This window comes from Bombyx mandarina, chromosome 24, assembly GCF_030267445.1.
Source record: "Bombyx mandarina strain Sakado chromosome 24, ASM3026744v2".
NCBI classification, from domain to species: Eukaryota; Metazoa; Arthropoda; class Insecta; order Lepidoptera; family Bombycidae; genus Bombyx; species Bombyx mandarina.
The window spans coordinates 9,189,095-9,294,338 of NC_143230.1; the positions used below are offsets into that span (position 1 = coordinate 9,189,095).

The following is a 105,244-nucleotide window of genomic DNA, read 5'->3' on the forward strand; positions in this document are numbered from 1 at the left end:
GCTTCCAGGTTCTTTAAGAGGCAAATTGCATTGGCAAAATCAAATTACGTTGGGAGAATTGGCGAGAGACTGGCACGCCTGCCATCTGGCTCTCGTGCGTTCTGGTCTCTCGCCAAGGCTGTCCAGGGTAATTTCTGTCGGTCGACGCTTCCACCTTTGCGCGGGGAGGATGGTTCATTGGCCTATTCCGCAAGGGAGAAAGCCGATCTTCTTGGCTCTATCTTTGCGGAAAACTCGACTCTTGACGACAGGGGGAACACTCCTCCTACCATCCCGAGATGTGAAACCACAATGGCGGACGTCCACTTCACACAGTGTGCTGTGCGGAAAGCACTATTCTCCCTGGATGTCAACAAGTCGAGTGGGCCCGATGGAATATCTCCTATTGTGCTGAAGGTGTGTGCTCCAGAGCTGACACCGGTTTTAACGCGCTTATTCAGACACTCTTATGTCCTCGGCGTTGTCCCACATTCATGGAAGACGGCTCTAGTACACCCGATCCCTAAAAAAGGCGACCGCTCAGATCCGTCCAACTACAGGCCTATCGCTATCACCTCCTTACTCTCCAAAATTATGGAATCCATAATCAACCGCCAGCTCATGGGCTACCTGGAAGAGCACCAGCTGATCAGCGACCGCCAATATGGCTTCCGCAAAGGCCGATCAGCTGGTGATCTTCTGGCTTTACTAACTCACCGTTGGGCGCAGGCGGTTGAGAGTAGGGGTGAGGCACTAGGCGTTAGTTTGGACATTGCGAAAGCCTTCGATCGGGTTTGGCATAAAGCCTTACTATCGAAGCTTCCTTTCTATGGGCTTCCTGAGAGACTTTGTAGGTGGATCGGCAGTTTCCTTGCGGAACAGAGAGTTAAAGTCGTCGTAGACGGCTCATGCTCGGACCCCCGGACCGTAAATGCTGGTGTTCCCCAAGGCTGCGTATTATCCCCGACATTGTTCATTCTGCATATCAATGATTTGTTGCATACCAGTGGCATTCATTGCTATGCGGATGACAGTACCGTGGATGCACTGTATTTCGGCCGCAGCAATATCTCTCGGGATCACGTCGATGAGTGTCGGAACAAACTTGTGTCTGAAATTGAATCATCCCTTGTGAAGATTTCCGATTGGGGGGGACTAAATCTAGTCCAGTTTAACCCTTCTAAGACTCAAGTTTGCGCGTTCACCGCTAAAAAAGCCCCCTTTGTCGCATCGCCACTCTTCGGAAACACTCACCTTTGTGCCAAGCCGAACATTGGCATTCTGGGCGTAGATATTTCGAGTGTTGTCCAGTTTGGCGGTCATTTGGAGAGCAAGGCTAAAATGGCCTCCAAAAAACTCGGAGTACTCAACAGGGCCAAACAGTACTTCAAGCCGGCTCACCGCCTTAAACTGTATAAGGCGCAGGTGCGGCCTCACATGGAGTATTGTTGCCACCTTTGGGCCGGGGCTCCGGGTTATCAGCTATCTCCATTTGACCGAATCCAACGTAGGGCATCTCGGATTGTCGACGATCCTGAACTTGCCGATCGGCTAGATCCTTTGGCACTGCGTAGGGATCTATCTTCCCTATGCATACTTTACAGAATTTACAATGGGGAGTGTTCCGAGGAGTTGTTCAATTTAATAGTAGCCGCTGATTTTCGCAACCGATCGTCTCGCCAGAACTATCATCCGCACCATCTGGATGGTTGGCGTTCCACTACAATGCGTTTTAAAAACAGTTTTCTGCCACGCACAGTGAATCTCGGGAATTCGTTGCCATCAGCGGTCTTCCCCAACAACTGCGACATTGGGTTATTCAAGAAAAGAGCATATTCTTATCTGAAGGGTAGGCAACGCACTGGCGTAAACGCTGGTGACCGTGGGCGGCGGTGAATCACTTACCATCAGGTGACCCGTCTTGCTCGTTTGCCTCTTAGTTGTTATAAAAAAAAAAAAAAAACCAAACCATTTTTTGTTATTCCGTAAATCTTGCATCGAGCGATCTAATGCCTCCAAAGATTTTTTGTGTGCCATCGTACATTCATCCCAAATGATCAATCTGGTTTGCTGCAGCACTTTGGCCATCGCAGAATTCCTCGAAAGGTTGCAAGTTGGAGTCTCATTAATTTGAAGGTTCAACGGCAGCTTGAGAGCTGAATGAGCTGTTCGACCGCCTTCCAACAACGTAGCTGCAATACCTGATGAAGCTAGGGCTAGTGCAATTCCATTTTGCGATCGAATCGTTGCCAAAATCAATGATAACAAAAAAGTTTTTCCAGTTCCACCGGGAGCATCTAAAAAATAAAATCCGCCAGATCCATCGTTCACTACTTTCATGAGCGTATCGTAGGCATATTTTTGTTGTTGATTTAAAAGAGGAACTGTTCTAGATTCTTTTGTTTTAAATTGAATGACGTTGACATTTGTTAGCGCGGTTATCGATGTGGTGTCACAGATTACCACAGATTTTTTGTTTTAAATTGAATGACATTCGTTACGTGCGTTTTTTAAAATATGCAAAATTAAATGTATATTTTTCAATCTTTCTGAGAGATTTTCTTAATATTTGTTTCCGTAAGAACCTTGTACAGAGTATTAGAAAACTACAAAAAAAAAAATAAGCCAAATCGGTCAAGCCGTTTTCATGTTATGTCGTGACAACGGAAAACGGGTTTCATTTTTATATATATAGATTTGATGGTAGTATGAAGAACTTTTCAAAATGTCTGTTGCAAAGGCGAATGTTGTTATATATGTATTTTTCACTCTTTTCCTGAGATTCTGCACTTAGTACAGATTTCCATTTATTAAATCTCTCAATTTGTTCTATTATCAAACTTTGTGGATTCGGAAATGCGTAGAAGGGACCTTGAAATACGTAAAATTAAGATAATATAAGTTTTTAGTAGCTAGTCTTTAATTGATCATTCCAAAAAACTAGTTCGGGCCCACTTGACAATAAGCATATAATACGCTGAGTTGCAAAACATAAATACTGCCACCCACTCGAGACAATTATCTGAGGTGTGTGTGTGATAGTACGAGACTTAATAACGACTGTTTTGATCAAAACTTAACATTATGATAGCTTGGCAGCAGAAATAGGAAGGACCATTAGTTGGTGCTAATTCGTTTAATTATATAATTAAGAATATTTCTGTTAGCAAATAATATACCGGGAAAATAGTGTAAACTCACCGTTATCAAGGCATCCGAAATAGCATTTCATTTTCGATCTTCGAGGCATGCTGATTTTTAACAATAAACTTTCTGTAAGAAATGAAAATAGTTACACAGGCTTACGAAACTCTAACGAAGAAAAAAGTATTGGAGCCAAGTTATGTCTAAAGAGAATTCAAAACAGAGTTTCTCAATGTCTAATCGTCTAATATCATAAAATCTATCTCATAAAGCTAAAAGTTGCTCTAAATTAATACTGAAACGTAAAATAACTCAAACCAAGACCAAACAAAAAACGATTTAAAAAATTAAAGCGTTACGACATTTAGAAAACTTCAAAGCAGTGTTTCCACTTACGTTTTCCATTTTACCCTAGTTTCTTTTGAATTTATCCCTAAAATTTCCTAAACAACTTTCATAAATCCTTTATATAGGAAGCATAAATAAAATACAGAAAATAAACCACAGCATATTATTTAATGTAGGTATATACTTAGTCTGGCCATAAATACTGTTACAATTAAAAATAAACAAAATATTACATCTGAATTTGGAATCTGTCATTTTTGTATGATTGCTCATTGAGTTTTCTCATTTTGGTGTCAATACATTTTACAATATTTTGCGATATTAAAATGGAGTGGGGTGATAAAGAGAACCGAATCGCTGTGATTGCATTACACAAAGTAGGTATGGAGCAAAATGCAATTTTTAAAACTCTCCATACGTTTGGTATTAGTAAAATGTTTGTGTACCGGGCTATTAATAAGTGCAATGAGACCTCCTCTGTTTGTGACAGAAAGAGCTGGCCGTCCACGTAGTGTTCGTACGAAAAAGGTGGTCAAAGCAGTAAGGAAAAGAATTCGAAGAAATCCTGTCCGAAAGTAAAATATTTTATCTCGGGAGATGAAGATAGCATCTAGAACCATGTCGCATGTTATTTGCCACAGAATTTTTTTTGTTTTCCTTTGTAACAGTATTTATGGCCATACTAAGTATAATATAAACGTCCCCAGAAGATCATAGATCTATAGAATTTGAATTTTAAGGAAGTCGACGCATTGCTTTTATATTCTTTTGCTGTACGCAACATAAAACTGTTCGGTTCTAAAATTGAGCAATTGTTTGCTGGCATTCCCAGCTTTCTATGAAGCAAGCCGTTCAGGATTTCATTATAAAGCCTGTTTCTTTTGTCAGTTTTTACATTTTTTAGAACACAGAATAATCTTTCCACCTGTCTTTGAAGAAGGAACTGCTAGTAAAAGTGAAATGACTACTTCAAGGTTTTCGTAAATGATACTACCATGATAATCTTTCATGGTACATGAAGTACCTGTATATTACAATACAAGTAAGTTCTGGTGACATCAACGAAAATTGTAAATAAAAATTTGGCGGATTATTATTATGAGGATTCTGGGGAATCCCTAAGAAAAAAAAAGTGGCTTAATCTTTGATTTACTTTACTAGAGGGTTACTAATATAGGCTTCGCTTTTTACCCCGAAATTCCCGAAATCCTTATATTTCACAAATTGTCTTGAACTATCCAAAATATCAGCTATTTTTCCTTTTCCCTAAAAGTGGAAACACTGCTTCAAAGTACGCTAACATTTTTTATTGAGACAGAATTCATATCTGCCAACTAGTGAGTTTATTAGATCATTAATGCCAAAACGTTTCAAAAATGATCTCGCCGCAGAAGTAAGATGACGCTAGTTGAATTATATTTTCCTTTGTATGGGAGTTACACCCCCCTGACGCGCGCTAAAAAAACTCCCTTAATGTGTCATGTAAAATAGAGGGAAAAAGGCCTAGGGGTAGAGGTCCCAAACGATGGTCGGACCAAATAGCGGAGGAACTGGGGATACCTATCAGCGACGCACTCCACCGGGCTGCAGGGCGGGATCGATGGAGACAGTTGGTTGACGAAATCGGACGGAGTCACGATCCTCAGCAGTGAGGAACCGATCGAAGAGAGAGAGAGAATGTGTCATGTTTTGAAGTCGTCGTGGCCTAAAGGATAAGACGTCCGGTGCATTCGTATATAGCGATGCAACGGTGTTCGAATCCCGCAGGCGGGTACCAATTTTTCTAATGAAATACGTACTTAACAATTGTTCACGATTGACTTCCACGGTGAAGGAATAACATCGTGTAATAAAAATGAAACCCGCAAAATTATAATTTGCGTAATTACTGGTGGTAGGACCTCTTGTGAGTCCGCGCGGGTAGGTACCACCGCCCCGCCTATTTCTGCCGTGAAGCAGTAATGCGGTTCGGTTTGAAGGGTGGGGCAGCCGTTGTAACTATACTGAGACCTTAAAACTTATACCTCAAGGTGTGTGGCGCATTTACGTTGTAGATGTCTATGGGTTCCAGTAACCACTTAACACCAGGTGGGCTGTGAGCTCGTCCACACATCTAGGCAATAAAAAAAAATCCCATGTCTTATAACAGAAGAAAGATCTAAAAGCGTTTTTCGTTTCTTTATCGACAACAGTACGTGTCAATTTCTTATAAGACATTGAATTTAACTAATCGGAACACCGTTAGATGCGGCTTAACTCCGCATCAGTGGAAACGCACCCTTAAGCTTCGAGTCTCGAGCTGGGTGGCAGCATTTACGTTGTTGATGTCCACGGGCACTGGTAATCGGATCGCCAATACCAGTGTACACAGTAAACATAATTAAAAACAATGAGTTTAAAATAAATGTTTATTATTTATTTATTTAAGAAAGTACTGCCACATCACAAACATTTAACATTGAAAATGACTTAAACTATTTAATTTATGGCCTATATTTAATTGATGCATGTGACAATAATGGCGTACATATAATTGGCAATTCATCGGCTCGAAGATGGAATACAATAATAATAAAAAAAAAAAACACCTAATGAAAACATACTTTGAAATTCAAATTTAACAAGTAAAACAATACTATTTGTTGAAATATTAATAAAAATGTCTAATAAATGTCATGTTTTATATATCAACAAAAATTATATTCATAGGCGATAAGTTAAGAGATTAGTTTTTCTTGACTTTAACACTCCTGTTACAACCCCCACCGGTCACGGAGGTGTAGAGGTAACACAAGACCCTCCTGGCCACTAGGTACACCGCGAAGCACGCCAGCAGCAGCGCCGCTATGATGTCCACGAGCCAACGCTGGTACCACGGATACAGCAGGCTCTTAGAGCGCAGATGGTAGGCTCCTGTAACATAAAATATATTATAACTAGCGACCCACCCTCGCTTCGCTTCGGAAACATTAATGATAGTTAGGCATTAGGCAGCGGCTTGGCTCTGCCCCTGGCATTGCTGAAGTCCATGGGCGACGGTAACCACTCACCATCAGGTGGGCCGTATGCTCGTCTGCCTATAAAGGCAATAAAAATAAATAAATAAAAGTTAAGTCCCGCGATGTTACCCGCGGTTATTGTCGTACCGCGGGTGACGCCGCGGGGCGAAGCTAGTCTAAAAAAAGTAGCCTAAGTTACTCCTTATATCATCAGCTACCTGTAAGTGAATATCCCGTCAAAATCGGTCCAGCCAAACAGACAGACAGACAAAAATTGTAAAAAATGTTATTTTGGTGTATGTGCCGTATATATATTCATAAGCATGTAGTAAAAAGCGGTTATTACAATATTACAAACAGACACTCCAATTTTATTTATATGTATAGATTGAGAAGACTAATCGGCTTCTATCATTCTATCTGCGTAAAAGTAAAGCATGAAAGAGGAGTGAATGCGATGGAGATGGGAATGTTGAGATAAATGTATGGAGTGACAAGAATGGACAAGATAAATGAGTATATCAGAGACTAGCGACCCGCCCTCGCTTCGCTTCGGAAACTGTAATTTATTATTGATTTCTCCGCTATTTAATGGATGTTATTATACATATAAACCTTCCTCTTCAATCACTCTATCTATTAACAAAAACCGCATCAAAATCCATTGCGTAGTTTTAAAGATTTAAGCATATATGGGGATATAGGGACCGAGAAAGCGACTTTGTTTTATACTATATAGAGAAATGTGAAAGTAGCCCCGGTAATCAAAAAATGAAACGGACGGTTAGCGTGGTATGGACATATGATGCGTAGAGAGAAGATGCACGTGACTAGGAGATGTATGGAAATGGTAGTGGTGGTGGTAATGGATGTATGGAAGAGGTCGACCGAAGAAGACATGGATGGAGTGTGTGAATGACGATATGAGAGAGAGAGAGAGAGGAGTGAAAAAGAAGAAGAATACTCTATTTGGCAGTTACTCTTGCTGGACAGTAGAGCTCTACCAAGCCAAGAGTGGGTATGAAGAGGAGTTCCACACGCCCAAGGCTGTTTCGCATATGACTATCACCCAATCGTACCGAACCTACGACTGCTTCACCGACGAATATAACTCACCGTTAGTTTCAATGGCGACCTTCACGTAATGCGATATCAGCTTGGCCGGCGGCACCAACTTATCTGCGAAGATCTTCGACAGATATCTCGCACGTTTGTAGTAACTGAAAAAAATTATGAAAGTTTTTTTTGAAGTGTAACTTCTTTAGGCGCATGGGGGTAAAATTTTTACAGAACGTCATGCAGGTATGCAACGGAAGTGACATCAAACTACTATTGAAATTAAGTACTTGTCAAATGTCAGTAGTAGTAGTTGTTGTATTTTTCCAACTGGAAAGGCAAATGTATCATACCATACAGCCTAATATTTATAATATTTTTGTGAAAAATGTTAATAGGAATTGAAATGAAATGAAAAGAATTTGGAACATTAATCAAATAGCATGAAATTAAATTAGTCAATTCAATTGGCAAAATATTAGTCATTTACAATTTAGAAATCTAAACATAATGTGACTGTCAACACTGAGGTTTGAGATTGACATTTGACAGGCTTTTGGCGGGAACATATCTTCCTTTTTCCCTTCCTCTAAGTCTCGGAAATCTAAAGTTTTAGATTTGTATAAATATAAGCACGACTTATAAATTAGTTCGCCAAAAAAGTTTCACTTCTGACATGTGTACTTTGTACGCACGCACTTTTTTTTATTTTGCTTCGATGGGTGGACGAGCTCACAGTCCACCTGATGTTAAGTGGTTACTGGACCCCATAGACATCTACAACGTAAATGCGCCACCCACCTTGAGATATAAGTTCTAAGGTCTCAGTATAGTTACAACGGCTGTCCCACCCTTCAAACCGAAACGCATTACTGCTTCACGGCAGGAATAGGCAGGGCGGTGGCACCTACCCGTGGGAACTCACAAGAGGTCCTATCAACAGTAATTAATATATTTCTAAGGGACTTTAAATACTAAAACATACATTAACAAACAAAAGAAGGCAAAGATTTAGGCAATCCAGGCGTCTTAGTAACACAAATCGACGTAATTGCTTCAGGTCACCGGTGACTAGGGCTGCCACCCGTACTTCATAATAAAGTATTGTACGTTATTTCAGCTAATTGTACTCTATACTTTATGTGAAAAATAAAGTACACGATAATACTTAATTTGACATGATTTGGTTTCTTTGGGATTTTGAAAAGTTTAGTCATATTATGTACTTTTTTGTTAAGCGCAATACATCGATTGCTCAATCGATGTCACCACTCGCCAACGCCATATCGACTAGCAACTTAACCTCAAATGTCAACAATGTCACTGTCATTGTCACAATTGATCGTGTTTGATTTTATCAATTACAACATAATAATAATAAATAAAGTGATACGAGGGCTGCACTAAAAGTATCGGGAATGGAATATTTCCACTGTTCCTATCATATTAAAATCTTTTTAATTGAAAACTCCTTGGTTTTAAAAATCGAATACCATTTATTTATTTAAAAAAAGATTCTCGGTCTTGTCACGAGGTTTTGTCAAACTTGTTTAGTCGTTGAGAAAATGGAATTGACTCGAGAAAATTCAAGAGCGATGATTTATTATGACTTTCGAAGTGGTTTAACACAAAAACAGTGTGTTGACCGGATGATTTCTGCATTTGGTGATGAAGCCCCATCCAAAACCACAATTTGTCGCTGGTTTGCTGAGTTTCAACGTGGACGTGTCAAGCTCAGTGATGATCCCCGTCAAGGTCGTCCAAAAACTGCAGTCACCCAAGAAAACGTTGATGCTGCGCGTAAGCTGATAGAAGAAGATCGACATGTGACATACCGCGAAATTCAGGCAACTTTAGACATTGGCATGAGTCAAATACAAATAATCTTGCATGAACAATTAGGTGTAAAAAAGTTGGTTTCCCGATGTATACCGCATTCGCTCTGTGAAGAGCAAAAAGCGGCTCGCGTTACTTGGTGCGTCAGAACTCTCGAAAGATTCCACGCAGGATCCTCAAATGCTGTAAACAACATTGTATCAGGTGACGAATCCTGGATATACGCGTACGAACCCGAAACAAAAAACCAGTCACGAGTTTAGGTGTTCGAAAATGAGTTAAAGCCAACAAAAATTGTTCGTTCACGGAGTGTTGCAAAAAAATGGTGGCCACGTTTGTCTCCAAAACCGGCCATGTTACGACTATTCCTCTTGAGGGACAAAGAACGGTTTATGCAGAATGGTATGCTAGCATTTGTTTGCCACAGGTCGTTTCTGAACTCCGTAAAGAGAACTGCAACCGCCGCATCATCCTCCATCACGACAATGCGAGTTCTCACACCGCGCACAGAACAAAAGAGTTTTTAGAGCAAGAAAACATAGAATTATTAGACCATCCGGCGTACAGCCCCGACCTAAGCCCTAATGATTTCTATACTTTCCCTAAAATAAAGAATAAATTGCGTGGACAGAGATTTTCATCACCTGAAGAAGCTGTGGACGCCTACAAAACGGCCATTTTGGAGACCCCAACTTCCGAATGGAACGGTTGTTTCAATGATTGGTTCCATCGTATGGAAAAATGTGTCAAACTTCGCGGAGAATACTTCGAAAAGCAATAAATACATTTTTAAATAGTAATGTTGTGTCACTTCGTTAATTCCCGAAATTTTCAGTGCCGCCTAGTACTTTATTTTCATACTGTAATGTACTTTTTTTTCCTACCCATGCACTCTATCTGCAAAAAAAAAACGTGGCAGCCCTACCGGTGACCTATACGGCAGTCAAAGGGCTAATGTAGTTTTAATTGTGCAGTACATAAAATGATGAAGTTTTATTAGCGAATATTAATTTTCATTAATGTTTCCTAATTAGCTCACCTGTCGTCGCTCAGCATTTCATTCAGAGCCACCTTCATGTCCTTAGCCATATGAGGCTTGTACTCTATACTTTTCGCAAATCCGTTACGGACAGCGCTATTGGCGTTGGAGGGCTGGTCCCCGAACACCGGCACAGCGAGGATCGGTACCCCGTAATGCAAGGTCTCGAGGATGCTGAGCAGGCCGCCGTGCGTGATGAAGACCTTCATGTTCGGATGAGCTGTGGTGGAAAAGAGGAGGGGTAATGTTAACTTAACCGCAAAAATTATAGTTTACGTATTTACTGGTGGTAGGTACTTTCTGACGGACGCACAAGAAGTCCTACCACCAGTATATGTTTCGACTGTTTAATGTTTAGGCATATTACATTTGTTGCTTGATTTTTAATACTCGATGTTATTATTCTTTCACTGTAGAAGTGGTTCGCGAATTTTTGTAAATTAAATATTTCATTACAAAAACTGGTACCTGTTTGCGGGATTCGAACCACGGCACCACCGCATCGTTCGATACGAATGCACCGACCGTCTTATCCTTTAGGGCACGAAAACTTAAAGGCTATTCGTGAACATACCTAGTATACTGGACTGAGGCATCCACGATCTAATGTGAACGTTCTTCGGTAGATCTTGGAGATCCTCTTCGAACTTCCAAAGGACAGTCTGCGGTATAGACCCGAACACATCCAATAACTCTCGTCTAGTTTGTTCGGAGAGTTTGGACGACTTGAGCACCGAGCCCATGCTGAAGTACACCACGCCCTGCGGCGACGAGTCCAGGATGTGCTGCAGGTCCTGGCCGCCGAAAAACATAAGGTTGATGACGTCACTCAGGGATTTTAGGACTTTTGAAAGTCTCGAAGTATGTATGACATAGACACTACGAATTATTGCTTTGATGGGTGGACGAGCTCACAGCTACTGGAGTCCAAAATGCACCACCCACCTTGAGATATGAGTTCTAAGGTCTCAAGTATAGTTACAACGGCTGTCCCGCCCTACAAACCGAAACGCATTACTGCTTCACGGCAGAAATAGGCGGAGTGGTGGTGGTGGTGGTTTAATAGTCGTCGTGGCCTAGCGGATAAGACGTCCGGTGCATTTGTGTTGAAGCGATGCACCGGTGTTCGAATCCCGCAGACGGGTACCAATTTTTCTAATGAAATACGTACTCAACAAATGTTCACGATTGACTTCCACGGTGAAGGAATAACATCGTGTAATAAAAATGAAACCCGCAAAATTATAATTTGCGTAATTACTGGTGGTAGGATCTCTTGTGAGTCCGCACGGGTAGGTACCACCGCCCTGCCTATTTCTGCCGTGAAGCAGTAATGCGTTTCGGTTTGAAGGGCGGGGCAGCCGTTGTAACTATACTTGAGACCTTAGAGCTTGTATCTCAAGGTGGGTGGCGCATTTACGTTGTGGATGTCTATGGGCTCCAGTAACCACTTAACACCAGGTGGGCTGTGAGCTCGTCCACCCATCTAAACAATAAAAAAATAAAAAAAACCTACCCATGCGGACTCGCAAGAGGTCCGGCCGCCAGTAGTTACGCAAATTAATTTTTTTGCGGACTTGATTTTTATTGCCCGATATTATTCCTTCACCATGGAAGTCAATCGTGTGAACATTAAAATTTGTTAAATACGTATTTCATTAGAAAAATTGGTACCCGTCTGCGGGATTCGAACACCGATGCATCGCTAAATACGAATGCACCGGACGTCTTATCCTTTAGGCCACGACGACTCTCTATCTTCCCTACCACTGGCTCTCATGAGCCGTTGACTCCAATAACTGCTTCGAGGTTGATGGTCTACAGGGGTCTTAGATACTGGACAGGCTCGGTAAGTATGCGGTTCTCAATAGACTGGTCGGAGAATCAAATAATTAGCCCCAGCCGGTATTATTTGGACGTTTTTGCTGACCCTGTCGCATGTTTTGGACGATAAGTTGACAACTAAAACCTTACTTGATATAGTAGCTAATCTATATATTAATACGTGAAGCAAAAACTTTGTATCCACTTTTACGAAAATTGTGCGGACGGAGGAGTATGAAATTTTCCACACTTATAGAGAGTACCTATAGAGAAGAAGTGCACAATGCTAATATTTGTTTTTAAATAATGCATAAAAGATACATTAAATCAATAAAGAAAACATTACACACACTACATACCATGTATTAGACGCACACACGCATGCATACTATTTATTGTCAAACTTTTGTTCTTGACGTCTGTTGTCAAATTGAATAGTAGTAGTTTTATTTTTTCAAATGGAAAGGCAAAGGTGTCGTACCATACAGCCTAATCTTTTATATATATATTTTTTATTCTATGAAATATGATACTATGAAATGAAATGAAGTTGATTAATAATATGAAACATGACATGATATGAATTGAAATGAGATGAGATGAGATGATATAATATGGGATACTTTTATGCAAAATGATAATATGAAGTGAAATGAAATGAAGATGATTAATTTGAAACATCAATCAACTGGGATGAAATTAAATTAAATGAGATGAGATGATATGGGCTGAAATATAATCTCAGTAAAATGGTGGTCGTTTACGGAGATTTTTTCAGTGGACTTTTCGGAGGATCCCGAGAAGTTACGTCCAGCGGCTTTGTTTCATTTTCCCACATTTGTGCACTTTCACAGATACTAAACAGTTAATAAACCACCGTTATTACACATTTAAACCTGAAGAAACACTAATTAGACAAAATAAAACAAATCGCATAACTTCACACCTCGCGTTCCCGCCAAAAAGTCCTGTCAAATTGAGATTAAATATTGTTTGTCTTTGTTAATATTTTTTATAGAGTAGCCTTGGCGAAATTTGTGATTACAGAAATATAAAATACAATCATAATAGTGTACCAACTTACAATTACAATTAATTATAGTCGAATTTCGACTACTGCGGGACCTCTAGTGTAGTATTTTTGTTCTATTTTTAAACAAAATAATGAATCGTGAGTTTCACTATTGCATGAGGCTGGCACGTGTCGTTGGCACGTGTTTTAGCATTTACGAGTACCTTTTTTTCCAACCTAAGCTGATAGCCTTAAAGAGGCTATTTCAGCGGACGAGTAGCTAGTGTCACAATAATGTTTAAGTTACTTGTAGTGTAGTGTGCTGATGATGTATAACATGTTGTTATCCAATACAATATGAATGCGAGTGCGAAACATGAACATGAACATGAACGTGAACGTGAACATGAACATGAACATGAACATGAACATGAACATGAACATGAACATGAACATGAACATGAACATGAACATGAACGTGAACGTGAACGTGAACATGAACATGAACGTGAACGTGAACGTGAATATGAACATGAACGTGAACGTGAACGTGATCTTGAACGCGATCGTGAACGTGATCTTGAACGCGAACGTGAACATGAACATGAACATGAACGTGAACGTGAATATGAACATGAACGTGAACGTGATCTTGAACGCGAACGTGAACATGAACATTAACGTGAACATTAACGTGAACGTGAACATGACATATGAACATGAACATGAACGTGAACGTGAACATGAAATATGAACATGAACATGAACGTGAACGTGAACATGAAATATGAACAAAAACATGAAAAAAAACATGAACATGAACATGAACATGAACATGAACATGAATATGAACATGAACATGAAATATGAACATGAAATATGAACATGAACAAGAGCATGAATGATCGATTGATTTCGGCTTTGTATAGCGCTATCTCTGTCGCACACTACCTACGTGACGTATCACAGTCGTTCGAGTGCTTTAGTGAGCGCTCGGACTGTTTTAGTGTCGTGCCATATTCATCGTCGATTACTCTATATGTTTCATCTCTTGTGTCGCTGTTTCAATACATCGGGTTTCAAATCAATGCGGCTCTCAAAGCTTCCATAATCAAATGAATAACAAAAGAAAACTTTAAGTTTCTACAAGTCTTTGCCGGTTATATTGACAGAATCGGAAAGTAGTGACTTACTTCTGGCAAGGGTGGTTGTTTTTGAGTTTTGGTTTTTATTTACATACAAATTAGTGTAATTAGTAAAACAAAGTCACCACAATGCTGCTGATTTCATCTGCGAGGTAGACATGCATTCCGACTTGAATGGCCATTTGTGATGCCTATAAGCCGCATCACAAGTATCGCATTTGAGAGCCAACAGAATTCGCGTTTTCAAAGTAAAGGCTTACCTTCGGCAAGGGGGGTGTTTTTGGGTCGATATGGTAGCCCGCGATCTCGACGACGTTCGGGGGCAAGCTCAGGGGCGGAGCGAAGGCCGGGTGGGAGTTCACAAGCAGCACCGACACGTTGTACAGGGCTTCCTCGAAAGGGGGCAGCGCGACCCCTCGGGCGGCGGCCAACGGCGCGAATAGGGACTCGTAGAATGCCACCGTCTTGGGGCGGTCTAGCCTGTAAGCCAAGTCGACCAATTTCAGACCAAAAAAAAACCTTAGAGCTTAATCAACACGAAAACTAATGAACTGTTTCTCCGAAACGACTAAAATAATGTTATGACTCTCTCTCTCTCTTCGATCGGTCCCTCACTGCTGAGAATCGTGACTCCGTCCGATTCCGTCAATCAGCTGTCTTCATCGATCCCGTTTTGTAGCTCAGTGGAGTGCGTCAGCGACAGGTACCCTCAGTTCCTCCGCTATTTGATCCGACCATCGTTTGGGACCTCTACCCCTAGGCCGTTTTCCCTCTATTTTACCACCCACCACAAGGCGTTCCAAATTGCTGGTATCCCTGCGTGCAACATTACCGAAATACCGTAATACCGCAATGTTATGACAATAATATAACAAAATTTTAAAAAATACGTAAAAATAGTATTGAATATCGCGAGAACCGATGAAAATGGCCACACCTGGCTAGTCTGGCACTTGGAGCTCGTGTTCCACAACGTCAGACCAGCGGTACTTGGCCCCCCTTACGCCTTCCCCCCTCCGGTACACCCATCCATACATCCTGCTCCATTCACACAAACAACGCATGGTTAATGAAACCCCTAAATCAAGTCTCGCTTACCAATCAGATATCACCATGGCGCTGTGGAGGAAGATATTCTTCAGCCTGTCCCAGAAACCCATGGGGGTTGGGGCGTTGTTGAACAGCAGCGGTATGGTGGTGACCGACCGCACCTCATCGACGATGGCTTCCAGCTGAGGCATCATTGCGATGCTGGACATCAAGATCCAGGGCACTTGAAGTACTGCCGCGTAACTGAAATAAGTTTTTTTTATATTGTGTTGCAAATGATGTGACAATAAAAACCAGCAGCGTAACGACAAGTTCTTTTATTTGTGCAAGAATGCAGAAAAGTAGTTAGAAATGGCTGGCATGGCTTGTTTTATTAACACTATCCCCCCTTCGTTGGCTTTGGCTGGCGGCGGTGGCGGTGGCTATGGCGGAAGGGGGCGTGTTAATATGGCTTGGCGGCTTGGCTGGCGGCAGGGCATGACAGCTGACGTCACGTCCGTTACATTCGGCCATCCTGCAACAATTGCTCCCGCAATGGGGAACACACAAAAACATTTAGTTCTCAAATAAATCAATAAGGTCTTCAGTTTCGAGCTGCTCATCGGAACTACTAGCGCTATCGGACACATGGGCTATACTTTTATAGGGCTTTAATGAATCTGTTGATACCAGGCCAGTGAAGTTTTTATAACTTCGTAAACCTTTTAGATATACTTCTAATTCGATAACAATTGTTACCTACTACTTTAGTTACTACATACGGACCTGAGTACAAATCGTCTAATTTGGTATTAATCCTAGCGGCGCTACTAACCAGTTGGCGCCTGTCTCTATGATACAAAATGCCTTTTCTTATAAACATGAGCTTTTTTTTTATATTAATGTTGTGTGTACTCGCTTGTTTTATCCTAGCTGCAGCTATCTTACGCCGTGCGTCAACAGTTTCTGGTTCGAGACCAGGAATCGAAACATCACATATTGACCTACCAGAGCGCGCAAAGATTAAATCACAAGGCTTGTAGCCGCTGTTACTTTTAATTGTGTTGTTTGTGCCTCAATTAATGGAGTTCACTAAATTATTTGAAGCTTCACTAGGATCAGTTGCCCGCAACACAAAATTGTATGTTTAGTTTGTTCAACCTGGCCAATTAGCGCGCGGACAAGCAATACCGTTTAACGTATGCCTAAACTGTTTATCTTCTGATATATTTTTTTTAAAGTACCTACTCGTAAAAGCTTTCCCGTAGTCTGTCACCACGTGATTCGGGTATCTGGACAAACCCTATTAATATATTTTTCAATGCACGAATGGTCCCGATTAAATTTACAGTACGCGTTAGTTCAGCTATCACAAATTTAGACAACGCATCTTTCATTACGATCATGTACTGGTTGGTGCCCTTTAGATGTCTTACAGAAGGGCATCATGTTATATATTTGTACCATGCGCATAGTATCAGATGGTTTAGAGATCGGATATAGACAGTCTTCTTTTTTTTAACATAGTTATCCTTCTCATGTGTACAATAAAGACATGCTGCCACGTATTTCCTAATAAAGCGTGTCATTTTAAGAAACCAATATTGGCTTTTAATCAGAGCTAAACGATGATTTAGATCCACGTGACAAATGTCGTCATAGTGCATTTGTACAATTTTCCATTTAGCCGAAGGGACTGCGAGTCTATTTCCCTTAAAAAAATTTTCGAACTAGTTCATTCATAATTATCTTTAACATCAGCGCGACTTCGTCCGCGTGGAATATAGTTCACAAAGAATGCTTTATTTTAGTACAAATTGATTAGCATAAAAAAACGTTATAGTGAGCCAACCTTAACATATGCTATCGCGGACATTTTTTTTTTAGATCTTTTAAAGGGGTACAATTCTGTCACATTATTTTAGCGAAACTTTAACAGTTTCTGCAGCGCACGCACCGGAAGCTCTCAAAAGGGAAAATAACCCGATTTTGAAACATTACTTACTGGTACTTCGCTTGTATTGGTCTTAGCTGACCCAGTGATGGTCTTAGCGGTGCTAGCGTTATATAGCCTATAACCTTTCTCAATAAATGGGTTATTTAACACTGAAAGAATTTTTCAAATCGGACCAGCAGTTCTTGAGATTAGCGCGTTCAAACAAACAAACTCTTCAGCTTTATAATGTTAGTATAGATTGCTTTATAATCGAACTAAGCTTTTCGTCCTGACATTGCACAGTACAGAATCAATCAGTAACTAAGACGATTCACGTTCATCATGTCAACAGGATGCCTATTAAGCGCGTCTACAAATTTTCCATACGTTCACCAGGTCTATACTCAACACTAATGTCATAATCTTCTTTCAAAACTCACCATCGCGCAATGCATGGTATAATGTCGCGTTTGGTAAGCGTAGCACAAACCACAGTACAATCAGTTTCTACTATATCATGTTTACCTACTTCATAAACACGGAACCTACGTAGCGATTGTATGACCGCCAGGTTATGAGCTCTTAACTATGATACACATTCTTCCTTCCTAGTAACCCGGCTAAAATAGTATAACAGGCCGCAGTGAGTTGTCAGTTTGTTTTTGTAATAGTATACCAGAAATTCCTAAGTTACACGCATCGGTTTGTATTTCTGTAGGAAGCATAGGATTATACAGAGCTAGCACAGGTTTGAAACGTAAGCTGTTTTTCAGTTGTTCGAAATTCGCGTTTTGTTCACGGCCCCACACCCATGATTTATCTTTTTTTTTTTTTAAACCAATAAACTGTCGCACACTATAAGCATTATTTGGCACAGGACACTGCGAAACGGCCGTCAATTTTTGTTGCACCCGGCTGTATACCGTCTGAAGATATTTCATGACCTAATAAGTGACTTGTTCCTCCAAGAATGAGCATTTACTCATATTTAATTTTAAGTCTCCACCATAAAATTTCCCAAGTACTTTCTCAATAATTATTGAACCCGATTTTATACCAACTGAGGGTAGATGTAAATCGTTTAAAATTGCTAGTATCTCGATTTGACCTACATTTATTTTTACCCATTTCTTTTCTACCCACAGACTCAATTATTTTATTTATTAAACGCATTTAACTACCCCACCTAGTGGAATAAGGTGGAGATAAAGAAGAAACGCATGAATACAGATGGCGCATTTGCTAAACCAAAAGGAATTCTAGTGTACTAGAAATAATGACCTTGCGGTGTAATGAAAGCAGTTGTGTGTCTGGCACAATGCTCAATTGATGGTAGCCCTGGGCTAAATCTAAACTCGTGCAGTACTGTTCGGTGGATACTTTTATATTTTACCATAGCGTTTAACGCACGATAATCAACGCATAGCCTACTGTCGCCGTTCTTTTTCTTAATAAGACCACTGGTGAAGCATGACTAGATTCAGATTATTTTATAATGCCGATGTCTAAAAGTGGCGATACACGGGCTGATCACTAGTAAGCTTAATTTGCATTTGAACTAAATTGGCAATACCTAAATCATGTGTATTCGTAGCAAAGCAATGCTTATACTGTATTTTTTTTAATCTGAATGACTCCTAATATTTAATGGCTCCTTTTAATTTTTTTTATTTCTACCCACAAATCTCGAAATATTTGTAATGGCATGGCTATGGCAAGTAGAAATGCAACACACCTGGCTGTTTGGCTGTGGCTCCTCGCAGCTGTTGGCCCTCAGCAGGACCTCGCCCGGCGGCCACAGGATGGTCTCCGAGCCCATGTTGATGTCTTTGATGTAGCTGTCTTCGCCGTTCAGCAGCGTCGCAGGCAGGGAGAAGGAAGCTCGTAGCCGTGAATCTCGTGAAGCGCCGTGAAGCTCGTAGTGCCGCAGTGGAGTAACCACGTTGCTGCTTTTTTAGTTTCCCTCTACGTGAACCAGAATGATGGAAGGACAGGGCGGCAGGCGCTTTTGGTCCGACGACGTCGAAGTCCCTTTGATTTGATTGTTCCAGGTTCTTCATCCTGTAGCTCAAGTATCGCCTTGTGGACCTCTTTCTGAAGCAATTTTTCAACACTTTCCTCGCCAGTGAAATAGGAGCTTCATCTTCTTCAAACTTGTCAGAAGACCGAGACATCTGAGCGTGTATATGACGTTGTTTCATTTCTTTATGCCACTTCTGATTGTTGCAAATGATGTGACAATAAAAACCAGCAGCGTAACGACAAGTTCTTTTATTTGTGCAAGAATGCAGAAAAGTAGTTAGAAATGGCTGGCATGGCTTGTTTTATTAACACTATCCCCCCTTCGTTGGCTTTGGCTGGCGGCAGTGGCGGTGGCTATGGCGGAAGGGGGCGTGTTAATATGGCTTGGCGGCTTGGCTGGCGGCAGGGCATGACAGCTGACGTCACGTCCGTTACAATTGCTTAGATGGGTGGATGAGCTAACAGCCCACCTGGCGTTCAACCTGGAGCCCATAGACATCTAAAACGCAAATACCGCCACCCACCTTGAGATATAAGTTCTAAGGTCTCAGTATAGTTACAACGGCTGCCCCGCCCTTCAAACCGAAATACATTACTGCTTCACGGCAGAAAACACACGTTACAAGTCAAAAATTCGTTTCTTTCCTACACGTCCTCAAATAACGCGATGCGGTCCCTTGCAAAGAAGACGGGGAATACGAGCGTGGTCTAAGAAGTCTCACTTCGACCTTAATTATTTAAGCCAGGTTCTTTAGGTTCATATTGTTCATAATAGAAAAAATGTGTGTGTGTGTGCAAGTCACACACGGTAGAAGTGAAACTTATATAATATAATCACAAGGGTCAACAAGTCCGCAGTGCAATGGAGCAGCCGTACCCCGGAGGAACCGCCGGCGTGATCACGGTATCCCGACGTCAGGTGAGTGTGATTTAGGAAGAGAAATACGAGAACGTCTATCAACTGTTTAACATCTCGTCACCGCGATTCAGGAATTGTTGAATTTACGTGCAGCGACATCTTTTGATAACAAACTAAATAGAAATAAAATAAACATGGCGCGTAACAAAAATGAAGATGGCGTGTAACCGAAAAACGTTACATACGTTATTTTCCTCCCTACGTTACTTCAAAAAAGAACAACAAAGAAAACCGCTTTGAATAAATTAAAATGAGTAGTAGCATCAATGTAGTCAAAGTCAATTAAATACGCATTATTAAGGGAAACTCAAAAGCGTCTGGTCAGATCTTGGTCAAGTATAAATAGGAGGCTTATAGTGAGTGAGTGGTTACCGTCGCCCGTGGACAGAGCCGAGCCGCTGCCGACCGCTAATCAATTTTTAATTAATTTAAAATAGTCTACCTCGAAGGGCTAATGTTTCTAGAATTATTTGAATTAGATGAATTGAAGTATTCAGGAAGGCAATAGAGGAGCACTATCTATCGCTTTAGTATTACTTATCAATATGTATTTATTTTATGTATTTCATTATATATGTACGTGTATTTATATGTTTATATTATTTATGTGTGTAATTGTGTATCTACATAGTGTTATTTATTTATTATTATTATCGTCATTGTGTATTGTATCAATAAGTAAATTGATTAGATTGAATTCTTCTACCCACTTAAGTAATGCTCTCCCTCTTTATGAACGGTTAGATAACTCAATTGTTGAGTTAGGGTCGCCATTTTATAACTTTTCGCAATTATTGTTATGTATTAACTGTTTATTTATTTATTTATTTTATTTATTTATGTATGTACACACAGAAAAGAGGACATAATACAGAGTAATAGGAAAATTATGTACAAAGGCACTGCTTATTTCTTTAAGAAATCTCTTCCAGCAGACCTGCGAGAGGATAATGAGAATAATAATAAAAAGTGATGAGTGTGTGTAGAACAAATAACACATAACTAAAATAACAAATACAATATGAGAATTATAGTAATGCACATACACATACAGAACTGCGTGTACAATAAAGAATAAAGAAGTTTCTTAGTTTCCCAACCATTCGTTGGTAGCCTAACAACTGTTCCAGCTACGCTACGTTCGGTCCGGGGGCTGAGCCTGAGATATCCCGTGCCAGCCCCGGCAAGAGCAGTGCTTCGTTGAACGCACCACCAGATCGAAATAGCAATGACCGTACTAACCCAGCTTCGGCATCGTTGAAGAACGATTCCGTGATGACCGCGTCGTATTTCCCCTGGACGATCGCCTGCTGCAGGGCCGGTGTTGCCATCGACACTCTGGTGATATTCTCAGCCAAAGCTTTCACGAAAGATACACCAACATTCGAGTTTCTCTGGTCATGCATTTCCATAACTAAGAAGGATGAAAGATAGATAAATGGCGGTAGCTGTCATACAACACAAGATATTTGAGTCGACTATTATCAACGCCGGCAATGTGACTTTTGGACAATTATTGCTAAATCAGAAAAACGAATTATTGACTTTGTATTCCATTGGCAGTCACAAAACTCTTCTGAACGACATCTTAGATAAATAACAGGTTAAGTATTAACCTTTATTTAATGCAGGTTTCGAACCGTATTCTTTGAAGGAGACGATTATATTCAAATCAATCTGTATTGACATATCAATAACATTTTTTTGTCCAAATGCACAGATTGCCACCTTTGATAATAGACGACTCATTTGATAGATACCTGAATCTCTGGTGCCTATTGACATTAACAGTGTCGTTGACAACGAAATCAAGGCAAGAGCTCTATGTCGTAGTTATAGTATTAAGTAGTACTAGACGATGACCGAGCTTTGCTCGGTATATTTTTGTTTTTATTGATAAATTGTGTTTTTTAGAAATTATATTTAACTACGTTTTATATTTTGATAAAATTATGAAATATTCCAAGATCGTTTAGGCATTTCTAAGTGAACACGTGAGTTAAAAGGACACAAATAATATAAATAAACAGTATATTTTCTTGGTCTAACCTTAAACCAAACACTCATTGGCTTCGGGTGGCTTAACAACGCCATCTGCTGAAATAGCTTTAGTGTTATTGTGTCTTTAAAGCAGTTAGTTGCTCTCAATTATGAAAAATAGTATTAATATTCGCCAATAGAGTCATAAAGTTGATTATCGATAAAGTTGATTATTGAAAACATGAATAAAACAACATTTTTTAAAAATAAATCGTAGCTAGATCGATTGATCGCCCCCGAAATCCCCTGTATACTAAATTTTATAAAAATCGTTGGATCTGTTTCCGAGATTCAGATTATATATATATTTATATATTATATATACAAGAATTGCTCGTTTAAAGGTTTAAAATAAGATATACAACGGCTGGCTCCTTCAAACCATACTGTTTCGCGGCAGAGGTAGGCAGAGCGGTGGTGCCTACCCGTGCGGGTTCAGAAGACGCTATAGCATACCTACTCAAAGTCTTAGAAACGTCCTCAACAGAAATAGTAACTACTTCACACTATACCAATATCACGTTATACAAGAAAACCGGCCGTCTTATCCTTTAAGCCACGACCGCTTCAAGCCCAGGGACTATTGAAAACATACGATTACTGCTGATCTCGAATGTTCTGGAACTTGCTAAAAACAAACGTGACTAAGAAAACTCTATCTAAAACCTAAATAGTTAAAGTCGAAATTCGTTCAACAAACCTAACTTAGTTATCGTAACAGAGTTCGCTTACTTTTACTTATAGCTATTGTAGCGCTGACGTCGACTACCTTCAGACCTTTGGCCAGTTCGCTCGGAGGATACGGAGTCACCCAGGTCACCTGGAAAAGAATATAAAGCTTCATTCTCTACGCGAAGCGGCCATGTTGGAAACTTCCGTTGGGGATACTACGATGACGAGCATGACGTCACAATCCCCGCCAGGTGTCACCACTCATCCAGCAAACATCACGTAGTAGGGATGAGGACGAAGCCGGTCGCCTGTCTTACTCAGTGTACATTTTTCAGCCATGTTTTTTTGGTTTTATTTGTGTATCAATCGTAGCTTGCCAGCCATGTTTTTTGGTTTTATTTGTGTATGTTCAGTAGGTCTGAGAATCGCCCTATTTTTCATACCCCAAACATTTATTTTTTATTTTTATTTTTTGGATAATTTTTTTTTTTGTTTATAATGAGGTATTATGTGGTTCAATGAGATTTTTTTTCTAAACTAGAATTTCCGTAGAAATCTTATTTAAGGCAACACAACGTTTGCCGGGTCAGCTAGTAATATTATAATATGGTTGTCTCACTCTTAAAATAGGAAAGCAAGATACGCGGCAAAAAGAGACCCAATTATTATAGTATATTCCCGTGTGGGTAATAATAAGTCTAGGGCTAGGATTCCCTGTAATATAGTACTATAGGGACTAAACACTTTTTTTATTTTTTTTACCTACCTATGCTGAATGGTGATAGTCTTGAGAGGCTATTTCAGTTTTACCCTAACGTGTAGATGAGCTCACGGAACTCAAACCGGAGTGTTGCCAACACTGACCCTAGCAAGAGCAATGCTTCGCAGAATCTATCACCGAATCGGAAACGCGACCCACTGAGAAGATCCGGCGAGAAACTCAGTGGGCTGTGTCTGAGGGTTCGACGAGGATGATGACCGGTCTGTTGACGGGAATCCAAGCGTTCTCAATTTTTATAAATCAGAAACCGAATCGTTAGCTAGTTTATTCAAATAATATGCTAATGTATTGAAAAAAAAAATTGACAAAATACAAAATAAAAAGAGAACATCATTAATACGGTCCAAGTTAATTAAATATGCATTATTAAGGATAACCCGAAAATGACTAGTCTGTTCTTGATAAGGTGCAACCAATACAATATGACAAACACCAGATTTCAGAGGGATCATTAAAGCATCATTAAAAATCGTTTGACCTAGAAAACAAAAGTTCCAAAACAAGACGCACATAAAATAGTATCGTATAATTGACGACCTCCTTATTTCGGAGCAGGAGTCGATTAATTAAATTATTTTTTTTCCTTTTTTTTCCTACCTATGCTGATAGCCTTGAGAGGCTATTTCAGCTTCACCCTAACGTGTGTAGGTGAGCTCACGGGGCTCAAGCCGGAGTGTTGCTAACACTGACCCTAGCAAGAGCCATGCTTCGCAGAATCTACCACCGGATCGGAACGCGACTCACTGAGAAGATCCGGCGAGAAACTCAGAGGGCTGTATCTATGGGTTAGTTCGCTTGTCGAGCCCTTCGTCGCAAGCGACGGGTTCGACGAGGTCGGTGACCGGTGCTTGTGGTGCCTAAAAGCACCGTTAATGGATCAGGAGAATCCGTAATGACGTGCTTTTGGCGACGTCGACGGTTTACCATTCGGTCTACAGGATCGGGTATGTAGTTTCCAGCGGCCACGACAAGAGAACCTGTCGTGCCGCCTTCTCAAAGTGGCGCAGCGATGCCGATTTATTTCCTACCTATTGTGATAGCACAGAAATAAGTCAACGAACATAGTAAAAGTATAACCAGTATTTGGTTTTTCAAAAAGAAGACTCTTTACTGAATTTCATTACTTACTGATGTTATGAAATATCTCCTTTCTTCATATTCGTGTCATTGTTTTTGTTTTTGCTGTTTGCCACAGCACTATAGGGCATATTTGTATCGATTTGTCTATGTTTTTACGTTGCGAGAGCAGGAGCGGGACTTTATTTATTTATTTTTCTTATTATTTTTTTATTACTGGTGGTAGGACCTCTTGTGAGTCCGCGCGGGTGGGTACCACCACCCTGCCTATTTCTGCTGTGAAGCAGTAATGCGTTTCGGTTTGAAGGGTGGGGCAGCCGTTGTAACTATATATGAGACCTTAGAACCTGTATCTCAAGGTGGGTGGCGCATTTACGTTGTGGATGTCTATGGGCTCCAGTAACCACTTAACACCAGGTGGGCTGTGAGCTCGTCCACCCATTTAAGCAATAAAAAAAAAATAAAAAAAATATTGTCCTTGTAGACAGACGAGCATACGGCCCACTTGATGGTGAGTGGTTACCGTCGCCCATGGACTTCATCAATGCCAGGGGCAGAGCCAAGCCGCTGCCTACAAACCTACTCATGTTGCGTAATGAGAGCGCGTTTAGAAAAGCATGCAATATAGTGCATGGTTTTGGCACGGGTGCCACGCTCACGTAGCCGTTCTATCTTGATATTATTTCTGTGGCCGATAGCCTCGACAGGCTATTTCAGCGTAACCTTAACTAGTAGGTGAGCTCACGGGGCTCAAACCTGAAGTTGTTGCTAACACGAACCCTAGCAAGAGCCGTGTCTCGCAGAATCTACCACCGGAATTTAATTAGTGACAAACATCATTAGCCCTTTGACTGTCGTGTAGGTCGCCGGTGACGTTTTCTATTACTAAGGGTCAGAATTGCCTAAGTTTTTAAAATTTATTTATTGCTTAGATGAGTGGACGAGCTCACAGGCCACCTGGTGTTCTATAGTAACTGGAGCCCATAGAGAACTACAACGTAAAGTAAAATAAATCCTCATTTGTTTTTTTATAATTTTTTTACAATAAACAACTTTTTCATTCTATTTTTCTTTTTATTTGTTGACCTTACCATCTGTCAGTGCAGGTACGTTTCTTTATTGACGCGGCTTATACATAAGTGCGTTCTTAGTACCGCTGTTTTTTTTTTTTTTTTTATTGCCCTTGTAAGCGGGCGAGCATACGGCCCACCTGATGGTGAGTGGTTACCGTCGCCCATGGACTTCAGCAATGCCAGGGGCAGAGCCAAGCCGCTGCCTACCGCAAGAGAAAGGGACGCCAGACAGACTGGCGCCGTAACTCGTTACGTAACGAAGCGGCTTACCCTCCCATAAGAAGTTATCACTTCAAAAACGAACCTCGTGACCAGCTTCAAGCAAGGCGTCGACTATCCCTTTGCCGAGGGAGTTGTGGCTGCGCGAAGGTATCGGGAACACGCAGAGCACGTGGTACGCACGCGCCGACGTCACCACGCACACCAAGAAGAAAAGCAGTCCGAGACACCTCATGATTGTCTGAAAAAAAACAGAAAAAGCCTGAGAAAATAAGACTAAGAAAATAATGATTTGTGGTGAATGGTTTTATATATAACTAGTCAGGTCATAAGTATTGTCACACAGTAAAAACTTTTCTTTTAGAATGCTGGCCACAAAAAAGTTTATTGAATTCGAATTTCGAATTGTTCATGAAAATAAAAATGTATACTTTTAGAATTTTACTCATTTTTAAATATGGAGTGGACGCTTAAAGAAGACCGTGTTGCACTTATTGCGTTGCATCGTTGCGGTTACGCGCCAATTCAAATTTTTAACATACTGAAAAATTTGAATATAACCAAAAGATTCGTTTATCGTATTCGTTTATCAAACGATACAATGAAGACTAGTGTAGATGACAGGTCAAGAAGTGGTCGCCTTCGGTCTGTTAGGACTCCAGTAGTGATAAAAGCTGTGAAGGCGCGAATTCAAAGAAATCCCAAACGTAAGCAGAAACTGTTGGCCCTTCAGATGGGGTTAAGCAAAACCACGGTGAAAAGGGTGTTAAATGAAGACTTAGGGCTTCGGGCATATCGAAGAAAAACAGGACATCGTTTGAATGCTCGTCTAATGGACCTGAGACTGAAGAGATGCCGCGCTTTGTTGAAGCGGTACGCAGGAAAAAAATATCTGGATATTCTTTTTTCGGATGAAAAAATTTTTACCGTAGAAGAGAGCTACAACAAACAAAATGATAAGGTGTACGCACACAGTAGTGAAGAAGCGAGCAACCGTATTCCGCGTGTCCAACGAGGTCATTTTCCTACCTCGCTCATGGTATGGTTGGGAGTTTCTTATTGGGGCTTAACAGAGGTACATTTTTGTGAGAAAGGTGTAAAAACGAATGCAGTTGTGTATCAAAATATAGTCCTGACGAACCTTGTGGAACCTGTTTCTCATACCATGTTCAATAACAGGCACTGGGTATTCCAACAAGATTCGGTGCCAGCTCATAGAGCGAAGAGCACACAAGACTGGCTGGCGGCGCGTGAAATCGACTTCATCCGGCACGAAGACTGGCCCTCCTCCAGTCCATATTTGAATCCGTTAGATTACAAGATATGGCAACACTTGAAGGAAAAGGCGTGCTCAAAGCCTCATCCCAATTTGGAGACACTCAAGACATCCTTGATTAAGGCAGCCGCCTATATTGACATGGACCTCGTTCATGCTACGATAGACGACTGGCCGCGCAGATTGAAGGCCTGTATTCAAAATCACGGAGGTCATTTTGAATAAACTTTAGTGTCATAAGAATCTATGTTTTGTTAAGTTCATTTTGGTATATGAATGGTTACATAATGAATAAACTTATTTCAATTATTTTACATTAAACATGTGACAGAATTTATGACCTGACTAGGTATATAGAAATAGGCAGGGTGGTGGTACCTGCCCGCACGGACTCACAAGACGTCCTACCACCAGTAACTACGCAGATTATAATTTTGCGGGTTTTTGATTTTTATTACACGATGTTATACCTTCACCGTGGAAGTCAATCGTGAACAATTGCTAAGTACGTATTTCATTAGAAAAATTGGTACCCGCCTGCGGGTTTCGAACACCGGTGCATCGCTAGATACCAATACACCGGACGTCTTATCCTTTAGGCCACGACGACTTCTAATGAATTTGTTGTTTTGACTGCTGAAAGTAAATATACTAATATAACTGTTTACACTAGCGGCACGCTACGATGGTCATTTTGAAGTTTGTCCACTCATGAAGTTTCGTATTAATAGTAACTACAGGTCCCGCAGTAGTCGAAATTCGACTATAATTAATTGGAATTGTAAGTTTGTACACTATTATGATTGTATTTTCAACGCCAAGACTATACTGTAGAAAAATATTAATAAAGACAAACAATAATTAATCTATACTCGATTTGACCACAGACGTCAAGAACAAAAGTTTGACAATAAATAGTATACATGCGTGTGTGCGTCAAATACATGATATGTAGTGTGTGTAATGTTTTCTTTATTGATTTAATGTATCTTTTATGCATTATTTAAAAAAAATATTAGCATTGTGCACTTCTTCTCTATATTCTCTATAAGTGTGGAAAATTTCGTACTCCTCCGTCCGCGCAATTTTCGTAAAAAGGGATACAAAGTTTTTGCTTCACGTATTTAATATATATATTACATTTGAAGGAGCAAATTGCTGTTCTTTATCGTCAATAGCGACGTGCAGTTAGTCATAACATTTATCGAATGTATTATTAAATAGGACACAAAATTTATCTATTACATTGATATTATCTAAACTATCGAGTTCCGTGAACCATTTTTATTATTATTTTTATTTGATTATAATTACTGGTGTAACATAGATAATATTTTACTCGGAAGAGGCTAGTTTTTGTGAATTGGCGGTATTTCTTTTGACGTTCAACAAGTATGTACTTTCATTATTTTGAGTATATTTTTTTTGATTTGATTTGATTTGATAGAGAACAAACTTATAATAATTGAGTCGACTATTATCAAAGCCGGCAATCTGACTTTTGGACAATGATTGGTAAATCAGAAAAACGAATTATTGACTTTGTATTCCATTGGCAGTCACAAAACTCTTCGGAACGACATCTTAAATAAATAACAGGTTAACTATTAACCTTTATTTAATGCAGCTTTTGAACCGTATTCTTTGAAGGAGACGATTATATTCAAATCAATCTGTATTGACATGTCAATAAAAAATTGTTGTCCAAATGCACAGATTGCCACCTTTGATAATAGACGACTCAATTAATGTACTCAAATATTAAGTGTATAATCTAGGGATTATGATGGACTATGATTAATATAGGTGATGATAGCAGTGACGACCGTGAAAATGCGATATGGACAGGTCCGATTAAATAATAGCCTTTTGTTGCACCTTTTTTTGGTCGCTTACTTTGTATTATTTTGTTACTTGTGTGCATATAAAGTATGTATATTCATTTTCATATTAATATTCAGATCGTTCATTTTGGCTTTCACCGAAAAAACCTTTATTACAACAATTTCCCATAGGTTGCAAAGTACACAAATTGCCATATCCCATACGCTACGAAACACCGTCTTGCTTCTTCCCTCGCTCAATCAGTGTTCGCCAGTTTAGGGTGCATCATCCCGCGTCTTTGTGCCAGGGCGGAACTCAACAAAATTTAGGATAATCATTGTGACACATTACACGTGATGCGTATCTAACAATCACGTTACAAGTGTCGATAAGGCGAGTGACATCAGCCTGGCTTGGACGGGTTTATTGGTCTTATAAGATTTCTTGACAATCTTATAAGACGGATGCCCGTCTCGTGGCGATTACTCGCGCCTAAAGGCTTCGTCAAACAGAACGCGTACTTAGCGCTGCGTTTTAACGTCGCGCTCTTTTCATGTCACACAAATTGACTAGACGAGCCCAACACTCCTTGACGCAACGCATTCGCCAAATCATAGTGCCTTTCGATAGCAGTGTGAAAATATAAAAGTATTAAGATGTCGAGTGATTTAGATGTGGCATTGTATAAGCATGGGTATTTTTTAACTATTTCTATAATTTTTTCGGGCATTATCCAGTATTTTAATACACATTCACTCGGACGCTAAAATAAAATTTGTAAAAAATTACAACGCCTGACGTCAAAGCGTCCTAACGCCGCGACTATAAAATATTAAGTGTATAATCTATGGCCGCGACAGAGCGTTGCGTACTGCTAGCGCTGGGGCTCTGTTTGACGATATGTTACTATAGTAGTACAACACAGCTCAGCGTCATAGCGCGCCGTCAGTTTAGCGCTCTGACGCGCGCTAATTACGCGTTCTGTTCGACGAAGCCTTAAGGTGTACGATATCGCACAAGCTCACTCGAAATCAAACTCAATACTTTTCGCTACTAAACGTAAGCCGAGCCGACCGATCTTGTCAATAAAACCGAATTCTTCTATATTCAACATAACCGATGATCTTTTCAATGGTGTCTTCAATATTCCAACTACAACTTCAATTCTTCATTAATATTCCGCGGAGGCGCTGATGTCTATACTACTCGTCGCGTTTCTTCGGTGATATTCGGTGATGTTCGTGGTGGTCGGTCGGTCGGCAGATACCTGGCATTTTTTTTTCCTACCTATACTAATAGCCTTAAGGGCCTGGCCACAGCTACTGGCGGTGCGTTTTGCGGTGCGTTGCGAGGTGCGGCGGGCGGCGTGATTTGCGGGGGTATGCCACAGCTAGACTAGTTGCGACGGCGGCGGCGTCAGAGGTGAACGTATTTAGAAAGCCCTATCAAATGTCCCTATCAAAAGTGGCACGATATTGCCTTGAAATAAGTGCGTTCTTAGCTGTAGATATTATTCAATCAAGAATAGGAGCGCAACCAGTTAGAAAAGGAGAGAACTTGGCGAATTTCACACTATTTATTATTATATTAGGAATATTAAGAATATAAGAACTACCCCGATAAATAGATTATTAATAAAAAATTGATTCAACCTTCACAGAGATTACAAGGTTCAAATCTCAATTTACCATACGTGTTAATTGGCGATGAAGCCTATCCTCTTAAAAATTATTTGATGCGCCCATATCCACCGGGTGGTTTAAATGCGGAACGAATAATTTTCGAGAAAACATTATCCCGGGCAAGTGTCACAATTCAGTACACGTTTGGTATTCTAACTAATAAATTTCGTATTTTTACGAAAAGCGTAAAGGCAAACAAAAAACACGCGATATCTATACTCTATACTTAATAGTATAAAGAGGAAAGATTTGTTTGTTTGTTTGTTTCGAATAGGCTCCGAAACTACTGGACCGATTTGAAAAATTCTTTTTCCATTAGAAGCCGACATTGTCCCTGATGAACATAGGCTACTTTTTTTTTTTTTTATTTTTTTTTTTTTTGGTTTCATGTGTGTTTTAATGTTTCCGAAGCGAAGCGAGGGCGGGTCGCTAGTTGATTATAAAGGTGTCGTGCCTTAAAAGAAAGAGATGGAGACAGAGATGCAGATTTTCAGCAGTTTGTTTCCCAGTTTGGAGACTCCAATATTCACAATAGCGTACGCAGATCAAGACGGAACATTCGAGCACCGGTTCAAGCATCTAGAATACGAAATCAATTCAAATTTCAAATTTTATTTCAATAATCCTATCCAAGAGTATCTATGAAACCATTACTACCGGAAAATTGTTGTTTTATTTCGTACCACATTTTTTTTTTATAACATGCCTATATTTGTGATGTGTATGTTTTGACATTCATATTTCTGGTCTACTCAGTATTTCACTAATGAATTGTTCCACATCCATTATATTTTATTAGCTCAACGCGCGGTAAAAACAAAATGGTTTGTTTCGGTCGCGCGATGAGGCTTCACCCTAATATGTAGGTGAGCTCACGGGGCTCAAACCGGAATGTTCTATCAAGAGCGGTGCTTCGCAGAATCTACCACCGGATCGGAAACGCGACCCACTGAGAAGATCCGGCGAGAAACTCAGGGGGCTGTGTCTATGGATTAATTCGCTCGTCGAGCCCTTCGTCGCACGCGACGGGTTCGACGAGGACGGTGACCGGTGCTTGTGGTGTAGCCGGCAACGTCGCAGGGTCGCTTAGGTCTTTCATGATGCATTTTATGCATTACACATATTGTAATATGTCAAAAAGGCTATCACAGCGTGCCGATAGCATAAAATATTGAATTTTCATCGGTCTTTGATAAGTAACTACGTCAAATTTCGAGTTAATCTGACGTTTTGAAAAACCGTCAAAATCACCGTCAAAGATTCCGTTACAATGACATGAATGTTAACATACGTATGAAGCTAATAAAAGCATATTAAAAATACGCTATTATACAATAGATGAATTTAAAAATATTTTTTTATGTTGCATATACATTTGAATATCACCATAACAAAACAGTAGCACTGTTAGTAAATGCTAAACAATTTGAGGGTCATTTTTATCAGACATTATTTGCTTTTAAATAAACAACAAAACTAGTCTTTAGCTTCTAGCATAGAAAGACCATTTTCTTAATCGTCATTTTGTTACATACGACCTTGTGCATTTAACAGCATGAATGATAAACATAAACATGTTTTTCGTTCTAAATGAAGATTCTTAGATAATTAATACGCGATTTTTCAATTGTTTAAAAGCTGACATCGAAGTGTGACTGTCCTCGGTGACTTTGAAACTTCGGTCGAAGTCTCGGTTTTATATAAACAAGGGCTTACCTACCTCTCTCAATAAAATGGTCGGAATTTACTGAGAGTTCAATGAACTTGTTGGATCGACGCGACGTCTAGCGATTTTAACCTCACAGCACTTTGACAATTCTACAGATACTATTTAGTATCTGTAGAATTGTCAAAGTTACAGTAACATATTTATGTTAAATAAATCATCATTGTTTCATGTTTAGAACCTAAGAAATATTAAATTAAGAAAAGAAACATTTCATACAACTGTGCTCTTTGCGTTCCCGCCAAAAAACGACAAAATAAATTTGAATGTCACACGGGTTTTTAGTGACACTGGTTTTCGTACAAGCGAAATTTGATCTTAACAATTACATTTAAGATTCATTTTCTGTTAATCATTATTTAATTTTGTTACGTTATTGATACTTCACATAAAAGAAAATAAATTTCAACGAAATAAAATCAGATTATCATAAATAGAGTCGAACAAAGTATATTATTATGCATTATTAACTCAAAAATGATTGGATTTTTTTTTATTGCTTAGATGGGTAGACGAGCTCACAGCCCACCTGGTGTTAAGTGGTTACTGGAGCCCATAGACATCTACAACGTAAATGCGCCACCCACCTTGAGATATAAGTTCTAAGATCTCAGTATAGTTACAACGGCTGCCCTACCCTTCAGACCGAAACGCATTACTGTTTCACGGCAAAAATAGGCAGGGCGGTGGTGCCTTCCCGCGCAGACTCACAAGAGGTCCTACCACCAGTACCTAATTACGCAAATTATAATTTTGCGGGTTTTTGATTTTTATTACACGATGTTATTCCTTCACCGTGGAAGTCAATCGTGAACATTTGTTAAGTACGTATTTCATTAGAAAAATTGGTACCCGCCTGCGGGATTCGAACACCGGTGCATCGCTACATAAGAATGCACCGGACGTCTTAGATATACTTTAGGCCGCGACGACTTCCTTTTAGGCCACGACGACTTCAAATTATCTTCGACGACTTGATTATTGGCTCAAATTAATCATTCACTCCATATTATAATTTTTCATAAAAATAAGAATATAAATTAAAATAGGAATTGACCTAAAGGTCTTAGTTACCAGGTCAAAAATCCCTTAAAAAAACACTATGAACACAATTATTTCACGATTTAGATCCACACGTGATCGTGAAGTCTTTAAAATGAAGAAAAAAAACGTGGTAAGAACTCCGTTCTATAATAATGTTCATTCATATTTCCAGAACGTTCTATTGATAAAACTAAAGCTAATCGAATAGCATCTTAAGAATATATAACAAAGAAATCGTTCTACAAATAAATGATAGAATGCGAAGGAAAAGGACAATGCCCAAAAGTGGGCCAAAACTATTTGTACTTGAAAAACTATGCCTTATTTTTTTACGTTGTTTAGTTTATGTATCAACATTTCTTTCGGCCTGGCATTGTTTTACAAAAAAGTAAATTACTTATTTGATAACATCCCAAAACTTAGTGCCATAGTTTTTAAATTCGCCAATAGGCCATACAGCCCATACAGCCTTATAGTAAACCTATATGCTGCCAAACGAAAGAGTTGTCTGTGACTTGAACAACAAATTAAAAAATAATAACTAAAGGTTATAATTCACAGACTTTTTAGTTTATGGTGGTGGTGGTGGTGGTTCAACTGGTGGTAGGACCTCTTGTGTGTCCGCGCGGGTAGGTACCACCACCCTGCCTATTTCTGCCGTGAAGCAGTAATGCGTTTCGATTTGAAGGGTGGGGCAGCCGTTGTAACTATACTGAGATCTTAGAACTTATATCTCAAGACGGGTGGCGCATTTACGTTGTAGATGTCTATGGGCTCCAGTTACCACTTTACTCCTTAGGTGGGCTGTGAGCTCGTCCAACCATCTAAGCAATAAAAAAAAAAAAAAAAAAGAATATTTTTGTTCAATTCAATATTTATATATTGTAATAATAATTATTATTTAAAACCATGAGTTATTTTATTTAATATTTTTAGATATTAATGATTCCATTAGTAAAAATCTCAATGGCCTACCATTACTCTATTCTTATATGATCAGAGAGTTTGGCAGCAACCCGAGTGAAGCGTCACTTGAAGTTTTATTTTAATGTTTTTTTAATAGTTTATTGTGATGTATAATATATAAATTGGGTGTTGTTTTGTGTATTAAACGTCAATAATCGTTGTTCACGATTATTGAGGCATTGGAATAAAACTGTGGCTAACATAGCAGTGACTGTTTTTTTTTTTCAAGATAAAAGGTCTGCGGAAATTCATGCTCACTCAATGAGCTATTCATCGAGTTGACGTCAAAACTCCCAAAAAGCAATAAAAAGAGATACACCGGGTTTTTTATTGACATAAAAAAATATAACTACGACAGACTAGGCTGTATAGGCTACGCTCTTTGCCTGCTTGTTGGCAAATTTAAAAACAACAACAATAATATCGTTGTCGGCTTCCGGATTTTCGTTTCATTTTATTATTATTATGAGGATATAATAATAATAAAATGTACGTAAGGGCTTATTTCTAGCAACATTAACCACAATTAACTTATTTAATACTGTTAATAATGATGAAAGCGATTATTGAATTCGAAAAAAACAATAAACATCTTAATGTTAGCTGCAGAAAAAACAGATTTCTCTTAAGCCTGGGTGAGAATATAAAAATAGTTTTCTGAATATGAAACGATATTTCTTTGTCTATCAAAATAAGTTAAAACCACCATGACGCGACAACTTTTTTTAGGGGCCCAAACGTCCATAGAAAATGGGCATTGTCCTTTTGTGTTTTTGCCAATAGTTTTGCACATAGATTAAAGTGAGGTTTGTGTAATAGTAGATACTAGATTGTAGATCACGAAAATTTTCACGAATAGGTATATTGATACCAATCCTGTCGTATGACTGTGACTGTGACTAATGCATTGTGTTATCTATGGGTAGCTTAGTAGACAATAGAAACAAATCATGCACGGTCATCCGGACTCAAATTATTAGGATTGATAAGGAATTTTGTAAATTCACCCGACGTTTTCGATAAAAAAAAATCGTTTTATCTCAGGACAGATGAGATGTGCACCTCTGTATGTCTTCTAGAATTTTCGTTACTAAATTTATGATTTTTTATTAAGCACTAGCTGTCCCGGCAGACTTCGTAGTGCCTCAATCGATAAATAAAAGACCTAAGCATTTGTATAAAATAAACTTAAAACAAACAAAAGGAATCCATCCGACGGAGGACACATCAAAGGAAAAACAAAATTGTTATTTTTATTTAATTCCGAGCATTTTCATATTTATCTACCATATTTAAACCTTCTCTGGACTTCCACAAATAATTCAAGACCAAAATTAGCGAACTCGGTCCAGCCGTTCTCGAGTTTTAGCGAGACTAACGAACAGCAATTCATTTTTATATAATATATAGACTATAATCGTAACTTTAAATAAGTACACAGGCCGTCTGGCTCATTAACGGAGGATTAACATCGTGTAATAAAAATCAAGCCCGCAAAATATATAATTTGCGTAATTACTGGTGGTAGGACCTGTTGTGAGTCCACACCGGTAGGTACCACCACCCCGCCTATTTCTGCCGTAAAGCAGTAATGCGTTTCGAACGGGGCAGCCGTTGTAACTATACTTGAGACCTTAGAACTTATATCTCAAGGTGGGTGGCGCATTTACTTTATAGATGTCTATGGGCTCCAGTAACCACTTAACACCAGGTGGGCTGTAAGCTCGTCCACCCATCTAAGCAATAAAAAAAAAACCTCCGTCCGGTGGTACCTACCGGTGCGGACTCACAGCAGGTCCTACCACCAGTAATTACGCAAATTATATATTTTGCGGGTTTGATTTTTATTACACAATGTTAATCGTCCGTGTCCTAATAAGCCAGACGGCCCGTGTACTTATTTAAAGTTACGATTATAGTCTATATATATATATATATATATATATAAAAATGAATTGCTGTTCGTTAGTCTCGAGAAAACTCGAGAACGGCTGGACCGATTTGGCTAATTTTGGTCTGGAATGATTCGTGGAAGTCCAGAGAAGGTTTAAAAGGTAAATAATTTTGAAAATGCTCGGAATTAAATAAAAATAACAATTTTGTTTTTCCTTTGATGTGTCCCCCGTCGGACGGATTCCTTTTGTTTGTTTTAAGTTTATTTTATACAAAAGTTTGGGTCTTTTATTTATCGTGTCAGGCACTACGAAGTTTGCCGGGTTAGCTAGTTTATAATAAAAATAAAACAAAATAAACATTATAAATAATACATGCATAAATTGTGGTTAATCATAGCTATAGCTTAAAACATCCAGATCATACGAGACCAGCATTTTTTCGTCAAAAACACGTTTTAAATATCAATTTGTTTAAACTGTGTTTTATTAAGCTTACCTGAACAATTTCAGTGCACTATCTAAATGTAACAAATTTTCAAGTAACTTATTATTTCACAAATTGAACTAAATCAATGTTATTATTATTTTAGTTTACAGATTTGTGTTTAAAAATTGCTACAGCGTCGCTACGCGCGCCAAACACGCTCTGTGGTTAAACACTAACTCAGGGGGGTGCAACTCCCATACAAAGGAAAAGAACATTCAACTAGCGTCATCTTTAGGAACCGGCGAGGTCATTTTTGAAACGTTTTGGCCTTAATGAACTAATAAACTCACTAGATGGCAGATACGAGTTCTGACTCAATAAAAATGTTAGCGTACTTTGAAGCAGTGCTTCCACTTTTAGGGAATTCTCCCTTTTTTAGGGAAAAATAGCTGATATTTTGGATGATAAAGACAATTTTAAAAATACCAGGATTTAGGATATTTCGGGGTAAAAAGCAAAGCCTATACTAGTAACTGTTGTGAATTTTAAAATAAACGATAATTAAAGTAAAACAATGAACATTTTATTTTATGGAGAGAATGACATTAAGTCGAGTTGACAAGTAAAAGAATAAAACAGAGTTGTGTATAAAAACTATAAAGAAAGTTTGATTCAACAGTAACCCTCTAGTAAAGTAAATCATAGATTAAGCCACTGCTTTTTTCTTAGGGATTCCCCAGAATCCCAATAAGTATAATCCGCCAAATTTTTATTTACCTATTTTCGTTGATGTCACCAGAACTTACTTGTATTGTAATATACAGGTACTTCATGTACCATGAAAGATTATCATGGTAATTTCATTTACGAAAACCTTGTAATTGTCATTTCGCTTTTGCTAGCAGTTCCTTCTTCAAAGACTGAGGTAGAAAGATTATTCAGTGTTCTCAAATGTAAAAACTGACAAAAGAAACAGGCTTTCTAACGAAACCCTGAACGACTTGCTTCATAGAAAGTTGGGAATGCCAGCAAACAATTGCTTAATTTTAGAACCGAACAGTGTTAGGTTGCGTGCAGCAAAAGAATATAAAAGCAATGCGTCGACTTCCTTGAAAATTCTAATCCTATAGATCTATGATCTTCTGGGGGCGTTTAGATTATATATACCTACATTAAATAATATGCTGTGGTTTATTTTCTGTATTTTATTTATGCTTTCTATATAAAGGATTTATGAAAGTTGTTTAGGAAATTTTAGGGATAAATTCAAAAGAAACTAGGGTAAAATGTGGTAAAAAAAACGTAAGTGGAAACACTGCTTTGAAGTTTTCAAAACTCCAGGGCCAATAAAACAATCTCAAAAAAAAAAAAAAAAGTTTTCAAAATGTCGTACATAACCAGGGGGGTGCAACTCCCATACAAAGGAAAAGAACATTCAACTAGCGTCATCTTTAGGAACCGGCGAGGTCATTTTTGAAACGTTTTGGCCTTAATGAACTAATAAACTCACTAGATGGCAGATACGAGTTCTGACTCAATAAAAATGTTAGCGTACTTTGAAGCCGTGCTTCCACTTTTAGGGAATTCTCCCTTTTTTAGGGAAAAATAGCTGATATTTTGGATGATAAAGACAATTTTAAAAATACCAGGATTTAGGATATTTCGGGGTAAAAAGCAAAGCCTATACTAGTAACTGTTGTGAATTTTAAAATAAACGATAATTAAAGTAAAACAATGAACATTTTATTTTATGGAGAGAATGACATTAAGTCGAGTTGACAAGTAAAAGAATAAAACAGAGTTGTGTATAAAAACTATAAAGAAGGTTTGATTCAACAGTAACCCTCTAGTAAAGTAAATCATAGATTAAGCCACTGCGTTTTTCTTAGGGATTCCCCAGAATCTCAATAAGTATAATCCGCCAAATTTTTATTTACCTATTTTCGTTGATGTCACCAGAACTTACTTGTATTGTAATATACAGGTACTTCATGTACCATGAAAGATTATCATGGTAATTTCATTTACGAAAACCTTGTAATTGTCATTTCGCTTTTGCTAGCAGTTCCTTCTTCAAAGACTGAGGTAGAAAGATTATTCAGTGTTCTCAAATGTAAAAACTGACAAAAGAAACAGGCTTTCTAACGAAACCCTGAACGACTTGCTTCATAGAAAGTTGTGAATGCCAGCAAACAATTGCTTAATTTTAGAACCGAACAGTGTTAGGTTGCTTGCAGCAAAAGAATATAAAAGCAATGCGTCGACTTCCTTGAAAATTCTAATCCTATAGATCTATGATCTTCTGGGGGCGTTTAGATTATATATACCTACATTAAATAATATGCTGTGGTTTATTTTCTGTATTTTATTTATGCTTTCTATATAAAGGATTTATGAAAGTTGTTTAGGAAATTTTAGGGATAAATTCAAAAGAAACTAGGGTAAAATGTGGTAAAAAAAACGTAAGTGGAAACACTGCTTTGAAGTTTTCAAAACTCCAGGGCCAATAAAACAATCTCAAAAAAAAAAAAAAAGTTTTCAAAATGTCGTACATAACGCTTTAATTTTTTAAATCGTTTTTTTTATATTTTGTTTTGAGTTATTTTACGTTGTAGTATTAATTTAGAGCAACTTTTAGCTTTGTGAGAATATTAGACGATTAGACATTGAGAAACTCTGTTTTGAATTCTCTTTAGACATAACTTGGCTTCAATACTTTTTTCTTCGTTAGCGTTTCGTAAGCCAGTGTACCGGTAAAATGGGGCGATTAGGGATTGACAGGCGAATCGGGAAAAAACCGGGAAAATCTTTCGACGCTCAATATAAGTTTTATATTCGTTGCAAAATCTTCCATTTTTTGTAGTTTAATAGTAGAATGTTCAAGGTTCACAAAACAACTCTGAATATGCATGATAATAGCTGCTAACTTATAAAAAATCGCGTTTCAAATTAACTTCCTGTGGTGGTCATTAATTTAGTGCTAGAAACTTTGCTCTCTTTTATTTATTTGATAATAATAGAAGACAACTATGATTTATAAACGTTATTTAGTGTTTGAACCAGCATATATATTAAAGGTAAGTCTCAGTTGTTATTGGTTTTAATGTATTTGATTAAATAAAAATACATGTAAAAATCTGTTGTTTTTGGGGATATTGGGGACGTCTTAGGTACAAATAACAACGAAAAAGGGGTCAATTGGGATGAGAATACGTGAAATGGAAACGACCTAAGTATAAATAGGTACAGGTTTGTAGGGTTGTCTATGTAGTTATAACAATATTTTTTAAATTTGTTGGTAAAAATCTGGTTTATTCGAAGCGAAATTGGGAATAAGTCTTTATTTGAAATAGATAAGCAATTTAATATAAGTAAGTCGATTTTGCAGAGACATGTAACAAGATCAATGAAATCTCAAGGTGGACAAAAATGTCTAAGTAATACATAATAAAATATTTAATATTTGTTCAGAGTTCATCTGATTAATCCATGGAATAACCGACACACCTAATCTCTTAACCCAGATAGAAATATCAGCACTGTCGATTGCACCTATAATTGAGGTGATGTCTGCCATGTACTTTTGTCAGTTTTTCAATTTTTTTTATTGATGATCACTTTGTTGTTGCAACTAAATAAATAAATAAATTAAAACTATATATAAAAATAAAAGTAGTGCCAACCCTAGGAAATTTCTCATTTCATCCCAATTAACCGCAATTTTCGGGTAAATAGGGATTACACCTATTTTTGCATTTTTTGCTTAAACTGGAATGCTAGTTGCATAATTTTAAATTAGACAACAAAGATGCCCCCAAGACTCAATCATTTTGATCCTGATATAGCATTATATACATCAACAACTACCTTAAAATTGCTCATAAAGTTGGAATTTGTCCCTAATCGCCCCATTTTACGGTAACTATTTTCATTTCAGAAAGTTTATTATTAAAAATCAGCATGCCTCAAGATCGAAAATGAAATGCTATTTCGGATGCCTTGATAACGGTGAGTTTACACTATTTTTCCGGTATATTACTTGCTAACAGAATTATTATTCATAATATAATTAAATGAATTAGCACCAACTAATGGTCCTTCCTATTTCTGCTGCCTAGCTATCATATATGTTAAGTTTTGATCAAAACAGTCGGTATTAAGTCTCGTACTATCACACACACACCTCAGATAATAAAATTGTCCCGAGTGGGTGGCAGTATTTATGTTTTGCAACTCAGCGTATTATATGCTTATTGTCAAGTGGGCCCGAACTAGTTTTTTGGAATGATCAATCAGTCATGATTTCCTGTTTAAATAAAATACAGCACAATTGATCTAACATCCAAAGTTAGATGATGGCATTCACGTTTTGTTTCCTGGTGTTTGATAACCAAGTTACACCAAGTGGCCTGTGACCACGTTCATCCTTCTACCCAATATAAAATAATGTTTTTATTTTTGTAGACAAAGGTTTGATAATGACAAAATTTTATGGAAAAATTATAAGGAGCACTAAAATGTCTGAAACATGAAAAGATTGATGCACTATATTTGAACCAGAACGTGTTATGTAATATATTAATTTGTAAGTATGATTACATTAACACAAAATTTTTCCTGGTCGTATTTTTTCAATATTTGTTACATACTTAAGATACTTTGTTTCTCCGTTTCAGAAGAGAAACTGATTCAGCAAGGAACGTGAACTCACAAGGGATCTTAATTTTTTTTAAATATGTTTATAATTTATAAATTAATAATTGAAATAGTTCATAAGAACTAAATTGATGCCAATTTTGTTTTAAAATAGGTTGTTTAGTTCTTATAGTTATAGTATTATGTTTGAATAGCTGTAATTAGTAAGTTAGTAATATATGAAAATACTGATATAAATTTTTGTAAATAACCTTTTGTAAATTCTACGAGAAGATGATTTTAATTAATGATCAAAAGTCAATGGTCTTCAAAAGCATTATTTGCAATTATTTAGATTAACTGTGGAATATATTTGCTAAGTTGTGTTTTCTGTATGAGCAGATATAAATGAAAATGCCCAAACATGATTATGTTTCTTACATTTTCATTATGTGAAATCAATATGCTTGTGACTTGAGTATATTAATAATTTATTAAAACTTAATTTATAGACGGCAACCCCTATGGCACTGCTGAAGTTTATAAGCACTGGTGACCACTTATCATGAGCCGGGTTGCATGCTGGTCTGCTGTTGAGTGCAATAAAAATTTTCGAAACCCTTTCTATTATTTATATGTAATATTAATGTACATTTAATTTGGATTAAAAGATAAATTTACATTTTATGTTTGCATGTGTATGTTTATAATTCATTTGCATGTAATGAACATCAGTTTCTTTTGTAACAAAATGCAAACTAATGGTTTGTAATGAATGTAATTAACTTTAAGATGATTTTCTTTCATTCTGCTGTTTGTTTCATCTAGTATTACCAAAGCTAAAGCATCAGAAACGTCAGAATAGAAATAATTTAGATAGGGAATAAAAGTATAGCTATTGTAATCATGTCTAAGATTACTATAAGCGTCATTAAGTACAAACTATCAATATTTAAGAGTACTTTAAATCATCTTTACATTTTTTAAACATTTTTTGTTTTTTTTTTGTTTTTCAAATCATGTAACAAAACGTTTGTGCAGAACAAAATGTCACATGTTATGAACATGATTGTGGGTTAATCGTTTCTTAAATTTCTAAATGTTTATAAGAATGCTAAGAATAATTTAGTATTCACTTTAGTGTGTGTATTATCTCTACAATGCTAGTTTAAATGACAATTATTGTATGACGAAGCATAGGTAGTGTTTATAGATGTAATATTTTCATACAAGGTCATGATCTGTCACGATCAACTTTAAGCAAGAACTGCTATCGTTAAGAAACAAATTTATTAAATTTAATTCAAATTGTCTACTATGTTTGTAATGGAAAGCTGACATGTTTATATTTCGCACAAATGACTTAATTGACATTGAATGATTTGATTATCTAGACTTAATTAACTTTTAGATAACTTTCGATTTAATGTTAATAAGTACGCTAGTAGGATTAATCTAGAGGAGTTATTGTTATTCGAAATTTTATACAATTGTACGTTCATACAATCTTTTAACAGAAAATTGTTTGTAATATAGGGAAATTAAATAGCTTACAGAGAATTACAGCTTTTTATTTTAAAAAACTGTTTTCTCTCTGTATGAAAAGATCTTATCGATTAGAATGCTGAACACAATCAAACATTCCTTAATAACTCATAAGTACTACCGGGAATTTCAGCGATTCTAAACGATAAGATTTTTTCATAAAGAGAGTTATTAAAAATATTAAAATTACTAAAAAAGCCACCTGGTGGGGGGTAGGGAGACTAATAATCGACCGTAGCGACGCCTGCTGGACCGGGCTTTAACTAAAGCAAAAATAAAAATGAGAGTTGCGCATCTATCTCTAATAAATTAAGTGTATAATCTATGTACATAACGCTTTAATTTTTTAAATCGTTTTTTTTTGGTTTTGTTTTGAGTTATTTTACGTTGTAGTATTAATTTAGAGCAACTTTTAGCTTTGTGAGAATATTAGACGATTAGACATTGAGAAACTCTGTTTTGAATTCTCTTTAGACATAACTTGGCTCCAATACTTTTTTCTTCGTTAGCGTTTCGTAAGCCAGTGTAACTATTTTCATTTCAGAAAGTTTATTATTAAAAATCAGCATGCCTCAAGATCGAAAATGAAATGCTATTTCGGATGCCTTGATAACGGTGAGTTTACACTATTTTCCCGGTATATTATTTGCTAACAGAATTATTATTCATAATATAATTAAATGAATTAGCACCAACTAATGGTCCTTCCTATTTCTGCTGCCTAGCTATCATATATGTTAAGTTTTGATCAAAACAGTCGGTATTAAGTCTCGTACTATCACACACACACCTCAGATAATAAAATTGTCCCGAGTGGGTGGCAGTATTTATGTTTTGCAACTCAGTGTATTATATGCTTATTGTCAAGTGGGCCCGAACTAGTTTTTTGGAATGATCAATCAGTCATGATTTCCTGTTTAAATAAAATACAGCACAATTGATCTCACATCCAAAGTTAGATGATGGCATTCACGTTTTGTTTCCTGGTGTTAGATAACCAAGTTACACCAAGTGGCCTGTGACCACGTTCATCCTTCTACCCAATATAAAATAATGTTTTTATTTTTGTAGACAAAGGTTTGATAATGACAAAATTTTATGGAAAAATTATAAGGAGCACTAAAATGTCTGAAACATGAAAAGATTGATGCACTATATTTGAACCAGAACGTGTTATGTAATATATTAATTTGTAAGTATGATTACATTAACACAAAATTTTTCCTGGTCGTATTTTTTCAATATTTGTTACATACTTTGATACTTTGTTTCTCCGTTTCAGAAGAGAAACTGATTCAGCAAGGAACGTGAACTCACAAGGGATCTTAATTTTTTTTAAATATGTTTATAATTTATAAATTAATAATTGAAATAGTTCATAAGAACTAAATTGATGCCAATTTTGTTTTAAAATAGGTTGTTTAGTTCTTATAGTTATAGTATTATGTTTGAATAGTTGTAATTAGTAAGTTAGTAATATATGAGAATACTGATATAAATTTTTGTAAATAACCTTTTGTAAATTCTACGACAAGATGATTTTAATTAATGATCAAAAGTCAATGGTCTTCAAAAGCATTATTTGCAATTATTTAGATTAACTGTGGAATATATTTGCTAAGTTGTGTTTTCTGTATGAGCAGATATAAATGAAAATGCCCAAACATGATTATGTTTCTTACATTTTCATTATGTGAAATCAATATGCTTGTGACTTGAGTATATTAATAATTTATTAAAACTTAATTTATAGACAGCAACCCCTATGGCACTGCTGAAGTTTATAAGCACTGGTGACCACTTATCATGAGCCGGGTTGCATGCTGGTCTGCTGTTGAGTGCAATAAAAATTTTCGAAACCCTTTCTATTATTTAGATGTAATATTAATGTACATTTAATTTGGATTAAAAGATAAATTTACATTTTATGTTTGCATGTGTATGTTTATAATTCATTTGCATGTAACGAACATCAGTTTCTTTTGTAACAAAATGCAAACTAATGGTTTGTAATGAATGTAATTAACTTTAAGATGATTTTCTTTCAATCTGCTGTTTGTTTCATCTAGTATTACCAAAGCTAAAGCATCAGAAACGTCAGAATAGAAATAATTTAGATAGGGAATAAAAGTATAACTATTGTAATCATGTCTAAAATTACTATAAGCGTCATTAAGTACAAACTATCAATATTTAAGAGTACTTTAAATCATCTTTACATTTTTTAAACATTTTTTGTTTTTTTTTTGTTTTTCAAATCATGTAACAAAACGTTTGTGCAGAACAAAATGTCACATGTTATGAACATGATTGTGGGTTAATCGTTTCTTAAATTTCTAAATGTTTATAAGAATGCTAAGAATAATTTAGTATTCACTTTAGTGTGTGTATTATCTCTACAATGCTAGTTTAAATGACAATTATTGTATGACGAAGCATAGGTAGTGTTTATAGATGTAATATTTTCATACAAGGTCATGATCTGTCACGATCAACTTTAAGCAAGAACTGCTATCGTTAAGAAACAAATTTATTAAATTTAATTCAAATTGTCTACTATGTTTGTAATGGAAAGCTGACATGTTTATATTTCGCACAAATGACTTAATTGACATTGAATGATTTGATTATCTAGACTTAATTAACTTTTAGATAACTTTCGATTTAATGTTAATAAGTACGCTAGTAGGATTAATCTAGAGGAGTTATTGTTATTCGAAATTTTATACAATTGTACGTTCATACAATCTTTTAACAGAAAATTGTTTGTAATATAGGGAAATTAAATAGCTTACAGAGAATTACAGCTTTTTATTTTAAAAAACTGTTTTCTCTCTGTATGAAAAGATCTTATCGATTAGAATGCTGAACACAATCAAACATTCCTTAATAACTCATAAGTACTACCGGGAATTTCAGCGATTCTAAACGATAAGATTTTTTCATAAAGAGAGTTATTAAAAATATTAAAATTACTAAAAAAGCCACCTGGTGGGGGGTAGGGAGACTAATAATCGAACGTAGCGACGCCTGCTGGACCGGGCTTTAACTAAAGCAAAAATAAAAATGAGAGTTGCGCATCTATCTCTAATATATTAAGTGTATAATCTATGCACTAACTAAATTGGTCTGAGCGGCGCCGCGGCGAGTCGGATAGAACATTTAATAAAACTAACAACGAATGAATGACCGCGAATCTCGATATTACGTATATTATTATAATTCGACGGCGTGAACGAGATATTTATTAAACTCGATTTAAGCTGTGTTCCGATATGCACTGCCACTACTTTTCAATGTAGATATGGGGAATAATTCGTTCCGTTGTGAACTGATATTTGTAGTATCTTAGGCTCGGTTCACACGGCATTGGCTGCAGTTTTTTTTTCTTATTGCTTAGATGGGTGGACTGGCTCACAGGCCACCTTGTGTTAAGTGGTTACTGGAGCCCATAGACATTTACAACGTAAATGCGCCACACACCTTGAGGTATCAGTTCTAAGGTCTCAGTATAGTTACAACGGCTGCCCCACCCTTCAAACCGAAACGCATTACTGCTTCACGGCGGAAATAGGCGAGGTGGTGGTACCTACCCGCGCGAACTCACAAGAAGTCCTACCGCCAGTAAAAAGTTATTTGCAGTACTTACACGTCTTAACGAATGAATAGTGGCACATATTATTATACATTGCACAGAAAGCCATTCACATATCGTTTGTACTGCAAAAAACCGCTTATGCGTTTAAACGAATACTCAACGGACTTGTCAAGCAAATCGAATGAACTATAACGTTGATTGTGCGTTAAAATAACGAATACAAGAAAAACGTGCAGGATAATGCCGTGTGTACGCAACCTTAGAAATATATGACGTGATCAATAATAATTAATTTGTGTTGCAATTTTTCTGTGAGCTCTGGTGTTTTCGAGCTAAGGTGTTTGTTGTCAGTGCTTTGAACCCGTGATCACTATTACCGTTCATAAATGGTGCATAACCTCATTTCAATAATTCGATTATTAAGTCACTAGCGACCCGCCCTCGCTTCGCTTCGGAAACTGTAATTTATTATTGATTTCTCCACTATATTTTAATGGATGTTATTATGCATATGAGGATGAGATCATATAGAGTCCCTTCTTTATTTCGCCGTAAAGTCGCGTTTTATGTAATTAACACCACAATTGAAACAATATAAATTTTATTGATGTAGCGGCATAAACAATTCTAGGTTATTATATTATATTCGTTCTTTATTCTTTATTTGTACACACTGTTCATAAAATACAGTAATTGGGATAAGATATAAAAAATGGCGAGCTTAACTCAACAATTGAGTTATCTACCAGCTAACCGTTCTCAAAGAAGGAAAGCTTTACATTAGTGGGTAGATGAGTACAATCTAATTAGCAATAAAAATAACAAAAATAAACACTAATATATAATATCAAACTATATACATACACAATTACACACATAAATAACATAAACATATACATACACGTACATATATAATGAAATACATAAAATAAATACATATAAGTAATACTAAATTGATAGATAGTGCTCCTTTAATGACTTCCTGAATACTTCAAGTGAGGGACTTGCACGGATTGAGTGTGGAACTGAGTTCCACAGACGCACAGAGTGCACAGTGAACGAACCACCGTAGCGGCTGGAAGAGTGAGGGGGAAAATTAAGGAGAAGGGATCTACTTGTACGACAGGGTACACCACGGGGCATCTGGTACCCGAAGCGCTCACGGAGGTACTGGGGAACAGCTGGGTTATTGAGGATGTTGAACAGCATACATAAAACATGTACATCACGGCGAAGTCGGATAGGCAACCAATTAAGTTGTGATCTGTACTGCGAGACATGATCATATTATTTGCGTAAACCAAAAATAAAGCGTATGCATAAATTTTGTAACCTTTCCAGTTTGTTCCATAGCCCCTCCGCGGCGTCGAGGAAGCAGACATCCGCATAGTCAAGGAGAGGAAGCATAAGGGATTGGGCCAGGGTGACTTTAGCTTCAAAGGGCAAGAAACGCTGAAGACGCTTGAGAGACTGAAACGTGCAATGCACTTTCCTGCTAACTAAATTTATCTGAATGGACCAAGAGAGATGACAATCAAGAACGATACCTAGGTTTTTTGCTGTTTTAGAATAAGCGATTGGAATTCCATCTAGCGTCACAGGGGGCAAATTAATGTGGTCAATCGTGCTGTACCTATAGGAACTACCAATTACTATGACCTGTGATTTTGATGGATTCACAAGAAGTCCAAAAGATTTAGCCCAAGCACTAATTCTACCAAGATCTCCATTGATTTCAGCAATAGCTAGAGCAACATCATCAGCTTTAAAATGTCTATAAATCTGCAAATCGTGAGCGTAGAGATGGTAGTGAGAAGTCAGTACCTGAGTGATTTCATTAATGAAAATAGAGAAAAGGAGAGGAGATAGTACGCCACCTTGAGGTACACCCACAGTTAAATCACACCATTTCGATGTAGCATCATCAGAGCGGACACATTGCGAGCGTCCCCGAAGATAAGAGTCAAACCAGGTTAGAGCAAGTGGAGATACATTAAGAGATCCAAGGATACTTAGAAGGATGTCAAAGTCTACTGAGTTAAAAGCACTGCTGAAGTCCAATAAGGTCAACACGGTTAGCTGCCCTACATCAAACGCGTGGCGAATGTCGTCGGTGACCTTGAGCAATGCAGTGACCGTGCTGTGGCCTTGGCGGAAACCAGACTGAAAAGAGTTGAGGAGATTGTTTTTATTAAGATAAACAGTGAGCTGTCTTTGGACTAAACCCTCCAAGACTTTAGAGAGAATGGGAAGTATTGAGATTGGACGAAACTGAGAAAAAGAGGAAGGATTAGGGACCTTAGGAAGTGGGAGAACATGAGCCTTTCTCCAGCTACTTGGGAATGAGCCTTTTGAGAGAGAGAAGTTAAGAATATATGTAATGATAGGGACAAGCTCATCCACAAGCAGAAGGATCATCTGAAGGTGAATCCCATCCTCACCCACAGCCCTAGTGGAAATAGAAAGGATGGATCTCTTAACGTCACACTCTGTAACCGGAGTGAAAGTAAAAGGAGTGCACATGGGTAAAGGCCTTTTGGAAAGTTGTAATAGTGTAGATGACTTTGTACTGTCATTAAGAATAATGGGAGCTTGAGAGAAATGCTTATTTAAAGCGTCGAGGTTAATAGTAAAGGAAGTTTCGTTTAACTGTTTGCCAATGCCTAGTGAATTAAGGAATTTCCAGATTTGGCATGTGTTCAGACCCTCTAGGGAGCTATGAATATGGCGTCTTTTGGCATCTCTACACATCCGATTGCAACGATTACGAAGTTTCTTGTGAGTTGTAAGATTGTCTTCCGTTGGGAGCTTTCTGTATCTGCGTTTAGCCTTATCTCTCCTGGCCATCATCTGCCTAATTGAGTCGGATAACCAAGGTGAGGGTAACTGTTTAACTCTGACACGTCTGATGGGAGCATGATTATCATAAAGAAGCGAGATATTTTTATTGAAAGAAAAAACCATGTCATCGATCGTGTCAGAGCCGAAGACAGTCGACCAGTCAACATTCCTCGCGTCAGCCCGCAATCGCTCCACGCCTATACCCTTGAAGCTACGAAGGAAAAGGTATTTGGGTTTGGGTTTAGGAGGACGAATCTTGTAGGAGAGATAAATTAAATCATGATAGGAAAAAGGAGCCGATAGTTGTCCGTGTGTAGCAACCATGTTGGATTCAGAAACAATAATTAAATCCAGAAGGGAGTGGTCTTGATATTGAGGTGCACAGTGTGTAGCTGCAAGAGGGAGGATATTTAAGTTGAGAGAAGTAACTACCGCACGAAGTTTCTCAGCACGGCTGTCAGATTTCAGAAGGCAGGTGTTAAAATCACCAAGAATTATTGTATGATCATAAAGGGGAGAAAGAGATTCAAGTTTAGATTCGAAAGAGGAGAAATAGTCAACATGAGAAGAGGGGCTATAAAGAACGCCTAGAAGAAGCTTAGTATGGTGAAAGGAGATTTCAATAAATAGGTTTTCTGCGGACTGCGTATATTCACCTGGGGACGCATCAATAACTTTAGAAGGAATATCAGAACGAAGATAAATCGCAACGCCACCTCCTCCTTTCCCTGTTCTGTCGTTGCGTAGTAAGCGATACCCAGGTAGAGAGTACTGAGTAGAGGGAAGAGCAGGCTTAAGAAAGGATTCAGAGATGAGTACTGCATGGACGACACTGGAATCGAAAGAGGATAAGAGATCGGGATAGTGGGCTGGGACACTCTGTGCGTTTATGTGAACGATGTTGAGGAACTTAGGAAACGGCAAAAAATTTGCTTGAATCAAGTCTCGCAAATGAGTTGAGTCTTAGTGGGTGGGCCCTAAAATCCTTGGGCCCGCGATCTGCTCTCAACACCTGCAGATCGTTGAGTCTCACATACCCCGCGCGCCCCCTAGGCGCGGGGACCTCGTAGGAGGTTCGGCCCCCGGCCCGAGAAAAAAAAAAAAAAAAAAATCATCCTCACTAAATGCACTACCATAGCTTATGTCAAACGAGCTTGAGGAAGAGCATGAGAAGAAGGCATCATTAATATCTAAATTGGACATACTAAGATAATATAATATAAATATATACTAAACAAAAATACAGTACAATAGTAAAAAACACTAAAAAATAAATAAAGCTAACGTAAAACTAAAATCTAAAGATTTACAACTGTAACTTACTTCACAGACGCTCCTTTCGAGATTGGCAAAGCACTTTAATCTAAGTCAGAAAATGTACATATTAAAAACAAAACGCAAATGCTATTGTCGTTGTCACAAAATAATAAGTAAATGTATAATCTATATTGACAATATAAAACTTAAGAGTTGGCTGTTTGGCATAGTTCCATTGCCTTTCTCTTCGAGAAAAACCCTACTGCTGCTACTACTAAGTCCATAATCTATGATTATCACTTATCTATCTGTCAGTTCTATTACAATCAAAATTTTTATATGTTGGTAATTTTGAAAGTTGATCGAAAAATGTTCAAAAACGCATTACAACTACCTCGAATAGATAACTAAGTTTTTAGTGTATCATCTATGAATAAGTTCAAGATACAGCCATACTATTTTCGACGAGTCGTCCTCTTGCCGATTTCTCGCTCTGCCGCTGATTTTGGTGCCGTCTTGGGTTCGTCATGAGATTTCCCAGATGACTGAGGAGCTCCTTGCGCTTTTTGAGCCGAGGGAAACTTGGTTTTCAGACGCTGAAGTTCAAACATCTGTTCAATCTTACTGCGTTTATTATCCGGGAGAAGAACGATTATTTTCCCATCTGTTGTCCAGCAGCGCTTAACGCCGAAATGAGAGCGGGCCTCCAAAAAGACATCATGACGTGATTTGGTCAGAAATTCTGAAATGATGACCCTAGACCCCTTCAGGAGTGTCTTGTTCTTCCACACTTCATTGCATCGCCTCAAACTCTGGAACCTGACTAATACAGGCCTAGGCTTATTGGTGTTGGAGCCTAATCGATAGCAAGCAGTTAAGTCCTCTTCTGTGCAATCAGCCACCTTCATTTGGTTGGTTAATGTACCCACAATTGCTGTTGCTGGGTCTGTGGCATCTGACTCCGGGATTCCATGAAACAAAGGACCTTACGACGCGACGCCATCTCATTCCTGTCCAACCCCAAGAGAACAAGCTCCATCTGTGATCTCAGCATGTTGAGTGTTTGTAGTGTGAGATTCCGGAATGCGATGAAATCTTGTGACAACTTGCCTAGGTCCGTGTGTGGTGACTGGTGACTGCTCAGCATTGCTTCAAACTCGGTCATCCTCTGCACAACGCTTGATTCCACCTCTTGTAACTTAGTGTACAGATCCATGATGCGGCGCTATTGATGATGTGGCAGTAGTGATGATGTGAAGTGATATTAATAGAGAACTTGTTATGAGCTGTTGTGAAGCAAGTTTTGGAACCCAAATTATAGCATTTAGATATGAATAGGTAAAAATATATATTTATTAACAATTAAAAACACTGAGAGCTCAACAAACTAGTGTATACACATCAACTACCCACAGTAGAAAAAAAAAAAAAAAAAAAAAAAAATTATTAAACACATTATAAATTATTTTTACGTTTTAAATTTTGGGCGGTAAAAAGGCCCCGTCTCAGACTATATTCTTTTTCCCACCTCTCGTGCGTTCCGGCTTACGCATATAAACGCCACACATTTATGCCTTCCTCTTTAATCACTCTATTAAAAAAAACCGTATAAAAATTAGTTGTGTAGTTTTAAAGATTTAAGCATACATAGGGATATAGGGACAGAAAAAGCGACTTTGTTTTAAAGTGATTATACATTAAATCGTTTGAAAAACAATATTTTATTTTACTAAAAAGTAATCGTAGGTACTTATTTAAGTAAAAGAAAATACAACTAAACCAATATAACCAAATCAAAAACAAAATCTTGTCGTGATAATTACACCGGCTCCACACACGAAAAAATGTCACGTTCCGCCTGAGCCTGGGCGTGCAAGCGAGAGAGTGGAACGAGTGATAGAGAGGCACGATCCGCCCTAGCGTTCTTTGGCTGGTGACACTCTTCTCGCGTGACGTCAGAGGTAGTAGTTCGAACGGTTCTTTTGACGTGACAACGTCTTATAATTCGATGGAGTCGGCTGCATGCACGAAAAAACATGACTCATGCGGCGTTACCTCGCTCTGAGGCGTTCCATTTAAGGCTTGAAGTGCAAGCGAGAGCGCGCAACGAGCGACAAAGAGGCACAATAGGCCTCCGCGTTCGGCAGCGTTCGACATCTGTCTCTCTCCTATTTGAGTGAGCGATGCATCCGCGTGGACAGCTGCTATACAATAATACATTTACATGTTTTCGTCAAGTATGAAGTTCAGTGAAAAGTGAATGTGGTGTCAATTGTTTATAGCAACGAAAATTGCGAAAAATGTAACCATTCCATCAGTATTTTCTTATGACGTTGTCACGTTCAACTATCGTCAGTAAACCAACTTTACAGACAACCGTTTTTTTTTCCTACCTTTGCTGATAGCTTTGAGAGGCTATATCAGCTTCATCCTAACATGTACGTGAGCTCACGGTGCTCAAACCGGAGTGGTGCTAGCACTGGCCCTAACAAGAGTAGTGCTTCGCAGAATCTACCACCGGATCGGAAACGCGACCCACTGAGAAGATCCGGCGAGAAACTCAGTGGGCTGTGTCTGTGGGGACGGTTCTACTACCGACGTTATCACGTAACTCTATCTTCCATAAGCCGACTTTACTTTTTCAGTTTTAAACAGTGACCATTATAGCGAACTATGAAGGAACTGTTTCGCATTATGCTAAATTGACGACATGCCTCAATCGCAGTGCACACCGTAGCATAGCCATAGTTTAGTAATAGAATCTACTCACGAGGCTTCGAGTCTATGACAGTAATGACTCCGGCTTACCCTTAAAGCTTTCGTCAAACAGAACGCGTACTTAACGTCGCGCTCTTCAAATTGACTAGATGAGTCTAACGCTCCTTGACGCAACGCATTCGCCAAATCATAGTGCCTTTCAATAGCAGTGTGAAAATTTAAAAGTATTAAGAAATCGAGTGATTCAGATGTGGCATTGTATAAGCATGGGTATTTTCTAACTATTTATACCATTTTTTCGGGCATTATCTAGTATTTTAATACACATTCACTCGGACGCTAAAATAAAATTTGTAAAAAATTACAACGCCTGACGTCAAAGCGTCCTACCACCGCGACAGAGCGCTGCGTACTTATAGCGCTGGGGCACTGTTTGACGGTATGTTACCATAGTAGTACAACACATCTCGGCTTCATAGCGCGGCGTCAGTTTAGCGCTCTGACGCGCGCTAATTACGCGTTCTGTTTGACGAAGCCTTAAAATCGTAGCAAATATTATATTCTCTAGCCCGACAACGCTAACATAGCCTCGCTAGACCTACAGTTTAGATAGAATTTTTAATTTGATTTTATTCGAAATCAATTAAAATATACGCACGAATTATTTTCTATGGCCTATTGTACTTTTCTTTTTTGTATTTAATGTTTCACGTTTTTTATTTTTTTGGTGTACAATACTCTCTGACTTGAAGTCGTCGCGGCCTTAAGCATGTGATGGCCGATGGTCTACTCCTGGACCGGCTCGGAGAGTAGAGCAGATTTTTATCACGTTGGAAACAGAGTTTTGAGTAATTGTAGTAAAGTTTATTTTTGCATGCGCACTTTTTTTGGTCATTAAGAATGCTTGAACGCGATGCGCTTGTAGGAGTGGCAAATAAACTGAAATAGTCTTCCGTGTTTTTGAAGTCGCTAAATCTCTTCGAAAATTGTTCCGACAGTAACTTGAGTTCTTCAGCTTAGTGAGCATTTTGAAGTCGTCGTGGCCTAACGGATAAGACGTCCGATGCATTCGTGTTGAGCGATGCACCGGTGTTCGAATCCCGCAGGCGGGTACCAATTTTTCTAATTAAATACGTACTCAACAAATGTTCACGATTGACTTCCACGGTGAAGGAATAACATCGTGTAATAAAAATGAAACCCGCAAAATTATAATTTGCGTAATTACTGGTGGTACGTTGGCAGCTCTTGGCAGTCCGCACGGGTAGGTACCACCACCCAGCCTATTTCCGCCGTGAAGCAGTAATGCGTTTAGGTTTGAAGGGTGGGGCAGCCGTTGTAACTATACTGAGACCTTAGAACTTATATCTCAAGGTGTCTCCAGTAACCACTTAACACCAGGTGGGCTGTGAGCTCGTCCATCCATCTAAGCAATATAAAAAAAAATAAAAAAAATTGAGCATAAGCAATATTTTCATACGCAGAGAGCGTGTTGAAATAGTAACTGTCACCAGACAGCATCTATGACTCTCACAAGCGCAGTTTGATCTGAAACGCTTTCAAATGGCTGTACAAATAAAGCATTTTATGGTAGTTTTCCAATTACAGCACAAGAGCGCATTAAGCGGCATAATGCTCAACGTTGAATGTTCCAACTACAGCAACGCTTCGCGCAATCGAGCACTCTCAAAAGTACTGCTCTCGCGTGATACTCGCAATCGATACCGACTCAGTGACAGAAAATTGACAAGTGTTGTTTTCTTTAAGTTGGCATTGATCGAAATTTTGTTTATATTATCGTTAGTAATATAATATTAATACGTGAAGCAAAAACTTTGTATCCCTTTTTATGAAAATTGCGCGGACGGAGGAATATGAAATTTTCCACACTTATAGATAATATAGAGAAGAAGTGCACAATGCTAATTTTTTTTTTAAATAATGCATAAAAGATACATTAAATCAATAAAGAAAACATTACACACACTACATACCATGTAGTTGACGCACACACGCATGCATACTATTTACTGTCAAACTTTTGTTCTTGACGTCTGTTGTCAAATTGAGAATAGATTAAATATTGTTTGTCTTTATTAATATTTTTTATAGTGTAGCCTTGGCGAAAAATTGTAAGGCTTTCGTTTCGTCGTAGTTTCTTAGAAATAATCAATGTTAATTAAAACTGTGCTAACTTAGCGCACTCTGCTGATGCATTCGAAAACTAATTCACGTTCCAATTAAGCACCAGCATAATTCGGCATTGTGCGTCACTGAGTCGCATTATGCTCTGTAATTGGAAAACTACCATTAACTGTCCTTGTTTTTGAAGTTTTAAAAAAATCAATCAGTTAATAGCCTGTAAGATCGACCAGAAATGCTAAGTCACGTATCCGTACACTTATCTGGATCACTTGAGTCAACTCAATTCAGATAGTGATTTATCTTTTATTTTAATAAAGTCTGCTATCTCGTTTCTAAGCTGGTAAAACTGTTTTAACATTTATTCTGTTAGGTTTTCCCGGCTTTTGCAGTCCTGCGAGGTGTCGGTACAGGAGGACTATTTTTCACCTCATGAGCGAGGGGCGGTCCCGCGCGCTCCACAGTGGACTTCGTCATATCCAGCATGACGAGCCGCCACCATCCTGTCCATTCTCCGGCCCGAAGTCGGCCATTTTCGGCAGAGATCTGCTCGAAGCGGACGTCCAGCAAGTCTAGCTCATGCCGCAGGCCTGTCGTCTCCGCAGTTGTGGTGCGGTCCACAACCTCCTTCGTCCTTTCCTCTAATGAGGCGGCCGCAGCCTTCATGGCCGACACATAGGTGCCCTTCAGGCCCGCACCTGATTTCCGATCATATTGAGCATGCGGAGGGGGTCAGAGGGACCCACCTTCGTTAGGGAGCGCTTCAGGCGCTCGACCTCTCCCACTTTACTCTGTTCCTAGGCCTCTCGGCAGGTGGTGATGGACTGCGCCGAGGAGGCAGCAGCCAGTCTGCGAGATGAAGCCTTTCGCAATCGGTAGCGGGCGGCGCCGTAATAGCCGCCCGCTCTTCCACCAACGCCATATACTTGGCGCTGGCAGGCCCTCCCTCCGATGAGTCGGACGGAGTGGAGGACGCCGGCTTCCGCTTCCACCGAGCTCAGCGAGAGAAGACTGTCGCACCTCTCCAGTAGCACGGTGGGGACTCTGTCCCTTGCGCGACCCGTGCTGTCGCCGTGAAAAAAAGACAGAATAAAAAGGAAAACATTCTGGCCATCGAGTACCTCTGTCTACGATAGTCAAGCAATATCTAAAACCTTCTGCAGTCATCAGTAATGGTCCCACTAAATCAATGTGTATAATAATATGTTGGGACCTGTCACACGAAGTGTATGATGACTCAAAAGCTGACGTTGTATGTTGAGTAACTTATGAGTAACTTTAGATTTCTGACAATCTACACACGTTTTTGCCCATTGGCCTACATCATTTACTGGTGGTAGGAACTCTTGTGAGTCCGTGCGGGTAGGTACCAACGGCCTGCCTATTTCTGCCGTGAAGCAGTAATGCGTTTCGGTTTGAAGGGTAGGGCAGCCGTTGTAACTATACTTGAGACTTTAGAACTTATATCTCAAGGTGGGTGGCGCATTTACGTTGTGGATGTCTATGGGCTCCAGTAACCACTTAACACCAGGTGGGCTGTGAGCTCGCCCACCCATCTAAGCAATAAATAAAAAAAACGTTTTTGCCTATTGGCCTACATCACTGTTCATACTCGGCCAATAAAAACGATCGCGTATTAATTTTCGCGTAGCCTCGATTCCAGGGTGACTTATGTTGTGAATCGCATGGAAACCGCTTGTATGTTAAATAAGGTCTAAATCTATCGTTTGTCACATTACAAAAAATTAAATTTCCACTGTTAGGTAAAATTATTTCCTTCAAATGTTCTCGACAATCAGATTTTAAAATTTGTTTGATATATTATGTGTGATAAGTATTTAATTATGTTCCTGTTTACTAGCGAGTTCTTCGTAATTGATCGTTGTAGGGCATTCTATCGCTTTTACACGCGATAAAGTGTCTGCAACTATACTATCCGGTTCGCTGACGTGTCTTATATCAGTAGTGAATTAACTGATAAAAACTAAATGACTGGTCCGTCTAGGTAACTAACTCTTTTTCGCTGTTAACTTTAGTAAACACGTAAGTGAGAGGTTCATGGTCTGTATCCCTCAGACACAGCCCACTGAGTTTCTCGCCGGATCTTCTCAGTGGGTCGCCTTTCCGATCCGGTGGTAGATTCTGTGAATCACGGCTCTTGCTAGGGTTCGTGTTAGCAACGTCGTCAGGTTTGAGCCCCGTGAGCTCAACTACCAGTTAAGATTACGCTGATATAGCCTCTCAAGGCTCTCAGCTTAGGTAGGAAAACAAAAAAAAAACTGTATATACTATCAGCTGACGTCCTTCGACCATATTCCGAAAATCACGTGTGTTTTTTTATGATTGAAAGATTACTGGTGGCCCGGAGGCCTTTCCAGTTTCACCAGGACATGCGGGCGAGCAAAAGGCTCAGCCAGAAAAGAGACATTTGTTATCGGATGCGCCAGTGTGGCCGCCTTGCACAAACTCGACTTGCATTCGCTGAATGCTTGCTCAGCTTCAGGTGTCCATTCTATTGGAGTTTTATCTTTCTTCTTCGAACCATGTAAATAATTATGCATCATAGCCACGACGCGCGGCAGCGAGAGGTCCTCTCCTATGACCGCGACGAGAGTGGCGCGTTGCTCGTCAAATCCAGAGCAACGCGCCAGTGTGTGTTCCGGGACACACACCCGTGTGTAAGCGTGTGTAGCGGAACAAACACTGGCGCGTTGCTCTATGTCATTCTCGTCGCGGTCTACGCAATGGTGGCAATGGTGGTGGCTGTCGGTTTCCTTCCGATTATTTTGTGTAGGTATCGGTCAAAACAACCATGGCCGGTCAACATCTGGGTCAGCCGGAAGGTGAGACGTGGCGGCCCACCCAGTCCGCAAGAACCGGGCGGACCGCCTCGACGGTACGGAGGCCGGCTGACGGGTTCGCCAGACGGCGAGACCACGCCTCCAGCACGGACCGCCGAGATTGGAGCCCCCGCGCTCTAACTACTCCTTCGCTAACTAACACTAACTAACTACTAACTACTCCTTCCCCCCTAGAGCGAAGGTCGCTACGCCACCTGTAATCGACAGCGAGCGTCTCCGCCTCCAGGTCCCAGGATGACGCCCCGGCGAGCAAGCACGCAGCCTCGTAGGAGACGGTGCGGTATTCTCGGATGGCCCTGACCGCGATCGCGCGCTGCGGACGACGCAGCGCGGCGACGTTCTTGCGGGTTAGGGCCTGGCACCAAACGGGCGCGCTGTAAAGTGCCATAAACCGCACCACCCCCTTGTATAGGCACCGTGCTACCTCATCGGGACCACCGACGTTTGCAAGAAGCCGGCTCAGAGAGCCGGCCGTCGCCATCAGCCGAGGGCCCAACTTTTTGAAATGAGCGCGGAAGCTCCATCGACCATCCAGTTCGAGGCCGAGGTATCTCAGTCCGGTCACCTAGACCCCGATGCGAACGCCTCCGATCACGAGGTGGGCGCCCGCAGGTGGCGCACGTCCCGGCCCGTGAAAAAGCAGGGCCTGGGTTTTGTCGAGCGCCACCTCGAGCGCCAACCGGCGGATCCTTGTGACGACCGGTGCCACGCCTGCGCAAGCCAGACTGGCAGACTCGCGGTAGTCCCTCCCCGGTGCCACGACCAAGTGTCGTCAGCGTAGCAAACTACACTCAGTCCGGGGAGGATGTACCTAATGTCATATTTTTTTAATTAGGTTTTTTAAAATGGCTCGCTGGCTGGATCATAATATCTTACAGCGGGCCGGTTATTGCCCATATATCTAGAGAGACCATATCAGCGTCACCGGGCTAGGCCCCGAATGTTGTTGTTCGGAACTTGTATATATGCGAGCTTATCTTGAAAATGTAACTATACTGAGACCTTAGAACTTATATCTCAAGGTGTGTGGCGCATTTACGTTGTAGATGTCTATGGGCTCCAGCAACCACTGAACACCAGGTGGGCTGTGAGCTCGTCCACTCATCTAAGCAATAAAAAAATGTCGTAAGCGAGATTCAGGCTTCTGTGAAATATCTTGTGTTTTGTTATGACTACTGTCACAATATGTTTATTAGGTACCTGAATCGCGCTAACATTTCCACGACTTTTGCTTTGCTACTTTTTAATTAATCACCGATCGCAACTCTCTATTAACACACAGTAGCAAAGCCTGCCGATGCCATTAATGACTCGTAATAGAAATAACCCCTAAAAAAATAAGAGTCAACCGTTCCACAAAGAAAAACAATACATAAAAGGATTTATTTACAAAATAAAGCACAGATTAGTTTTTCTTGACTTTAATCCTGTTACAGTCACCGCCGTTCACGGAGGTCCAGAGGTAACATAAGACCCTCCTGGCCGCTACGTACACCGCGAGGCACGCCAGCAGCAGCGCCGCTATGATGTCCACGAGCCAACGCTGGTACCACGGATACAGCAGGCTCTTAGAGCGCAGATGGTAGGCTCCTGTAACATAATAGATTGGGGAAAAAGTCTTTTCGCATTATAGTATGTATGAACACGTAATAAAATCTCTTTGGTTCTCTCATTAAAAGTTTAAATTTTAAAGAAAATAATTTGAAATTAAAATTAGGAAAATGTGTGATTTTTATTTATTTTTCGTACTGTCAAGATGAGTTAATCTAGTGAAGAAATTCGATACATTTTAAAATTTTACTACAAACTTGCGATGCTTATGGACCTAGGGCAGTGTCTGTGAGAGCAGCACAAATTTGGCTTAAGCGTTTTCAATCCGGAAATTTTGATGTCAAAGATGCACGTCGCTCTGGTCGCCCTATTACGGATAAAATGGATGGCATTTTTAAAAAAAGTGGAGCAAGATCAGTATATCAGTAGTTACGACGTAGCTGAAGAACTGGGAATTAACCACAAAACAAATTTGGCGCATTTGAAAAAACTGGGTAGGTACACAAAAAAGCTCGATATTAGGGTACCTCACGCGCTCACTGAAATAAACCTAATGAACCGTGTACTCATTTGTGATCATTTATTACGACGTAATGAAACCGAACCATTTTTGAAGAAGCTGATAACTGGTGATGAAAAGCAGATCATGTAAGACAAGACCGTGCGAAAAAGGTCGTGGTCAACGGCCGGTCAGGCTTCACAGACTGTGGCAAAACCTGGGTTAACTCGCAACAAGGTGATGCTGTGGTGGAATTGGAAGGGCATTATTCATTATGAGCTGTTACCGCCAGGCAGAACGATTGATTCTGAACTCTACTGCGAACAACTGATAAGATTAAAGCAAGAAGTTAAGAGAAAGCGGCCGGAATTAATCACCAGAGGGGTTGTGGTTTTTCATCATGATAACGCTAGACCTCACACATCTTTAGCCCCTCAGCAATAATTAAGAGAGCTTGGCTGGGAGGGGTTAATGAATTCGCCGTATAGTTCTAACCTTGCACCTTCAGACTTCCAGCTGTTTCGGTCTGTTCAGAATTCTTTAGACAGTGTCAGGTTAACATCACGAGAGGACTGCCAAAACCAATTGTCGCAGTGTTTTGATCAGAAGCCCCAAAATTTCTATAGTAATGAGATCATGCCCCTACTATCATGGCCGTTTGGAGCCTCTGGGTCTGCGGAGGGGCTTCGGTTCCCTCTGCATTTTGTACCGTATATTCCATGGGGAGTGCTCTGAGGAATTGTTCGAGATGATACCGGCATCTCGTTTTTACCATCGCACCGCCCGCCACCGGAGTAGAGTTCATCCATACTACCTGGAGCCACTGCGGTCATCCACAGTGCGTTTCCAGAGGTCTTTTTTGCCACGTACCATCCGGCTATGGAATGAGCTCCCCTCCACGGTGTTTCCCGAGCGCTATGACATGTCCTTTTTCAAACGAGGCTTGTGGAGAGTATTAAACGGTAGGCAGCGGCTTGGCTCTGCCCCTGGCATTGCTGAAGCCCATGGGCGACGGTAACCACTCACCATCAGGTAGGCCGTATGCTCGTCTGCCTACAAGGGCAACAAAAAAAAAAAAAAAACCTACAAGATCGCAAAAAGTTATCGAACAAAATGGTACCTACATACTTTAGTTAAATAATAATAATAATAATTACATTTATTTACTCCGCAATACAAATAACTTTTCAATTAATATGACATAAATTTCTAATTCTATCTAAACAATATTACAATATATTAATTATACTGACGGTGGAGATAAAAAGGCCGTGGCTCAGCTTTGTGATAGCTAAAACTATTGCTGCTATTCTGCCGCTGCCTGTTATTTTAATCTATAAACTAATCTAATCTATAAAAAATAATAATAATAATACCTAAATTTAAATATGTGGTATAATCTACAAAATCCCTGCCTCCGCACTTAGTTGCTTAAGTAGAAACTCCCTATAAAAGTATTTGAAGGGGCTTAGTCCTTGTGAGAGTCCACTTCTTAAAGGCGGAGGCAAGTCATTCCAGATTTTGGATAATGTAAATAAACTATAATATATTAAAAAATGTTGTGAACCAACCTATTATTATTTTTTATGAAAAATTCTATGAAGCGAATCAAAATGAAGCATGAAACTAAATGAAACGGTTGAAATAATATAATCTCAGTAAAATGGTGATTATTTACTGAGACTCTTTTAGTGAACTTTTTCGAAGATCTCGAGAAGTTACGACCGGCGGCATTGTTTCATTCCCCTACATTTGTGCACTTTTACAGATACTAAACAGTTAGGTAATAAACGACTGTTATTACACATTTAAACCTGAAGACACAGTAATTAAACAAAATGAAACAATTCACACAACTTCACTCCTCGCGTTCCCGCTAAAGTCTTTTAAATGTCATTTTGCTCAGGACTTTTTTTAAACATAGCTCGAAAATTGAGGCAAAAGGTAAACGTCTCATCAAGCCAACAAGTGACGTCACAATACTACTCACCATTAGTTTCGATGGCGACCTTCACGTGATGCGATATCAGCTTGGCCGGCGGCACCACCTTATCGCCGAAGATCTTCGACAGATATCTCGCACGCGTGTAGTAACTGATAATACAAACGGGCAATAGATAGCTATAGATTGACATTCATGTGACGAGCAGATTTGTATGTTCTTTGTCTGGTGGTGTTCATTATCTATATATGTATATATTTAAACTTATATAAGTATGTATATAAGTCTCTAGTACCCATCGCACAGGGAATCTTAATTTAAGGCCGGATGACCGTGCGTGATTTGTTTCTAGTTATTTACTTATTTATATAAATTCCCCTTATTTCGTAGGCAGCGGCTTGGCTCTGCCCCTGGCATTGCTGAAGTCCATGGGCGACGGTAACCACTCACCATCAGGTGGGCCGTATGCTCGTCTGCCTACAAGGGCAAAAAAAAAAAAAAAAAAAAAGAACCCAAACCCTTTTTGTTGACCCAAAAGGGGGATAATGGATACTGGATAATTTAGGTATTGCCATCCATCCATCCATCCATCAGCCCACAGAAGTCCACTGCTGAACATAATCCCTACAAAAGAGCTCCAACGATCGGCGCCTGAATCCGGTTAGACTCCACTACGTGTTCCCGTACGCGATCGTTTTTCTAGAACTTTTTGACCCTAGCGACTTGGATCTTCGAATAGTTCACCTGCAAATCTCAAGCCGCCACAAGTCTGTTTTGAAGGATACGCCGTAATACCAATGCAATAAGGTTCTGAGCCGTGAGTTCTGATAACTGGAGCGAGCAATTGCTTAAAATCAACGACAGACACTCATGACATATATAATATTCGCTCACGCGGGCGATCGCTGGAGTAGACCGGGTCTCTAGTGGAGACCGCATAGCGGAAAACGTGAAATGGAACGCTCCCTCGCTAGATGGTGCGAAGATATCTGAACGGTGGCCGGTAAGAGGTGGATGAGGAGAACCGAAGATCGGGCTCAGTCGTGTAGAATGGGAGAGAGCTATGTCCAGCAGTGGACGACTGTTGGTTGATGGTGATGACTTTAGAAATAAACTACTCACCTATCATTGCTCAGCATTTCATTCAGAGCCACCTTCATGTCCTTGGCCATATCAGGCTTGTACTGTATGCTTTTCGCAAATCCGTGACGGACAGCCCTGTCGGCGTTCGAGGGCTGGTCCCCGAACACCGGCACAGCGAGGATCGGTACCCCGTAATGCAAGGTCTCGAGGATGCTAAGCAAGCCACCGTGCGTGATGAAGACCTTCACGTTCGGATGAGCTATGGCGAAAAGAGGGGTAATGCTAACTGAACATATCTTCCCCACTTCCTGGCTCTGGACGGGAAGCGACTGGTCAGTTGATGTTTTTTTATATATTTTTTTATTGCATAGATTGGTGGACGAGCTCACAGCCCCCCTGGTTTTAAGTGGTTACCGGAGCCCATAGACATCTAATATGTAAATGCCACCACCCACCTTGAGATATGAGTCCTAAGGTCTTAGGATAGGACTGTGGCGACCTCCAAAATCGGGGTAATGCTTGATTAATTGGTGTATGTATTAATGTCAGTTGGTGAACAAGGCGGGGTGGTGGTACCTACCCGTGCGGACTCACAAGACGTCCTACCACCAGTATCGCCAGGTCTTGCAACTTCAAATTTGCGGGCTGAACGAGTTAGACCTTTTTATTGTTATTGATGTACAATTGAAATTCAATAAAATGAATTGTTTGGAAGAAATCTCCGTCTTAACAATTGAGACTTACAGCTCAAGTTTCTTGATGGGTGATTTACATTATGATGTCCATGGACTCCGCAAACCACTAAACACCAGGTAGATTGCGCAATAAATAAAACGTTAATTTAGTAATTCTGTTTTTTTTTGGTTTTGTTGAAATAGGAACTAGTCGCTGCCCATACAGGTCATGTATCATAAGGTCATGTATCATATATAGGTTATTTATCACAGAAATGACCATATCAGTAGAGAAGGCTAAATGAGGAACCAAATTAGTAGTGTGTTTCATTCGGTGGCAGTCTGCATAAAATGGTATCTAGAGTTAAGACCTAAATGTATAAAATCGGGTAGTTCGGGTCTTACCCAGGATACTGGACTGTGGCATCCAGGGTCGAACGATAACGTTCTTCGGTAGATCCTTGAGCTCCTCCTCGAATTTCCACAGCACCGTCTGCGACAATGACCCGAACACTTCCAATATCTCTCGTCTAGTTCGTTCGGACAGTCTGGACGACTTGAGCACTGAGCCCATGCTGAAGTACACCACACCCTGCGGCGACGAGTCCAGGATGTGCTGCAGGTCCTGATAATATAGCAGACATAGTACGACACAACTTTTAAGATAATACGACCGCTGTACCCACAATAATCAATTTTATTAAAGAAATAGGTTATTATAATAAGGTCTCTAGGCCAGGGTAAGGGGTTTTTCCTGTCACGCCGCTTTGGTGAAGTAGCATTTTGACCCTTCCTTAAGGTACTTACATATCGATACTAGATTTAGGACGTCGTGAAGGTCTACATTCCTCACATACCACGGTGCTCCGACGGATATCCTGTAGAAACCGGATTGGATGACCTGGAGAGAGTTAATGTGTATATGGGCCTCGCGAGCGAATACTACACTTGCATAGGTCATGACGGAGCGTATGCAGATTTTGTAGAGCGTCACCTTGTTATGAAGGGACAATTTACTTCGCTTACAGATCATGGCATAGAGTCAACCGAGTAAGAAGGCGACTCAGTCGCGCACTGACTTAATGTGGGGCGCGAATGTCATCCCTCTGCCGAGAGTGACGCCCTAGTACTTAGCCTTCGAAGCCTAACGGCGGAGATGTTATCGCGCCTATTAGGGAGTGGGATGCTCGAAGTGGTATTCGGAAGGCGACCCCTTTTGAAGAGCACCGAGCACCGCTCTGCTTTTCGTGGGGTTGATGTCAATGCGCCACCTCCGGAATCACTTTCCCATGGTGGTTACTGCGATCTGGAGTCGCCGATGCAAAAGCGACTTCTTCCTACACGAGTAGTAGATACACGTGTCATCGGCGAAGAGCGCTAGATGGGTCTCCGGAGACCAGGGTATATCATTGATATATAAACTAAATAATAACGGAGAGAACGCGGAGCCTTGCGGGACTCCGGCAGTCAGATGACGGGGGCGAGAGCGAGTTCCCTCTACTCGATATCGAAACGAACGGTTCAACAAGAAGTCTCGTATGATGAGCACGAGTCTGTCTGGCACTCCCATGTTGTACAGTTTGTAAATCAAACCGTTGTGCCAGTGCCAAACTTTGTCGAACGTCTTCGCGATATCGAAGAACAGGGCGCCGGTCGGGATTTGTTTACGCCTATTATTCAGCCCTATTAAAATGCGCTCCGTGAGGCGGTACACTTGATGTATGCACGAGTGTTTGGCGCAGAACCCAAACTGCTCGCCTATTAATATTTTGTTCGCGGTAATGAAGTCCAAAGATTTTAATGGCGGGAACAGAATTACCAAGCGAGATACTAGCTGTAGTGTCGGGAGGCCGACTCCCTTGGAAGATCGCGGCTCTGTTTTTCATAAGGTCGATGTCAATGCGCCACTTCCTGAACCACTGTCCTATATTTGTGAAAGCAATCTGGAGCTTACTATGCATATGCTTTTTATTTGCATACAAATTAGTAAAACATAGTCACCACAATCCTGCTGGTTACAGCCGCGAGGTAGACATGCATTCCGACTTGAATGGCCATTTGCGATGCCTATAAGCTGCATTACAAGTATCGCATTTGAGAGCCATCAGAGTTCACGTTTTCAAAGTAATGGCTTACCTTCGGCAAGGGGGGTGTTTCTGGGTTGATGTGGTAGCCCCCGATCTCGACGACGTTCGGGGGCAAGCTCATGGGCGGAGCGAACGCCGGGTGGGAGTTCACAAGTAGCACCGATATGTTGTACAGGGCTTCCTCGAAGGGGGGCAGCGCGATACCCCGGGCGGCGGCCAGCGGCGCGAACAGGGATTCGTAGAATGCCACCGTGTTTGGGCGCTCTAGCCTGTAGGGCAATTACATATGCATGCCTGCAGTTTTATTTGCAGGACCGCACGAGCAGGTACTATCACCCTGTATACTTCTATCGCAAAGCAGTAATGAGTTTCGTTTTGAAGGGTGGGGCAATCGTTGTGCCATAGAACTGAGACTCTGAAATCGAGTCTTAAGATGGGTGGCGGCATTTATATTTTTGATGTGCATGGGCTCAGCATTTAACACCAGGGGGGCCGTGAGCGCGTCCCCACATCTAAGCAATGAAAATATAGTTTAAAATGTCAGGTACACACAAGAAGTCAATTGCCATACTTAACATTTAAACTAAGAAAGTTTTGTAATGCGTTTTTTTTCTTTTAGAACTGTTTACTCTATGAATTTTCCTGTACCGATACTTACCAATTAGATATCGTCATAGCGCTGTAGATGAAGATATTTGTCAGCCTGTCCCAGAAGCCCATGGGGGTTGGGGCGTTGTTGAACAGCAACGGTATGGTGGTGATCGACCGCACCTCATCGATGATGGCTTCCAAGTGAGGCATTATGGAGACGCTGGACAACAGGATCCAGGGCACTTGAAGTACTGCCCCGTAACTATGAAAAGGTCAACTTTTAACCCGCTTTTCTTAGCTCGGTATGTTGGATTTCAAGACGTCCGATCAGTTTGACAATATGCACGCGCGTCAAGGATTGATGACGTCACAATTATTTTGTAACTTCGCTCTAATATCCCGACCGGTATCAATAGGGTACACAAAAAATAGACAGAATCAATTTTTACTTCGATTTAGTTTTTAAATTATACTGTTACGCCGGCGAGAGTAATAACATCTACCGCCGAATAGCAGAAACGAATGTCGAAGGTACTAGTGAAATATCGAGATGTACAACGCCATCTATTTTCAAATAGCGGAAACACACATCGAAGCTACTCGACTAGCCCAGAATGTACTCGATAAATCTAGGGATGTCGTATAGACTATAAAAGCGTTGCAGAGATGGCACGGAGTGAGTCAATAATCGGAACTACTCGAAGCGAAACAGCGAACGGATCACCTGAAGCGAAGCGGAAGAAGTGAATTGAGAACTTTAAATTGCTCGTTAAGTGTTCCAAGTGTTAATGCAGTTGTAATTTGTACTTCAGTAGAATTTTTATTTATGCCGAACCCCAGCGCGTAACAATACATAGTCTCCCTTATAACACGGTAGGTACTCCTATAACGCATTTTCATATTACACGATTTCAGTCTCTCGTATAACACGACTATTCGCTCGTATAACGCGGCAATATCACACGTTTATATTTCTGTGCTGTAAATTTTATAATGGTTTTTACAGCTCATAATTAAATGCGCGTACCTACCTCTACGCATTGTGTCAATTGTGTTGTTATAAAATGAAATTAAATTAATTTATTAAATTTGTGTTCCAAGTTTTTGTATTGTAAAAACATTGGTCATAATAATGCTTTATATGGGATCTCACGAACGCGGTATACGAGAATACTCCTACAGCGTGTTTCCTACAACATGGAACCAATCTACCGTGCTATAGGGGGGATTTATTGTATAGTTAATGTGTGCAAATTCGCTGATGTTTATCACCCGAATAGTCGCTCTCGTAGCTCCCGGGAAAGTATCCGTCGTGATACCGTCAGAGGACGGAAGAGGGCGCGCGAATACCTTCAATAAACCCACTTCTTGAATTGACCTTTGCAAACTAACCCCGCCTCGGCATCGTTGAAGAAGGACTCCGTGACGACCGCGTCGTATTTCCCGCTGACGATCGCCTGCTGCAGCGCTGGTACCGAGAGGGACAGCCTCGTGATATTGGCAGCGAAGGTCCTGATCAACGCGATACCAGCATCAGCGTTTCTTTGGTCGTTCATGTCTATCACTGAAATGGAAGGGAATTCTTGGTTTTCAAGGACTTTGACGTCGCAACTTAACGATTTGACGTGGGGACATGCGATCCAGTGATCCCTCTGTTCAATTGTTTGCTTGGGGACATGTGATTCAGTGATCCCTCTGTTATTACGTCGTAACAAAATTCTAAAATATAAAATTAATACAAAAAATCATTACACACAAACAAACAAAATAACTAGTCGTTACAATGAATGAAAACCGCGCACTTTAACCAGTGATAGCTTCATAATGACCATATAAGGTATTCGTTGGTACCGGAAATCAAATTCTTTCTAGAACATCCGATAACAAACGCCCACGACGCGACGTAGGTGCCTAGAAAGGGCAATGCCCATATTAGTATGGAGCTGAAAGTCAACAATGCCCTGCAATGCCCAAATTGCAGCTCTATGTCATATGATAACTTTTTAAGAGTATTCATATGATATCTAGATTTAATGTCATATAAAGCACAGGTTCCAAAGTTATTGGACATTAAACATGATAACTTCCTGCTGGTTTTTTATACATATTATCGCTTACAGACAACATTGCTATTAGTTTTTCACTAGGAACTTCATGATCATCACATAAGCTAAGCCAGATCAGTGTTCTTTTAAATACTTATCTGTAACTGTAAAGTGTCAACCAGACCGTAATAAATAAAGCATGAATTAATGTTTAAAAAACGATGATACGTACCTAGTGCAATGTGAATAAGAAGTCTTATTTTTTAAAAAAATTTATCCAGTGCTTCATATGATTTAAAATTAACAACTATAGTGAGGGGTAGATCTCAGGGGTATTTAAAACTATGGGTTAGTCACCAGTATCGAATTTCAATTTCTAATCTTTTGTTTAACACAAACAATTTTCAATTTTAAACGATAATTATATTCAGACGCGGGCGCGCGCTATTCACACTCAAAACGGAAGCGCCCGGAACATAGATTATACACTGTTAAAAAGATGGACATAGATACTAACTATGTATACCGAGCAGGCATACGGCCGCGAGAGTGACGTACCGGTCGGTTTGCTATACAACATAATTCTAGTTTTTATTTATTATAGCAATTTTGTAATATACTCTAACTGGGCGTTTCTGGGGCACAAATGGGCATTGTCCGTTCGAAAACAAAATACAATAGCGAACAATGAGTCAACTGCTTGAGAATGATTTAATTTCACTCGATTCGTCTATTGCTATCTCAGTACCGCAGGTGTTTTCTAGAATATAGACAATAGTTTGGGGCGTGACTTGCTTCGATTGAACCGTCCTTTCCATATTTCTATCTCGTCTCATACGAAAGATCTAGAAGACCGATCAGTGCGTATCTCCGCTACAGGAAGGAAGTAGGCCGTTCCGATACAAACCTGTGCCGGTGATGTCTAACACATCTGATTTTTATTAATTTGTGACATTTATGTAGGATTTAATTATTACTAACATTTCTAATTATTGTAAAACATTTCTGAACGAGTGAAAGGATTCTGAACGCATGCTGTGTGAAAGGGACGGATGTAGCTCTATCTCTCCCTCTCACGACGCCGCCATTATGAGTAAGATGTGTTTAATGTGCTCTATAAGAAATTAAATAAAAAGTATAGTTAAACCCAAGAAATAGTGATTTCATTTAGACCCATACCTACATTTATATATAAGTGTACATTTAAATCTGGTGTTTTTCTCCTTTCCTTATGTTGTTTCTTGCTTGCTGATTGTTTTTAAATTTTTTGTTTCTATGTTTTTGATTTGTATTGGTGAGGACGTTTCTTTTTGTTTCTATTATTTGTTATATTATTATACTATGTTAGTTGGCTGTTGGTTCTCCTTGTATTAAATAAATAAATAAATACAAAATCGAATTCACGAAGGAGGAAAGTAATTTTGACACCAGAGAGTTCGCACCGCAATTATAAGTGATCCGTATTCGTGATTATTTGTTCTCATTTTTTTTTATTGCTTAAATGGGTGGATGAGCTCACGGCCCACCTGACATTAAGTTGTTACTGGAGCCCATAGACATCTACAATGTAAATTCGCCATCCACCTTGAGATATAAGTTCGAAGGTTTCGAGTATAGTTACAAAGGCCTTCAAAGCGAAACGCATTACTGCATCACGGCAGAAACAGGCAGGGTGGTGGTACCTACCCGCGCGGACTCACTAGAGATCCCACCACCAGTAAAGTTATCAATAGAGTTTTTTTTTTAAATTCAATTAATAAGTTTTTTTTGAGATTTAATTAATAAATATATAATTATATATTTTTTATCTTGCAATAAACAAATGTATCTTTGTAGTTGAGTTTACTTTTGTACCATAACATATCTTGGGTTTTTTAGTCTTTTTTTTTGATGATTGAAGGATTACTGGTGGCCCGGAGGCGGTTATCTGTGCCCGGAGGCCTTTCCAGTTTCACCAGGACAGGTGGGCGAACAAAGGCTCAGCCAGGAGGGGTGGGATTTGCTAACAGCTACCCGAGCGCCTCCGAAGGAGACCTACCAGCTCAAGAGTAGCTGCTTCGTGAATTAATCTACTACCGGATCGGAATCGCGACCCGCTGAGAAGATCCGGCGAGAAACTCAGCGAACTGATTCATCGGTTAGGTTGCACGGCGAACTCTTTGTCGAGTTCGACGAGTACGGTTACCGAGGTCCCTAAGCCTGCTCCTAGTGTTAGAGCTGAAGGCGTCTAATGCAAAGGTTATTGGATCTGATGGACCCGTAAGGACGTGTCTAGGGCGTCGACGGTGACTGGCTCCTGCGTGATCAGGATTCGGGGAGTAGTCAGCGGCGGCAACGATAAGGCGATTATCATGACGCATAGCCTTATCGAAGTACCGTTCCGACGCTGACTTCATGTATTTCTGGATAGATTCGAGGCCCAGGTCGTCGTGTAGGTTAACGTTCCTCACGAACCACGGAGCTCCGACGGCTAACCTGCAAAAGCGGGATTGTAGAGATTGGAGGGTGTCTATGTGTGTGCGGGCCGCGTGAGCGCACACCACACTCGCGTAAGTCATGACGGGCCTTATGCAAGTTTTGTAAAGTGTCACCTTGTTCCGAAGGGACATTTTACTTCGCTTACAGATCATAGGGTAGAGTCTACCGACAATAAACGCGGCACGGTCACGGACTGATTTTATATGCGGGCGGAATGTCATCGATGCATCCAGGGTAACGCCCAGGTACTTGACTTTCCTGGCCCAGGGTATGGGTTGTCTAAAGAGAGTAATCGGGGGTGTGAGATTCCTCCTCCTAATCCGGGAGGAAATCCGTGTGGAGCTTCCCCTCTGAAATAGCACCGCAGTACTTTTCGCTGGGTTGATGTCTATGCGCCATTTTCGGAACCACTGTCCTAGGGCTAGGGCTGCGCTCTGAAGCTTCTACGCGATTAGGGACTTGTTTCTACTGGAATAGTAAACAGTCGTGTCGTCGGCGAATAAAGTTAAATGGGTCGGCGGCGACCGGGGAATATTGTTAACAAATAAGCTAAATAGGAGGGGTGAGAGGACAGAGCCTTGCGGGACTCCAGCTGTGAGAGGTCGTGGGGAGGAGGGGGTCCCTCGACTCGATATCGAAAAGAGCGGTTCGACAAGAAGTCCCGTATGATGAGCACGAGACTATCCGGCACGCCCAGGTTGAATAGTTTGAAAATCAAACCGTTGTGCCAGACTTTGTCGAACGCTTTTGCGACGTCGAAGAAGAGAGCTCCCGTGTATAATAGTTTTGGTCGATTAAGCCCCACAAGAATGTGCTCCGTGAGGCGGTGCACCTGTTGAACGCATTAGTGATTTGTACGGAATCCGAATTGTTCATCGATGAGAATGCCCTTGGATGAGACGAAGTCTCTGAGGCGTTTGTAGAGCAGACGCTCATACTGTTTGCCTAGAGACACGAGGAGGCTAATCGGGTGGTAGCTCGTCGGATGATTTTTTGGTTTACCGGGTTTATGTATGCCGATAACGTCCGCTTCTTTCCACACCGCGGGAAAGATACAGTTTGCCATAGCGGCATTGAAAATAGATGCCAACATCACGATGAGTTGGACGGGTAGAAGTTTAATAACGCGGTTGGATATACCGTCGGAACCGTTTTTTTTGGTCGCCATTGATACACACCGTTCGAATTTGACTTACTTTCACTTACAGATGCTGTGGCGCTAACATCGATTATGTTCAGGCCTTTAGTCGATTCTTTAGGAGGGAACGGAGTCGCCCATGTCACCTGAAACAGAAAATACCGTCGATATATATTTTTTTCTATTTTTTTTTCTGTAACATAACTTTATCAATTATCTGTGTATTTATTATCTGTGTAGGTACATTAAGTGTGATGCATGTGTGTGATGGGATTTCTGCTAGTTTAAGCAGAATGATGTAAGGTGTTCCAAATATTGTTACGCCGGGAAGGGTAACACCATCTATCGCCGAATAGTCGAATGAATATCGAAGGATCCAGAATGCTCGAGAATTACAACGCCATCTATGGTCACATAGCGGAAAAAGAGGTGTGGAATATTCCCGATAATTCTAGGTTTTTTTTTTTTTTTTTTTTTCCCTACCTATGCTGATAGCCTTGAGAGGCTATTTCAGCTTCGCCCTAACGTTAGTAGGTGAGCTCGCGGGGCTCAACCGGAGAGTTGCTAACACTGACCCTAGCAAGAGCAGTGCTTCGCAGAATCTACCACCGGATCGGAAACGCGACCCACTGAGAAGATCCGGCGAGAAACTCAGTGGGCTGTGTCTATGGGTTAGTTCGCTCGTCGAACCCTTCGTCGCAAGCGACGGGTTCGACGAGGACGGTGACCGGTGCTTGTGGTGCCTAAAAGCACCGTTAATGGATCAGGAGGATCCGTAATGACGTGCTTTGGGCGACGTCGACGGTTTACCATTCGGTCTACTGGGTCGGGTATGTAATTTCCAGCGGCTACGATGAAAGGGTTCTCATGTCGTGCCGCCTTCTCAAAATGGCGCAGCGATGCCGACTGTAGATACTTACTAAGGGAGTCGAGCTCCAGGTCGTCGTGGAGATCCACATTCCTAAGGAACCAAGGCGCTCCGACGGCTATCCTGCAGAATCGTGATTGAATAACCTGAAGGGATTTCAAGTTGGTGCGGGCTGCGTGAGCGAACACTACGCTTGCATACGTCATGACGGGGCGTATACAAGTTTTGTAGAGAGTTACCTTATTACGGAGGGACAGTTTGCTTCGACTACAAAGCATTGGATAGAGTCGTCCTAGAATAAACGCGGCGCGGTCGCGTACCGTTTTTATATGGGGACGGAATGACATCCCTCTGTCGAGGGTGACGCCTAGATATTTGACCTTCGAGACCCACGGAATGGGCTGGCCAAAGAGAGTGATGGGACTAACGGCGGAGGTGTTTGCGCGCCTACTACGGAGTGGGATGCTCGAAGTGATGTTCGGAGGTCGACCCCTTTTGAAGAGCACCGCTGCGCTTTTCGTGGGGTTGATGTCTATTCGCCACTTCCGGAACCACTGTCCCATGGTGGCTACTGCGATCTGGAGTCGCCGATGAAGCAGCGACATCTTCCTACACGAGTAGTAGATAGCCGTGTCATCGGCGAAGAGCGCTAGATGGGTCTCCGGAGACCGGGGTATATCATTGATATACAAACTAAATAATAACGGGGAGAGCGCGGAGCCTTGCGGGACTCCGGCGGTCAGTTGACGGGGACGAGAACGAGTTCCCTCTACTCGATATCGAAACGAACGGTTCGACAAGAAGTCTCGTATGATGAGCACGAGTCTGTCTGGCACTCCCATGTTGTACAGTTTATAAATTAAACCGTTGTGCCAGACTTTGTCGAACGCCTTCGCGATGTCGAAGAAGAGGGCGCCGGTCGGGATTTGTTTTCGCCTATTTAGTCCTATCAGAATGTGCTCCGTGAGGCGGTGCACTTGTTGTACGCACGAGTGTTTTGAGCGAAATCCGAACTGTTCGTCTATGAGAATTTTGTTCGCGGTAACAAAATCCCAGAGGCGTTTCCTAAGGAGCCGTTCGTAAATTTTTCCTATCGTCGAGAGGAGACTAATCGGACGGTAGCTAGAAGTTTCGTTTGTCGGTTTGCTCGGCTTATGTATACCGATAACGTCCGCTTCTTTCCACACCGCGGGAAAGATGCAGTGCGTCATAGCGGCATTTAAAATTGTAGCCAACATTGCTATCAGTTGGACTGGCAAGAGTTTAAGCGCGCGGTTGTGGATGCCGTCGGAGCCGGGTGCCTTCCTAGGTTGTAGGTTGTGGATCGCGTCTCTAACTTCGTCAGTGGTAATGGGGGGTAACACGTCCGAGGGCGGCAGGGAAGCTCTGCGCTCGACCTCCCTGTCGACTAACTCGGTGTGTTCGGGGTCCGCGTGTTGAGTGCTGGTGGTGCACTGCTCTTGCAGTGCATCGGCCAGCAGCTCAGCCTTGTCATCGTCATCGAATGCCGGTGGTTGGCCTGAAGGGCGTACGAGGGGAGGCATAGTAGCGGTAGTTTCGGATTTGAGAGTCCTAGCTAGTCGCCAGTATGCTTGGTGGGAGGGCGCGAGTTGTTCTAAATAACTATGCCAATTATCGTTACGCGCGTCGCTTAAGCGGGAGTGGACTTCGCGTTGTAGACGACGCATCCGAATCCGGTTTGAATGCGTGGGAAGACGATCGTAGGCCCGGATTGCCGCGTTCCTAACTCTTAAGAGATTCCTAAGATCGGGGGACAGTCTGATGCGGTGGAAGCTGTCCTCCACATCGACTTCTTTAGAAGATCTAATGATCGGGGAAGATATGTGATCGGTAATGATGTTTATGGATTCGACGGTGTCCTCGGGGGATAGATTCGAATCCGGGCCGTAAGGGAGGATTGGCGGAGCGGTGTCCGCTAGGCACGTGCCCAGCTTATTCCAATCCACCATGGTCCTCGTAACAGTGACTGGGTTGTGGGGGCGACCGAGCTGCATAACGACAGGTCGGTGGTCTGAGTCGAGCTCTGACATTGCTTCGATGGAACGCAAGCGCAGAGTTACGTTCCTAAGCAATGCCAGGTCTATAGTGCTCGGACGGAGCGCGATGTTATACGGATAACATGTTGGAGTTGGGGGACCGACTATTTCAAAGGTGAGGTCGTCTATAAACGCGTCGAGACGCCTACCGTTAACGTTAGTACGATGGCAGTTCCACCTAGTGTGGTGGCAATTTAAATCGCCTGCCAGGATGACGGAGTCTCCCATGCCGAACAGTGACTCGATGTCACTGCTCAGAAGGGGCTTGTCCGGGGGGAGATAAACGGATGCGATGACGATCGGCTGGTGTCCCGTCAGCGAGATACGGCACACTGACGCCTCGATATGTGAGAGCGAGGGAGTATCGAGAGGGACAACGTGCAGGGCCCGCCTATAGTAAATGGCAGTCCCGCCTTTGGAGGCGGTGAGTCTGTCATTCCTAACCATGACGTAATTCGCGACTTTCGGGTCGCGACGCGAGGGCTTCAGACAGGTTTCCTGCACTAATAGAATATCTACAAGATTATCGCGGAGGAATTCGAAAATTTGATCGCGTTGCCGCGCGAGTCCGTTAGCATTGTAGAATGCTAACGTAAGGGAATACGGTTTTTCTCTACCTTTTTGCGCCATTGGTTACCGGTAAAGATTTTATAACGTACGCGACACGGACTCGTAAACGTCCATGTGATCGAAAGCGGCCGCGAGCCGCTGTTCGGGGGTTACCGACCTACGGATAGCGTCAGCGAACGATCGCAGACGGTCGAAGTTGACCGCGGTGACGAAGTCACGCACGAGCGCGAAGTCGTTGGCGGCAGAGGGTTGCGGGGGACGGAACGCGGGCGCGGGGCGAGGTAATTCTAGGGATGAGGTATCGGCTATAAAAGCGTTGTAGGGATGGCACGTCAGTCAGTCAGTCAGTAATCAGAACTACTCGAAGCGAAACAGCGAACTGTTATGGGAATTCTCTCTGAGGTCGTTTTAAAAAAGGAAAACTCTTAGGATACAACTGTTTATTGGATTTTGAACAATATGGATAATGACACTCAGAGTAGTCCCGGCAGCCGCACCCGTACTCTGACACAGTTCACTGACTACTGCCCGTTCTCCGGTCTCCTATCAAGTCTCTACCTCGGACCGTCTAGTCAGCGGTTCGAGGGTGTCAGCAGTTTAGGGTTCGGTAGGGATATATAACACCTCCCCCCATATTTAATAAACTTCGGGAAGAGTCCGAAGTTTATTTTATAAGTGACGTCTGACAGAAGCTGGGGCTACCTCAGGGATATCAGCATATTCAACTTCTTCTATAGTAGCGGGCTTACTTTTAAATCTCATGCGTTTGAAAAGATCTATATCTTTAGGTGTGCTGCCAGGTTTACATTTTACATACAAATTAAAAGCTAAAAAACTAAATAGACATATAAGTAAAAGGATAATCACGGTAGAGTAATGTATTCCGTACTTTACTATGTATGGCGTATGAATGACGTCATCGGCACCACTTAATATGGAGCTGAGGATCATCTCATTATTTTTTAAGGATAGGTCATCTAAATCAATGTTCTTTAAAACCACAGGAGCAGGGGATACACTATCTATAAGGTTCTTAATCTTATTAGTATTAAAACATGACTTATTATTTATGTTAAAATCTAAAGTATCTTCTATAATTGTTATGTTATTAACATATTTAGATATAAACTTAATGTCCTTAGTATAACCGGTACATCCGTGAGGGATGTTTAATATACCAGTTCCTATGATGTTAAATTCATACAATTCAGATTTGGGACAGTCAACGCTTACTTTAGTTAGATTGGATTGCACGAAGATCCATCGGTTATTAGAAATCGTTTGCCAAACATTAACACTTCCATAAATGAATTTGTTATTGCACTGCACTGGTAAATCACTGGTCACTTTTATCATCAGTTCCACTTCACAGGTAGGGTTGATGCTCGTCGTATATATGGTCACTATGTCACAGATGTAAAGTTCAGTATGTAATGCCTTACATATATTTAGGTCGTCCAAAGTGCAGTAACGTGTTTTGTCTCTGGTCATTGCTATATATTTGCTACTTGGTATTAACATAGAATACATTCTTGGATTTTAAGCCTCATGTGGCGTTGGTAATGCTAAAGCATGATATAAATTATACACAATAGGACATACTAAAGGAATTCTTAAGACAAAAATTATTCTATTCTTACTAAAATAACTAACTACACTAGAAACATTCATAATAACGTACATCGAGCTTATCTCTAAAGGTACGGGGAATTGTTTATCATCATCCAAGAGTCGAACATTATTGGCGAGTTCATGAAACAATTGTCGTGGTGTTATTATCGAAGGATGAAGTATATTTTGACTGCTGAATAAGATAGCATTTATCATGTCTTCGAGTTGAGACAACTCAGATATGGATGTGAATTGACTTATAATATCGTGATATCGTATTACTAAGGGTTGAGTTATACTATGACATTCCAAATTTTCTATGACGTTAGTCTCGAGACACAGCGCTCGTGCTTTATTGATAGCATTTTCGATATTTTCTAAGTATGGTTTGAAATGTGATATATCTAATGGTATAAGTATATTAAGTTGGCCGCTGGATATTTTGATTTGACCCAAACTGTCCAAATATAGTCCGGAGCTTGCATTAATTTGTTGTACAAATTCTTGTTGGATTTGACTCTTAGCTGACATGCTGGAAATGATATTATATAGTGAGAACAAGGATTTCTTATATTACGAATTAAATTTTCTAAAAGTTATTTAAAAGACTATGAGATTAACTAGATAGGTATACGCTTAATCCTAATAGTATAATTATTTAAAGATATTATGTTATTTAGCCTAAATCTATTACTTCAGCGAATAGTTATAATTATACGTTTTCCTTCAAAGTCGCGGGCTTAATTTCATCGTAATGGTGTCGCACGTGACGACGGTTTATCAATAGTGATAAAGTATTGTTACCGTGTATTTTAATCACCCTGTAAGGGCCTTTCCATACAGGTGATAAGGCTTTTCTTGATCTCAGGTGATTTTTAAGATATACGTAATCTCCAGTTTGGTAATATGCAGGGCGACTACGCGAGTCATAGTATGTTTTAGATATGCCTTTGGATTTCTGGATATGTTCTACTGCTTTTTGACGAGAGTATTTTAATCGATTTTGGAGCATCCGGACGTATTCGGGATATGTCGTTCCGGTCGGTTCTTGGAAGACTGAATTTGGTATGAAAGGTTTATTTCCAAACATTAACTCGTATGGTGTAAAATGAGTTGTTGAATGTACGGCCGTATTATACGCTAACATCGCGGTGTAAACATAGCGGGGCCAGTTATCTTGGCCTTCGTTCACATACGACTTGAGATACTCCTTGAGGGTAGAGTGACTCCTCTCAAGTGCACCCTGGGTCTGGGGATGGTAGGGCCATGACCATAACTGTTTGATCTTAAGGAAATTGCAAGTTCTTTGGAATAATTCGGAAGTAAAATTTGTGCCTTGGTCAGTTAGGATAATTTTTGGGATACCGAAAATGGAAATGAAGTGAAGGAGGCATTCGCTGGTTTCTTCAGCGGTTGTACTTCGGATGGGATATGCAGTGGAGAATTTCGTTAGGTCATCTTGGAAGGTTAGGACGTATTTCAGTTTTGCAGGACCTGCTTCTGGCAATGGACCGACGATGTCAAGGGATATGCGTTGACATGGTGCAGTTGACGTACTAGTGATCTGCATCGGGGCTCTGTTAATTTTTTTCAACGCTTTATTTTCTTGACATTGTTTAACATAGGCTTCAATGTCGCTACGCATACCTTTCCAATAATAACTCTCCTTAATCCTGTTGAACATACGGTTTGAGCCGAGGTGTCCGGCAATTGGGATGTCATGATTGTCGAATAAGATTTTCTTAATCTCCGTTGGAGACGGGTAGGTTACATTATTATGATATATATTAATTTTGATATCTGTATTATGGAATAGATAATTTAACATATTATAAATTTTAACAAACGAATGTTTTTCAAATGGATTTTTGAAATCTGTTATTCCTATATCCTTTGTATTATCATTTATTAATAATTCATTGCGGATGCGTTTAAGGGTCTCGAATATTTCGGGATATGAAGCTTCATCAAAATGGTGAACTTTAATGAAAATTAAATAAAAAGTTTTATTATTTGAGTCAATTTTACAGAAGGAGGATTTTCGATGTTAGGTATATTGCTGCCAGTCGGCAAATTACCTATGATTTCTTGGACATAAGGGTTGGATTCGTCGAGATCGATTGAGGTGGGTATTAAGAGTGTTTTCGATTGGCCTTTTAATAGGTTTTGATTATGCTCTTCTATCTGTACATTATAATGTTTATTAGGATCTGACATAGATTTGAGGAAAACGGAGTAGTCGTCAGTCATTATAGCGTTTTCTATTGGTGAGTCTGAGTCTCGAGGTTGTTCTACTGGGGATCGAGAAACTAGGTTTTCTGTATTTACATCAGAAGGTGTAGAAGAGTTAGTTTTTGTGGAGTTTTTCCTAGGGATACAAGAAGGTGAACTTCCTATTAATGAGCTGTCCGTCGTGGGGTGTTGTCGAACGCATGAGGATGGATTTTCATCGTTAAGTTTGCCAGGGGCTTTGTTTTCTGATGAACTATTCTTTCGAGCATTAATATCATCAAGATCAAGGAATGTAGGAGAAGAACCAGCATGGACGTCGAGGTCATTCAGTGTTAACGGACTAAAGGCGTGTTCTTCAGCAGATAAAGGATTTGGGGATAAGTTGGTTATTTCATCTGGATTAAATGAAGGTGGTGGTATTAGTAAGTCCATCAAATTTTCATCTAACCTCATACTTTGTCGATCTTCAATAATTTGATTTGATTCAGGAAGGTTTACAGGCTGGATGGGATTTACCGGAAAACGGGATAATGCATCGGCATTTGTATTGAGCTTTCCCTTTTTATATTTAATATCGTACTCAAATTCTTCTAGGATAAGTCTCCAGCGTACAAGCCTAGAACCAGGATCTTTACATCTAAATAGCCATTCTAAAGGCTTATGGTCTGTTATGACAGTAAAATGATGACCGTAGATGTATGGTCTAAAGATTTTTGTTCCAAAAATTACTGCGAGACACTCTTTTTCCGTCACGGTATAGTTGCATTCCGATTTGTTGAGGGTTCTAGATGCAAACGCGATAGGACGGTCTTTTCCGATCTGTCCTTGGGATAGGATGGCGGAAATGGCATAATTTCAAGCGTCGCAGGTAAGCAGAAATGGTTGTGAAAAGTCAGGATACGCTAGGATAGGAGCTGATATGAGTTTGGATTTTAGGGTTTCGAAGGATAACTGTTGTTCATTTTGCCAGTTGAAGGCAGTGTCCTTTTTGAGAAGGGATGTCAGGGGCTTGGCTAACTTAGAGAAATCGGGGATAAAACGTCTATAGTAAGAGACAAATCCTAGGAAGGATTTTATATCCTTCGGTGACTTCGGTGTGGGGAATTTTGCCACGGCTTGAATCTTATCAGGGTTCGGTTTTACTCCTTCTTCATTGATAATATGACCTAGATACCCTACTTCTTTCCGGAGAAATTCGCATTTTTCCGGTTGCAACTTTAAATTAGTTCCTGATTCTCTCAAATACCTTACTGAGGTTATTGATGTGTGATTTAAGATCATAGCTATATATAACAATATCATCGAGATAAACGAAACACCTATTACCTTGTAGGCCAGAAAGACAATTGTTCACGAGTTTTTGGAATGTTGTAGGTGCATTTTTAAGGCCAAATGGCATTCTGTTAAATTGGAAATGACCTTGCGGCACTGAGAAAGCCGTCTTTGGTGCATCTAAGGGATCAATTAGAATTTGGTGAAAGCCTGAAGTAAGGTCGAGAGTACTGAAGTGTCTGCTATTACCTAGTTGATCTAGTATTTCGGATATCTGTGGGATAGGATATGTCTCCCCGACAGTGATGTTATTTAGGTTTCTATAATCGATTACAATTCTCCAAGTTCGTTCCCCTTGTGAGTTTAGTTTTTTAGGCACGATCCATATGGGTGAGCTCCAAGGTGAGGATGATGGTTCGATTATTTTATCTTGAAGCATTTTGTTTATTTGTTTTTCCACTTCTTTCTTGTGGCATTCGGGGAAACGATAGGATTTTGTGTGGACAGGGATATCAGTAGTGGTTTTAATTTGATGTTTTAGGACGGAATTATGAGTTAATGCTTCTTCAGGTAAATGAAATATATCGAAATACTTACTGCAGAGTTCTGTTAAATTTGATAGTTCTTCGACATTGAGGTGTTCAGTTCGTAATGAATTTATAACCTTTTGGGTACGATTATATGTATGTTCTACAGGCCCTTGGGTTAATATTGTGGCACAAGTGTGTAGTGGTTCGATTGTTAATTTTAGATTGGCATTAATATTTATTGGGTGGTCAGATGTATTCGCAACTGTGATGTTAATTTTGTTATTTTCCTTTACTTTTACAATACAATTGGCTATTAATAAGGACTCGGATAAGTGTTGATCTGTTATGATCCCTTCTTTTATTTCGGGATTTTTGACTGTGCATTCGATTACGGTTTCAGTTCGGGGTGGTATGATATAGATTGGATCGAAGAAATGAAGGTTCACACTGAATTTTTTAAAGTGAAGAGTATCGTTGTTGTAATCAATATTACATCCGAAAGTAGTAAGAAAGTCGGACCCTATTATCCCATCATAAGGCAAGTTGATATCCTTAATAACGTGAAATTTATAGTTAATGTGTTTCTTTACATCGAATTGTAGATTTAATTTAAAATGACCAAGTGTTGGTGTGGTATCATTTCCAGGGTCTATACCCTTAAGTTGTGTCGTGGCGTGCAACCTCATTGACAAGACATAAAACCTATAATGACTACACATAGACAGACTAAGACAGACATTTGAAAATAATTCAAAAATAAATGGAACGAGGGCGTACGTGACCAGCAGCGACGCAGTACATTTTTTGACTTCTGAAAAGACAGACATACAAAAAGACGAAACAGAACGAATAATAAATGACCGTTCTTATATAAGATGTTCAAGTGACCTTCGACCGTTCAAGTAGTCATTCGACCGTTCAAGTGGTCCTTCGAGCAAAAAGACAAGTTCTATGGTGAAGACAAGACTAGGAACAGACACCGACATGGCGACGTCTTCGACAAATGGTACGACCGCCGCTGCTGACCAGACCGGGCGAGACCGACAGTCCGTCCACAGCAGTCGCGCACCGTCACCGACCCCGTCTGTCCGGTCCACCGTCTCCAGTGCAATGACTCAGATTCGACGACAAAAACTAATACAACTAAAGTTGGACGCTGCCGAACAACGCGCACGACTACACCTGCAGCTTCTGGAGGAAAAACTAGCCATCGAAAGTCAGGCCCTAGAAGAGGAAGAAGATCCGCAGCTGACTTGCAATCCACCAGGTAACTCTCAAACATTACCAAACGCACATGACGTAAGATTACCGGCTTGCTGTCAGCAAAATTCAGAAGAGAATGAGCTAGCAAATTGCGTAACTAAGCTCCTCGCAAGACAGTCAAGTACTCGAGAATTGCCTACGTTCTCTGGTGAGCCCGAGGAATGGTCTCTTTTTTATAGTCAATTTACATCGACAACAAAATTATGCGGCTATAGCGATGACGAGAATATAGCCCGACTCGCGCGATGTTTGAAGGGACGAGCACGTGACGCAGTGTACGCGCTTCTTGTTAGCGCTAGCAATCTCGATCGCATTATCAGCACATTAAAATTACGTTTCGGCCGACCAGAAAATATCATCGAAATTTTATTGAATAAAATTCATGCAATACGTGACATACGTCACGACGACATAGACCGTCTAATAGAGTTCGCGACGGCTGTGCAGAATGTCACGGCGACTATGAAATCAACCGAAGAAATAGGACATTTAATGAATCCAACGTTAATACGAGAAATTGTGAGTAAGCTGCCATCGACGTTACGATATCAATGGGCGATACATGCAGCGAGCTTAGGCGTGAAGACCGTCACGCTGTCACATATATCGGAGTGGCTTATGACAATGGCCAACGCTGCTTCATTCATCAGTCCTCTGACCACCAAGACGTCTAGTGATGTGAAACCACCGACCAGACCGAATACTAGACCTTGGAGACCAGTAGTGATGGCGACGACTCCAACGGCAGTAAATTTATCCTGTACTCTTTGCGGCGATGCGCATGACATACAAAGCTGTGAGAGGTTCATACAGATGACGACAGACGATCGTTGGAGATTCGTAACTGAAAAGAAGTTGTGTTTTTCATGTTTGTCCAGCCGACATCAATTAAGGGCTTGTGAAAAAAAGACGAATTGTGCTGTTCGCGACTGCATGAGGGTTCATCACACTTTGCTCCACGCTGTGCGATGCGTCATGAAGATTGATAATGCTGTCAACCACACGGACAATACCGTTAATACTCTCAACAGTGCGGATCGGCATGTATTTTTAAAAGTGGTTCCAGTTGTAGTATCCGGAGCGAAAGGTGACGTGCTAACCTATGCACTTTTAGACGAGGGAGCAGCAGTGACACTCGTGAACTCGTCACTTCTGGAGAGAGCTGGCATCACTGGACCGACGTCGAGCCTTCGCATCCGCGGCGCGTCCGGCATGACAACCATCGAACCGAACTCTAGACTAGTTTCTTTTAATATTCGCGGAGTAAATGTATCAAATGTATATAATGTAAATAGTGCACGTTCTGTAAATAATCTTAATATATGTGTAGATAGTTTTAGATATAAGAAAATTGTAAACAAATATCCGTGGGTGACTGACTATGTAACTGACTATGACATACGGCCTGACATGATTGAACTTCTTATTGGACAAGACAACATTGATTTGATTATTACTAGACAGATAATACAAAGACATAAGACTGGACCGATAGTTTCTAAGACTGACTTAGGCTACGTAGTTCATGGAAATGTAGGACTGGGTAGTGTACCAGACGATGCAACTGTTTTACATTCTTGTCGATGCGACGAACTACACGAGCTGGTCAAGCAGTCTTTCTCCACAGACTCGTTTGGCGTTAAGCAGACTAACGACTTTCCTCGTTCTCGAGAGGATCAGCTAGCGCTGAGCATCATGGAGCGAACCACTAAGCTCTTGCCCGAAGGCAGGTGGGAGACCGGCGTGCTTTGGAAGTCTGACGATCTTCAGCTGCCGGACAGCCTACCGTTGGCTATGAGCCGACTCAACGGTGTTCAGAAGAAAATGGTGAGCTACCCAGAGTTTGCTTTTCAGTACAGGTCTAAGATAGAAGAAAATTTGGACAAAGGGTACATCACGAAAATTCAACCAGGAGATCCTGCGACTAAGACTAGGATCTGGTACTTGCCGCATTTTGCAGTCTTCAACCCCAACAAACCGAATAAGCTGCGGATTGTTTTAGACTGTGCTGCGAAGTCTGGTGGTAAGTCTTTTAATGATTTCCTACTGCGAGGACCTGACTTTTTGACATCACTACCAGCAGTCTTATTAAAGTTCCGGACAGGAAAGTTTGCTGTGACAGCGGACATACAGGAAATGTTCCACAGAGTTCTCATCCGACCGGAAGATAGACATGCTCAGAGAATTTTGTGGGATGGCGAAACTTACATCATGAACGTCATGACCTTTGGTGCTGTATGCTCGCCGTCATCAGCACAATTTGTTAAAAATATAAATGCTCGTAGGTATGAGACGACAAAACCTGAAGCATATAAAGCAATTGTTGATCACCACTATGTCGATGATTATATCCACTCTTTCGATCATGAAGATGATCTGATCCGGGTGGTGGATGACGTGGTACACATTCATGTTTCAGGTGGGTTTAACTTACGTAATTTTGTATCGAACTCAAAACGTTTACTAGCTCATTTACCGGCTGAGAAACTTGCCCCGAGCTGTCTGAAAATCCTCTCAGACGTTAAAGATGACCAGGTTGAAAGAGTACTCGGAGTGCGTTGGGATCGAGAGACTGACGAATTTCTATTTCATTTGAAGTTCCCGAAGGTGAGCGAAGCTATTAAGACAGGCATTAAAAGACCGACTAAACGCGAAGTGATGAGACTTATTATGTCTCTATTTGACCCGTTAGGTTTTTTGCTTTACGTCACCGTGAAGGGTCGTATTCTGCTGCAGACCATATGGAAGTCAAATGTTGGTTGGGATGACGAAGTTGAGCTTAGCCAGTTTGAAAAATGGCAGTCTTGGTTGACTGAGCTTCAAAAGACCAGTGAATTCAGGACTCCACGTTGGTTATTTAACGACGGATGTGGCAAGCAAGAACCGCCAGAACTTCATATTTTTTGCGATGCAAGCAGCAAAGCTTTCGCCAGTGTGGCATATTTACGAGACAAAACCACTGATGGCAAATGGCACGTGTCTTTTGTCATTGCACGCGCACGTGTTGCACCTCTTAAAGTGATGAGTATCCCTCGACTTGAGCTACAAGCTGCGCTTATGGGTGCAAGACTAGCTCACACTTTGAAGAAAAATATAGACGTGAGTACCGTGACCTACTGGTCTGACTCAAAGACCGTGTTAAGTTGGCTTAGGTCTGACAGTGGCCGTTTCAAGCCTTTCGTAGCCCATCGCGTCAGTGAGATTTCTGAGCTGACTGAGGTCAGTCACTGGAGGTGGGTACCTTCAGGACTGAATGCTGCAGATGACGCCACAAGGGAGACTGTTGCCGAGGACAACACACGATGGATGAATGGACCGTCATTTCTACGTGAGCCCAAAGAGACCTGGCCACCAGATGATTCTATCATAAGTCTGGACCCTGACGACGTTGAGGTTAAGGTTTGCACAATTACTTTAATGACTGTAGAGCTACCCGATGACAGTCGTTTTTCCCGATACTGGAGACTTATCAGGAGCACCGCTTGGTTTATGCGTGCAGTACACAACTGGATGCACAAGAGTAGCAAGCGACACGGTGAGTTGATAGCCGACGAAGTTAAAGTAGCGGAGCTAATCTGGATTAGAGAAAGCCAAAGACGAATGTTCTCAGACGATATAGAAAGTGTCAAGAAAACCGGACAAGTGAAGCGAGATTCTCCGCTCCGTCAACTTACACCATTTTTAGACAAGGACGGCATCCTCCGTGTTCGTGGGAGGATCTGCAGAGCAGATGGTGATAACGATTTCAGGCACCCTATAATTTTGAATCCAAAAGACAGATATGTGAAATTACAACTTATGCAGTATCACGTGGACTCAGCACATAATGGACGCGAACGTGTGCTGCATGAAGTGAGACGACGATTCTGGATAATAAATGGACGTAATGCAGTAAAGATGAATGGAATGGAATGGACATGGAATGGAATGGACATGGAATGACTGTCAGTTCTGCAAGAACAGTCGTGCGAAGCCCTCGCCACCACTCATGGCTGATTTACCAGATGTTAGATTGAAGGAGGTCAGTCGACCTTTCACTTACACCGGGTTAGATTATTTCGGTCCAATTATAGTGAAGGTTGGACGTAGACACGAGAAAAGATGGGTAGCACTATTTACATGTCTGACAGTTCGCTCTATCCATCTGGAGTTGGTTCACGATTTGACAACCAGCTCCGTGTTGATGAGCCTCAGACGGCTGATAGCGAGACGAGGCTGTCCAAGTATTATTTTCAGCGACAACGCGACTACCTTTCGTGGGGCTGACCGTGAACTGAAGCGAGCTGTACAAGCTATCGACAAAGACGAACTCATCACCTTCGGTAGCATCCGACACTTGGAGTGGCGATTCATAGCCCCTGACGCACCTCATATGGGTGGATGCTGGGAGCGGCTCGTGAGATCCGTCAAAACAAGCTTGCGAGTAACGCTCAAGACCAGAACACCTAACGATCAGACATTAATGACACTCCTGGCTGAGGCCGAATTCATGGTGAATTCAAGACCACTGACATACGTACCTCTTGATTTTGACGACGACTTGCCCTTGACTCCGAATGATTTTTTACTATCAAAGACAGAATTTATTGACCATCCTTTCGGAATGTTTACGGACCATGATTTACTGAAACGGACTTGGAGAGAATCTCAACGACTTGCAGACTTGATTTGGAAACGTTGGGTCAAGGAGTACTTGCCCACTTTGACACGACGAGACAAATGGTACAGAGATTCTGACAGACCACTGGCGATTGGTGACGTCGTAGTTGTTGTTGACTCCCAGCTACCCCGCAACCAGTGGCCGCTTGGCAAGATCGAGCAGGTCTTCCCTGGTAAGGACAACATGGTTCGCGTTGCTAAAGTTCGGACCAGACATGGACTCTACACAAGACCGGCGACGAAACTGTGCAGGTTGGACGTACACTCCTCATCTTGAGTACCAGCCTTCTGGTACTGGAGGTGGGGATGTCGTGGCGTGCAACCTCATTGACAAGACATAAAACCTATAATGACTACACATAGACAGACTAAGACAGACATTTGAAAATAATTCAAAAATAAATGGAACGAGGGCGTACGTGACCAGCAGCGACGCAGTACATTTTTTGACTTCTGAAAAGACAGACATACAAAAAGACGAAACAGAACGAATAATAAATGACCGTTCTTATATAAGATGTTCAAGTGACCTTCGACCGTTCAAGTAGTCATTCGACCGTTCAAGTTGGACAACTTCCTTCGTGAGTGACGGATATTTAAGTATACATGTTTCCTTTAATAAGCATATGGCTGAACCGGAATCAAGTAAAAGGGTTATAGGGATATCCGAAATTTGTGTATGAACTAGGACGTGTGGTAGTAATTTTTTCGTGGTATCGATATTAATTTCATATATGGATGTTGGATTCTTATTTTCTTTATTTATTTGAATAGGATTTTCGGTTTTGGATATTTGAGCGTTTCCGATTTGGGGCTGGTTACCCTGTTGTGTAACGACTTTATTTTTTTGATATTTGTGCGTTTCCGTTTTGGGGCTGGTTACCCTGTTGTGTAACGACTTTATTTTGGATATTTGTGCGTTTCCGATTTGGGGCTGGTTACCCTGTTGTGTAACGACTTTATTTTTTTGATATTTGTGCGTTTCCGATTTGGGGCTGGTTACCCTGTTGTGTAACGACTTTATTTTGGATATTTGTGCGTTTCCGGTTTGGGGCTGGTTACCCTGTTGTGTAACGACTTCATTTTTTAATATTTGTGCGTTTCCGGTTTGGGGCTGGTTACCCTGTTGTGTAACGACTTTAATGGTGTCTGGCCTTAGCTCTCTTGTGCGACACCTTAACGGGACGTCTATTCGTTTAAAGCTTCGGGATATTTTACATTTTCATCTACTATTTCCTCTACGTAGTTTACGTTTCTAAAGTTATAATTAGGATTCGATCCTGAAGGTCTATTGTGTGGTTGCACATTATAGCGGTTATTGTAGAATTCTCGCTTCTTGCAATCTTGTATATCGTGTCCTATCGTTTTGCAATACCTACAGAATGCATTTTGAATTTGACCTCGTGGATCAGGAGTAGGCATGCGTTGTTGAATAGCAGGAAAACGCGGTGAAGGATATCTGGGTTGATGGAATCTCGGCGGTGGTCGCCTAATGTTGTTAGTATTTGTTCTTGGATCAGGTTGAGGGATAAATCTTTTATATAGCATTAGTTGGATTCTTTCTTCTGAAATAGCGAGACTTATAGCTGTATTTAAGTTTTTGGGGCTGCGACACCTTACTATATTTGACAATTGTGGATGTAGACCCATCAAAAAGTGGTGTAATGCAAGGTCTTCCATCGCTGCGGTGCGTCCTACGATTTCCGCTTTTTTATTGTTACATGCTAGGGAGACCTCTGTCAGCAGTTGTGATAAACACGATTCTACTCTGAGTGCGAATTGACTGACGTTTTCTTGCGGGCCTTGTTTACTCTCTTGAAGCTCGGCTAGTAGATGAGTATAATGTTTTTGTTCCGAGAATTGTGTTCTCAAGAATTCTCTGAGTTGGTCCCAGGATGTAAAGTCCTTGACCGAGCAAGCAAGCTCCGCTTTACCTTGGAGTTGACTTAGAATATATTTAAACAATATAGGTTTTTGTGGTTCCGTAGCCAAATCATGGGCGTTAGTGCAATTTATTAAGAACGAGTTTAGTGTTTCACGACAACCGTCATAGGATTTGATAAATTTAAATAATGTGTTTAACTCCATATTAATATGCTGTACAGAAGTTGACCTTGTCACCCTAGGCGACTCTACCGGTTCGGGGGATGGAGATGAATCTGGGATGTCTAAGTGTAATTTATTGTCTTCGGACTTTGATATTGTGGCACCCTTAACCATTACGATGAAACAATTTGATGTTTTGATATTTAAAGAAATTAATAAACAGTGTCATCAAGATCTATCAACTACAATTAAAGTTATTTTAATTTTAATTCGGACATAGACAATTTTAACATAAAATATAAAATGGTTTTATTTTCTGTCAAGGATCTCTAACTTAATTATTAATTTGCAATGACCAGAGACTTACAGGTTTAAGATAACGCAGCTCAAAACTGCAACTCGGTGCATTCCGGAGCGATAAGGCGACGTCTGGACGTGGATGTCGTATTTCGATGATTCTTATTTGCAGATGGATATTCGAATTTCTGCACTGATGTTTGAGCGTTCTTGGATTTGGATGTTGAGATTATGGTCTTCTTCTTTATATTAGATTCTCTTCTTCGAGTGGATTTGATGAACTGTTAGCACTTGAAGTTTTGTTCACTTTTCACCGGGCACGGCACAGTTTATAAAGTTTTAGTTTTATGTTTTTAGGATGCGCGAACTGGCGATTTTCGCATCCCACCGCTGCCACCAATTTGTTATGGGAATTCTCTCTGAGGTCGTTTTAAAAAAGGAAAACTCTTAGGATACAACTGTTTATTGGATTTTGAACAATATGGATAATGACACTCAGAGTAGTCCCGGCAGCCGCACCCGTACTGTAACACAGTTCACTGACTACTGCCCATTCTCCGGTCTCCTATCAAGTCTCTACCTCGGACCGTCTAGTCAGCGGTTCGAGGGTGTCAGCAGTTTAGGGTTTGGTAGGGATATATAACAGAACGGATCACCTGAAGCTAAGCGGAAGAAGCAAATTGAGTGTTTTAAAGTGTTGAATACAGTTTCAAGTTGTACTTTGGTAGAACATTTATTTATCCCGAACCCCAGCGCGTAACAATATCTTTCAAAGTACCAGGTTAACATAGAAGTAAGGAGTTCTATTTGAATAGGTTCTTCGATTTCGGTATTACCAACCGTTAGCAATTAAACATTGTAATAATAATACGAAATCACTGTAGGCCTCGAACTCATAGTGCACGATCCTGAAGTGAAGTTCTAACTGAAGTCAATGGACATAATAGGTTGGGGAAAAAATTACTTCGCATTTTTTAAGAAAATTCACCTTGATATATAAGTTCTAATATCTCACTTACAACGGCTGCCCTACCCTTCAGACCGAAACGCATCACTGCTTCACGGCAGAAATAGGTAAGGCGGTGGTACCTACCCGTGCGAACTCACAAGACATCCTGCCACCAGCAAGTATTGACTTTCATTAAAAATGACTAATTAAAAAAACGAACCTCGTGGCCAGCTCCAAGCAAGGCATCGACTACCCCTTTGCCGAGGGAGTTGTGGCTGCGTGAAGGTATCGGGAACACGCAGAGCACGTGGTACGCGCGCGCTGACGTCACCACGCACACCAAGAAGAGAAGCAGTCCGAGACACCTCATGTCTGTCTGTAATATTTATGTTCTCTGTGGTCACAAGTCACAGAGTAAATATATTATGTAGTTTTTGTTAGTACTATGTATATACTGTGATGTTTTTGTTTGAGACTTTTTGGGGGACTTTTTGGCGCGAACGCGAGGAGTGAAGTTGTGTGATTTGTTTTATTTTGTCTATTTAGTGTTCTTCAGGTTTAAATGTGTAATAATGGTGGTTTATTAACTGTTCAATGTCTGTGAAAATGCACAAATGTAGGAAAATGAAACAAAGCCGCTGGACATAACTTCTTGGGATCCTCCAAAAAGTCCACAGAAAAAATCTCAGTTAATGACCACTATATATTTTTTTTCCTACCTAAGCTGATGGTCTAGAGAGACCATGTCAGCGTCGCCGGGCTAGTAGGTGAGCTCACGGGGTTCAAACCTGACGATGTTGCTAACATGAACCCTAGCATGAGCAGTGCTCCGCAGAATCTACCACCGGATCGGAAATGCAGCCCACTGAAAAGATCCGGCGAGAAACTCAGTGGGCTGTGTCTGTGGGTTAATTTACTCGTCGAGCCCTTCATCGCAAGCTACGGGTTCGACGAGAACGATGACCGGTGCTTGAGGTACCTAAAAGCACCGTTAGTGTGACGTGTTCTGTTTCGTTGGTTATAATACCAAATATCTACATATCCATGTATTTATTGGAACGTACAAAATTTGATTTGTCTCTGGTTCCCATGTATTGAATTATAAGTCGGAGCCGCAGGACAGGGTGTGATTTAAAAAAACTAACAAAATACGCTCTTATAGAAAATACAACTAAAAATAGAAAATATTTTTTATAAAATTGAATTAAAAATAGTGTAAGAAACAATGATTTTATTGTTAAAAATGCTTTTCAAGATATTATCAAAATAACCCTTCTACTCATATCTGTTCATAAAATATTTATAAGTACTGATACCATGCAACCCACGTTTTTTTTTACAGTAAAATAATTTCTTCTTACACTATTTTTAATTCAAAGGAGGAGGTTACACATGCTGCTAAGGCTGGCTGGTACTTTGCATAGAGAGTGAGTCTGGCTGTCCAACGAGGCAACGTAGCCAGTATCTTGGGGACTGTGCCTCCTTCAAGCGCGTGGGAAGATCTGTTCTACTGTGTGGGTTGAGTTATGTTAAATTACTTTGATTTGACTTTTTGTTAATAAAAAAAAAAGATTCAAATTTATTAAAATTTATTTTCTATTTTTTAATTGGATTTTCTATAAAAGCGTATTTTGTTAGTTTTTTTTTTTAAAACTATAATTTATTATTTGATTCTTCCATTACACTAGCAAAGATAACCTGTTCCATAAAACCTTGAATAAAAGCCACAGCCAATGTCTGTTGTATGAAAAGTGAAACGGTATCTAAGGAATGACGAAGACAACACCCATGATGTTGGATTAAGTGAAATAACATCTCACGGGAGAGGAAGAGCTCTTCCTCCCTCTCGGCGCCGTACCGCCGCCGCCGAGCCGGGAGTCGGAGGAGGGCGTTTTTCCAGCTCCGGCCCCTACGAGGAGGCAGTCTCCTCCCGGTGATGGTCACGGTGCGACCTAAGGGGGCTGAGACTGCGCCGCACGCTACCGTCACTCTAGCGCGCTGGCACCAGGAGGACGGGACGGCGCGTCGGCGGCTGCGGACTGCGATGCGGTCCGCATTTTCGTCGTCTCTGTCGTCGCCGAACATACTGTGAACAACCCGGTCGGCGGTGTATCGCGTTCCGACCCGGCAGGCTGGTTCTGGCCCAGTGGGGTATCCCGGAACACCAGCGGCATCGCCCGGGCGGCCTGGTAGGGCCGTCGTACCGCGGAAACCGACGTCGTTGGTCGTCGACTATCGCCTCGACGACCCGTCAGTCAGGCGTTCTCGGGGTGGCGCCGCGTGTCTGGTTGTAGTGTTGACCTCGGGAACCCCCCTACTCTGACCAGGTTTTGACCCCGGATGGAGATCGGACGTCAGGTGTAAGAGTGCAGGGGAGTCGTTTAGTGGGTGGGCCCTAAAATTCCTTGGGCCCGCGGTCTGCTTCCAACACCTTGCAGATCGTTGAGTCCCACATACCCCGCGCGCCCCCTAGGCGCGTGAACCTCGTAGGAAGTTCGGCCCAGGCGCGAAAGAAAAAAAAAAGAAAAAAAAATTATTACATCTCAGTCCTTCGAATTGATCGAAGTCTCAGTCAAATGATCGGAATTTACTGTGAGTTCAATGAACTTTTTGTTTCAACCCGAGGAGATACGTCAAGTGATTGTCCCTCTATCGCACTTGTGCACTATCACAGACTATCTGAGCTATTGATAAGCCACTATTATAATACCTACTTTAAAGCTGCAAGAAAAAGAATAGTGGAAAAAAACTAAATCTTATAGATATTATTTTTTTACTTGTGGTAGGATCTCTTGCGAGTCCGCGCGTATAGGTACCACTGCCCTGCCTATTTCTGCCGTGAAACAGTAACGCGTTTCGGTTTAAAGGGTAGGGCAGCCGTTGTAACTATACTGAGACCTTAGAACTTATATCTCAAGGTGGGTGGCGCATTTACGTTGTAGATGTCTATAGGCTCCAGTAACCACTGGGCACCGGGTGGGCTGTGAGGCTCGTCCGCCCATATAAGCAATAAAAAATAATAATCACGGCGCGGCGGCACGCTGTTGCTATAATCTTGAAGGTTCGGATACGAGCGTCGATATGTATATGGAGAGGTAGAAGTAAGGAGAACCGTCTTATAAATGGAACAAGTTGAAAAAGCGGCCACCCGTTCAAAGAAAGTGATTGTTGGAAGACTCGCCAAAATATCGCTAGTGTAGGAAGTGGAAATGATATGAATATAGCAGTTTTAAACAGAACTATAGTCGGATCTTTTATTAGACGAAGTCAACTGACGTTTACTGTGTTGTCAGTTTTTGATGAAATAAAAATAGTGTTGTGACAAAGTGAACGATTGAAAAAACTCCTGAATTAATGATATTGCCTCGATTGTCTAGTGAATAGTTAGTGTGCCGAACTGCCGATATCGGGCACGGGGTTCGAATTTTAGCCGTGCTTTGTACATACCAACGAGTTTTCGACGAAACATTATGTTCCTATGGTATCTACCTGTACTGAATACCGAGTGTTTTAAACATTAAGAAAAACATTGCGAGGAAGCTTGTAAGACTGTCCTATTTCCAATGCATCATATAGTTGAAACTATAGATGTATAAAATATAACAATTATAGGTACATAGGTAATGAAAATAAAAAAAACTGATTGTAGTTACATACTACTAGTATCAAATTATTATATTGGAGCACTTTAATACAATTTTATTGTAAAATATAAATAATATTCTTTTATAGTTTGAAATTAATGATTAACTCTTCACACTCATTGTTCATTTATGTGATTGAACGAGAACTGAACGCATCACTATTACTTTAAATATAGCAACATTATTTCACAAAGTGACATTAGCTACTGTCAGCTGGCTTCGTCTAATTAAAAATCCGACTATAGAGGTCCCGCAGTAGTCGAAATTCGACTATAATTAATTGGAATTGTAAGTTTGTACACTATTATGATTGTATTTTATACTTCTATAATCACAAATTTCGCCAAGACTACACTATAAAAAATATTAACAAAGACAAATAATATTTAATTTCAGTGTATTTAATGTATTCTCAATTTGACAACGGACGTCAAGAACAAAAGTTTAACAATAAATAGTATGCATGCGTGTGTGCGTCAAATACATGGTCTGTAGTGAGTGTAATGTTTTCTTTATTGATTTAATGTATCTTATATGCATTATTTAAAAAAAATATTAGCATTGTGCACTTCTTCTCTATATTCTCTATAAGTGTGGAAAATTTCATACTCCTCCGTCCGCGCAATTTTCGTAAAAAGGGATACAAAGTTTCTGCTTCACGTATTAATATATTGATAAAGTCCGGTCACAGTCCTCGTGTGAATTAACCCATAGACGCAGCCCACTGAGTTTCACGTCGGATCTTCTCAGTGGGTCGCGTTTCCGATCCGGTGTTAGATTCTGCCAAGCACTGATCTTGCTAGGGCCAGTGTTAACAGCACTCTGGTTTGAGCCCCGTGAGCTCACCTAAACGTCAAGGAGAAGCTGAAATAGCTTCTCAAGGCTATCAGCATAGGTAGGAAAGAAAAAGAATAAAGTGTGCTGCGTTGAAAATTAAAATATTATCCGCGATCTGTGTACAAAGAAATATGAATACAAGAATATGCAGTCGGTCAGTTTCAGACCATATATAATTATCGGCGGCCACGATAAAAAGGTTATTGTGTCGCGCTCCTAGCTAATTAAAAAAAAAACAACAATAGACTCTATTGCTTCACACAACCAATGTTATTTTGCTACTAGTGCTTCAATTTTTACATAACTTTTAAACAAAAGTGATTTTGAGGTTATTTCAAAAATAGTTTTTAAAACATGAATGACTGATTAAAGTCCAACGTTGATTGTTACTGTGAGGTCATTTTAATAAGTGCCAATAAAGAAGCGAATCGAAAATGGCGTCTATGTATCTGCACTGACAGATGGTAGGGTCTACAAATAAAAAGAAAGATAGAAAGACAAAGTTTTTTATTGTAAAAAACATAAAAAAAACAAATGAGAATGTACTTTACTTTACTTTAAGCCCTGGCAGAGGGGGAGGTGTCTCATCTGGGATGCAACTTGCGTAAACACTTTTGCTGTCAGTCATCTGCACAACGCAAAAGTGAAAAAACTCGAACTTAACAACAACGTCAGAATTGATATTTTTTGTGCATGCAATACGCGCCGTGTGCGACTAAAGACAGCAATAGTTTAGAGTGAGAGCGCATGATCGCCGCCGCCGTTTTAGATTCGTTTCTATATATATTTTTTTTCCTACCTGTGCTGATAGCCTTGAGAGGCTATTTCAGCTTCGCCCTAACGTTTGTAGGTGAGCTCACGGGGCTCAAACCTGACTACGATGCTAACACGAACCCTAGCAAGAGTCGTGCTTCGCAGAATCTAACACCGGATCGGAAACGCGACCCACTGAGAAGATCCGACGAGAAACTCAGTGGGCTGTGTCTGAGAGTTAATTTACTCGTCGAGCCCTTCGTCGCAAGCGACGGGTTCGACGAGAACGGTGACCGGTGCTTGAAGTACCTAAAAGCACCGTTAGTGGATCGGGAGGATCCGAGATGACGTGTTTTGGACGACGTCGACTGCTTTCCATTCTGTCCGCAGGATCGGGACGTTTCTATAATGGCGCGGCTTCTACCTATTAAAATGACCTCACAGTAACAATCAACGTTTGACTTTAATCCGTCATCCTATAACATTTGACGTCTGCCAGTTTTGGGCTTGTCAGCCCGATGAGGATACAATCATTTTGTATCTTCGCTCTAATATTCCGACAAAATCCAATTTAAATCAAAATCAAATACTTAACGAAAACAAATTCATGTTTTAAAATTAACGTTAATTTAATGTGTCGTATGCGACCATGGGTCGTCTCATACACTTCTTCCGAGTATTTCCCATAGAATAAATCATAAAGAACAAATTCACTCAGATAGGGAGGTGTTCCACTTGGAGGGAGGTGATAACGCACTTGCAGCTTCGAATCACGCTTGTGTGCTGTGCCTTCTTAAATCATCACAATGATTACGTTTTTAACGTTCTCGACAGCGTAAAAGTTCACTACCATTCCGACCGAGCAAGTTCAGTCGCTCGGTGGAAGGTCTTCGCTTAGCTCAGATAATTATACTAGTCAAATATTATTATATTCCTTCGAAATGCTCTATCAATATTTATTCAGCCCACATACGTCCACAGCTGGGCAATAATCAGTCAAATTCAAATTCAAAATCATTTATTTCAACTTGGATGTCATCAAAAACACACTTGTTGAATGTCAAAATGTAAAAGAAAATGTTAACTCTACCACCGATTCCAAAAAAAGCCACAGTCCTGAGAAGAACCGGCGAAACAGACTCAGCGGGCTTTTTTTTTTTTTTGTATTTTCTCAACTATTTTCTTTTTTTTTTTAAACAAGAAAACATATTTACAGTATACAAAAAAACAAGTCAAAAAAATACAATTCAAATAAATAATAATAATAATGAAAAATGAAAAGGCCAGGAGCGAACGCCTCATTCCCACGTGGTGCCATCTAGTAAAAAATCCTTAACTTTATAATATGCCTTGTTGCACAAACGTTCCTTGACAGTTTTCTTAAATCTATGAACAGGTAGTAGTTGAACGTTTTGTGGGATCTTGTTGAAAAGCTGTACACCCAGCCCCCTAAAAGAGTTGCTTATTTTGTTAATTCGACTTAATTCTTAGTCCGACGTAGCCTGCATCCAGCCGATTCATACGATCTTTACCAGAGTGGTTAATGCGAGTTTTTAACGCTCTCGATAGCGTAAAAGTCAAATTTGTATGTTGTTGGAACAGCGTCCCTAGCAGCAAACGTACGTGAACGTTTTAACTCCATATTATAAATTTGAATTAACTTTTACGCTATCGAGAGCGTTAAAAAACTCGCACTAAGCACACAGATACCGACTTAATTGTCGAGTGCACACTACACGCGATATTATCTTATCGCTTATCGTGATTTGTTTACGTTGGATAAATATTTTGTTTGCGAATCAATTCAAACAGCGATAGAGCTCTTATTACGATAGCAATACTAAGACAATAGGTGTTGGGTACGCAATACGTCACACGTGTCAATAAGGCGAGTGACGTCAACCCGTCCAGGGTTTATTGATCTTATAAGATTTCTTGACAATCTTATAAGACGCCGGGTGCCCGTCTCGTGGCGATTACTCGTGCCTATTTACTGGTAGTAGGACCTCTTGTGAGTCCGCACGGGTGGGTACCTCCACCCTGCCTATTTCTGCCGTGAAGCAGTAATGCGTTTCGGTTTGAAGGGTGGGGCAGCCGTTGTAACTATACTTGAGACCTTAGAACTTATATCTCAAGGTGGGTGGCGCATTTACGTTGTGGATGTCTATGGGCTCCAGTAACCACTTAATACCAGGTGGGCTGTGAGCTCGTCCACCCATCTAAGCAAAAAAAAAAGGTGCCTATCCCACAAGCTCACTCAAAATCAAACTCAAAACTTTTCGCTACTAAACGTAAGCCGAGTCGACCGAACTTGTCAATAAAACCGAATTCTTCTATATTCAATACTAGCTTTTGCCCGCGGCTCCGTCCGCGCGGAATAGTTACTTTGGCATAAAAAGTGAAGATATTTTTGAATTATAGAATGTTAAGGAGCTATTTAAACCCCTATTTTGAAACATTCTTTAGTGGTGCTCCTATTGTATTGGTCTATTATATTATAGAGCCTATAGCCTTCCTCAATAAATGGACTATCTAATACTGAAAGAATTTTTCAAATCGGTCCAGTAGTTCCTGAGATTATTTATTTATTTATTTCACTTCATGTAAAATGTACATTGGCGGACTTAATGCCTAAGGCATTCTCTACCAGTCAAACAAAGGTAGTGCAGAGTGAATAGTGGTAGGTGCAATGAAATTTATATTAATTTACAAATACATACACAAAAAAAAGTATACACATACATATATACACAATCACATATACATACATACACAAATAGATACATACATATAATAGTTTATACAGTATTAAAAATAATATATTAATAAATTTCCTTAACAAAAACTTCATCTTAATAAGTTCATGACGATTCCGCGGACTTTTCCAACAACATTTACCGGACCCTTAACTTGAGATTAGCGCGTTCAAACAAACAAACTCTTCAGCTTTATAATATTAGTATAGATATTCAATATAACCGATGATCTTTTCAATGGTGTCTTCAATATTCCTACTACAACTTCAATTTTTCATTAATATTCCGCGGAGGCGCTGATGTCTATACTACTCGTCGCGTTTCTTCGGTGATCTTCGGTGATCTTCGGTGATGTTCGTTCGAAGGTCGGTCTGTCTGGCATCTTTTTTTCCTGCCTATGCTGATATCCTTGAGAGGTTATTTCAGTTTCGCCCTAACATGTAGGTGAGCTCACGAGGCTCAAACCGGAGTGTTGCTAACACTAGCCCTAGCAAGAGCAGTGCTTCGCATAATCTACCACCGGATCGGAAACGCGACCCACTGAGAAGATCCGGCGAGAAACTCAGTGGGCTGTGTCTGTGGGTTAATTCGCTCGTCGAGCCCTTCGTCGCAAGCGATGGGTTCGACGAGGACGGTGACCGGTGCTTGTGGTACCTAAAAGCACCGTTAATAGATCGGGAGGATCTGCAATGACGTGTTTTTGGCGACGCCGACAAGCATTGTTACTAAATGCTAAACAAATTGGCAATTTCAGGGTCATTTCTATCAGACATTATTTGCTTTTAAATAAACAACAAAACTAGTCTTTAGTTTCTAGCATAGAAAGACCATTTTCTTATTCGTAATTTTGTTACTTAAGACCTTGTGCGTTTAACAGCATGAATGATAAATACAAACATGTTTTTCGTTCTAAATGATGATTCTTAGATAATGAATACGCGATTTTTCAATTGTTTAAAAGTTGACATCGAAGTGTGACTGTCCTCGGTGACTTTGAATCTTCGGTCGAAGTCTCGGTTTTATATAAACAATGGCTTACCGAGCTCTCTCAATAAAATCCTCGAAATTTACTAAGAGTTCAATGAACTTATTGGATCGACGCGACGTCTAGCGATTTTAACCTTAAAATACTGGAAAAAACACTGGCAATTCTACAGATAGGTACTAAATATGTTAAATAAATCATCATTGTTACATATTTAAAACCTAAGAAACATTAAATTAAGAAAAGAAACATTTCATACAACTATGCTTTGCGTTCCCGCCAAAAAACTACAAAATAAATCTAAATGTGGGTTTTTAGCGACACTGGTGCTCGTACAAGCGAAATTCGATCTTAACAATTACATTTAAGATTCATTTTCTATTAATCATTATTAAATTTTGTTACGTTATTGACACTTCAACATATAAGAAAATAAACTCAACGAAATAAAATCAGATTATTATGAATGCAGTGGAACAAATTTAAATATACATTAATAAGTCAAAAATGGTTGGATGTTCATGTAATTGGATCTAACGAGAAGCAACAACTCTTAAACAAAAGCGTTCTGAGTTAAAACAAAAATACATTCAAATTGAGAACCTACTATTTTGAAATTACATAGTTTAAAATATTATTTCCAAAATTGTTTTTTTAGCTTTCGCGGTTACATCAATAAGAACACAATTATTTTACGATTTAGATCCACACGTAATCGTGAAGTCATTAAAATAATGTGGTAAGAACTCCGTTTTAAAATAATGTTCATTCATATTTCCAGAACGTTCTATTGATAAGCCTAAAGCCAGTCAAAGAGCATCTTAAGAATATTTAACAAAGAATTTGTTCGACAAATAAATGATAGAATACGAAGGAAGGAAAATTTTGTGTTTTTGTTTGTTTACACATACATATTATTATATTAAAGTGAGGTTTGTGTAATATTAGATACTAGATTGTAGATCACGAAAAATTTTCACGTATATTTTGATACCAATCATATCGTATGATGTAATGTGTGAATAATGCATTGCTTTTTTTCCCTACCTATGCTTGCCTTGAGAGGCTATGAGAGCTCACGGGGCTCAAACCAGAGTGTTGCTAACACGGGCCCTAGCAAGAGCAGTGCTTCGCAGAATCTACCACCGGATCGGAAACGCGACCCATTGAGAATATCCGGCGAGAAACTCAGTGGGCTGTGTCTATGGGCTAATTCACACGTCGAACCCTTCGTCGCAAGCGACGGGTTCGACGAGGACGGTGACCGGTGCTTGTGGTACCTAAAAGCACCGTTAATGTATCGGCAGGTTCCGTAATGACGTGCTTAGGGCGACGTCGACTGTTTACCATTCGGTCTACAGGATCGGGTATGTAATTCCCAGCGGCCACGACAAGAGGATTTCCATGTCGCGCCGCCTTCTCGAAATGGCGCAATGATGCCGACTCTAGATACTTATTGCATTGCGCTACCTGTGGATAGCTTATTAGATAATGGGAACAAATCATGCATCGTCATCCGGCCTCAAATTAGGATTGATTAGGAATTTTGTAAAATTTACGCGACGATTTCGATAAAAAGTCTCTTCTTTTGTCTCATGACAGATGAGGTGTGCACCTCTGTATGTATTCTAGAATTTTCGTTAATAAATCAATCAATTTTTACTAAGCACTACCGCTACTAAGCTGACCTACCAAACCGTGCGTAGCTATAATATTCCCTTAGTTTAGGAATATCATATTAATAACGTTTATATTAAAAATTATAGTGGATATACTTCAAAAAGGATTACAATTATGTTTAAACGACAATTATTACTTCTTTTTTAAGTGACTTTGGACAAGGATGCCTTTCCAGTTTCACCAGGATATGTCAGTGAGCACGGCCTCAGCCGGGAGGGATGGGATTTGCTAACAGCTGCCCGAGCGCTTCCGAAGGAAACCTAACATCTCAAGGACACCCGTTGAAGATGTTTGATCCTATTGCTGACACACGATCGAGCGGTAATAGGTTATTTGGTTTAAGCACCAGGCAGGACTATCGATTCTGAACTCTACTGCGTACAATTGATGAGATTAAAGCAAGAAGTTGAGAGAAAGCGGCCAGAATTATTCAACAGAAGGAGTGTGGTTTTTCATCATGATAACGCTAGACCTCACATATCTTTAGCCACTCAGCAAAAATTAAGAGAGCTTGGCTGAGACGTGTGAATGCATCCGCCGTATAGTCCTGACCTTGCACCTTCAAATTTCGGTCTCTTCAGAATTTTTAGACAGTGTCAGGCTAACATCACGAGAGGACAGCCAAAACAAATTGTCGCGGTATTTTGATCAGAAGCCCCAAAATTTCTATAGCAATGGGATCATGTCCCTACCTACAAGATGGCAAAAAGTTATCGAACAAAATGGTACCTACATACTTTAGTTAAATGTAAATAAACTATATTAAAAAATGTTAAGAAAAATGCGAAGAAACTTTTTCCTCAACTTATTATAATACATGCATAAATTGTGGTTAATCATAGCTATGGCTTAAAACATCCAGATCATACCAGACCAGCGCTTTTTCGTCAAAACGTTTTAAATATCAATTTGTAGTTTTATTAAGCTTACCGGTCACCGTCCTCGTCGAACCCGTCGCTTGCGACGAAGAGCTCGACAAGTGAATTAACCCATAGACGCAGCCCACTGAGTTTCTCGCCGGATCTTCTCAGTGGGTCGCGTTTCCGATCCGGTGGTAGATTCTGCGAAGTGCTGCTCTTGCTTGGGCCAGTGTTAGCACAACTCCCGGTTTGAGCCTCGTGAGCTCACCTACACGTCAAGGCGAAGCTGAAATAGCCTCTCAAGGCTAATCAGCATAGGTAGGAAGAAAAAAATATTAAACTTACCTGAACAATTTCAATGCACTATCGAAATATAACAAGTTTACATGTCACTAATTATTTCACAAAATAAACGATATCAATGCTATTATTATTTTCGTTAAAAGACTTGCGTTTAAAAATGATCACAGCGTTGCTACGTGCGGCGCGTTCGAAGGATGTACACTACACAAACTAAAATCCCATATGTCAAGTGTATTTATTATCTGTGAACTAAAAGTATTATGTGAACTAAACTGGCCCGCGAGTCGGACCGAAAAGAATGACCTTAAATATGAAGTATGTGAATGATGATCAGAATCTATGTGAATGACCGCGAATCTCGCTAGTATTATCATCACTACATAGTATAAAACAAAGTCGCTTTCTCTGTCCCTGTGTATGCTTAAATCTTTAAAACTACGCAACGGATTTTGATGCGGTTTTTTTTAATAGATGTGTGATTGATGAGGATGGTTTATATGTATAATAACATCCATTAAATAGTGGAGAAATCAATAATAAATTACAGTTTCCGAAGCGAAGCGAGGGCGGGTCGCTAGTTATCTTTATGAAGTGAAGCAAAAACTTTGTATCCCTTTTTACGAAAATTGCGCGGACTTTTTTCATACATCTATACTAATATTATAAAGAGGAAAGATTTGTTTGTTTGTTTGTTTCGAATAGGCTCCGAAACTACTGGACCGATTTGAAAAATTCTTTTTCCATTAGAAGCCGACATTGTCCCTGATGAACATAGGCTACTTTTTTAATTTTTTTTTTAATTTTTTTTTTTTTGTTTCATGTGTGTTTTAATGTTTCAGAAGCGAAGCGAGGGCGGGTCGCTTGTAAAAAATATTAGCATTGTGCACTTCTTCTCTATAGAATATAGTTTTAAAATAATGCATATAAGATACATTAAATCAATAAAGAAAACATTACACACACTACATACCATGTATTTGACGCACACACGCATGCATACTATTTATTGTCAAACTTTAGTTCTTGACGTCTGTGGTGAAATTAAATATTGTTCGTCTTTATTATTATTTTTTTAGAGTGTAGCCTTGGCGAAAATTGTGATTTTATAGAAGTATAAAATAAAATCATAATAGTGTACAAACTTATTATAAAATTCCAATTAATTATAGTCGAATTTCGACTACTGCGGGACCTCTAGTTATTATAATTCGGCGGTGTGATCGAGATAACAACACCTCGACTGAAATATAAACTCGATTTAAGCTACGTTCTAATATACACTGCGACTTATTTTCAGTGCTCTTCGTACTGGGGAATAATTCGTTCCGTTATGAACTGACATTACACATTATCCAGTATCTTAGGGAAATATATAGGTTATAAATATATAGGTTAAAGTATGAAATTGCCAATTTGTACTGAAAAATAGAAATTTGTTTTATTTTTTCATTTAACATATTTATTTAATTAAAATATTTACCATTATTATCTATACATTGCTGCCATCTGTATGCCGTCTGTATGCTGCTGCCGTCTGGAAATCTAGATTCTACTAACTGTGTGAAAGCATTTTGTACTGCCTCCCGGGAAGAAAACTTCTTACCACGCGGTCATCAACAGTGCGTTTCCAGAGGTCTTTTTTGCCACGTACCACCCCGCTATGCACTTGTGGCTCCCCTCCACAGTCTTTCCCGAGCACTATGACATGTCCTTCTTCAAACGAGGCTTGTGGAGAGTATTAAGCGGTAGGCAGCGGCTTGGCTCTGCCCCTGGCATTGCTGAAGTCCATGGGCGACGGTAACCACTCACCATCAGGTGGGCCGTATGCTCGTCTGCCTACAAGGGCAATAAAATAAAAAAATTGCGAAATCGCGCAAAAAATGCTAGTCCGTTGGAGCAAGGTCTGGCGAATATGGAAGGTAACAAGTGGTTTCTAATTCCAGTCCTTTAGAGTTAAAACGGTTTCTCGTGCTGTATGAGGTCTCGCGTTATCATGGAGCAATAATGGTGAAGATCGATTCATTAGTCTGAATTATTGCAAAGGGATTTGGATAATTTGTTTGGCTGGTGTAGTACGAATGGCATGAGTCTGAATATTAGTAAGTGCTATGTCATTTATTTTACTAGAAAAAGATGTTCAATTTCCCGTATCACGTATCATATTAATGGTGCCCCACTATCTGAGGTAGACTATTAGGGATCCGGGTGTGACCATTGATAGTAAGCCGCAATTAAGCACACATATTAAGAATATTACCAGAAAGAGCTTGTAGGACCACAAATGTCCCCATAGCAACTAATAATTATATGTATGTGTTAATTTTTTTTTATTGCTTTGATGGGTGGACAAGCTCACAGCCCACCTGGTGTTAAGTGGTTACTGGAGCCCATAGACAT

General features: G+C 40.2%; 2 protein-coding genes and 3 long non-coding RNA genes across 8 annotated transcripts; 2 read left to right on the top strand and 3 right to left on the bottom strand.

Moving 5' to 3' along the window:
- Window positions 1-5,865: 5,865 nt before the first annotated feature.
- Window positions 5,866-102,948, bottom strand: LOC114241621 (UDP-glucosyltransferase 2-like). 2 transcript variants are annotated; one of them, XM_089737847.1, is made up of 10 exons: window positions 102,890-102,948; window positions 26,236-26,391; window positions 23,061-23,148; window positions 21,531-21,702; window positions 15,481-15,675; window positions 14,643-14,862; window positions 10,976-11,195; window positions 10,402-10,621; window positions 7,587-7,690; window positions 5,866-6,384 (listed from the first exon to the last, which is right to left on the bottom strand). In XM_089737847.1, exons 2-10 carry the CDS (start codon window positions 26,383-26,385, stop codon window positions 6,197-6,199), a joined length of 1,557 nt encoding a protein of 518 aa, XP_089593973.1. In that variant the 5' UTR covers window positions 26,386-26,391; window positions 102,890-102,948; the 3' UTR covers window positions 5,866-6,196. The 2 variants fall into 2 exon arrangements, with proteins under 2 accessions (XP_089593973.1, XP_089593972.1); XM_089737846.1 differs by lacking the exon at window positions 102,890-102,948 and adding an exon at window positions 37,060-37,233.
- LOC149500046 (uncharacterized) lies at window positions 15,735-19,197 on the bottom strand. Its single transcript, XR_016325282.1, has 2 exons — window positions 19,083-19,197; window positions 15,735-15,946 (listed from the first exon to the last, which is right to left on the bottom strand). It is a non-coding gene; the product is annotated as an uncharacterized LOC149500046 (long non-coding RNA).
- On the top strand, window positions 40,909-42,958 carry LOC149500047 (uncharacterized). Its single transcript, XR_016325281.1, has 3 exons — window positions 40,909-40,998; window positions 41,455-41,575; window positions 41,667-42,958. It is a non-coding gene; the product is annotated as an uncharacterized LOC149500047 (long non-coding RNA).
- LOC149500048 (uncharacterized) lies at window positions 43,509-45,971 on the top strand. The gene is made up of 3 exons (XR_016325280.1): window positions 43,509-43,785; window positions 44,242-44,362; window positions 44,453-45,971. It is a non-coding gene; the product is annotated as an uncharacterized LOC149500048 (long non-coding RNA).
- On the bottom strand, window positions 59,939-103,144 carry LOC114241622 (UDP-glucosyltransferase 2-like). 3 transcript variants are annotated; one of them, XM_028172488.2, is made up of 10 exons: window positions 102,890-103,144; window positions 91,250-91,405; window positions 72,734-72,821; window positions 68,407-68,578; window positions 67,082-67,276; window positions 66,473-66,692; window positions 64,742-64,961; window positions 63,702-63,921; window positions 62,628-62,731; window positions 59,939-60,177 (listed from the first exon to the last, which is right to left on the bottom strand). In XM_028172488.2, the coding sequence occupies exons 2-10, from the start codon at window positions 91,397-91,399 to the stop codon at window positions 59,993-59,995; spliced, it is 1,554 nt and encodes a 517-aa protein (XP_028028289.2). In that variant the 5' UTR covers window positions 91,400-91,405; window positions 102,890-103,144; the 3' UTR covers window positions 59,939-59,992. The 3 variants fall into 3 exon arrangements, with proteins under 3 accessions (XP_028028289.2, XP_089593974.1, XP_089593975.1); XM_089737848.1 differs by having other exon boundaries at window positions 91,250-91,423; window positions 102,890-103,060; XM_089737849.1 differs by lacking the exon at window positions 91,250-91,405 and having other exon boundaries at window positions 102,890-103,059.
- Window positions 103,145-105,244: the final 2,100 nt, after the last annotated feature.

Excerpts from the sequence above, each read along its gene's own strand:
- LOC114241622 (XM_028172488.2), bottom strand. The coding sequence starts at position 91,399 with ATGAGGTGTCTCGGACTGCTTCTCTTCTTGGTGTGCGTGGTGACGTCA. Across the intron at positions 66,693-67,081 it reads GCTATGACGATATCTAATTG|GCTAGAGCGCCCAAACACGG; the intron begins GTAAGTATCGGT and ends ATTGCCCTACAG. Across the intron at positions 64,962-66,472 it reads AAACACCCCCCTTGCCGAAG|GACCTGCAGCACATCCTGGA; the intron begins GTAAGCCATTAC and ends CTATATTATCAG.
- LOC114241621 (XM_089737847.1), bottom strand. The coding sequence starts at position 26,385 with ATGAGGTGTCTCGGACTGCTTTTCTTCTTGGTGTGCGTGGTGACGTCG. Across the intron at positions 15,676-21,530 it reads TTCAACGATGCCGAAGCTGG|TTACGCGGCAGTACTTCAAG; the intron begins GTTAGTACGGTC and ends AACTTATTTCAG. Across the intron at positions 11,196-14,642 it reads AAACACCCCCCTTGCCGAAG|GACCTGCAGCACATCCTGGA; the intron begins GTAAGCCTTTAC and ends TTCGGCGGCCAG.